Below are 143275 nucleotides of genomic sequence, written 5' to 3' on the forward strand. Positions count from 1 at the left end.
CCAAATCTACAGGTATTTCCCTACGCAGAGCAGGGAACCCTAGGGGAACTACTTGTTTAAAAAATCAGTACACAGCACAATTAAACTGCATTCCCTGAAACTCTCCTCACTCATGACGGTGTGGATCTGTGATTTTTGTGGCTTATGCTTTGGTTAACGATAGAAGACATGATCTTACGGTGACTTATGGGGAGGCCCAGTGCAAAAACCCTGAGGATCCATGTTTTGGAACCAAGTTTTCGCTCTGTGCCGTAGCCATAAAGGTTTGGATCTGTGATTTTTTGTGGTGTATGCTGTGGCTGTCAATAGAAGAAGTGATCTTACTGTGAGTTTGGGGGGCCTGGATGCAAAAACCCTGAGAATCCATGCTTTGGATCCATATTTTTGCTCCGTGGCATGCTTATAAAGGCATGCATCTGTGATTTTTGTGGTGTATGCTGTGCCTATCGATACAATAGGTGGTCTTATGGTGAGTCTGAAGTGGTTCAGTGCAAAAATCATGAAGTTCTATGAGGACCCATGCATTTCAGCCAGGATTTGCCCCATTGCGGCACCACGATGCTCTGGATGCATGATTTTTGTGGTCTAAGATTATAGTCTAAGACACGGTCTACAGAATGAAGGTGGTTTTATTTCGCTTCAATGTTAAAAATATATGCAATCATGAGAATCTTGGATACTCTATATAGGCTCCATCTAACAAATTTGCCATTAAAAGTTATCATTGAAAGGACAACATATTGTAAGGTTAGCAGTTTTTTGCGTCTTCAAAATCTGGTGATTAAAGAGAACGAAAAGTTGGCAGCAGAAACAAGAGGAAGAAAAAAGAACAGAGTGGCTCAGTTATATGCCTGGGACCTCTCGGATGAAAAAAAATGAATAGAATCCCAAGGAACTGGGCCGACCACAGAACACCGGATGATTTTCAAAAACACGGGGAGATTTGAAACAGCTAAAACATTTTTTATTAACATGAAGAATTTATTTTAAATTTATACAGCATTCAGTTGAATAGGCTTCCTCCTCTTCCATTTCAGAAATGTTATGATGAATCTAGAATATAAAAAAATGCAGAAACGTTGTCAATAAAGAGCATAAATAAACGAGGGTTGTACCACCTATCATTCTCTGTGGTTGTACCACCTATCATTCTCTCCAGAACTAAGCCCCATGAACCCAGAAGCTCTTTGCTTCATCCCAGCCATTGCCAGCTATGCTGAAACTAACAAAGGACAGATCATAAGAGAATGACGTCGTGATTCTGACTGCAGGAAGGTCTGTATTTATTATCTTTTTAGCTACTTGGGGGGGGGATCATAGAATCATAGAGTTGGCAGGGGCCATACAGGCCATCTAGTCCAACCCCCTGCTCAACGCAGGATCAGCCCAAAGCATCCTAAAGCATCCAAGAATCAAGAAGAGTAAAGACTCATTGAGGGGTATGTGCAGTCAGCCTTTCATCAGCCTTTCCCCTTCCTCCAGGGACCTCAGAGTCCCTCCCCCATTTGAATCTCATGAGCCATGTGAGGTGTTCCCACTGCCCAAAGTGACTTTGAGAATCTCATGGTAGAGCATTGATTTTGTTGTACGAAGAATCAATCAATCACATTAGCTCCTGATCAACTCTGCAGTTCGAAGGAGTATCGCAGATGGACAGATAAAGTACTGGGAGAAGAAATGGAGAAGTTAAGCTGTTGAGTACTCAGTGGACAGCCTCTCCCAGATCACCTCTCTCTTCTAAGCCACAGCACTGACCATATAACAGCTGTGCAACAAGAAAGCAGTAGAACTAAGCCCTGAACAACAAAACTCCCTCGGCCTAAGCTTCTGAGATTCAAAGCTCTCTTGCAGACCCAGCACTAGAAATGTGGATGTGAAAAGCAGGTGTCTGAGAACACAGGCCTTTGTTACATGGAGCTGGGATTGGCTGTGACCAGAACTCTCGACTGAGTTCATACTCTGCAACTCACTCGGATCTACCGTTGTGGAATGCATGAAGCGAAGGCCAAAGAACCGCAGAACACCCATTCACACAGAAATCAATTTCTTTCTACCCCCCAAAGTTCTGAGCTCGAACTAGTCAAATACCTGGGCAGCAAAGCCACAATTGTAGATAGGAGACAGACCAGATAGAATGCGGGACTGCTCAGCTGCTTATGCATGATCCAGTAGGTATTGGCTGGTGGGTTGCAAAGGATGCACGGCGAACCAAAGATAATCGAAAATAAGAAATAGAGGATGATACTTCCAGTTATTACAGCTGCTTGGGTCATAGTCTAATTAAAAAAAAAGAACAAGCATATAAGAACCTGCTTCTCCTGTGTGTGTGTGAGACAAAAAGAAATGCAGAAATATAGCTTTAGGCAACCCCTTCCCCATAACGTCTTGCTATGAAATAAGATTGGGCAGTCTTGGGCTCCTGGGCTCGCTTTCCCCATTCCTCGTCTTCATAACCGAAAGAACGCGGCACATACCACAGATTTCCTTTGGAGGATTAGGTGTACCATACAAGTCAAATACATTGATGTATCCACCATCAATGGATACTGCAGCCTCGCGCTCCATATTATACATCTGCAAAGGAACAAAGATTTTGAGGACCACACAGCCCCTCTTTATGCCTTTTTCTACTTATCTTCTTACTAATATTTGAGGGATATCTGAAGGCCTAGAGCTACAAGCTGATTACTCTTGTCCTAATCCTAATATGTCATATTTCTCAAATGTCCTTCATGCTTCCTAGTTTAGGTTTTTACATTTTAGGGGGTACTTGTCACTGGCGTACCTACTAATAAGGGGCTGCATCTCTTCCAGGAATGGTGGCACCTCTGTCCAGAATAAAGTATCCACCCTGGATACAAGATCCTCCACCCTATGTTGGTTCAATAGCTATACATACCGGTATCTGGATTTCAGTCCAATGGATTTCAGTCCAGGGGGATGCTGAGGTTTACGCACAGCTGGGCAGGAGGCTCCTTATAAGAAAAGACCTTTCTCTCAAAGAGCCCTTGTGCCAGTGGTTGGGAAGAGACAAGTGCACATGTCTTATTGGACAGCCCCTTTCATAATGCTATTAGATGTAATCTAATTCAACCAGGAGTGGACAACTGCCAAGGAATCTCCCCAAAAGTAAAGATCCAGATTCTGCTCCAAAATGAAAATCAGCAGACAAGTCTCTTTACAGACAAATTCTGCTATAAAATTGTGAGGTGTTTTTGTAAACCAGAAGGCACCTGTAGAGGTATTGCAGATGGACAGATAAAGTGCTGGGAGAAGAAATGGAGAAGTTAAGCTGTTGATCTTAGCATTGAATATTTAGTAGACGGCTTGTCCCAGATCACTTCTCTCTTCTAAGCCACAGCACTGACCATATAACAGTAGTGCAACAAGAAAGCAGTAGAACTAAGCCCTGAACAACAAAACTCCCTCGGCCTAAGCTTCTGAGATTCAAAGCTCTCTTGCAGACCCAGCACTAGAAATGTGGATGTGAAAAGCAGGTGTCTGAGAGCACAGGCCTTTGTTACATGGAGCTGGGATTGGCTGTGACCAGAACTCTCTACTGAGTTCATACTCTGCGACTCACTCGGATCTACTGTTGTGGAATCCATGAAGCGAAGGCCAAAGAACCGCAGAACACCCATTCACACAGAAATGAATTTCTTTCTACCCCCCAAAGTTCTGAGCTCGAACTAGTCAAATACCTGGGCAGCAAAGCCACAATGGCACATAGCAGATAAATCAAATAAAATGTAGGATTGTTCAGGTGCATCTGTATGCTCCAGGATGGTGTGTTGCAAAGATTGCAGAGCAAACCAAAGGTGACGGAAAATACGAAATACAGGACAAAACTCCCAGTCATCACAGCTGCTTGGATCCAATTCTAATTAAAAAAAACACAAACGTATAAGAATCTGCTTCTCCTCTGTGTGTGTGAGACGAAAAGAAATGCAGAAATATAGCTTTAGGCAACCCCTTCCCCATAACTTCTTGTTATGAAATAAGCTTGGGCATCCTTGGGCTACTGGGCTAACTTTCCCCATTCCTCCTCTTCTTGATAACCAAAATAAATCTGTTTTACAGAAAAAAACACTGCTATGCCCCGTCCTCAAACGGTAGCCCCAATGGAGGAGAGGAAGTCAAGAAATTCAATTACAACAACAACAATAATAGTGCTCTCTGCTGCAAACCAAGTGTAACTTGTGGATCTGAATCCTGCTTTGTAGGGCCACGGTTTGTGCCTCATATGGAATGAGAATCCTGGAAAACTAGGAGTCTTTCACTGCTGAGCTATAAACAGAGGAGAGAGAATGTTCAGCCCCAAGGTACATTCCCATTGCCTTTATGCGCAGACCATGCTACTCAAAGGATTTCACTTTTCCACTTGAAGACTTTAGATTTAAGAATATCCTGTTCTCTTCTTGCCTCTCCCTAAAGGTGAATTCAGGTAGATGAGAAGCCCGTGAGGGTTGCTTGGAAACATTCTGTGCGGCACCTCTTGAGAAGAGGTTTTCTGTAGACAGTTCAGAGGAAATGCTCCCCTAGTGCGTTTCCAAATTCCCCTAGTGTCATGATATGAAGCAAGATGTAGGTGATATCCCACGTGCCCTTTAGGTTCAGGTGCCCGGATTTCATACAGCTCTCCCTCCCCCAGCCACTTTAATGCATCCTCAAAGGAGCAACACCTGAACATAGTAACTGAGAAAAAAACATGATATTTTCAATGGGCCTGAAAAGGGACATGGAGTCTTCGGAGGAAGTTCATATTTTTGGCTTAAGTATGAACAGTCCTGTGACCTGAGTTTCCTTTCCCTCTGCTGTGGGTCACTTCAGCCCCTGGGGGGCAGTGGTCTCTGGCACAAGTGGCCCTTCTGGTCACATTCAACTCCCCTCCTGACTCAGGAGCATGGCAGCAAAGCCCCTAGTTGGGGGAGATCACTTGCCCCCGGCTTCCAGCGCTCGGAGTCACGCAGGGCAGGAGTGGGGGGAATCAGAAATCCCGGCACCAGCTGCGGCCTCCTGCCCTTTCTGGTAAAAAGCTGGAAACTATGATGTTGCCACAAAGTTTCCAGCAATTCTTAGAGCTACCCATGCCACTTCTGGTTTTCTGCTGGAAGCAATGTGATGCCGCAGCTGGTGTTCCCCTGCCCCTGTCTCCCTGTCCACAGCCCTCCTGCCAGTTTATGCAGTAGAAGGATTGTAACGGGCACTGCTACGTTTACTCAAGGGTCTGTCCCTCTTGACGTGAGTGGAATTTAATTCCAAATCTGTGGAAGAGGGTCTACTGGGAAACTGGGAGTCAGCCTACACCTCTTAAATACATACTAGGGGAGCAACATTGTGTGTGTGTGTGTGAGGTCAGGCTTGATTCTCTGAAATTCTCTCAGTGAATGCTGTTTCAACGGTTGCTCACCTGGTTGGCTAATATGCCTGCCAGATCTGAACTGCCAAAGCTGTGGGGCTGTGGATAGACTTCGAGCAACACCTTCGCCATGATGCTGATGAAAGAACGTTTTGTACGAACCTTTGCCCACTCAAGAAGAATGCATGAATTCAGCCTGAGAAGGAAGGAAGGAAGGAAGGAAGGAAGGAAGGAAGGAAGGAAGGAAGGAAGGCAGGAAGGCAGGGAGGCAGGGAGGCAGGAAGGAAGGAAGGAAGGAAGGAAGGAAGGAAGGAAGGAAGGAAGGAAGGAAGGAAGGCAGGCAGGCAGGCAGGCAGGCAGGCAGGAAGGAAGGAAGGAACGAAGGAACGAACGAACGAACAAACAAACGCGGCACATACCACAGATTTACTTTGCATCATTAGCTGTCCAGATATCGTAAAAAAGATTGCCGTGTTCAGTGGTCCCCCAGGTGAATTGAGGTCCATATTTGTATCCTTATACATCTGCAAGGGAACAAACATTTTGAGGACCACACAGAATTTCTTTATACCTTTTTCTACTTCTCACTAATCTTCTCACTAATATTTGATGGATATCTGAAGACCTAGAGCTATAAGTTGATTACTGTTGTCCTATCAAAGGGGGGGGGGGTCAGCTGCCTTCTCTCTCTCTCTCTCTCTCTCTCTCTCTCTCTCTCTCTCTCTCTCTCTCTCAAACACACACACACACACACACACACAGGTCCACACAAAGTCAGTCCTGCTCTGCCACAGCCAGCATCCCTGATCCTCCCTGGGGCACCCTGCCACCGAGACCCAGCTCCCAAGCAGCCCTTAGCTCCAACTGGAGCCCTGAGATCCCACTTCTGGGGTGTCTTGAAGCAACATGAAAATGGCACATAAGTTGAGAAATGCTGAAATAGAGCCAGTAATTGAGAAACCCAAAAAAGTCTAAACAAACTGATGGCATATGTTGGAGCTATAAGCTGATTACTGTTGTCCTATCCAAATGTGTTATATTTCTCAAATGTCCTTCATGCTTGTTAGTTTAAGGTTTTACATTTCAGGGGGTATTTCTCACTGGTGTACCTACTAAGAAGGGGCTGAACCTCTTCAAGGAATGGTGGCCCCACCCTCCAGAACAATGTATCCTCCCTGGATTCTCCACCATATGTTGGTTCAATAGCTATATTTACGAGTATCTGGTCCAATGGTGTGTTTATTATTAGCAAAGCCTACTCACCTCTCTCGCATTGCAAATGTCAAAAACATTTGTGGTAGAACCGGCCGCCTGCTTGCCAGATGCCAAGCCAGTGGGCCCTGTTCCAGCCCCCCACCCTTTCCCTGGACAGGGTCTATCTCTTCCGGTCTGTCGCTGCCACCACACACTGACTGCAGTACCCCTTCCCAAGGGACAGTGAAACCCCTCGGCTGGGTTCCTGGTATTCTTGAATTAAAACCATCAATCTTTGGCCATGCCTTCTCTCTGCAGAGGAGATCTGCCCCCTTCTTGCTTGGAGATCCTGGAGATTCCCCCCTCCCAGGAAGTCTGAAGCCTGTATACTCACATGTTCCTCCCCCTGGTGCAGCCTGACTCCTCTATTCTCATTGGGGCATGTGACCCGCTCCCTTCCCTGAGTCAACCGGGAATTGTAGGCAATTGTAGCCTTTCTACCCCCCCCCCCCATTAGCCATTTTAACATGAAGGTCCAGGGCAGCCATTTTAGGGTACCAATCAACCTCCAGGCCTCCTTTTGCCACAGCTCCCCCCTCCTAGTTTCCACGTGGAGGAGCCTCCATTGGTTCAATGCTGAGTCTGGAGGAGAATCCCCAAAACGACTGATTGTAGGAAAACCCATATACCTAACACTCTAATACAATTATCTAACTCATAAATTCTAAACAAGTCAGCATAACACTACACACAGGTAACATGCATGTCACCACCGGTAAGATGTACCATTGTCTACCCACATTCTTGTTCAGCATTTCAAGTCTTTCCTGGACAGGAAACCAGCCACTACGTTGACCCGTCCAGGAATGTGCTCTATTGTCATATCAAATTCCTGGATCTTCCAGGAACAGCGTTGCAACTTGGAATTGGTGTTCTTCATGGTTTGTAACCACTGAAGAAAGGAATGATCTGTTAGTAGTGTGAACTCCTGGCCCCAAACCTATGGCCTCAGTTTGTCTAGAGCGCACACAATGGCAAGACGCTCTTTCTGCACCGATGACAAGTTCTTTCCCCTATGAATGAGCTTTCTGCTGCGGTAGGCAATGGGGTGCTTAGTCCCTTCCCATTCCTGCATCAAAATGGCCCTGAGCCCCAGGTCAGAGGCATCTGTACCCACAAATCCTCCGAGCGTAATCAGGGTCCTGTAGAACAGGCATACAAGTCAGAAGTCATAAACACCAGGAACCTAGCCGAGGGGTCTCCCTGTGCCTTTCAGTCAGTGAGTGGTGGCATTGAGGCAGAAGGAGAACTAGAACCAGAGGCGTGGCTTCCATGGAGTGGGACCCCAAAATGTCTAAACAAACGGATGGCAAATGTTGGATATCTAAAGACGATATTGGATCCTTTCTGTGGTCTCCGTCAGACAACTGTTTGGCACAAGGGGAAAGCTACCCCCCCCCCTTAAAAGAAAGCACAAGTTTCCGAACAGACTCCTGGAAACGCCTCCCTCCCCTCAGTCAGGGTCTGTCAGAGGCTCCTTCACAGATGGCCTGAAAAGGGGGGGGTCAGCTGCCTCTCTCTCTCTCTCTCTCTCTCTCACACACACACACACACACACAGGTCCACACAAAGTCAGTCCTGCTCTGCCACAGCTCGCATCCCTGATCCTCCCTGGGGCACCCTGCCACCGAGACCCAGCTCCCAAGCAGCCCTTAGGTCCAGGGGAACTGATCTCTGCAGTCTGCAATTAAACAGTTTAATTGTCAATTTGTATTAGACCCCAAATACATGTTGTTAAGCATTTTACCCACCTGAATACCAAATCCGTGTTCTGAATTCTCATTCCATGCAACAACAGGAGCAGGGCTCCTCATCACCACTGATGACCCACCACGGCTGCCGCTAGACAGATTGGAGCAGTGGCTCGAGATCTCCCCTGAGCTCGCCGCCTCCCCACCTATGGCCTCCGGCTGGTCCCTGATCTTCACAGAGCCTCTTTCAGGAGTGGAATGCCAGGCTCCAGCCCTCCAGCCTCCTTCCCTCAGGGTCCCAGGGAGCCAGCAGTTGGGGTCTGGGACGATGTGCCCAGTTCCTTCCACCCCAACTGGCAGTTCCTGGGCTAAGAGGACCATGGGAAAAAGCCCCCCCCCCATCCAGGGGGGACCAGGGAGGGAGGACAACCCAGGCGGCGCCAGCTATCCATCTCTACCGGTGGGGTGGGGGTGAGTGAGGGGGAGGTACCCCCCCCTGCCCAGAACCGTGGGGACCAGATGGCTGCATCATCGGGTCCCTGGCCTGGGGCACTGGGCAGAGCCAGTTGCCTGGTTGCTGAACTGCATCAGGCCTCACGGAGGGCCTTTGGGAAGGCTGCATCCAACTCCGTGGAGGGGGCAAGTGAGACCTCCAGTAAAGCGGGTCCGGAGGCGCTCCTGAGAGGCACTTTGTTCGAGCCCCGATGCGTCCAGCTGCGAGGGACTTGTGTTGCCCCCGGCACACGAGGAGGCCTTCATTGAGTCAGCTGGTTTTGCAGACTTTGCAGGTCATCTGGTCCAAGCCCATGGTGAACACTGCGGGCACTGTCCGCATAAGTAGAGTTGGCAGGGGCCGCCATGGTCATCTGATCCATCCTCCTGCTGTAGGCAGCTGTCTTAGTGGAAGGAGTTGGCAGGGGCCACCATGGTCATCTAGTCCAACCCCCCACTTCAGGCTGCAGACTTAGTTGTGTGACCACAGAGTTGGCCGAGACCTTTTGGATCGTCTAGTTCGACCCCCTGCTTCTGGCAGGAGTCTTGTTTCACAGGGGCACTGAGCTGTGCCTGCCTGGTGTGACAGCTGGTTTTCTAGAGACCATGTGGCTTCAGCTGGAATACCAGTCAGACCAAGCCAGGGTTGGGGGCTGGTCCTGGCACCCTGGCTGCAGTGTGTTTGCGCCCTCGTCTGGCTCAGGACAGCACAGCCCTCAGACTGCAGGTGGTTGGGTGCGTCCAGCCACTCTTGGGACTGCCTTCGGAGATGCCATGTTTCTAGAGGCCAAGTCTCACCAGAGGCCCCACTAGGCAGGGTGGACGCTCACCCTGGGATGTCCATGGTGGCAGGAGTGGCGAGAGGCCCATTCACCGGTCACCACAGTTCCGTGATCTCAGCTGGAACAGGGCTGGAGATTAAGCCACAGACCACCGGATGATGTTCAAAAACACGGGGAGATTTGAAACAGCTAAAAACATTTTATTAATATGAACCTTTAAAAATAATTTATACGAAGTTCAATCTCATAGGCTTCCTCCTCTTCCATCTCAGAAATGTTATGATGAATCTAGAATATAAAAAAATGCAGAAACGTTGTCAATAAAGAGCATAAATAAATGAGGGTTCCATGTGACACCCGAGGACTTGGCACCCGAGGATTTTCAAAAACACGGGGAGATTTGAAACAGCTAAAACATTTTTTATTAACATGAAGAAATTTTTTAAAAATTTACACAAAGTTTAATTGCATAGGCTTCCTCCTCTTCCAGCATAGGGATGTCATGATGAATCTAGAATATAAAAAAATGCAGAAACGTTGTCAATAAAAAGCATAAATAAATGAGGGTTCCATGTGACACCCGAGGACTTGGCACCCAAGGATTTTCAAAAACACGGGGAGATTTGAAACAGCTAAAACATTTTTTATTAACATGAAGAAATTTTTAAAAATTTATACAGCATTCAGTTGAATGGGCTTCCTCCGCTTCCAGCATAGGAATGTCATGATGAATCTAGAATATTAAAAAACTAGGAAAATAAGATATCTGAAGGCCTAGAGCTACAAGCTGATTACTCTTGTCCTAATCCTAATATGTTATATTTCTCAAATGATGGAAAATACGAAATACAGGACGAAACTCCCAGTCATCACAGCTGCTTGGATCCAATTCTAATTTAAAAAAAACACAAACGTATAAGAACCTGCTTCTCCTCTGTGTGTTTGTGAAACGAAAAGAAAAGCAGAAATATATAGCTTTAGGCAACCCCTTCCCCATAACGTCTTGCTATGAAATAAGATTGGGCAGTCTTGGGCTACTGGGCTCACTTTCCCCATTCCTCGTCTTCATAACCGAAAGAACGCGGCACATACCACAGATTTCCTTTGGAGGATTAGGTGCCCAATAACAATAAAAAACATGGCTGTTTCCACCAGTCCCTCTGCAGCCTCGCGGTCCATATTATACATCTGCAAAGGAACAAAGATTTTGAGGACCACACAGCCCCTCTTTATGCCTTTTTCTACTTATCTTCTTACTAATATTTGAGGGATATCTGAAGGCCTAGAGCTACAAGCTGATTACTCTTGTCCTAATCCTAATATGTCATATTTCTCAAATGTCCTTCATGCTTCCTAGTTTAGGTTTTTACATTTTAGGGGGTACTTGTCACTGGCGTACCTACTAATAAGGGGCTGCATCTCTTCCAGGAATGGTGGCACCTCTGTCCAGAATAAAGTATCCTCCCTGGATACAAGATCCTCCACCCTATGTTGGTTCAATAGCTATACATACCGGTATCTGGATTTCAGTCCAATGGATTTCAGTCCAGGGGGATGCTGAGGTTTGCGCACAGCTGGGCAGGAGGGTCCTTATAAGAAAAGACCTTTCTCTCAAAGAGCCCTTGTGCCAGTGGTTGGGAAGAGACAAGTGCACATGTCTTATTGGACAGCCCCTTTCATAATGCTATTAGATGTAATCTAATTCAACCAGGAGTGGACAACTGCCAAGGAATCTCCCCAAAAGAAAAGATCCAGATTCTGCTCCAAAATGAAAATCAGCAGACAAGTCTCCTTACAGACAAATTCTGCTATAAAATTGTCCTATAAAAATGGAGAAATATATAGCTTTAGGCAACTCCTTCCCCATAAGGTCTTGCTATGAAATAAGATTGGGCAGTCTTGGGCTACTGGGCTCACTTTCCCCATTCCTCGTCTTCATAACCCAAAGAATTCTGTTTTACAGAAAAAAACACTGCTATGCCCCGGCCTGAAACGGTAGCCCCAATGGAGGAGAGGCAGTCAAGAAATTCAATAACAACAACAACAACAACAACAATAGTGTTCTCTGCTGCAAACCAAGTGTAACTTGTGGTTCTGAATCCTGGTTTGTAGGGCCACAGTTTGTGCCTCATAAGGAATGAGAATCCTCCAAAACTAGGAGTCGTTCACTGCTGAGCCATAAACAGAGGAGAGAGAATGTACAGGCCCAAGGTGCATTCCCATTGACTTTATGCGCAGACCATGCTACTCTGGAGAAGAGATCCTCTGTAGACAGATCAGCCTGTCTTGCTCCCCCCACGTGGACTCATGAAGCACAAGACGGAGAAACAAGCAGGCATGGCTGAACTGTCAGATTGGACCAACCACCAACCAGTGTAGGATTTCCAGAAACACTGGGAGATTAGAAATATCTCAGAATGTATTTATTTATTTAAACATTTTGAACAACAAGAAACAAAACAAAAAAACCCGGAAAGAACCATCTGTTTTCTATTTTGCGGGCCCTTGTTGACAACATTTTAGTCCTTTAGACACATCTGAACACCGCCCGTGGCGCCACGGGCGCAACGGACTAAATAAAAGAGTAAGGCGTTCTGGGGCGGGATGTGTCCGGGATGAGGAAGGGTCCGGATTGGACCCTTCCTCATGACAGACAATCGGAGGGAACAATCGGCAGGCGCTTCGCGCCTGCCGATTGCTCCCTCTGATTCCCAGCCCCAGCAACTGCGAGCCGCGCACAGCGCGGCTTGCAGTTGCTCCTGGCCTGACGCCCGAGGGAACCCACGCAGGCCGCAGCCCCCGCGCACCACCCCCTCGCCCCCAACTTACAATGGTCTCCGCCGTCCTCGCAGCCGCTCCCGGCTCGCTTCCTGCCCCGGCTTCTGCAGCGCCGCCTCTCGCGTTATCGTGCAGCCAACAAGGTTCCAGGAAGAAACAGTCCACCAGCGGCCCTGCCAGCAAGCGGCCCGATGTGCGGGCGCGGCTCGCGGGCGCGGCCCGGGCGCGGCTCGCGGCCCGGGCGCGGCTCGCGGCCCGGGCGCGGCTCGCGGCCCGGGGGCGCGGCTCGCGGGCGCGGCCCGGGCGCGGCCCGTGCCGGTCCCCAGCCTCAGAAAGGTTGGGGACCACTGCATTACAGAGTGCACAGATTTCAGAGTGCACAATGATTTCAGTTGTTAGCCAGGGCTGCCTACTTAGGCAGAGAGCCGCCGCCCGACAAGGTCAGTTTCTAGCGACCGCTGTATTCGGCATACAGCGGGCTTAATTACTAGTCTCACCATGAATCTAGAATATAAAGAAAAGTGGCAAATACTTAGCAGCAGCCGCCATTGAGGCAGCGGAGGAGCGGGCAGCAAGAAGACACGTGTGTGTGTGGGGGGGTTCTAGGGTGGCAGGAAAGGGGGTGCTGCGTGAGACCATCGTGCTCGCCCCCTTGGCGCCTGGGCATGGGCTTGGGGCCCCTTAAAAGGGGCCCCGTGGAGAAGCCCTGCCTCTTGCGCCAGGCTCCCCTGAGCAGTGTGCCTGCTCTCTCTCGAGTGCAGAATTCCCTGGCCGGGGAAGTCCCTCGGAGTCCCCATCATAAGAGATTGACTTGGTGATTCTGACTGTATTTATTACTCATTTAGCTACTTGGGGGGGGGGGGTTCAAGTGGGTAAAAGGTCATTGAGGGGTATGTGCAGTATAGTGGCCATATTTATCTGGCCATTACATTTCCCTTTCCTCCATGGACTTCAGATTCCCCTCCCCCACACACACATTTCAATCCCTCGAGTTGTTATGACCACCCAAAGTCACTTGGAAAGCTTCATGGTAGAGCACTGACTTTGTTGTATGAAGAAGCAGTCAATCACCTTAGCCCACGCTCAGCTTTGCGGTTCGAAAGAGCATCGCAGATGAACTGATTAAGTGACCTACCTCCCAAGCAACCCTTTCCTCCAGGGGAACTGATCTCTGCAGTCTGGACAGGAACTTTCGTTCTGGGGGTTCTCCAGGTCCCTCCTGTAGGCTGGCATCCCTGAACAGTGGCACTTCTGGGGGTTATCGAAGCTAGAAGAATATCTCAGGAGTTTCTGAATGGCAGAAAAGTTGAGAAAAGCTCACACTGAGGCAGTAATTGAGTAACCCACGGTAAGTTCTTTACCAACCAATGCTTTCATGTTTGTAACATAAAAATGTTTTGATGTACTTTGATATTGAACTGAATTGAAGAATATACAGATGGAAACTGTTTCAGTTCTTCAAGCAAAGTTTGTTCAACATCTTTATGTGCCCTCTGGCCCAGCTGGTGCGGAGCTTCGGGCTGGGTTGCCATCAGTACGCTGATGACACCCAGCTCTATCTCCTAATGGACGGCCACCCGAACTCCCCCCCGGAACCATTTGTCAGATGTTTGGAAGCAGTGACAGAATGGTTCGAGCAGAGTTGCCTGAAACTCAACCCCTCCAAGACGGAGGTCCTGTGGCTGGGAAGAAGGGGGCAGGAACAGGAAATGCGTTTATGCACCTTGGAGGGAGCGCAACTTACCATCGCGCCCCAAGCCAGGAATTTGGGGGTGACCCTCGATGCCTCCCTGACTAGGGAGGCGCAGGTCAAGAGAGTAGCGGGCCAGGCATTCTTCCACCTTCGCCAGGCCCGGCTACTAACGCCCTACCCGTCCCCTGACCACCTCGCCACAGTGATCCATGCAACAGTCACCTCCAGATTAGATTTCTGTCATTCTCTTTATGTGGGCCTGCCTTTGTCCTTGATCCGGAAACTTCAGCTAGTGCAAAATGCAGCTGCTAGAGTCCTCAGTAGCACACCTTGGAGGGCCCACATGCAGCCGGTGCTGTAGCAGCTGCACTGGTTGCCAATTGCTGTCCGGATCCGGTTCAAGGTTTTGGTTCTAACCTTTAAGGCTTTACACGGGTTGGGACCCACATACCTGAGGGACCGCCTGTCGCCCTATGTGCCCCACAGGGCTCTATGCTCTGCAGGAGAAAACCTACTGATCGTTCCGGGCCCCAGAGAAGTGTGACTAGCCTCATCCAGGGCCAGGGCTTTCTCTGTCCTGGCCCCCACCTGGTGGAATGAGCTCCCGGGTGAACTGCGGCCCCTGCGGAAGCTGTCAGCATTCCGCAGGGCCTGTAAAACGGAGCTCTTCCACCAGGTCTATGGTTGAGGCTGGGATTGGCGAGGAAGAACATTGCCCCCCTGAGGGGTTTGAAGTAGTCATCATCACCCTCCATCCCCCAATGCCCTTGTTCGGGTAGGGGAGAGTGGTATTTTCCGCCGTGTTGGGTATTTTTATAGTCTTTTAACGGGGGGTTTAATGGGGGATTTTAAGACTATTGTTATCTGCTACGAGCCTGTAGGAAGTGGCGGGAAATAAATCAAATAAAACAACAACAACAGCAACAGCAACAACATTGCCAGTACAGGTACAGGATTTCACATAGGCAAAGGGGTCACTTCTTCAATTGTGCCCAACTAGTTTGTCACCCACTTCAAATTTAAAGCACACACTAACAATCCAGGTGTTGGTAATATACTGATTTAAAGGGGCAAAAAGGATCTACAAGAAGCAAGTCAAATCCATTGTCAAATGGAGTCCCTTGGGGGAAATCTTATCCAAATGAACCATAAAAAAGCTCTCTCTCTGCTGGGGGCTGGTTTGAGATTCGATACCTGCCAAACTTGGTTTTAAGCTTTGCAGTCCAAGAAAAGTAAAGTCCTCACAGTTCTGGGAGGCCAAAATCCAATTTTTACTGAATCCAATTTTTTTTTGGGGGGGGGGAGGAATAAAAAGAAAAAGATTGGATGGGGTCAGGTGACCTTATTGGCAAAAAGTCCTTTTTTATCTCAACTGCCCTTGATGTTTTCAGAATCCAGGTGGAAACCTCACTTACCCAGTTTCCCTTCCATAGGTTGACCTGTCAGTTAGGGCTCCCCTGTGGAGGGGAAGTGAGGATCAAGAAGTCAATTCCTTCCATTCCTGGAGTTGTTTTCTCCACGGCAAGAAGGGATTGTAGCCCTTGAAAGTGCTTCTTCAGGTTGAAGTCCTAAAAAGGGTGTGAACTTGGTAAGCACTCTGAATAATAATACATGGATTCATAAGTACTTAAAGCATCATATATTATTATGACCTGTGGAATAATTACTCAAACAAAATGCTGGCAGAGGCTCAGGGGAATTGTAGTCCATGAACATCTGGAGGATCACAGGTTGACAACCCCTGCCTTAACCAAAATGTGTGGAATAAGCCTAAGAGAAGTCCTTATTCCTGGCCAGGAGATGTCACTGCAAGACAGTCACTGCTCCACTTGCCCATTCCGTCTCTGAAAATGCAGAAACCCAGGGCCGTTCCGCATTCGTCCAAAATAGCACAATGGTTACTAATTGAAATCACTACAGTTTTGCTGTTATGCACAACGTCGTTGACATTGAAACCGATCCGCAAAAAGCCCTTCGTTGTAGCGCTTTCAGGGAAATCCCAAAAAGTGGATTCACCCTCCGGAAAGCGCTACACTCCTGCAACCAATCTGCAACACTACCGGGAAAGTTCTGTGCGTCCCTCCCCCTGGCTCTCTCCTCTGATCTTCCGGCGAAGCGATCGCCATTTTTTTTTCTCCGAGCGAGCGGAGATCAACACACCGGCAAGCCTTCGTTTACCCAGCGAGGCTTCCCCGGCTGCAGTCCCTCTTTTTAAAGTCACCAAGCACAAGCAACACAGAGGCACGTTTGCTGGTTTATTTTCCCTTTATTTTTCACACTATTTTTGGCCGAAAATCGCGCCCATGAGGGGGGGGGATTTTTTTTTCCACTCGGGGGGAGCGTGGCAACGATGAAACGGCAGCTCAAACACCAACTGCTAGCTGGATGGGTCTCTCCATTGCAACGAATCAACGCAGATTCGTTGCAACGTGTTTTTTTTTTAAACCTTCCTTAAAGGGAAAGGGGCTGTTTGGGAGCATGATAAAGGCCGCCCATTGGCTGCTTGACGGCCAGGGACACGACACAGCTCAGCAATATCGCTTCCTGGCTAGCGATTTTTGCCGAGACCGGAACCCTGTGGGAAATGATAGAAACGCAACTGGATTCCGCTACAAAGGCAGGTATGCATAATGACAAATTACACTATTTAAAATGGTGATTTTTCGTTCCGCAAACAATTTGCAACATGGATCCCGGTGCGGAATGGACCTCAAAGTAGGCTGCTGGCCACAATCTCCTCAAGTCTGGGGAACTTTGCCCTCAAACAAGGAGTGTCCCTTGGATCAGGTGTCTTTAGCACTGGCAGTGATGCTGCCCACATTCCAGTGTAACTCCCATGGAGGGGAAAACGGGAAAAGTGAGGTGACTGTAAGCCGCTTTGAGTAGAGAAAAGCAGCATATAAGAACCAACTCTTCCTCTCATGAAAACCTGTAAAACCAGCTCAAAAACTGTCAAGAAGCCTCCAGAATAGGTGGGGGGAAGTGGGAACAGGGAAGCAGTGAAATGGCGGAAGGGTTTTCCCCCCATGTGCTGGAAAGGAGCATTGCGTATGAGCTATGAATGACAAAAATCCTGTACCTTCTCTATACGAAGATTATAACTTACTCCAGAGTGACCATGAGTGTTATTTTTCTGCAGTGAGCAGAGTACTTTGGTGTCAGCGAGATCAAGGAGAAGTCCCCCCCCCCGCCCCATTCTGTCTTACTTTCTTAGGCCTCCACCTCCAGGGGAGCAAGAACATTATGCTGCTCAATAGCCACAAACACGCCTGCCAAAGCGAAGGCCGGTGAATTAGCCATGCAGGAGTCAATGTAATTAGTAACGCACCTTCCACAATGACCTGAGATCTCAGTACACTACAAAATGATTGCTGATTGAGTTTACCATATTTTAAATTCAGTAAACAAAGTCCTAGACGCTAATATACTTGACAGTATTTCCAGCTGCTGTTTGTATTCTTGATGACTCCAAACTTAGGGCTGATGAGCATGATAGACAATCAGTGTTATTTGTAGTGTTGTATACCAAACAAAATTAAATCCCCCAAGACAAGTTCTGAGTTCTAATTGTGCAATGTATAGTTCCCTGCTGGTATTGATGTAAAAAGGGGGGTCAGAGTGGGGAAGCAAATGGCCTAACATTAAAATGGTGGCTGAACCACCTGAACCTCCTGCAAACTGCTGAATTTAAGGAACCCTTGGGATCAATCCATGTAACTTTTGTGTGCATTGTTCTCCTTGCAGCCTCCCCACATCCCAGGAAAATAGACAGTTTCTGTACAAACTGGCATAATTTCATCATGACCATGGGCTCAAGATTTTTATTGTATTGTAAAATAAAGCACAGTTTGTCCATGATGATAATATTAAGTTATGGTAGACACAGAGGCTGGGTCAACATATGAAGCTGAATGAAGTGGTAGAATGGGGCATACTGCTGAGTGCTGACAACATAAAACAAAATTTTCTGCAAGAAGAAAACTTAGCACAGAGAGAAGTTCTGCAGAACTAGAGCAAAACTTGAAAGGATCTTTTAACATAGAATGCATTTGTGTTTTTCTTTTCTTCTCTTTCATCAGATTAAAGCTCTTTTGATCAAATATCTTGAGCAGTCATGTTTTCTCCTCTGATAAATATCATCTTTGATCAATGAGGCCCAAACAATTAAAAATTCAATGACAATGAGGGTGATATTAGGAGAACTATTAGACTAAAGGCAAAAGATTATTTTATAGTGAGGTTAAAAAAGAAATTTGGGGGAGGGAATCACATATAAGGGCCATTCCAATAAAATATACACCAACGTACCAATCTTCTGTAAAAAAAAGTCACAGGAATGCTCTGAATAAAGAGGAATTCATTAATATACCACTTATAACAGGGATGAGCTGTACTCATAACTGTGTCAGTGAAAAAAATTGGGATAGACAAATTAAAGGGATAAGAAGGCAGTGATCTGGGGCAGGGATCCCCCAAAATAAGGAAGAGCCACCTGTGAGTATGAAAGCTTGTATTTAAATGACACGTTGCCTGGATAAGTTTACTATTGAAAGAGTTTATAGCTGTAGGACCAAATCCATGAATAATGTCAGCACTTAAACCACTGTGAGGGAGCTTTGAGTCAAAAATCTTAAACCAGGACAGTTTGAAAGAATCTTCATTTATCAAAAATGAAAATCCAGAATACCTTTTCAAAAGCCCACTTTGGAATAGAAACAGAAAGCCAATTACCGGGATAATTTACCCAAATTGGCTTGCAAGGACATTTCAGCTACACATTTAGGAACATTAGTCAATTCATTAAGAAAACAAATTAAAGGAAGATCAGATTTTTCATATCCCAAATAGCCACCACAGAAAGCAAAATAGGAATAATTTTCATATTAAAAACTGAATCATCCCAGGAATATAATATCTAATATCTAATGTGATATCTAATTTTTAAAATATGTCTTCAATATGAGATCTAGCCTTTCTCAACCTATCTTTTTTATTCAATTATCAATTCAAGCATATAATAAGCATATTCAAGCATATAATATTCAAGCATATATAAGGAGAGCGACGAAAATGATCTGGGGCCAAGGGACCAAACCCTATGGGACTTGGGAATGTTCAGCCTGGAGAAAAGGAGGTTGAAAGGGGACATCATAGCCCTCTTTAAGTATTTGAAAGGTTGTCACTTGGAGGAGGGCAGGATGCTGTTTCCATTGGCTGCAGAGAAAAGGATGCGCAGTAATGGGTTTAAACTACAACGATATAGGCTAGATATCAGGAAAAAATTCACAGTCAGTAGTTCAGCAGTGGAATAGGCTGCCTAAGGAGATGGTGAGCTCCCCCTCACTGGCAGTCTTCAAGCAAAGGTTGGATACACACTTTTCTTGGATGCTTTGGGCTGATCCTGCGTTGAGCAGGGGGCTGGACTAGATGGCCTGTATGGCACTTTCCAACTCTATGATTCTATGATTCTATAATACTAACAATAATAACAAGAATTTTTTTTAAATATTCTATACTGCCCCTCCCTCTATGGACTTGGGGCAGTCCACAACAATAAAACATTCAATAAAACCAGTTACTGTAATAAAATTGCAATAAAATACCATATAAAAACTCCATCCCGCACCCCTTTCATGCCCTCTGCGAGCTATCCCAGACTGGAGATGACATCAAGTAGGAAGAGTTAAGAAGGAAGAGATGGAGGGATGCCTGTAAAATTATGGACTGCCCTGGTCTCAGTCCCAGGCCTGGTGGAAGAGTGCTGTTTTGCAGGCCCTGCAGAACTTTCACAGCTCCATCTGAGCCTAGATCTCAACATGCAACTCATTTCACCAGGTGGGGGCCAGGGCCAAAAAGGCCCTGACTCTGGTCGAGACCAGGCACACATCCTTGGGGCTTGGGATGACAATATACTAGTCTTTGTCAAGGGTAGTGTCCTCTGGGGGACATAGTGGGAGAAGTGGTCCTTCAGATACCCAGGGCCCAGACCACATAGGGCCTTAAAGGTCAGTACCAGAACCTGGAACCTGATCCAGAACTCCACCAGCAACCGGTGCAACTGTTGGAAGGCAGACTGAATGTGAGCCCTCCATGGGGTCCCCAAGAGGACCCATCCTGCTGCATTTTGTGCCAGCTGTAACTTCTGTAGCAGGGCCAAAGGTAGCCCCACATAGTTGTAGAAATCTAGCCTGGAGATGACCGTCACATGGATCATTGTGGCTAGGTCTTCTGGGGACAAATAGGGTGCTAGTAGCTTCACCTGGTACAGGTGGTAAAACACCTGGCAAGCTACATTTGTGACTTGCACCACTGTTGATAAGGAATAGTCAAGGATCCCTACCAAGCTCTTGATGCTGTATGAAAGTATTCATTGCACTCCATCAAGGCAGGGGAGGCATGCTCCCTCCTCTGACCCTTTCTTCCCTAGCCATTGGACCTCCGTTATCAAGGGCTTGAGTTTCTGTTTCAACTGGCAAAAAATAACACGCTACAATTTCAAAACAACAACAACAACAGCCTCTTAGCTGTTGGCTAGCTAGATACATCTACAAGGAACTGTAACAAAGTATATTAGCACCAATTTAGCAATACAGTTACAAATGCTTTTTCTGTGCGGCTACTTCTTACTCTATGAGGATGTAGAAATATGACTTCTTGTATCTGAGTAATTTTTTATCCAGTAGTATTTTCGTGGGAGACTCATTAGTGTGGCAAGGGGCCACAGGGGTCAATACATTTTAATGAAAGTTTTGGAGGAATCTGCTTTCAATTGGTTAGCGGGGTGACTCTTTGCTTGCCAAGAGTTTAATTTTCAGGAGTCCATGGCTGCTCTTTGTTTCACGGGTTTTGCTCCTTTCTCTTTTTTGCAATGTGTTGATTAACCTCCCAGGATAATCTCCTCCAACTGGGAAGCACAGAGACAATAAACGATAGCATGTTGGGCAGCTAAACACATTTGAATAATGCTACCAGATGAATCTGTTTCAGAAGGCAAATGAAAATCTCCCCCCCCCCCCGGCCAGCCTCTTTTTGGACCTCCCTTGACAGGCACAACTCTTCTTTTGCTGCTGGATCCAAAACTGTGGCCTTCAGCACAAAACGGGGAGCGCTACAGCTGAAAGACTGGCAGACACATTCATTAGTCTGCTGGGGCACTGTTGCTAAGTTTGGAATTCTTGTCCGTCCGTCCTCACCCACACTGTAGAGATTTGTCTAATTTTGTCTCTGCTCCTAGCTGTTGGGCACACCCAAGAAAGGTCTGGTCTCTGTGTAATCATCAGAAAGACAGGGTTTCTGTAAATAGCTAATCTCAAGAAACCTTCCTGGGTGAAGATTAAGCCATGTCTTGCACTCTGATCACAATGTAATGTGTACACAACCAAAATCTTCTGTAAACTTCCATGACTAAAACGTATATTGAAAAGTCTGCTTTCCTGGGCTGAAAATAAAAGAAAAGGCTAGTCTGCTGGAGAAGGAGACCAAGCTTCAACCAAGCTTCAACCAAGCTTCTTCAGAGCGAGCTAGCACAGAGAGAGAAGCAAGCCTTGTGTCTGTCCTTACTTCACACCCACACCCAGTGCAAGAAAATGTCATCCCTCGGGTATGTTTGAGAGGAAATTTAAATAGGATTCTGTCCGAAGGAGGATGGCTTGCCTAGTATTACTGCACACCGCTTGCTGCAGTCAATGGCACATACTTGGCTGTGGCCCATTCATCTGGCTCCAAAAATGGAAAGACCTGGAGAATGAAATTTCTCTGCATCGTTGGCAAATTAATACATTTCCCCAGACTTTTGAGATCTCTCCTCTTCTCGTGCTCATCCCTTCCTCTCTGCCCCTCAGCATGTGCTCGGTTCTCTTCTGCCTCCTCAGGATTCTGCCTGGTTTATTTCTGCAACATTCAAAATAGGAGCAGGACTTTAATATTGGTTTGCAGGCAGAACGGGGAAACATGCTGCTGCTGTTCATCTTTTTAAAAGTATATGTTGCCCTTAAAAATCTGTCCCCAAAGGGTCACAAAACTCTTCCTTTTACGTGGGAATTTTAAAAAGTAAAGCTATCTTAGGAACAATATTGTTGAAAACACACTTTAAAAAACCTGCTTACAAAAGCTACTCCACGCAGCTCAAAAGAAATTTCAAAACACTTGAAATTTTCTCTGACATTGTCCGTTCCGTCCTGTGCAGGATGAGATGCCTCTCCAAACCACTCCCACCAGGAAGAACTCACCTCCATGCGGAAAGGACTGGTAGAGCTAAGAGTGTGACATGCCATCTTCTGTTCCGGGAAAAAGAACTGTGTTGCTTTAGGATGCTTAGGGCAGGGGGTTGAGCAGGGGGTTGGACTAGATGGCCTGTATGGCCCCTTCCAACTCTATGATTCTATGATTCTATGACACTTGCATCGTTTTTAGGGCATGATTCAAGAGTTTTGCATCTGACACAATACTACAGGATCTCCCTGGGGATACCTCCTTTCTGGGCAGCCTCAGCACCTGTGTTCATTGCTGTTGTGAGGGGATCCCTCAAAAGGTTGTGGAGGGGCTACAAGTCTGGGGTGGCCAGTGACAGAAGGCAATAGGAAACAGTGCAATAGTCCTTTTATTTCAGGACATGGTGCGACAAAAGGGCATGAGACAGCAATGGACCTATGATCCTGAACAACTATTTGTGGTGTCTAAGGGTGTGCATTCAGTTGTATCCACAATGAAAAAATACCCCCAAAATACCTTACCAGTATTTTTCAGGTATTTTAAAAGCCGGATACAGATCAGAGAATCTGTCTAACTATTGGTATAGCTGATCCTGAGTAAAGCCGAATTTTCAGCTTCTTTCTGGTATGTTCGGCTATATTGAATAGCTGCCGGTGAAGAGGTTTAAAGAACTACAAAGTTAAATTTCACTTCTCCTCTAGGACTGTTTCCCTCCTTTTGCTCTGGTTTCCAGGGCAACAGGAGGGAGGAGGAAGAGACAACTCTGCAGCCTAATGACAAAAGCACCTTAGGGGGAGTTGTAGGGCCTTACAGCCAGTCATTGCAATGCTTTTGCAAATGGCATTGCAGTGCAGATTTGCAACTTGCAATTTGCAAGGTTGTTGGATTTGAGTGTGAAGTCTGACTTGGGCTTGCCACAGGACTGAAAAAAGCTGTTCTGACCAAGCAGTAATAGAGCCCCTAGAATTGAACCCCCTGGTCCAATCTTTTTGAAACTTGGAGAGGAGTTGGAGAAGAGCCTCTTGGAGGCACCTGGAAAGTTTGGAGTCTCTAACTTAAACCTCCCTTCCCACACACACCCAGGCCATGGGAAAGGCAGAAACTTGAAAATCCCCATTAAAATCAATGATGCCATTGACTTTAATGGCTGGAGCGCTTCGGACAACTCCAAAGTGCTTCGGCTCAAGCTTCGGCTGAAAGGGCTGCTTGAGAAGGGCTTTTAATGGTCATTCAAAGCAGAAGTGGTTCCGATTTTTGGCTTAGCTCACATGCCTACCCCTGATCTTGATGGTAAAAACCCAAATGGTTATGAACCAAAGAGGTGCAAAGCAGCTCAGCATGTTCTCTCTTGAGTAACTTTGCCACTGAATGTTGGGACAAACTCATGCCCTTTCCTCTTATATAAATGAGGGGCTTTAAACAGAGTATGTTCTCCTGCTGGTCATGCTTCTATCAAAGCAGACAGAATGCCTCATTTTGGGTTGAGTGCTTGAATCTTTGGAAATAACTGCTTCTTCCAGAACAAACAAGGATTTGCTTGGTGACAGAATTGGACCTGGAGTGGGGAATTTCCCCCCAAAACAATTTGTGTACATTTCCCCCCAGAGTTGACAGATGGCCTATTGGGATGTTCATTCTAACCCAGGCTTTCCCAACCAGGGTTTCTTGAAACCCTGCAGTTTCTTGACAGCCCTGGAAGGGTTTTCTGAATGGAATTAATGGGAATTAATTAATTTTAATATATTTTTAAACGTTTGTTAAACATTTATCAGGTGATATGTCCATATATGGTTGTCAACTTGCCCTTTCCAAATGGCCAATGATGGGCCTGGAGGGGGTCGGAAAGGTGGGCATGTCCACAGCTGAGCTTTCCAACCATAGTCTGCAGGATCCTGCCACTTCTGGGGTTCCTCGAAGCCTTAAAAATGCTTCAGGTAAAACAGTAAAAAGAGTTGAGAAAGGCTGTTCTAACTGGGGTTTTCAGTGCTTTCAACTCTTTCTGAGGGGCTTTCCCTGTCTTGTTCATTGCTCTCTCCTGAATTCAGTCAGGCTATCTTAGTTGGCTCTTGAATTGGATACATCGATAATTCCAGTCAGAGTCTTGCACCAGAGAATTGGCGCTGAAAGGTTACATTTCACCTCATCACATCTAATGAGGCCTTTGTTTACCACTCATTCCTTAAGTAGCTGTGTTTTTGGAGGAGTGACTAATGAGAAGGCAGCAGCTCTTCCATAATTGTTTCCATAATCTGGAAAACCAGCTGTTGTCCCTGCTTTGATTTTCTAAAATCCCCTGCCGGCTATTTTGCACAATGCAATAATAATTTTTTTTAAATGAATGTGGTTTCTTGCTTGCCAGTCCTCAGAATGAATCTGGTTACAGAAACTGGTTTCCCTGTTCAAAGATATCCAATGGAAAAGCCATTCAAATGCATTGATTTAGCAGCCACGTTATCAGATTACACTGGCCCTGCACAGGTTGCAGATAGGAGATAAAGGGAAAAGAAACACCCACCAGCTGGACAGGGTGGAACCAGGCGGTTAAGAAGCCTGAGATGAGATACAGCTTGGCTTCTCCACCAGAATTAAACCTATGAAATCTGTCAATCTTAATCTTTCCGCTCAGGCAGCAGACCTCGATTTTGGCTGATTAAATCTTGGATCTGGCGCACACAATGAGTGAAGTATTGCTTTATTGCCTATAAATGAGAAGATGTATTGACAGATGGAAGTCATAAATTGGAATAGGGGACAGTTCTGTTGTTGTACAGGGCAAAGGACCTTGTGAAGAATCTCCAGCTTCCTGCTGTTTTGTATGGCATGATAGAAAATACAGGGGAAGAGGCGGCTATTGTCTTACATTACTGGCAGTGATCATTTCAACCTGGTGCTCTCCAGGGAATGGGTTGTTTCTGCCATTGAAGCCTTTAGCAAACTTTCCTTACTACTGCTTGCATGTTTTGGGGGGGGGGGTTTGTGGGTTTTTTAGCATTTTTAAAATTCCCGTAACAATAAAAATTCCCCATGATGTACAACATATAGTTGTCTGGAATCCATTGCATTACGCAAACAACAATAAGATCCATGCTCACTTCTTTACCAATTGTCATTCTCAAATTGTTCATAAACATCACAGATACATCCCAGGGCAGACAAGGGAGAAGACAGCAAGGGGAGGCCCAGCATGCACACACTGCACTGAGGCCTGGAGTGTGTTACTCCTGCTCAAAGGACACCTCAGAGAAGCCCAGCAATGTTATCGAAGCCTTCCACATGCCTGCATTTCGTACCAGTGGACAAGTCTTTCCCCCAAACAACAATATCTGATTCTGCTACAGCCGAGTACAAGCACACAAAATGAATATCTTCATGATGATGCCATTTACTAATTTACTTCCCTTGACCTATAGGTATGGACTGGTAATTCCCATTTCATGATGGCTGAGGAAGGGCGCATGTTCTGGGGACAACCCCATATAGCCCACTGCCCCACTCCAAATGCTTATTCAGAAGAAAAGACATCCCCAAGCTTGAGAGCAGATGGATGGAGGGTGGAAGCAGAGTATCTGCTGGTTGCATCTGCCCAGTTATCCCCAATTTTGTCAGGCTCATATTGCTAAGCTTCTTACTCCTGTTTGGTCTTTGAATCTGTTAAAAAGCTTCATTATGCTGTGGACTAATTTATTGCTAATTTACCCTCTCCCTATAAGTATGGACTGCTGATTCCCATTTCATTATGTTTGAGGAAGCGCACGTGAACACAAAAGCTTACACCTTGAATAAAATTTGTCACAGCCCTGATATTGCTGTTCTCCCAGAGCAGCAACATCAGGGCTCTCAGCCCCACCTACCTCACAGGGTACCTGTTGTATGGAGAGGAAGGGAAGGTGATTGTAAGTGTACTTTGAGACCCCTTCAGGTAGTAACAAGTGGGGTATACAAACTAATTCCTCCTCCTCCTCCTCCTCCATCTCTAGGCAGGGTGTAATTGCAGCGCTGCAGGCAGAAGGAGGAGCTAGCCTTCTACATGCCAAGGTGGTAAGTAGCCTCTCGGTGTTTTTTTTTTAAATGTGCATTTTTGTCTGTTGCAAACTTGTGCTGTTGTGATAGCTTGAAGAGAAAGCCTGATATGGCTCCAGAAGCTTCATTGAGGATATATGCCACCTTTAAAAATATTGTTCTATAATTACGGATATGAAATGAAACACCACTGGAAATAAGAAGGGGAGCTTTTTTGCTTGTAGTTAATGGCTTGAGTCCTATAAGTCACCAACCTCGCTGATCGGAAAATTCCACTGCCTCGGTGAAGAAACTCAAGCGGTACTACAGGCTTAATAGCATCTCTTTGAAAGAGACAGCACACGTAAATAGTGGGTCTGATGTAAAATAGAGAGCCAGTTTGGTGTAGTGGTTAGGAGTGCGGACTTCTAATCTGGCGAGCTGGGTTTGATTCTGCACTCCCCCACATGCAGCCAGCTGGGTGACCTTGGGCTCGCCACAGCACTGATAAAATTGTTCTGACCGAGCAGTGATATCAGGGCTCTCTCAGCCTCACCTACCTCACACGGTGTCTGTTGTGGGGAGAGGAAGGGAAGGCAACTGTAAGCTGCTTTGAGACTCCTTTGGGTAGAGAAAAGAGGCATATAAGAACCAACTCTTCTTCTTCTTCTAAAATAATATCCCTCTATAGGCCTTAAAACCACCATTTATTTCTTTATTCATATTTTTAAATTACCTGCTTTCCCCCCAGTAAGGACTGCCACAAATTTACAATACAGAAGATATAAAATTGCAACAAACAAGACAAAGGGGAAAGGCTTCACGCTTCATCTACATATGACCAAGTCCTTGTATGTGGTTTTCCCACATTCACATTTTACTCTCTGGTAAGCTCCTGTGTTTCGTTTTGTTTTTTTGTGGGGCGAGGGTTCTGTATGTATTTTGCTCACCCTAGTAATTTATTTGATATCACACAGTTTTATTTCCAGCATATCTCCCTGCAGATTTGAACTGCAGGTTTTTATGCTGGACATAATTCTGTGTAATATTGAATATACCACTAGAGGGAGCAAAGCACATGCAGAATGGGGGGGGGGGGAGAAGAAACAGGAATTTACCAGCTAGTAAAATGAGAATGTAGAAAATCCCATAGGGCAAGGGTAGTCAACCTGTGGTCCTCCAGATTAGCGATCCCCAACCTGTGGGCCGCGGAGCACATGTGGTCCTTCGACTAATTGGAGGTGGGCCCCGAAGGACGCCTTCTCCCCCCCTGCCCTTTACTTCACACCCCCCCCCCCCGGCCCTTTACAACACACTTCATTGTTGTGCCATGTATCTTATTTTGAAGGGATGTTTAAACATTACCACAGCGATCAGAGAGCACTAGGGCAGTGGTTGGGAGTAGAGGAGTAAACTACCCCCCCCCCCCGGGCTTCAGTAAAAGGCGTTGAGTGGTCCCCGGTGAGTGGTCCCCGGCGTTGAGTGGTCCCTGGCGATAAAATGGTTGGGGACCACTGCTCCAGATGTCCATGTACTACAATTCCCACGATTCCCTGCCATCTTTTGCTGGCAGGGGCTCATGGGAATTGTAGTCCATGGACATCTGCAGGACCACAGGTTGACTACGCCTGCCTTAGGGAACAACCCAAGGGCTTCACATAATCCCAGCTCTTTTATGTTGATGGCTGAAGGAAGCAGGGAGAAGCAACTTTATCTCTCCTGCTGTCTTTACTTCTGCAAACCTTGTTTTTGGATCCTCTGTTGGCTCTGTCACAAATTTAGGTGTAGCCCTATAAAGAACATGATTTTTTTTACAGCAGATCACACTTTGGCTTCACAAGGTGGTCTGCAGATGCAAAAGCAGTGGGGAGGAGATGATAAAGCTATTTATACCTGTCTTCTTTAGTCACAAACAGGAAAAAGCCAGTGTGCATCTGGGAGGCACCAAGCTCCTGTTACACACCTGGTGCAAAGTCTTGTCTTGCTCCCCTCAAAGGACTTCATAATGGGTAGCTGTGCCCTGTGCAATGCCTCTTGCCTCTGCCTGCAGAAGATTCCTAACCACAGTGTCAGTGAGATTGACAGGAACACTGACCACTCACCTTTCTGATCTCTCTGATGCAGTCCCTTTAAGGTTAAACTGAGCCTCTTAGGGCCAACTTCCTCTTTCCTGATTTTTCTTCAGAAATCCCTTCCTCTCTCTCCTGCCAGCCTGCCTGCAGTATGGTGGGTGTAAAGATGCGTCCAGCATCTCTCCGCACCCAAATAGCTAGATGAGTTTAGGGACTATTTTCTTCTCTTTCCTGCCTAGAATGGAGTTCTCTAGTAAACAGTTGCTGTATTCATTTAATAGCACAACCTGAGTCTGTGCTTTCGTTGCTGTTTTCGGTCTATGCTCACTCAGCCAGCATTGCTGTGATTGCACAGTAGCTTAAATAAGCATTCTGCTAACTCAATATCCGTCAGCTAGAGTCTGAATACAGAGTAGGTCTGTCTATAGCTGACTATCTATAGCTGCTAGTGGCTCTTTCTCTCCCATTTCGCCTACGGCCCTGAGAGGTCCTTTGGCTCTTGCCCTTTAGCTTGGACCTCTGGGCATACCCAGGCTTAAAGTACCTGGGAAAAGAACTCAACCAGGTCTCACCCAGCCGCCGTCAGCCAGTTCACAAGGCTGTGAACCACGGATACAGAGCTGAAATCCAGTTTCTGTCGCCATTCAGAAATATATTCAGTGGCCCGAGCACAATTTGTCGCCTTGAAGTAATGTTTCTTGTCTCTGGAGCTGACAGGATCTAACACAGGTGAGGATTAAGGGATGACGTTTTGTTGAGGGATGGAAATTTGAAAGGTCCTTTGAAATTGGGCATTTTGACAGGAGTAGTCAACCTGTGGTCCTGCAGATGTCCATTTGCTGGCAGGGGCTCATGGGAATTGTAGTCCACGGACATCTGCAGGACCATAGGTTGACTACCTCTGTTGTAGACTATCGACCCAGGTCCCAATAAATAGGCACACTGCGACCTTAAAATACAATGGGTTTGTATCTCCCCCCCCCTTGCTACAAATCCTTTTGCGCTATTCCAACTTTATCATTGTGGGTCAAGATGATCGGCCTCAGGATTCTGCAATTTCTGTATCAATGTTGTCTTGCTAAAATGCTTTCTTAGAGCAGACTGACATGACTTCTTGGTTTTTCCCTTGAGGGGATTGCCTACCGTAGCTGAAGGGGATTTTTTTTTCATGGAAACGGAAGCTCTCCCCTCCCCTAGTTCCAGCCCCCAAATCGACAGGTATTTCCGCACCCAGAGCTGGCAGCCCTAGAGAAACTACTTGAAAAAAAGATCTCGATAAACAACACAATTCAACTGCATTCCCTGAACCTGGCCTCACTCACTTAAGGCTCTTGTAACGACAAGATCTTGCGGCATAAGACAGAATTTAATTTGGTTTATTCCTTGGGGATATTTTTCACTGGAATAACCTGTGATTCTGCTTCAATCACCACAAAGTATAGGACATTCCTTACGCTTAAGATACAAGGGTTATTTGGTTTCAGTCCCTTTAAGAAACATTACACCTGCTTTACAAAATTTTTAATGCAGACTTCAGAAATTGGAAATATAAAAAAAAGAAAGCAAGAACAAGGCACACATGTTTGCGAATGCAAGAAAGAACCACAAGTTCTGGAATTCTAATCCCAATTTTTGCAATCATCCACTATTATGTCCTTAAGTAAGAAAGGAATACCTATTGATAGGGCAGTTTATACAGTTAAAAGAACGTATAAAGTGTAAAGACATTTTGTATTTTTGTTGTATTAATGACTCTTTTGGCCGAATGTTTCTAATTGCTCAGTCTGCGAAATGAGAAGTGACAATTTCCAAAATTCCAGACATGTTCCCCCCCCCAAATCATTCTATAGACCAAATTTAAAGATAATTAAAAGTCAGCAGAAGAGATTGTCAAAATAATGATTTTGTTCACTCTTTGCAATATAATTTCCCTCCTACAATCTGTAATTGTCAGCGATTGTACAGATGAAGATTTTTTCACATCCTTCACTTGTGCTGTTATGTCAGGGGTGGGAAATCCTGATGCTTCTCCACTGTGCACGCCAGTACATAGATAGCCCCCCCCCCCCCACACACACACACCAAGGTTTGCTCCAAGTCATCTTCAGCCCAGATATACGATATATATACACTGCGCTTGTACTCATGCTGCTAGGCATAACTTATACAATACTTTCATCTTTACACAATATATCAGGGAAACCCGCCACCTCCCCAAAAAAGCAAAACTTTTTAATGTAGCTGATAAAATCTTGTGTGATGTGGCAACCATTGGCACAGAATGATTCACATGAAGGTTAAGAGCTGTTTCCTCTTTCATCCAGTCTGAAATGGTGACATTTAGGGTGCTGGACAGTAGCAGCAGGCAGATCATATCAACATACCATGTATCTTATGTAGAGTCAGATCACGGGTCTGTCGTGCTCTGTATTGCCTATTTTGACCGGCAGCTGCTCTTCAGGGTCTCTCATAGAAGATCTTTCACACCAAATATCTGTTCCTTTAACTGAAGGTGCCGGAGATTAAAGCCTCTTGAATGCAAAACTGGTGTTCCGTGCCTAATGCACATTTCTGAGCTTGCAAGGTGCCTTGTATTCCAATGCTGCATCAAGTTCAAACAAAGAGAATGCCATCAGAGAAGCCATTTTGGATCTGTGGTAAGCCTCATTCATTTCCTGCAGTGCTCAGGTGTTCTTATTTTGTGAGCAACGGAGAAAAGAACGTCATTCTCTACTGTCTCTATCCCGTACATAATTTTGTGAGCCTTTCTCGTGTCACCTCTCAATTATTGTTACTCCAAGCTAAAAAGCCCCAATCTCTTTCAACTTTCCTCAGAAGGAGGGAGTTCCACCCCCTTAGTTGTTTTAGTTGCCCTTTTCTGCACCTTTTCCAATGCTGTATCTTTTTTGAGCTGTGGTGAACAGAACTGAATGCAGTATTCCAAAGGAGGCCGCCCAGTAGGTTTATCCAGGAGCATTAGAGTCCCGGCTGACTCACTTTCCATGCCCTTCCTCAGTGATCCCCAGCATAGCATTGGCCGTTTTTTATTGCAGTCGCACCCGGAGTTGACATCTTCAGTGAGTCACTCTACCATGACTCCAAGATCTCTCTCCTGGTCAGTTCCCGCCAGTTCAGGCACCATCAGCGTAGGTTTATGGTTCGGATTTTTGGCTCCAACATGTATTACTTTGCACTTACCCAGGTTCAATCTCTTTTGCCCTGCTGACGTCCATTCACTGAATGACAGTGAGCAGCTACAACAGAACTAAAATTAGAACAATGCAAGAAAACTAGAACAAAACTAACATTAGACCTAAAATTAGCTACAACTAAGTAGTTGAGCAGCTACAACACTGAGCAATTACAAAATGTTGGAACCTAGAAGTATTTCTTATCTATTTACCCTCCATACTACTTTAATCCTTTTTACTTAGTCTGTCTTGATAGAACTTTATATGTATATATGTAAACTGGTGTATCTAAGGATCTAAAAATGCCACTTACCCTCTCCTTGGTCCTTGCCTGTTTATTCCCTTGTTCCTGACTTTGTCACTGGAGCTGGGCCTGCTACCATGGAAATCTGGGGTCTGTTCAGAGGAGGCCTAAATACACAGCAGGTCAAATCTCCAGACCCCTCTGAAGCAAATTCAAGATGAGTGCTGGAAGTTATGTAGGGCTGTTGACAGTCAATACTTGGATGGGAGACCACTAAGAAAGGCTGGCATATTCTTAGTCAATTCAACCAGATAGGAGACTGCTTCATTGAGGCCAGGCCTCCCTGTTTCTTTCATTAGGCCTTGCACACGATAACTTCTTTGTGGCTTAAACTCCAAGTAAAACAGTGGGCGAGGTTGTCCTTTGGGTTTGGTTTTGCCTCTAGCACCAGCATCACTTTAGCTATCCCTGATCTCACAGGGACTCTCTGTGCCAAAGAACAAACCGAATGCTTTTGTCTGGGCCAGCCGAAAGGATAGAAAATACTGGGCAAGCTTTCTGAGCTCATCAGAACTCTTCTCCAGCTAGATATTACCCCCCCCCCAATAAAGCGGAGGGGAAAGCAGGTTCTGTCTCTTGGCAGCCTTGGGTGTTAGATTCTGACAGAGTCACAGGTTGGTTAAGAGGGATGCCCTCTCAGGATCCTTCTTTTGGTCCTGCCCACTCACCAGTTCAGTAGACTAAAGGCAAAATCAGACCTAGCAGGGAGCTGGACTAGATGGCCTTTATGGCTCCTTCGAACACTACGAGTCTCTGCTCTTGGCCCATCGGGTCTCTTTGCCACCTGGTGGCGACAAGTTCAAACAGCAAAAGCGATACAGCATCTGCGGGAGCCCCGGGCAGACCAGGAGGATTTTCTAAAGGCTTCGATTGAGGAACTGGCTTTAGGACCGGTTGTGCTGATGGCGTCTCCCGCCCCCCCCCGCCCCCTTTTGGGAAGCTCCCCGGAGAATTCCTCTCGGAGCGGGGAAGGGTGTTGGAAGAAGACGCTGGGAAGCTCTCTGGACAGGGCGCCCCGCGGAAGGGCAGGGGAAACAGCCACGCGAGCGAGCGAGCGAGCGAGCGAGGGAGGGAGGGAGGGAGCCTGCCGAGAGAAGCGCTGCCTGACCTGGTCTCCTTCCGGGCGCATCCCGGGGGAAGAGTCCCGATCCCGCCGGCTCCCTCGGAGAATTCCTCCGCCGCGGAGGTCCCCGCAGCCCTTCCAGCCGCGGAGCAAGGCGAGCCGAGCGCTGCTGGGCCTGCCTTCCAGTTCCCGGAGCAGAGTAGCCCGTTCACACGTGAGCAGGAGGACCCGGTGGCCGCCTCCTCTGACGTCTCCGGCAGGCGCCTCTCTCCGGTTCCCCCCGCAGCCTCTGCTCGTGGAAAGTGCAACTGGGTCGGTGCTGCAGCCTGCTGCCCAGGACGGAGGCGCTCTTTTGCAAGCTGTTGGGCGAAGCAGCTGCGGTTAAGCAGGTTCCTTCCTTCCTTCCTTCCTCTCTTCCTTTCTGGGATTTGCCAAAGCTTGCAGCTCCCTCCCTCTGCAGTTCGGGGGTGATTGACAGGCCTTCAAAAGGGGTGTCACTCTGTTCAGGATCGCCCTGCGGATCCCCATTGTCTCCCATATCACTAGCAGCCTCCTGCATTTTATTCTGTGATTTCCTAGGGGGATATAGCAATATCCCCCCACCCGGTCATTATATTCCCCCCCTATTTCTCAGCCAACCTGCCGATCTTGGTGTCCTAGTTAAGAGTGGCCATTTTGTTGAGGTGGTTGAGAGCAGCAGCCTGTAATCTGAAGAACAGGCTTTGGTTCCCCTCTCCTCCCCAGGCAGCCAGCTGGGTGACCTTGGGGCAATCCGCTTCTCTCTCATTTCCGCACCCTTTAAATGTAGTGAAATGCTTACCTTAAATGTAGTGAAATGCTTGTTACATTCTGGACCCTCCATACGACGTCCTCAACATGTGGGATCATCTCTGTTACTTTTCTTGAAGATGGGCACTATGACACCAAGTCCCCAGTCAAGGGGAATCTGAGCTGTCTGATCGATGTATGTGAATAAAGAGGTTAAAATTGGGGCCCACCAATCCATGTTTGATTTCAGTAGGTCCTGGGGGGGGGGATGAAATCGCCACCGGGGGCTTTTCCACTCTTTAATTGTGAGATTACTTGTTTAATTTCATGACGTGCTGCTGGGTGCCATTGTGATAAACGGTCAATTGAAAGATCGAATTGAATATGTAATTGATGATGCGCCACAGAGACCCAGCTCCCAAGCAGCCCTTCGGTCCAGGGGAACTGATCTCCGCAGTCTGGAGAGGAGCTTTTTTTCTGGGGCCTCTCCAGGTCCCTCCTGGCGGCTGGCACCCCTGAACAGTGTCAGGGTGTGCTAGCCGTCAGCTGGAACCCTGAGATCCCACTTAGGCTTTTCCCTGGGCACTCCCAGCTGTGGGACTGGAAGTGGGTGGGGGATTACACTCCCCTAGATCCTCGGGGCTATGGCACAGGAGCAGTCATGCCTGACCTTTGTATCCTGGCTCAGGCCGTTATCAATAAATCCCAGGCTATTTGCTGTTAATGGGCCAGACTGGCTTGGAGGGGGATTACAGATCCAGCATGGAAGTGCTGTCGGTGGATGGGAGAGCAACACCAAGGGCTTCCCAGGGCTCGAGCCCAGACCGCTGGTGGCACAGGAAGCGGCCGCGTAGGACTGCCACACAAGGGATGCAACCACCCTAGAGGTTGGTGGAGCTCTTTGGGCTGGAAAAGAGGTTAAAGCAGCGGTAGTCAACCTGTGGTCCTCCAGATGTTCATGGATTACAGTTCCCATGAGCTGACAGCAAACTCTGGCAGGGGCTCATGGGAATTGTAGTCCATGAACATCTGGAGGACCACAGGTTGACTACCCCTGCTCTAGGGGAACCTTCATCTGGTTGTATAGACTCAGGGCAGACTGCAGAGGGGTCAGCTCCTGTTGGAAGGCTTCTTAGGTGGGGACGGCTCCATCCCGTCCAGGAGTCCCTGGCTTCATATTTGTGCCAGCACAGTTCAGCTCCCCATTGCCTGATGCCTATGCTGTTTCTATTGGTGGGGGCGGGGCAGACTGTACATCACTTCTGCAGCTCAGTTCCACATACTTCTTCACATCTTCACACGTGATCTGTCTGGTTGGCCATGGCAGTCGTCAGGGCTTTGCATGCTGCAGCCTGGGTTTGCCAATATATGAACTCCTGTCTGACCAGTCCAGCTTTGCGGGAGGAGGTGGCTGGAAACATGTCACCTGTCCTCACCCCTTCCCCACATGCCACGGGGCCCTGGGGTGGCTCAGATTCCAGTGCCAGGAATGATGGGATTCCATTTGACTAGAGAGCCCGGTTTTGGCTAGACGGCCTATGGGGAGGGTCACTTAACCACGTCTTGGTCCAGGTCTGATAGTGGTTTTGTGGGAGTGCCCAGTGGCCAGCGTGAGTTCGAGGGCCCGTCTTGGGAGCAGCACGGCCACTGACCTGGCAAAGTAGCACGGGCCCCACTTGCCTCGTCATTGAGGACTAAGCATTCTGCAGGGAAGGGGGGGATGTTTCATGGCTAGGCTACTGGCAGCCAGTCAGGTCCCCATATGCTGGCACACAGGGTGGCCCCGGTATGGCATCCGGTGGTCAAAAGGAAGAAAAAGGAACAGAGTGGCTCAGTTATGTGCCCTGGACCTCTAGGATGAAAGAAAAACAAAAAGAATCCCAAGGAACTGGGCCGACCACAGACCACCGGAGAATGTTCTAAAATACGGGGAGATTTGAATCAGTTAAAAAAATTTTTATTCACAAAAAGATTTTTATTTCATTTATACAGCGTATAAGATAATGGTCTTCCTCCGCTTCCATCTGAGGACTGTGATGATGAATCTAGAATATAAAAAAATGCAGAAACGTTGTCAATAAAGAGCATAAATAAACGAGGGTTCCATGTGACACCCGAGGACATGGCTTTGGGAAAATGTCCTGTTCTGACTTGAGGGAAAGTAACTTCTCTAACCATGTGGTTGTACCACCTATCATTCTCTCCAGAACTAAGCCCCATGAACCCAGAAGCTCTTTGCTTCATCCCAGCCATTGCCAGCTATGCTGAAACTAACAAAGGACAGTTCATAAGAGAATGACGTGGTGATTCTGACTGCAGGAAGGTCTGTATTTATTATTTTTTTAGCTATCTGGTGGGGGGGGGAATCATAGAATCATAGAGTTGGCAGGGGCCATACAGGCCATCTAGTCCAACCCCCTGCTCAACGCAGGATCAGCCCAAAGCATCCTAAAGCATCCAAGAATTAAGAAGAGTAAAGACTCATTGAGGGGTATGTGCAGTCAGCCTTTCATCAGCCTTTCCCCTTCCTCCAGGGACCTCAGAGTCCCTCCCCCATTTGAATCTCAAGAGCCATGTGAGGTGTTCCCACTGCCCAAAGTGACTTTGAGAATCTCATGGTAGAGCATTGATTCTGTTGTACGAAGAATCAATCACATTAGCTCCTGATCAACTCTGCAGTTTGAAGGAGTATCGCAGATGGACAGATAGAGTGCTGGGAGAAGAAATGGAGAATTTAAGCTGTTGAGTACTCAGTGGACGGCCTCTCCCAGATCACCTCTCTCTTCTAAGCCACAGCACTGACCATATAACAGTTGTGCAACAAGAAAGCAGTAGAACTAAGTCCTGAACAACAAAACTTCCTCAGCCTAAGCTTCTGAGATTCAAAGCTCTCTTGCAGACCCAGCACTAGAAATGTGGATGTGAAAAGCTGGTGTCTGAGAGCACAGGCCTTTGTTACATGGAGCTGGGATTGGCTGTGACCAGAACTCTCGACTGAGTTCATACTCTGCGACTCACTCGGATCTACCGTTGTGGAATGCATGAAGCGAAGGCCAAAGAACCGCAGAACACCCATTCACACAGAAGTGAATTTCTTTCTACCCCCCAAAGTTCTGAGCTCGAACTAGTCAAATACCTGGGCAGCAAAGCCACAATTGTAGATAGGAGACAGACCAGATAGAATGCGGGACTGCTCAGCTGCTTATGCATGGTCCAGTCGGTATTGGCTGGTGGGTTGCAAAGGATGCACGGCGAACCAAAGATAATCGAAAATAAGAAATACAGGATGATACTTCCAGTTATTGCAGCTGCTTGGGTCATAGTCTAATTAAAAAAAAAGAACAATCATATAAGAACCTGCTTCTCCTGTGTGTGTGTGAGACAAAAAGAAATGCAGAAATATATAGCTTTAGGCAACCCCTTCCCCATAACATCTTGCTATGAAATAAGATTGGGCAGTCTTGGGCTACTGGGCTCGCTTTCCCCATTCCTCGTCTTCATAACCGAAAGAACGCGGCACATACCACAGATTTCCTCTGGAGGATAAGGTTTCCCATACAACTTAAAAACATGGCAGTTTCCACCGGAGCCTCGGAAGCCTTGCGGTCCATATTATACATCTGCAAAGGAACAAAGATTTTGAGGACCACACAGCCCCTCTTTATGCCTTTTTCTACTTATCTTCTTACTAATATTTGAGGGATATCTGAAGGCCTAGAGCTACAAGCTAATTACTCTTGTCCTAATCCTAATATGTCATATTTCTCAAATGTCCTTCATGCTTCCTAGTTTAGGTTTTTACATTTTAGGGGGTACTTGTCACTGGCGTACCTACTAATAAGGGGCTGCATCTCTTCCAGGAATGGGGCACCTCTGTCCAGAATAAAGTATCCTCCCTGGATACAAGATCCTCCACCCTGTGTTGGTTCAATAGCTATACATACCGGTATCTGGATTTCAGTCCAATGGATTTCAGTCCAGGGGGAAGCTGAGGTTTGCACACAGCTGGGCAGGAGGGTCCTTATAAGAAAAGACCTTTCTCTCAAAGAGCCCTTGTGCCAGTGGTTGGGAAGAGACAAGTGCACATGTCTTATTGGACAGCCCCTTTCATAATGCTATTAGATGTAATCTAATTCAACCAGGAGTGGACAACTGCCAAGGAATCCCCCCCAAAGAAAAGATTCAGATTCTGCTCCAAAATGAAAATCAGCAGACAAGTCTCCTTACAGACAAATTCTGCTATAAAATCGCGAGGTGTTTTTGTAAACCAGAAGGCACTTATAGAGTTCTATTGTAACATTGTAATTCAGTCCATGGCATTTAATGCTCATTTTAAATACTTTTAATGTTTTAAAGTTCTAAAGTTTTACTGATGGTGGATTTCTAACCTCTTTTTTTTATATTACCTTCCTTCATTATAAACCACCATCAGTTTTAAGTGCATATGACATATTGGTCTAAGTGACCGTCAAATAAAGATTGATATAGGGATATTGCTGCAAGCAAGAAAACTGGGTCTGTCAGAGATAATGGGAAGAATGTCCTTTCCCACAACTTACCCCGTAAGACACGAAAAAGCAGGCCAAGCTTTGATATAAGGCATCTGCTAAGTTGATGAAGAAGGCTGAGGATACATAAGGCTGAAAAACAAACATGGGAGAAAACACGTCCTTGGTTTCAGGAGATACAATTCCAAAAAATTGGGAGAAAATGGCACCTCCTGATGTGGCCATGGCCCTACCTATGGAGCTTCTGAAAGCTGCGCTCAGAAGGCCTGAACAGCATCAGGAGAGAAGTCATAGCCTCTGGGGAGGCTCTGAGCCCATCTGCTGCGTCCCAAATAAGAGGCAAAAGTCAAACCATGGTTTGTTTTGCTTTAAGAAAGAGCAGCAACATGTGGTTGGCAGACAAATGCACAGACTTTTAAGTTCCAAAATCAGGATATTTTCCCCGTCAGAATGGGCTTGCATTTGCCCACCCACCAACAGAAATGGATTCAGCAAAAGACATTTTCTTTGTCCATTCTGTTTTCTGGCAAGGCTTCATGTGATCGTGAGCTGCACATGGACTATGTGCATGACAATGTGAAACCTGCACACGGAATCTGTGCCAAGGACTCTCAGTTTCGGGGATCTCTGGCCTCCGTGACCTCCCCCACCTCTAATCCTGACCTGCTGCGCTTCTTTGGCCAAATACTTCCTTTATGGCCAGTCTGCACTACCACTCAGTGTTCAGTATGGCCTGCGTCCCTGCCAAAGCTGTCTTCGGCAGGACACTTCCATAAGCAACAGCAGTTCACGGGGCAGCTACTGAGAACAGAACGTCAGTCAGCCCAAGGCCTCCAGCTGCTCTTGTAAGGCCACCTACCTTACCTGGCTAGAGGCTTTGTGAAGCACTGCCTTTTCTTTCCAGGATCCCACTATAGGAATTGAACAAGGAAGTATATGTGGGGGGTGGGGGGGGGAGCAGGAGGAACCGGCAACACAATCACAAGTGGTAAGTCAGGCACTTGAGCCAAACCGGAATGTACCTCAGATCTCTGGCTGGACTTGTAAAGTTCCGGCATTCGGAGAAGGGTCTCTGCAGATAAATGTTTGTCCAAAAGACCATAGATAACTGGTGGTACAGATGTGAAGAGGAGGTTGAAAAAAATGAGACTCCCGTGGTCTGTCATGTCTGTCATGTCTCCTCCAGCAAAGAACTGATACCAGAAGAGGATAGCTACATATGCCTGTTAAGATGAAAGGAGACAACAAAAAGGGAGAAGGAACAAATGGGTGGTGAGGGGAAGGCAAACAAGGTCAAAGGATTCAGAGAGTAGTCCATAAGTTCAACGGTCCCCAAACTTTTTGCGGTTGAGGACCGCCTCCGGGGGTGGGGGAGGGCCGGCAGCCCGGGCGTCACGCATGCACGTTTGTGCCACCAGAGGGTTCTAACGCACACGCGCAGAGTTGCCGCGCATAAGCGTTTGCGCCAGCAGAGGCGCAAACCCGCATGCGTGGCACCTCCGCATGCCGGCAGCTGCGCCCGCCTCTTCCCCCCTCTCTCGCAGCCAGAAGCTAGCCAGGCCGTGAGCGAAGCGGCCCCTTTGGCATCCGCTTTGCTCACAGCCTGTCGAGTTTCTTGCTGCGGGGGGGGGGGGGGGAGGCAGGCACGGCCGGGGGTGGCCTGGGAACGAGGCCTTCGTGGCCCTGTACCGGGCCACAGACCGGGAGTTGACGACCCCCGCATAAGATGACACACAAACTGAATATGCCAGTCTTAAAAAACTGGACCTCCCTCCACCTTAGAACAGCAGCGAAAGGTCTTTTTATATATTGAAAATATTTATACTCTGCTTTTCCTTTGTGGCTCAGGGTGGCTTACAATTTTAAGACAATTGAAAAGATACAAAATGTGATAAAACCCATTGGCACTCCTTCGCCCTCCATCTACACTCTGTGACAGCAGCTAAGCTGTGGCCGTCTTTTTGTGGCTGGCTGCACCTGCAGGCCCTAGCCAACTCAAAGCCATCATCAATGAAACTAGGGGTTGTTCACTGATTTTTCCGTCCCCAGGCCCTATGGCCTGCTTATTGATTCATGGTGAAAGATGCACTTCCTGACATCTTTGTCTCACCTTTCTGCTGAAGGACTCGGATTAGCACCGAAAGCTAAAAAAGAAGTCCTTCAGAGAAGCCGAAACTAGGAGGCACATTTGAACTGAAGGCAGGAAGTCAATGATGGTTGCTTGAAAATCAACTCCAAGGTAGAGGGTAGTAGATAGTTATGGTCATATTTTCTTTTATTATTATATCGATTGATTGACTTACTTTTATTATTATCTTTATTGTATTATTGTTTTATTATCTTAGTTTTATCTTTATTGTTTTGGCATCCTCCTGTTTAATGGCTTCTTTGATTATCTTACTGAATTAACAGGAAGCCCTCTTAAACCGGCTTTCTGGAGACGTGGTCGGCTGTACACTGATCTTTAGAAGAACGCCTCCAAGGGTCAAATGGTTGGCCCATTCAGCATGAGCCCGTGGAGAGCCAGTGTGCTGAAGCGTGGAGTTAGGAACAACTCAAGTTCAGAGCCAACTTGGTGTCACGGATAAGAGTACTGGCCTCTAAACTGGAGAGATGGATTGGATGCCCCGCTACCCCAAATGCAGCCAGCTGGGGGACCTTGGGCTAGCCACAGTCCTGATCTCAGAGCTGTCAGAGCTCTCCTACCCCTTCCACCTCATAGGGTGTCTGTTGTGGGGAGAGGAAGGGAAGCCTATTGTAAGCCTGCTTTGAGACTCCTTTGGGTAGTGGAAAGCAGGGTATCAAGACCAACTCTTTTTATTTCTCCAATCCCTGCTTATCTGGTGCTCCCTCATAAATCCATATATGGTTCAATTTTTGAAAGGTGGGTTAGAAAGGCCAGCCTGTCTCACTCCCCTCCCTTCAGCCAGAACTGCAGAAAACATCCCTCTGGTATGCTGAGGTTCCTAACTATCAAGCCAGATAGTAACAATCCCTCATTAATGGTGACAGAGTGTGGCATTTCTGGCACATCCCATTTTGAATTGACTATTAAACGCCTCTGGAGCAGTGACCTTCCACCCAAGACAGGAGTGTGGGGGCAATTTCGGCTGTCAAAGTCTGCTTGTCCCCCTTCCTGTCCATTCCCTGGAGCCACCGCCACCACCGTTCCTGGGAGAAACATACCAAATTCTTGTAAAAGAAATAGAGGACCATGTTGGCGAGTCGGGTGTAGGACCAGTGGCCGTGGACAAGCAGCAATTTGTTCAGTTGTTTGAACTGTGATACCGCAAAATCACTTGCCATCACTGCCTGAAAGCAAACAAAAAACAGACATTTATATATAATAACAATAAACAATAAAATCTCAAAAAAAACCCATACATCTTCCCTTCAACATTTCTGGCAGATAAGGATCATTGCAGAAACTGGTTACTTTATCATCCGTAGAGGTGTTAATTTCCACCTAAGAACATTGAGGTCTTGATCCTTGTTCCCTTGGGAATACGTGTGGAAACAAGCTGCATTCATACTGATGAATTTTGGCAATTTCGGTGTTTCAGAGATTACGGAAATTGCCGTAACCTTGCGATCGCTGTTCCCCCATCACAGTGTTCCTACTGAGTGCTGTGAGTGGGAAAGAGGCCTGCAGACAATACACGCTCTCAACATGCGCACTTCCAGGAAGCACAGACTACCCAGAGACTGTAGAGAGGAGACGTTTCCTGAAACTGTTCACAGGTGGACCCTTCTCTGGAAATTTGATCTCAGGATATAGTCTCCTAAGGTGGGGTCTGATTTCTTAGGAGTTTAGAAGCTGACAAGAAGAGAGCAGGCATAATCCCACAACATTCCTAGCTCCTGCTCCATTGCCTCTTGCTTGCTCACCCAAATTCCCTTCCATCGCAGTTCCTTCCTCCCATCTGCTGCTTCCTCCCTTCAGCGTGTCCTTCCTTAAACCAAAAATGTCGGAATGCCCAGATTTGGAGAAACACCTCACCTTTCAGTACCTCAATGTGCAGATCAAAAGATCATTTGGAATCAGAGACATAAGACAGCACGGAGCTGTAATCTATATAGCACGAGAGGCAGTCAGATACCATGCTGGCAGGGGCTGATGGTAATTGTAGTCCATGGACATCTGGAGAGCCCCAATTTGGCCTCCCCTGCTTCATGGCTTCCCGGGCACTTAGAAATGAACAGCCTAGTATGGCTCTGTGGTTGGTGACTTAGAGCAGAACCTGGGATTAGTAGTAGCAGCACTTTCATTATGGAATTGCACCAGAGCAGAGATTGGGATTCAAATCCCTGCTTGAATGAGTCTCATGGGGTCTTCATGGACCAGTCACAGTGTCTCACCTTAGGCTAGATGACAGATGACGGTCACCTCCATGTACCCTGATAAGGGGAGGAATTTTTTAAAAATGCTATTCTGTGTACTTGGAGGGGTGGGGGTGGGGCTTTTGGCCTAGGATTCTGAAGCTTCAAGTTGTCATGTTCACAGCCTTTGATCCCACTGGCAAATCCACGGAGCTGCATGTTTCCTCGTGAGATGGATCCATAAGCAACACGTCTTTTTTATGGAACCCTACCTGCTTGCCTTCTTGGCCAGTGATTCCAACCCCCACATCAGCCTCATGGATCATGCTGGCGTCGTTGGCACCATCACCTGCCAGAGAGAGCGGGAAACTCACATGAGAGAGACTTTGGAGCACTGTACACAGGTCACACTGGCGAGTCTTTTGTACGTCAAATCAAGGCTCCCGTTCTCACTGACGCATCGGTTGAAAGCCTCCCCTGCGGCTGGCAGGTCAGAATGTAGTAAAAGTACCCCAAAGACCTAGCTAGGAATCCAATGGCTGAGCACATTAAATATTGCAATAAAAATAACTTTGTTACATCGTGCACATAAACAGGATTAAAAGCTACCTCAAAAATGCAGTTAAGAACATAAATCCACATTTAGAACAACCTATGAAATGTTGCACGCACAATTCCCAAGAATAACATTCATGGTTACACATCTTATGACTAATGACCAAATGCGTTTCCAGCGAGAGGGCCTTATTCAATGGCCAAGTAAAAAAAAAAAAACACTCTAAAACTCTTTCAGCATCCAGAATATCTTATCCATTAGTGGCTCGTATATTTCTAAAAGAGCCATGTGGGCAGTCCTGTCCGGGCCTGAACAGCCACCCTGTCCAGGTGGTGTCCGGCCCTTTGGGCCAATCCGGATTGGGCCAGCCCCTGGAGCCGCTGCTCCTGCTCTCCCAGGCCCTTCCCTAGCAGCTGTGGCACCACTCGGCCACCACAATGACAACGGGCCCTCCGGTAAGGAGGGCAGGGGGCCGGGAATGGCTTCCCCGCGCTCTGCCAAGCATACCTGCCACCTCTAAGGCCCGTGAGGAAGCTGCGTAGTGGCTGGGGTGCGCCGTGGATCCCTTCTGGCGCGCTTGGCAGAGGTGCACTTGGCAGCAGCGGGGGTGGGGGAAGCCCTTTTGACGTCTGTTCTTATGAACGGGCTTGCAGCTAGTAATATAATAAAGGCCTGGTAGGCAGTCTTTCAGTCACAGAAAATGAAGCCCCAAAGAAGTAATATAATTCAATTTTCAGAGCTTGTATTCAGAAATCATGGTGGCCAAGAACCCCCATCCTGTCCTGGGCAGGAGTAAAATTCTCAGTGTGTGTTCTCATGCATACAGCCAAAGGTGAAGGCCTTATAAATCACAAACGGGCTTCCCAGGGTGTGCAGCTCATCTCTGAGTGGTTGAGGCAGGCTCTGCAGACCTGTGCTCCTACAGCCTTCTCCAGTTCTCTGATGCTGCTACTGCTGGTAATGCCTAACGTAGGTCAGCAGGGGCCGGGAACAGGTAAGCAAGGGTTGTGCATGCCGGCAAGTGATCCCAAGGTTGCCGGGTGTTGAGATACAAAGAGACCTGGGAAAAGAGCTCCTTGGGGAAGGCTACTTTCAGGCAGTACTAGTTGCAGAAGTTTCTGCTTTCTCCCCTCCTGGCCAGCTAGAATGTGGCTCCTAGTTCTGGCTGTGCAAATGCTGACTGCAGAGGGGACCCGACTGGCAGGCCGGATTCTTCTCTGTTTCCATAGTTCCATGGTGATTTGGAAGGAAAAAAAACCAATTCCTTGTGTGTTGCTTCCCCTTAGCACATGCTATCGTCATGGTATGGCCAGCTGTTCTGGTCCAGAAACCGGAACCTATGGTCACTCTACAGGAAGGTCCATTATGAGCAGCCTTCTCCATTTGCTTCACGTTTGGGAGGCAGCCCTTATATGCCCATCAAAGATGCACACCAAAGCACCTGTAACCTGCACAAAGTAGGAAAGGCGTTATGATGGGCATGACTCCTTTTTAGCTCCTTATGCAGCAGCTCACCGTTCACCCAAGTGCCTGAGGCCGAGTCAGTTTCCCAGTTATCAAAACACCGCCCTTATGCCCCCCTACAGGTGAGACAGGTGACTCACCTATAGCTAATGTCATCACTCTGAGCTCCTTTCTCACGGCCTTGACCACCTCGCTCTTCTGCAGGGGTGTTGCTCTGCAGCAGATGACAGCTTGCACCTGTGCCGTGAGCTGCAGGAATCTCCTACGCGCACTTTCATGCAAGGCCAAAGCTAAAGTGGGGCCATCTATAATCAGGCCAGCCTTGAGCTGGTTCTCCTGCGCTGCTGATATTCTGGGGTCAGCGGATTGGCCACTTTCAATCGGAAGGAGCATGGTCTTCATTTCTTCCAAGATGCTGTCAAGGTGTTCTTCACAGGCTTCCTGGAATGGAAAAGCGAGATGGTTGTTTGATCTTGGGTTTTGGAATAGTGAAAAAGATGCCTCAGCAACTGTTCACGCAGGCCCAAGGTTGAAGGAGCATGGGGAACAAATTAACTTGAAGAGTACAATTCCTATTCCCCACTCCCCACCAAAAGAAAAGTAATCACACTGGATTGATTTTACAGCTTGCCAAGTGTACACAATATTCATTAACCAGTACTTGATGGCCTATATAGATTCCCCAAGGGTGGGCATTGTCTACGAAATGCAGAAGGGGGAGGAGAAAAAGAGCTGTTTTTTGTAAGCCATGTTTTGCCATGTGAAGGAATCTCAAAGTGGCTTACAGTTGCCTTCCCTGACTCTCCCCACAACAGACCTCCCTGTGAGGAAGGTGAGGCTGAGCGTCACCTCTGAGAGAGAATGGGGACTGGCACAAGGCCACCCAGCTGGCTGCATGTGGAGGAGAAGTGGGGAATGAAACGCTGTTCTCCAAATCAGAGGACTCTGCTCTGAAGCACGACCCCACGCTGGGTCTCAGTTTAGTCATCATAATGGAGAAGTCATCATCATGAAGACTTCTGTAACACCACTTTGTCTAATGTCCAGGAAACCAGACCCACACTCCTTTAGAGGAGACCCCATAGCAGCGTCTCAGATCCAAGTTCAAAGGAACTGATTTGAAAATATCTTAAAACCGCCGCGCCACGGACTAAATAAAGCACTAAGACCTTGGGGGGAGGAGTTAGGGTGGGCTCTGTCCGGGATAAAAACTCGGAGGAGACAATCAGGAGCCGCGAAGCGGCTCCTGATTCGCTCCTCTGAGTGTCAATCCTGGACCAAGGAGGCAATGGGGAGGCGCGCAAAGCATGCCTCCCCATTGCCTCCTTGGCCGCCCTCGACCCTCACCCGCCGGTAAGCTCCCCTTGCCGCTCTTCTGTCTTTCGGGAGGGTGGGGGGCCGCGAGCCACCCTTCTGTTGCCACTGGCAGCGGCCTCGCCCGGCAAGCCCGCTCCCAGGGCCGACAGAACGCCGTAGGAGCCTTTGGGGAGGGTGGGGGGCGGGAGCCGGCCTTCTGTTGGCCCCGGGAGCGGCCTTGCCTGGCACCGTGGGAGCCTTTGGGAGCCTCCTTTCCCTAGCCCCCTTTTCTCTTCGGCTTCTGCCGGGACCGAGCTCTCCCTGCAGCCGCGAGGGAGATCCCCGCCCCGCCAGAAGCCTCCTTTCCCGAGCCCCCTTTTCTCTTCGGCTTCTGCCGGGACCGAGCTCTCCCTCGCAGCCGCGAGGGAGATCCCCGCCCCGCCAGAAGCCTCCTTTCCCGAGCCCCCTTTTCTCTTCGGCTTCTGCCGGGACCGAGCTCTCCCTCGCAGCCGCGAGGGAGATCCCCGCCCCGCCAGAAGCCTCCTTTCCGGAGCCCCCTTTTCTCTTCGGCTTCTGCCGGGACCGAGCTCTCCCTCGCAGCCGCGAGGGAGATCCCCGCCCCGCCAGAAGCCTCCTTTCCCGAGCCCCCTTTTCTCTTCGGCTTCTGCCAGGACCGAGCTCTCCCTACAGCCGCGAGGGAGATCCCCGCCCCGCCAGAAGCCTCCTTTCCCGAGCCCCCTTTTCTCTTCGGCTTCTGCCAGGACCGAGCTCTCCCTGCAGCCGCGAGGGAGATCCCCGCCCCGCCAGAAGCCTCCTTTCCCGAGCCCCCTTTTCTCTTCGGCTTCTGCCAGGACCGAGCTCTCCCTGCAGCCGCGAGGGAGATCCCCGCCCCGCTAGAAGCCTCCTTTCCCGAGCCCCCTTTTCTCTTCGGCTTCTGCCGGGACCGAGCTCTCCCTCGCAGCCGCGAGGGAGATCCCCGCCCCGCCAGAAGCCTCCTTTCCGGAGCCCCCTTTTCTCTTCGGCTTCTGCCGGGACCGAGCTCTCCCTCGCAGCCGCGAGGGAGATCCCCGCCCCGCCAGAAGCCTCCTTTCCCGAGCCCCCTTTTCTCTTCGGCTTCTGCCAGGACCGAGCTCTCCCTGCAGCCGCGAGGGAGATCCCCGCCCCGCCAGAAGCCTCCTTTCCGGAGCCCCCTTTTCTCTTCGGCTTCTGCCGGGACCGAGCTCTCCCTGCAGCCGCGAGGGAGATCCCCGCCCCGCCAGAAGCCTCCTTTCCCGAGCCCCCTTTTCTCTTCGGCTTCTGCCGGGACCGAGCTCTCCCTCGCAGCCGCGAGGGAGATCCCCGCCCCGCCAGAAGCCTCCTTTCCTGAGCCCCCTTTTCTCTTCGGCTTCTGCCGGGTACGGGCTCTCCCCCACAGCCCATCTAGCACCCATTTTATTTAAAATTAAAATGGGCTTTAAATCTAGTATGAGTCATGATTCTGATTCTTGGCACCTGCTCTCCCTCTCTGTGCATTCAGGGAAGGCATGGGACTGCCATGTGCACCAGTAGTAATCAGGTTGTTACCAGCAGTAGTCTAGTTTCAGGGTAATGCACAGGGTCCATGTCTCAACATAGAAGCAGACAGAAAGGAAACATTATCAAAAAGATTGCTTTTTGGAATGTCTTACTCTAAATTCCTCAGTAACCCATCTGGGAAACCTGCATTTATCTTCTCCAGTATCTGCAAAATCCTTTTTCCTTCAAACTTAAAAGGACCCTGTTCAAAATCTACCCGTCAGAACAACCCCAAACGCTTCCCCTGCCCCACTGTAAATCTTATCTGCTTAGAAGAAGAGGAAGAAGAAGAAGAAGAGGAAGGAAGGAAGGAAGGAAGGAAGGAAGGAAGGAAGGAAGGAAGGAAGGAAGGAAGGAAGGAAGGAAGGAGAAGAAGAAGAAGAATGTTGGTTCTTATATGCCACTTTTCTCTACCCGAAGGAAGCTCAAAGCGGCTTACAGTCTCCTATCCATTCTTCTCCCCACAACAGACACCCTGTGAGTTGGGTGAGGCTGAGAGAGCCCTGATATCACTGCTCGGTCAGAACAGTTTTATCAGCGCCATGGCGAACCCAAGGTCACCCAGCTGGCTGCATCACGTCAGTCGATCCACCAGAGGGAATAATAAACACATGAAAAGAAACTGACTTCTTTTTGAATACTGTTTTCCATGCCAAAAGACTGAATAGTTTCAAAGGACGGAGAGAGAAAAGATGTTTCTCCATCAGGAAGGCATAAGTAGATTAATTTTCTGGAATGCTCCACATTATGCTATTTTAATGAGATGATTCTGGGAACATTATTCTAATCAAGCCAGGCTGTGGGAAGTTATGTCAAAGAGCAACTTTCAAAAATGATATTTGTTTCAACACTCAAGACAAAAGCCTTCTGATCTGTACGACTAACATCATTTACGGTCTAAATTCCAATGGCGTTTTACAAGCGCTGACTCAAATGTAGATCGTTCCGGAGGGCGGCCATGTGGGTCTGCCGCGTAAGAGCCAGGTTTGAATCCCGGAGCCACCTCAGAGACCAACAAGATGCTTGGAGTGAATGCTTTCAAGAAGGAAAGGTCCCTTCGCAGCTGTCAGTCAGAATGGAGATCCCAGAACAAGCATATCCCAATCAGAAACTGTGAGGTGTGCTCCAAAGAAGGAACTCATGATCCAGGGGTGCAATGGGCATGTCAGGATGTGCTAGCAATCCTGCCATAATTTAGCCTGGGTCCCCCCATGACAGTTTGATCTCTGTAGCTAGGGCCTCTTTGGTCATATATTATGCATGCTTGTTATTGTAACCACTGGTATGTGCTGTGTCTGTTATCTCTCCGAGCTGTGAAAGTTCTCCCCCTTTTGAAGTTGCCTGGCCAGGCCTGGGCTATAAACCAAAACATCCTATCTTTGAGAGGTGCCCAAGGACATGTGAATTGTAACACTGTTGCCCTCGTTTTATTGTATCTGTTTCCTCTCTCTTCCCCCCTCCCCTTGGGAACTTTCAAGTTTTGGGCGGGAGACTTGTTTTAAAAAGAGCTACAATTCTGATCTGACTTCAGAACTGACTTTGCCAGTCTTGTAGTATGCAGTATTCTCATTAAAAGCTTTCTACTTTAAGAAGCTCGTTGTGAGTTCTTGCTACGCTTGACAGGGCATCGCAATCAGCTTGGTTAGAGCTGGGGAGAAATGTCACGGGGCAGGAAAACCAGACTCTGTACACAGATAAGCATCCTATGGCCTTATTCAGCCCTGGAGGTCCATTGTCCTGAATGTATGAATGGGCGTCCGGGTGAATGCACCATTACCCGAGAAGATCCTCGGTTGCTAGCACAATATGCAGGGGGAGGGAGCATCTGGGGGTTCCCCTGGACCCAGCCAGTGCTTGCATGCGTCTGAGAGGGGATGACAAGCACGAGCCACCCCTGCTGCCTTCTCCCATTTGCTCTTGGACCTCTGAGTCTGTGGCTTGCAGCCTGTGTCCTTTGGAGGTGCCAGCTAGGGGGTCCCAACCAGCCCAAGAGAGATTGTTCTTCTGTTTGATATGTTTATGATATATCGGTTGCTATTGCTACTGCTGTTAGCCACCTTGGCTTCCTCCAGGGACCAAAGCAGGATAAAGGTAAAGGTAAAGGTATCCCCTGTGCAAGCACCGAGTCATGTCTGACCCTTGGGGTGACGCCCTCTAGCGTTTTCATGGCAGACTCAATACGGGGTGGTTTGCCAGTGCCTTCCCCAGTCATGACCGTTTACCCCCCAGCAGCAAGCTGGGTACTCATTTTACCGACCTCGGAAGGATGGAAGGCTGAGTCAACCTTGAGCCGGCTGCTGGGATAGAACTCCCAGCCTTTTGGGCAAAGCTTTCAGACGGCTGCCTTACCACTCTGCGCCACAAGAGGCTCTTTAAAGCAGGATATAAATACTTAAATAAAAGTGTACTGGAATTGGTAGGGGGAACTTTACAGGAGCCCAGTAGTTTTTACCTGCTCAGCAGCCTTCAGGGTGAACAGCTTATCAATTCCCTCCAGCAGTTTACAAGAATGGGCAATATTCACAGCAGTCTCCTCTTTGTCACCTGTCATCATCCAGATTGTTATGCCAGCTTTTCTGAGTGATTTAATAGTTTCTGGGACGCCCTCTTGCAGGCGATCTTCAACTCCAGTGGCTCCTAAGATGTCAGTTACACAAGTTAAGTAAAACATTAATGTACAGAAAACAAACACATCCAAATGCTAGCTGAGGGTGGCAGTTATGTAGAGATATTTTCATTGGGAGGGGGGAGAAATTTTCTGTTTGGCTGGCCTCACTGCTTGTTGATATGGGACACATCTTCTGGTGTGCCTCACCAAACGGAAATGTAGATGAACATAACGGACGTCGTCCCACCCATGAAGCTTGCCAGAAGATGGAAGGCCCAGCCAGTGGACGCGCTGGCCCCTGGGCAGCATCTGTGCCACTTGTGGGGGCTGAGGCGGTGGCTGCCCCACCCGTGGGGCCTTCACAGCAGCTGTGCTGGCCTCTGCAGCCTCTGCAGCCGTTATATGACCTGCAGGGGCTGAGGCAGCAGCAGAGGAGCAGGCAAAGAGAATGGGGGAGGAGGGAAGGGAAGGGAGTACAGAGCACAGAGCCAGATCAAAGGGACCCGAGAGGGTGAAACTCTTCCCCTTTTCTTTCTGAGGAATTTCCATTGCTGCTTTCAGTGGTGGTCCGGATCAAGTTCAAGGTCTTGCTCCTTACCTTCAAGGCCCTTCCCGGTCTGGAACCCACATATCTGAGGGACTACCTTATGCCCCTCCACAGGGCCTTGCGCTCTGTGGGAACTAATCTGTTGGTGGTGCCCAGCCCGTGGGAGGTTTGCCTTGCCTCCACCAGGGCCTTTTTGGTCCTTGCCCCGGCCTGGTGGAATGAGGTCCCGGAAAAGTAAGATTTTAATTTTTAATTTTATGTAGGTGGGGTTTTATTTTTATGTAACCTGCCTTGCAGATAGTGGTGGGGAATAAATCCCATCATCATCATCATCCTTATTTTTCTATCCCTTCCTTCCCACAAGGTTCAGGGTAGGCTAACTTCAAATCAACATACTGTTGCTGTCAAAAGCAAATCTTGGGATTAGACATGGACAGGGCTGGTTTACCCAAGTAGCCCATGTAGCACGTGCTTTGGGCCCTGCACTCCCAGCCCCCCCTCCCTTCCTCCCTGTGAATCAGCCATAGCCCCTCTCCTCCCCCCTTTCCCCTCTGAGGATTCTCCAATGAGGGGGCCTCTCCCCTCCCTGTCTGGGGGTTCCTGCTGGATGTATACACTGCTAGGGCCCCGCAAATCCTTAAACCACTCTTGGACGTGTGGCTGGACTGAAGGACGCTTCAATTAGACCTGAGAGGATGTTTTGAAGACTTTAGGGGGAAGCATTGTTTTCTGACTCACCAAGCAAGGTTAAGTTGCTCTCAAGCCTTGCGGCAGATTCCAGTAGCAATTCCTCCCTGTGGTCTACATCGTTTTCAGCTGCATAATGTGCCGTTAGCCAGTCCTCGTACTCAATGTCGGTCATTACCTTCAGAATTGGAAAACACATGGACTGGTCAAAGCAATACTGATGGACATGTACACAAATATGCTTCCCAATGATCTTTTGCACCTTCACGGCACTTCTCGGCTTTCTCAAAGCCTGAAGAATGTTTCAGAAGTTTCTTAACAGTAAGAAAGGTGAGAACGGCTAGTCTAGCCCACTGAAACGAGGATCCTACTATGGAATTTCCCCCCCCCCCATTTAATGTGTCCTGCTAGCATTTAAGCATTGTTTCTGGTTTTAGACATCTGGATGGTCCTACGACCCTAATCCTATTGCATTGTTAATTGAATTCCCCGCTTGTCAATTGAATTGACTTGCTCCTATGGAATCTGCCTTGAGTCCAAGTGAGAAAGGCCAACTCTAAATAATGGCAATCAACAAATAAAATTGTCGAACTGTCCCATTCTCGCTGTAGAGAATGGGTTCTCCGGGTGTTCTCTGGACAGAAAGTGTGTCTCTGTGCTTCCCAGATAGGGTCCTGTCACAGAGATTGTGCTGCGGATGTTCATAAGAGGCGTTTTTCAGGTTCAAGTTTATTGAAGTCAAAGCTATTGGTATTTCCTGATATTCATAAATGTCAATACTGATATGATATTTGAATTTGGTAAATATTTGGGAATCCCAATTTTTTGAAACTCCATTATAGTCAGTGGTCCCCACACCTGGAGTATGTGGAGGCCCCCTGTATACGGAGGTAGAGTCACCAACCCCCTCCCACCCAAGTATGAAAAAGATTGGACCAGGGGAACAATTCCATGAGCCTATTAAAAAGTTACCTCCATCATTCATTGTTTCCATTGGAGGGGGAAAAGGCATTTAACCTTTAAAGCAAATGTCGTTTCTTAACAAATTTAAATGTCGTCCGCAAGCCACAGCTGCGTCAGTGAACTTCAAAGGCATTTTAAAGGGCTCGTGGTCACTTTAAACGCCTTGTAAAAGCTGAGAGTTTACCCTGTAAGTATTTAAGGGACCAAGAGCACTTTTAAGGGTCAGCTATTTTGGATAGCTGAAAAAAAAAGCAAAATAATCTGTCTGAATAAATACCTGGCTTGGATTAGCCAGCTGCATGCCCCTATTGCTCAGCAGGGTCTCTAAATTAGAAGTTCAGACCTGCCTAAGACATACACTGGCTTATCCTGGCATGAGTAAAACCCTTGTTTCCTCCCCTTTCTACTCTTATTTTACCTTTGTGGCGACACAGAGAGTGCGCAGCCCTTTTCTGGCATATTCATCCAAATGTTTTTGAGTGTTTTTCTGAACTTTTTGCCTTCGCGCATCTACTTTTCTAACACCTGAAGATTAAAGGAATAAGGAAATGCAGATGTAATACATGGATCGTATTAATCGTATTAATAGCTTTTGCAAACTAGGTCAAGAAATCCTTCTAAATCCCCTAAAGTCAAATGGATTGGAGCACTTTTCTAATTTAAAACAAATATATTTCTGTGAGCAGAGCCTTTGTAGTTACTCCCATGTGCCAAGAAGGGGTGGGAGAGAAGCAACTGTGCCAATGGGGCACAGTTCATCAGAGAGGGAACCCACAGAAGCTCCAAAGAAATCAATGACAATGGGGCAAGGGCAATCCACACCCATTCCTGGTCTATAATTGCAGAAGCATTTCAGACAGCAAGTGTGACTTGCCTCCACATCACTCGGTAGAGAGATTATGGTGAAATGAAGAGTGTGACCCAGGAGCCCGGTTGTGCTTTAAAAGTTTAAGAAAAGTTATTTCACCATGGGCTTTAGTGGGTCAGACCTGGCAACTGAAATGAAGGCCATTCGTCTTGGTGCTATGAGATGCCTACGCAGTTTTGCGAACACAAACTTCACATGGCTGCGCACCTGAGAAAGAGCAGTGCCCCCTCTGCTGAGGGCTCTCCTGGATCACTGCTCAGTTATTTATAGCAGGGGCCCCCAACCTTTCTGAGTCTCCAGGCACAGTCGGGGTTCAGACACGCCATGGTGGGAGGCAGTGACAAAATACTAGTCACAGGAGAAGCCAGCCACAGAACGATTGCGGCAGCTAAAATTCAGCCACATAGTGCAAATGGCTGACAATGTGACATAAAAAGAGCATGCAGGTCCATGTAGCCGCTAGCCCCCCCCCCACCCCCAGCAGGTTGCTACACTGGTCAGTTTGGGTTCTCTGACAAGAGGCCCCCCTAGGCCATTTGTTCTAGGTGGGCAGAGACCCTTCAGCTGGCCTTGGGAACAAGGGTTCACAGACGAAGGAGACACCATGCAAAATGCCATTTAAAACTAGATGTTACTAAAAACGCCAGGGGCTGTTTCTCACAAGACATCCCTCATTCACTAGATATGCCACTTAAAAAAAAGGATAATAAATGAAACGGATGCATCATTTTAGAAAGCCAGCCAAAGGGTCCTCCGTACCTGTGGGATCTTTTTGTAGCAGATTCATGATCACAGAGTCTGCACCTTTGGTGTACACAACGACCTGGTTGAGGATAGGGTGCCTCACCACCACAGACATCCTCTTCCGGACGGCATCGAAAGGCAGGATGTGCAGCAATTGGAAGTCTAGCGTTCCCAGGGGCTCAAACTCTATTGTGATCCGATCAGGACTCCTGGACTGCAGGATGCAAGAATAGGCTCGGGCAGCCTCGACCAGGGCCGCCTCGTCAGAGCTCTCTGTCTCGTAGCACAGCCGATGTTGGAAAGACGGCTCAGGTAATGGTGGGAAAGTGCTGAAGGAGGGCATTTCCAGCGACTGCACTGATGCTTCATCAGAGCTCTCTGAGTCAGCAGGCGAAGGGGACAGACATTGTGCTCCTGAGAAACCCACTATTTGGCTCTCTGCCTCATAGCACAGCTGATCTTGCGAAGATGGCTCAGATGATGGTGGAGGAGTGCTCATAGAGGGCACTTCCAGCGGTTTTATTCGCCTTGGTTCATCAGGACTCCCTGAGTCAGCAGGCGAAGGGGACAGACATTGTGCTCCTGAGAAACCCACTATTTGGCTCTCTGTCTCATAGCACAGCTGATCTTGCGAAGATGCCTCAGATGATGGTGGAGGAGTGCTCATAGAGGGCACTTCCAGCGGTTTTATTCGCCTTGGTTCATCAGGACTCCCTGAGTCAGCAGGCGAAGGGGACAGACATTGTGCTCCTGTTGTTGGCCCAACATTCTTGCTCTCAAATTGTGATGCTTTGGAACTTGTACTTGGTACTGGCGAAGAGCTATTTTTCTGGATGGACGATCGCTCCAGTACCTTTGTAAAGTCACCCAGAGGTTCAGCTTCAGGAGGTAATTCACAGAGTGAAGGCGAAAGCCTCTGCAAGAGAGCAATTTCAAAACAAACCATTCAATGGTTACAGAAATAAACAGGACAATCCATGTTCTTAATGCAGACAATATTGGCAAGCCTTCGGATCAGAGCCAAAGTTGCTAAATTTGGCCTGCAGCATGGAACCCAGAAGCGCTCTGTTGGTGCTGAAACCACAAGGGAACTAAAAGTGCAGCTTGGGAACTGTGTTGTGGTGGCAGAGCCAGGACTAGCTGAAGGTGAACGGCAGGCAAGGCTGAGATCCAAGCTTGCGAGAGCAGCTTCAGGGCTCAAGGGGACGGGTGGACCCAGCAGGTTAGTCTGCTGGCCTTCCATCCACTGCATTTGGTTCACTGGCTCTCCCACCAGTCAGCTGGATCAACACTGTGCTTTCCTTGAAGACACCCCAGAATGGGGCCCCCACCGCACAGTTGCAGGGAGCGGCATGGCGTTCTCCCACCAAGGTGGGGGTGGGGGGACTCCCGCGTCAGCTATGTGCGGTGTCCCTGCAGGGACACCGTAGGTCGGGAGAAGGGCCGGGCCAAAAGGCCCAGCTCTGCCAGTTATGCACACGCTGGCCTGACCCAGCCCACGCTGCTGCCCGCAGCAAACCAGGGAATGTGGAAAGTTCCGCTTTCCCTTGCCATGGGTCTTCTGGGATGCTGTGCCGGGCCAGGGCTAGGGTGGCGGCAGCGTCATGCACAACCGGGTCTGCCCTGCTGCCCCATCCTGGACTTCCTGCCCTGTGCATATTCGGTCTATGGTAGCTGTGGTCGTCTGGTGACCATCTTCTGCTTTTTCCTCACCATACAGCAGGCTTTCTGAACGATGGTTTCATGAAGCCTGGTGTGTCTTGATGGCCCTGGAAGGGTATTGTGAAGGGATGGGAGTGAATTAATGTTTCATATATTTTAATAATAATGGTGTTGAACATTTCTCATTTGATAAGACCACATATGGTCATGTTGACTCAGCCTTCCAATTGGAGTGTACACAGATATGCTCCCCAACCATATTCTGCACGGTTGTGCCGCTTCTGGGGTTTCTCGAAATGTGAAGACTATTTCAGGGGTGTCTCGACAGTAAAAAGGTTGAGAAAGGCTGGCTTACAGTGTCCTGCTCGGCACCTACCAGGGCCTTCTCTACAGTGGCTCCCACTGGTGGAATGGGCTCCCTCAGGAGGGTAAGGGGACAGTGTATTTAGGAAGTCTGAGGAAGTAATTTTCTTCACTAGGGCTTTCCCATGGGGTTCCAGCTCCAGGCATTTGCACGTAGGGGATGTGAATGGAGTTGCAGTGTGTTTCGTATATTCCTAATCTTGGAAGGGCAAGCTGCTTTAAGATGGGGGATAAATATTTCAGAAAGTGACAGTGCAGTCCTAACAAGAGTTATATCCTTCTAATGCATTATTTTCAGGTGTCTTGAAAGTGTGTAGCTCTGGTCAGGATTGCACAGAAAATGTTTCTCAAGATCTTCACAGTACATGGATTATTAACAAAGTAAAAAGGGGGGAGGGAGTCTAAACTCCAAGGGGCTTTTAAGAGACATGGGAGAGAAGTAGCAAAGTATAGGATCTCATATGGTCTTGTCACTGTGGAGCAATTTGGAGAACTAAGCAGTTTATCAACAAAGCTAGATTTCCGCAGGATAATGGTTTTTGTGAACACACTCCATCCTCAGCGTCCCGAAAATAAAGGTTCCCCTGAAGACAGACCTAAGGGGGACTTTCCCCCTTCCTCACATGCACAATGCTACTGACTGTGCATTGCAGATACAGTCACGCACCCATGTGGTTCAACTGCAGTAGTGATTTCTTGCCCACAAGCAAACAGGGCAAGTGAACAGAGGAGAAGGAGAATAGTTGAGAAAAGACAGTCCTTGTATTCTCTCCATACAAGCAACTACAAGGCACCAGGGCCAAAAGACTGTTCAGATTTGATAGCCGGCTAAGGAGCGCTGCAGAGGATCCCGGGTTTCCCACACCCCCCTCACCTTTTGACTCGGTTTTGTAGATGAGGAAATGACAACGGTATTGCAAAGTGCGATGGACAAGAAAAACTCAGAGATGTACATTGTCTTTGAGGACATATACTCCACTGCAGAGCGTGAATAGAGTTTCCGAGAGATTCCACTCAATTTCTGCATTAACGTTATGTCTGGGACAACAGTAGCCTCCTGTTGCTTCAAAAAGAAATAAGAGTTAGTTTCTTTTATGAACTACATCTTGCAAGATATTACCATGAAATATAGTCTTAAAACGGCTGCCAAAATCCATACATTCATATCGAAAAGAGACATAGACCCGACACTCAAAGTCCAAGAAGATGCCCTCCCCAAAAGCCATTGATAAAACATGCACCAAACCCCTCCTCCATCAAAAGGTGCATCCCTTTTCAAAAGGAAACTGGTTCAACCATAACAATCCACCCTCCACGAGGACGACCTCTCGGCCACCCACACAGTGTTGACCATCTCCCTCCCTCTACACCGACCCGTTCTGGAACGACATCTAGATCCATCTTCCCCAGGAAACCCCTCCTTCTGGAGAGTGCCTGCTTCCCAGTTTCATCTGGCTTTTCCATATCTTTATTCTTCTGAATATATGTTGATTGGATGAATAAGCAAGTCTCATTGATGTTATTAAAGCAAATAACTAAGTCTGGCGAGTTCTTCTCTTCCCAGTCTTTGCCAAAATCATGTCTGGCTAAGGACAGCAGAGGAAAAGAGTTGCTCTGATTGGGTTTTGGGAAAAAGTCAGTGATGTATTTTCATTTTAGGGCGCAGTCAAAGAACCTTTTGGCTGCCCTGTTAAGTGATCCCCACAACTCCAATTGGTCTCATAGACTTCCTGACAAACTCCTCTCATTGGGCTTAGATTTACACTCTGATGAATCCTGAGGAGAAAAGTATCTATAAGTTCATAGTAAGGAGACTGGAGGACATTAAACATCAATCCTTACTGTCATTTACATCTTCATCTTGCTCTCCCCATGTACGGAATATTATCCCATTATATAAAGTTATTATCCCACCCTAACTTAGCATTACTGAAGATTACTCCGACAGGACAGCTTTCATGCTTGCTCGGCTGAACTCTTCCCCTTCTAATGTTCGCTTAGGGAGGTTTAACCGCATGCATTTAGCGGAGAGACTGTGATTTCATGGCTGTATGTTTCCTGATCTTCTCCCTCATATTATTTTGTTTTGCCCCAGGTTCTCTTTATACCGCTATGTGATATCTGACATTCTATCCTCCCTTCAATTCCACTGTGACGAAACTGTAATCGTTAATAAATTACTCGATAGCAAAGATCCTGCCCAAACCACCGGTATCACACCATTTTAGGTGAGGTTTTTAGAATTAATTCCTGTTTTTTAACAAAACTGAGTCACTCCGCTTGATTTTTACATTTTTTTACTTTGCATCTCCCTTCTTGTGTTGTTCATTATGCCAATAAAGGCTTCTGTATCTCTATATTTTCTGGGTTCAATGGTATCTTTAAGATAAATGATATAATTTGGACCATATTGTCCCAATATAGAACGGCTCTAGGAGGACCCTATATTATTATTATTATTATTATTATTATTATTATTATTATTATTATTATTATTATTATTTGTATGGTAGTGTTACACACAGAAAGCATATAATATTTTTAAAAAATATAGTTCAGATGTATTTAGACAGCTTGGGCAAGACTCCTAAATATTAATATCTAAGTTTTCAATCCACAATCAAAGCTGGGGAGAGTCAAAAGAGTTCTGTCACATCTCCCTATAAAGCACAATGTTCACATTCCTGTGACAGATGAAAAATAGTTTGGTGAGCTGCTCCACAGTCTCATTTGGAACATGGACAGCCCTGACGGCATTTAACAGGAATTGCCCCAAGACCAAAAACAGGCCAACCCACAGCGGAGACAGGATCCTCCATGTATGGTAGAGATCACATCGAAAGAAATGGACAAAAATAACATAAAAATGACCTGAAGAAGGCAGGAAAAGGCCGCAAGAATCATGGGATGTTGAAAAAGGATGAGAGTCAAAAGAGAAAGAGAAGGAGATGAAAAAGAACATGAAGATGAAGAAGAAAGAGGTGGAAGAGGAGGAGAAGAAGAGTTGGTTATTGTGCTGTTTTTCTTTACCAGGAGGAGAAAGAACAAGCAGCAGCAGCAGCAGCAGGAGTAGCAAAAGTAGAAGCAGAAGGAGGAGGAGAAGGAGGAGGGAGGAGAAGAAGCAGCAGAAGGAGAAGGGAGAGGGAGAAGAAGAAGAAGAGCTGTTTATTACTCCACTATTCTCTACCAAGATGAGGAGAAGGAGGATGTGGAGGAGAAGGAGCAGCAGAAGGAGTAGTAGTAGCAGAAGTAGGAGCAGAAGTAGAAGAAGGAGGAGGAAGAGAAGGAGGAGGAGGAGAAGGGAGGGGAAGAGGAAGAGCTGGTTATTATGCCACTTTTTTCTCCACCAGGAATCTATTATTATTATTATTATTATTGTAATTTTATTTATATCCCGCCTCCCCCTGAAGGCTCGAGGCGGCTCACATAAGAACCCCTCCCTTAAAATCCAAAACAGTCACATAAAATTACAATAACCAATTAAACAATAACAACAATAACAGCAATAGATGGCAATAGTAATCATCGAGTCTCCGCCACCTCAGCTACAGGGAGGTGGAGGGAACTAGTGCTCACTCTCTACCGCCAGATTTCAGGGGGGGGGGGACCTGATCCTCCTGACCGCCCAGCCTCACCGTAGGCCTGGCAGAAGAGCTCCGTTTTACAGGCCCTGCGGAATGCTGGTAATCTGAAGGTGGCTTTCAGTCATCTCCCCTTTCCTCTCCCCACAACAGACCCCCTGTGAGGTAGGTGAGGCTGAGAGAGCCCTGATATCACTGCTGGGTCAGAACTGCTCTATAAGTGCTGTGAAGGAAGGTGAGGGTGTGTTTTTTGAGTAATTCTCTAGTTGCTAGGGGCTGGTGTATCCTGGACAGAGAGATTTGGTGGGTGGGCAGGATCTGCAGATTGTTTCCCTGGCCTGCTGTCCCTCCTGGATTGCCAGCTTGTCATTCTCTCGAACGTGCAGAGAACCACAGCAGCAGAATGAAGCTTCAAAGGTCCCTCCTGGCCAGCAGCAGCGGGTGGGGTTGCCAGCTCCAGGTTGGGAAACGCCTAGAGATCTGGGGGTGGAGCCTAAGGACGGCAGCGACTTCTGTGGAGTCCGCCCCTACAGCAGGGATTCTCTCTGGGGGACATCTGCCCCATGGGTGGCCCTGGCACATTTGAAGGGAGCCACAGACTGGGACATGCGAGAGGAGGAGCCCAGAGGGTCTATGGGGGACCTGGCAAATGAACCGAACAAATACCCTTGTTGTCATAGATTACATCATTCATTGCTAGGAAGTTCAGTCTTTGTGCGAAGGAAGAAAAGGCCATCATGGAATCCATTCCTTTGTGTGTGCTTGACTTCATGGGTTCAAGAACAAAGCCAAACACACATGCTTCTGTTGGCCAGATGTTCTACACTAAGATTTCATGAGGCTTTCAAAAAGGTTTCCCCGCACGTCAGAAGGCTCAGGCTTTCCTGTTGTCTGATAAAAAAAGATGGTCCCTCTTCTCTGCTCATGTTGTGTTTGTCAGTCCGTCAGTCAAATGTGCTGCGTGCAGCCACGGGCCCTTGCAAACATACAAGCCAGCCGTTCTCTCAGGCACTATGTGGTGTCGTATCCTGGTTGGAGAGTGGGCCCTGGAGCCTGAGAATGGCTCCTGAGAAGCTCCTCAGGAGGTGGGGACTGGCTGCTCTAAAGCATCCCTTTTCTCCAGGGAAACTCATCTCAGGGGATCCCGAGGTCCCACGGGGAAGCTGCAGACCCTACTGCCCTGGTGCTTCATTTCACTTGCCATTTTTTTAACGGGGTGTGTGTGTGAGTGTGTGTGTGTGTGTGGGATCAATTCCTCACCAGTCAACCACTGCTACTCTTTATTGTGAATGGATATTGTAGGCAGGAATCCCCATCCATCACGGAAAAGGAATTGCCCCCAGTAGGGCAGAGTCTGCACTTACTTTGTTTATTCCATTGTCAATCCTGTTGAATTCAGATCGCTTTGAACTCGAGTCTTCCTCCCCCCCCCCCATTGAAACAGGAAAGTCTTCTGCACGTGGTTAGGGTAGTTCAGAAGGGGGGGGGAGCCAAGCCTCTTTCTTTCTTTTCTTGAAGGGGGAGGGGGAGGAGCTAAGCAGGGAGCCTCTTTATTTTCTTGGGGGGGGGGTGGAGAGGTTACACCTTAGAGTAACCTCCTGGCAGAGCCTCTGCATACCTTCTGAGGGTGGGCTGTGGGGGGCCCAGAAAGGGACCCCTCCTGGCCCTCTGGGACCCAGAGCATCCAGAAATAGCCTCTGCCCTGGAAATCTCTACTCGTGAGTCAGTCATGTGAGGCTTGCCATTTGCAATCTGGGGAACCCTCGAAGGCAATTGCTGGAGAGGAGCTTTGATTCTGCGGGTTCTCCAGGTCCCTCCTGGAGCCTGGCATCCCTGAACAGCGGCAGGGAGCCTAGCCTTCAGCCGGGACCTGGAGATCCCACTTCTGGGGGTTCTCGAAGCCTGAAGAATACTTCAGGCAGTTCTGAATGGCAGAAAACCTAAGAGAAGCTGACATTAAGGCAGTCATTGAGTAATCTGCAGTAAATTCTTTCTCAGTCTGTGCTTCCTGTTTGTAATACACGACTGCCTTTGATTGACTTTGATATTGGACTGAACTGTAAAAGGTGAAGACTCAAAGTCTGTCATTTCTTCAACCAAATTGGACTATCAATTAAATATTTTCAGTGAAAGAAGAAATAGTGACAAGTTTATGACTTATTTGATGTTCACTGTTATTAGCAGTAGCTGCCCCTCAGCATTTCTCTTTGTTTCCCATTGGGAGCCGGGCATCCCTGCGCCTCCGTGGGGTCCCAAGCCAGAGAGTCCCCACTCCCAAGTAGCCTTTTGCTCCAGGGGGACTGATCCCTGTAGCCTGGAAGTGACTTGGAATTCCAGCCAAAGCCCAGGACACAGCCTTCGGCCAGCTCTCTTGGACACAGGGCCACAGACTTCCCCCCTCCCAAGCAAGGCCTTTCATCTCCACGAGGGAGGCTCAAGATAAGTTCTCATTGCAGAGTTCCCCCTCCAAAGCAGCCATTTTCCTCTGGGGAGCTGATCTCTATAGTCTACAGCTGACCTCCAAGTCACGGAGAAGGGCCTCAAGAGTCGAGGGGTGGGCAAAAGCTTTTGCCATGTAGCCAGCCCCCAGGAAGGCCACAGTGCGGGTGGGCACCTAGCGTCCGCTGTTTCCCTGGGGGCAACGGGCATTGCCCCTCTAACAGTAAAAGAAATGGAGAAGGCTGAATTAGATCTGTGGGTTTCTTACAATGGGGCTGTTGAAGAAGGCCAGTTGCCTCCTTGGGAAGGATCCCGGAGGGTGGGTGCTTACCTGGGCCTCATTGCACAATTCGCCATCTGGAGAGAGAGGGAGAGAGAGAGAGAGAGAGAGAGAAAAGGCATACAGTTTATGTGCAATTAAAATCTCTACCCTGGGGCCACGGAGCTTTGTCAATATTATAAGTGGCCACTGATTTAGCTATGAAACAGGACTGCCCTTAGGACCCAGCAGCTAACCCAGAAGCAAGTCACAGAGAGCGAGGGGAAGTTCGGGTTCTCAGAATGTACCAGATGCCCGGGTAAGCCGTAGCTTGGTGTTGAAAAATTCACAGAAATTTGATACAATGCATAAAAGACATCAAAATCTCTGTATTTTTCCTGCTCTTCTTTGCTTTGTTTGCTAAATAGAAACGCAGAAGGAAAGCAGGAAAGAAAGAGAGTAAAATGTGGCGTTGACTAAAGAAAACGTTCAATTTGTACATTTCCCCCCAAGTGGTAGCAGAAAACTTTCTTGTTTCTGAGACAGAGTCGGCAGGCATGGCCTGGCCATTGGCAGGAGTCTGGGGGCACAGGCATGGGGGGGGGGGGGGTATGCCATCTGTGAGGGGGTACAAGGGGAAATTGATTGGCCACATGGTAATGAGCCTTGAAGAGACTCCCCTGAGAAGCAAACCACGAAAAGGAATGTATATGAGAGAGTGTATTCTGACCAAAATCTTAACAAAAAAGCTTCAAATTAATTCAGATTCATTCATCCTTCCAAAATAATATTTTGAATCGCAATCAATTAGAGCTATTTTCAGGTAAAAACTAAGATCTGAACAAATACCAGAGAGCTATGTCTGCATGCAATTCAACAACAATAAAAAGGGATCTGACCACGCCTGTAGTCTGAAATCAATTCCTGGAAAATTTGGTAATGACATCATAACATTTTGGGAATTGCCTGAAACTCTAGTTTTCCTAGGAAGTGACATCACACTCTTGGTCCAATAGTGACGTTTTGTATCTCCCCCTCTGCCAAGAGGAGGCCGGGGGAGGGAAACACTGAGGATGGCGGATCCCCTGACCTTGGCAGGAAGATGCAAGACCTGCTCCCAGAGAAGCTTCACAGAATTCCATTAAAATCAATCAATATCCTTCTGACTCCAAAATACAATCTTCCCTGAACTCAGTCACAATCTTGTCTTTTCCTAGCTCAGTATGACGTATAGCAGTGGTCCCCAACCTTTTTATCTCCGGGGACCGGTCAACGCTTGACAATTTTACTGAGGCCTGGGGAGGGTAGTCTTTTGCTGAGGGACCTCACAGCCTGAGCCCCTGCTCCGCTTGCTTTCCCTCCGGTGCCCCTGACTTCCTGCCACCCGCTCACGGGTGCTGCCAGCTATGGTGGCCCCTGGGCAGCACCAAAGGTGAGCCGGTGGCAGAGTGGCAGGGCAGCCCCCGAGGCAGCAGCCGGGGAGGAAGACGAGGAGGAGCCGCGGCCTTGTACCGACTGATCTATGGGCCGGTATTGGCCTCCGGACCGGGGTTGGGGACAACTTACATATAGTATCTTTCTTCTCCTTTCAATTACCAAGACAAAAGAGACATCTGGGCCACAAGGGATAACTAAAGATACAGCCTGGGATAACTGTCACATTATTGACACTGGAGTAAACCTGTTGACCCCTCACCCAGATGGCGCAGAGTAACTTGATCTCATCCTAGGAAGGCTAGTGGTCTAATATCTACCTTGTCTCTACTTTATTGCTGTCCCTGTTGAACTGTAGTACAGAGATGGGGGAAAAAAAAGAAATTTGGACCCTTTCGAATTTGGGGTGAATTGATTCAGCATGGATCCAAAGCAACCTTCTCTGGCTTGGCTTTAGCCCAATCGATTCAGCTGAATCGAAAGCGATTTTGCACCATTAAAGTTAGTCGGAAATTATTTCTTCCTGTCTATTCTGTGGTCCGGGGGGGGGGGGGCGGCGCTGTTTGAGGTAGAGGCATGAAGCCTCTCCAGAAAGCATCCTCAAGTTTCCAACCGAGGGGACCAGGGAGCCCAGTTCCATGGCTACCGAAAGAGGGTGCCACGTCGGACCTCCGTTGTTTCCAGTGGAGAGGGCAAAAAGAGGACGGGGCCACGCTCTTTGGGTGACACAGAACTGGGCCCCGACCTCGTCAGCTATCTCATTCTCTCTCAGATTTACCGTTTTCCTCATGTGTGTATTTCTGGCCTCCTATGGAGCATTCCCGGAAAAGCATTTTATTCTCGGTGAGCGTCCCGGTCTTATCGGTAAATATGTATTCGATCTGGCCAAGGTCTTCAGTAATATTCAATGTTGGGCAATCGATCGTTGTATTTGCTTCCTTGTTGTTAAAGTCTTTGTCCGTCTTTATGAAAGATATTTGCACCAATTTCATAAATTCAATGGAAACATAAAGAGAAACTGGAATCCAGACCTATGAAAGCAAAAAAGAAAGAAAGAAAAGAATAATTTAGTACAGCTTTATCCACCAAGCCAGTTCCAGTTCAAATTTGCCTCAAAAAACATCTGGATCAGCTCTCTAATAATTAGATGACTTCAGATTCCCAAACAAGTGGCAGAGATGTGAAATTACCTGCAGTAAAACTACCAGCCTCCATAACAATGTGAATGATCTTAATAATGGGCTGCTAAATGTCTCTGAAGGGTTGCTGATTCTGCTGAGCCGATACCAGTGAACTATAACAAGGAAACAAAGGAAAAGTGTCAGCCCGAGACCCTGCACTCCAAGGCCTTGGCATTAGCCCAGCTCAGAAAGCTCAGAAAGCAGAAAAGTCGACCCTGTGAACACGGAGAGGGAAACCAATCCCTCTGATATATTTTTCAGTAATTGCACCTCATTATCAGTTTTCCAAAACAAAATGCTTTTTTATCCCGTTTATTCCTATGGCTTCACAGTTTCCAGAAATGTTCCTCCTCTGCTTAATGGTATGACACGTTGAAGAGGGAGAACATTTCTCATCTCAGACAAACAGGGATGAGCAGCCGAATTCTGACAGTGACTCCGCAGAGGGATCCGGGGCGAGAAAGGGCGCCGCCAACTGCTCTCCCACGAGACCTTTGAACCAGAAGGAGGCTGGGGCTGTGACTCAGGGGAAAGGCCCCTGCTTCACACAGAGTTCAATCCCCGGCCTCTCCAGTTAAGACAAGAAAGGTCCCAACAAGTGGCAGAAGGAAAGCATGTGAAGCTGGCATCTGACATACGCAACTTACCTACAGCTGATGTAGAACACAAGAGCAAGAGGAGTAAAATACACCACAGGATATGCCCATTCACCCTCTTCTCAAGTTTGCTCCGCTTGTGCCTGGGGCCTGTGTTGTTCAACATTGCTTTGGTTTCATGACCTTTGGACACACAAAAAACATGGGATTGGACATGCCATTGGCCAGGCTGGGGGGTGGGGAAGATCAATTCCCACAAATAAAATGGCCACTTGGGTAGAGGGACTCTATGGCATTGGGCACTGAGAGCCAAGTTTGTGTAGTGGAGATCCGGGTTTGATTCCTGACTCCTTCTCCACATGCAGTCAGCTGAGTGACCTGGGGCCAGTCACACTTCTCTCAGAGCTCTCTCAGTCCTGCCTACCTCACAGGGGGTCTGTTGTGGGTGGGAGGAAGGGTGGGCAATTTTAAGCCCCTTTGAAACTCCTTCAGGTAGTAAAAAAAGGGGCGCAAAAGCCCAGCTTCTTTTATCTCTTTGAAGTCCCCCTTCCCCAAATCCCGACCTCCTTAAACTCCACCCCTCTCCATGTGTTTCGTAGCCTCAAACTGGCAACCATATATTTGATCCTTCTTTGGAATCCACAGACATCAAAAATACTTGTGTGAAATTTAAGCAAAGTCAAGACTAATCATCCCTATTTTGTGATATTCATCCCCGGGGCTTACCAATGAGCAGAATGGCACCCTGAATTTGAAAGGGACAGGAGCAAAGGGAGAACATCCTAATGATGAAAATCCACAGTGCAGATGATTTCTGATAGCTATGGTACACAATGAGACTGGGGGTGGGTGGGGAGCAGGGCAAATATGGGAAAGTGCTGAATTCCAATTGGATTACACTGTTTGGAGAACGTACGTGAGGCACATGGTGGTTGTGTATTTGCTTCCTTGCACAGTTATGATGGAAAGGCCATATGAGAAGAGCCTGGAGAACCACAGTAACCTTATAGCTCAATCATCTCTGCCTGAAATACGATCAAGAAATAAAACAGAGGGCAGAAACCTGTGGAGGTGTGCAGCACCTGAGACACAAATCAACTGCCCGCCCCCTTAGACAAAGACACCCGAAATAGGGAGGGATCAAAATGTCCTTCAGACACTGAAGCCAGAGCTCCCTGCGGTCTGCAGGCACTTCCCTCTTAGCCAGGCTTTCTCGATTGGTCTTTTGTAACATCCTGGAGTTTCTTGAGGGCCCTTAAAGGGTTTCCTGAATGGGTGGGAGTTCATTAATTCTTAATATATATATTTTAAATTGTTTAAAAAATTACTTGTTAAAAACAAATATATGGTCTTTCCACCTGCCCTCCCTCCCCAAATGGCCAATGATGAGCCTGGAGGGGGTGGGAAGGGGAGGGGTCTGGGTGTGCCTGTCAACAGCTATGTTTCACAACCCTATTCTGCATGATCACACTGTTTCTGGGGTTTCTCGAAGGCTGAGGAATGTTTCAAGGGTTTCGCAAGGGTAAAGAAGTGGAGAAAGGCTGCTGTAGCCTTGCCCAGCACTGCCATTTTGCCAGTGCTCTGAATTTGACTGTTTCTACCCAGATGCCTCTCTGTTTGTGGGATTCACTGTCTGCAATGGCTGCAGTGGCACCACCACTGTTTCCTGGTCTGCAGCTCAGCAGTATCTGCCCCACAATGCTGACCTGTGTATACCACAACGCCCACCACAGCTTCTGTGTTCCTGACTGTGCATCCTCGGAGGAGTAAGTTTTCTTTATTTAGGCCGATGCGCTCTTCATTCTCGAGCTCCCTGGAATGACAGAACACACAAGCCAGCTATGATAGTTACCTGCCTGGGAAAGTCAGAATGGATCGATGCAATCAGCCAGCCAGTACCATTCCATAGCCTCTTCCCTCTGCTGCCCCTGGTGGCAACTAGTGCTCTCTGGCCTCCCCCCACTGGCACCCCCTCATCCCCTGCTGCCATTCCACAGAACGGGGGGAGGAAAAATCGGCATTGCGCTGACCTTGTCAAATCTAGCCTGACCCTGGAAGTGATGTCATCATGTCGGGGTTATGGTTTGCGATTCTTAGAGCCTCACCTTGTTATGATGATGTCAGTCAATTCTGGGCTTGTACCAGAAGTGATGTAACAGCATTGGCATGACATGTATTCACACGCCCCCAGACCTGTTCAGCTTCTCCTTACCAGAATTTGGCTGGATGGTAACCCTACTGGGAGCTGTAGGTCACAGCCTTGGGGGGGGGGGGGGTTAGGGTAAGGCTGGGGATTGCTGGCTGCTTGGCCCTGGTTTGAAATGAACGCTTTAAGGCAGGGCTGGCGAAACTGTTCCTCTCCAGTACTACAATTACCATGAGCCCCTGCCATGCAATAAGAGTCCTTGAAAGGGATACAGTGAACAATGTGGATTCCCCCCAATTACTTACAGAAAGCCACGGAAGCTGTTGAGGTCATTGTTAGGGGCCTCACATTCTATTTTGTTGGTGAATTTTTCTGGATCAATTTCAGAAGCCTGTATGGGCACACAAAGGAGGGTCTCAGGCATGAACTGGAGCAACGGAAAGGAAGAATGAATTCTCTTGCCAGTAGAGGCTGCTCTTTGCAAACTCTCTTTTACATCTGTCAAACTACTCAGCATGGTAACCTGATGGAAAAGCACAGGTAACTAACTCCAGGGCTGAGAAGCTACGAAGGTTCATGCCCTTCGCATCAGGACCCCTTTGAAAAGAGCATGGGGCATTTCTAGGAGGAAGAGACATGCAGACCAAAACAGCAATAGCATAACAGAAGAGCAGGGCTAATTTATCACTGAAGATTCTCAATGCAAACAAAAAGGACTTATTCATTTTCTTGTAATGTCAGCTAGGTTTGCTTTTTGTTCCACCCTAAAGAGAATTCCTTCTTCCAGGAGGCATGTAAAATTAAGGCCTACAGAAGCTCTCAAGGAATTAACAAATAAGATTACCTTAATTCAGTTGAAAAAACGAGCCCCCCCCTCCCTCCATTGCCCCCCCCCCCCGTTTTGTGGTTCATGTTTCCATTTTGGGAGAGTTCTGTTTACTAGGTGTGCATTTACTGGTTGTGCATTTTGTGTGCTCCGTACTGCTGCGATACGGCGATCTTGTCCCTGTATCTCTGTATCAGATGCAAGTTACTGGATGGGTTTCTTTGGATGCGGTATTTGTCTATGTGTGCAAGAGCAATAAAAGTAACTTTGCAAAGAAAGTGATTCTGCCAAGACAAAAGAGCAGGCCAAGTGAATGTGGACACAGCAAGCTGGTCGGGTTGAAGGAATGAAGCCACCTTCGATGGAAATATCCTTTTCCTTTCATCCAGGGCAGGCAGAAATGGGCCGGTGAAAACTTGTCATGGCATGAAAGTCAGTGATACCAGCAGGTAAGTCCCATTCCATTAAGCCTCTATTCAAGGCACAAGAAACGTTCCCTCAATGTTTGGGCAAAAGGTTCAGCAGAACTATACAAGGTGACAGCCCGATGTCGTGCTTAAGAGTGGAGGCCTGTCTAATCCAGAGAACCAGGTTTGATTCTCCACTCCTCCACATGCAGCCAGATGGGTGGCCATGGGCCAGTCACAGTTCTCTGAGAGCTCTCTCAGCCTTACCTACCTCACAAAGGAGAGGGCGGGTAGACAATGGAAAGCCCCTTGGAGACTCCTTTGGGTACAAAACACCAGCTCTTCTCCTTCTTCTGATTAGAAGAAGAAGAGCTGGTTCTTATATGCCGCTTTTCTCTACCCAAAGGAGACTCAAAGCAGCTTACAGTCGCCTTTCCTTTCCTCTCTGCACAACAGACCCCCTGTGAGGCGGGTGAGGCTGAGAGAGCCCTGATATCACTGCTTTATCAGTGCCATGGCGAACCCAAGGTTACGCAGCTGGCTGCATGTGGGGGAGCGCAGAATCGAACCTGGATCGCCAGGTTAGAAGTCCGCCTTCCTAGCCTCTACACCAAACTAATTCCTCTGATGGCTGATCCAGCAGGGTCAGTGCTGACTACTGTGATGGGCAGGAGCTCTCCAGTGTCCCAGGAAGAAGTCTTTCAGATCACCTATTCTCTCTTTTTAAACTGGTGATGCCAGGATTGAGCCTGGATCCAGATGTTCTCCCACTGAGCTCTGGCACCTCTGCACTTCAGGTGTGTTCATCTTGAAATGCTATACCCCACCTCTCATGATTAAACCCCATAAAACACAACAAAAAACCCAAAACAGCAGTGGACCTAAAATCGATCCAGCATTCCGGAAAGCTACAGGGGCTGCCCATAATCCAAACACCCAGGACCCACGGTTCTGACTGAACTGAATGGGGGTGGGGATGTTTCCGTTTTCACTAGCCAAATGAGAAAAAATAGGCCAGTCATAAAAAATAAAAATAAAAACACCCGCTGGACTGCTGCCTAGCAAAACATCCAACATTTTACTGAAGTTACCCTTTGTATCTGCTTTAGAAGAAGACTATTCCACCAGAGGGGTCTCCAGCTGTGGCCATGAGCACAGACTGCCACCCTGAGGTGTTATGAAGCATTAGAGATGGATGGGGGGAGGATATACCTGGTCTTCAAATCCTCTCACCACCTGTCTCTGTTTCAAAGTGGTCTGTCCATCAAGGCTGGATGTTTCCAGGTGGCAGATTCCGTCGGCATCCGTGGAATAGATCAACACCATGTCGGCAGGGATCTCTTCATTACATGACAATCGGATGATATCACCAACGGTTATGTTTTTCCAGAATTTGTCTATGTATGCTTTTTCCTTTCTGAAAAACAGGTGGGGGGTGGAGGCGCTTCCTTTCAAAACCAATACGTAAACAAAGGGAAAGGATGCTATTCTAAATAACTCTGACATGCCATAAAACCTATCAAACTCTCTGCCTCTGGAAGCTGGGGATGCCTTTGTGACTCGATCACACCAATTGCACACAGAGGGACAGAATGCTGACCGAGAATCTGCTCATCCTTAATGTTTGCATTGCATTTTTTGCTTTCAGAAAAGATTGAGCATGTTCCTTGCCAAGGAAACAGCAAAACTCTTTAAGTGCAAACCCAAGCTAGTTTTTCAATGCAGCCTTCCAGAATGTGTGATACAACATGCCTCCCATACAAATTAAGAAAGCATCCATAATATAGCTCATGCAGTTTATGTGTCAACTAGTAGTTAAGCCCGCTGTAATTGAAATACAGCGGGCACTAGGAGGGCTCTCCCCAGCCCCTCGCGGTCCAGCTTCCCGGCTTCGCGGCTGGGGAAGTAGCTGAACCCAGCTCCTACCCCGGCCGCGAAGCTGGCTGCCCCCCCCCCACCCAGGCTCTCCCCGGCCAGCTTGGCTGCGTCGTGGGCGGGGAAAGGGCTGGGCCGGCGCGTTTGTGCGTTTCGTGAAGCCCTGGGGATTCTCAACAGCCCTGGCAGGGTTCCCTAAATGTGTGGGAGTCAATCAATTTTGTACATATTTTTAAAATTTGTTAAAATAATTATTGGGTGTTATAATTCTGTATGGTCATGTCAACCCCCTCCAATGGCCAGTGATGGGCCTGGAAGAGGTGGGAAGGGTAGGGGCCCAAGGGGTGTGTACACAGTTATGCTTCCCAAATATATTCTGCATGATTTAGCCATTTCTGGGGTTTCTTGAAGCTTGAAGAAGGTTTCAGGGGCTTCTCAATGGCAAAAGAGTTGAGAAAGGCTTCTGGATAGGTGGTCCTTTGGGTTCCAGTGAGGGGAGAAGTGGCTGGACATTCTTTGGGATTACAGTTGATCTCCAGATGACAAATCAGTTCACCTGGAGAAAATGGCCACTTTGGGAGATGGACTCTGTGGCATTATACCCCACTGCAGTCTGTCCTCTCATCAAAGCTCCTCAGGCTACCAAATCCCCATTTGTTTCCCAACCGGGAGCCAGCAACCCTACACAACAATCCCGTTCCAGTCCTCAGTGACTTACCTACAGTAGGCTTTAGTCAATAAGTTGTTTATCTTTTTGTCTAATTTATATTTCCCATAATCTTCCACAGCATCTTTCACGGCAATAACAGTGAGTACCACCAGGAGAGGTAGCATGGTGATTTCCTTCTGAAAAGCCTCAACCACTGGAATCCAGTTTAGTATAACTATAAATAGGAAATATAAATTGGCCACTCTGAAAGAAAGCAAAAGAACAGACAATAAAGTTGGGATCCGCTGATGAACCGTGGATGAGGAACGTCTGCATACGTCACGTGTGAAAGAACAGCAGTTAACTTTAGGTTTTGACATTGATGGAGTGATACTCAAGGAAATGATTACAACTTTCAGATTGATTACCTATTGGGAAGGTGTCTATGAAATTATGGCGGAATGTGAAGAGAGGGAGGGCCTGTCTCTGCCCTTTGCTGTCCTCGAAAATTACTTAGCGATCATGCAGAATGTTGATATATTCATATGGTATCAAGCCACTTTTCTGTATCAAGGTCCCAGATAAAGAAATGCACTTTTTCTTCTGTAAAAATCATTGTATCAGCAGTTCTTTGGAGAGGGCTGCAGGAGGGGGGTCCTGGAAAGGATTCTCTAAGAGGGATATTATGGAATTGACTGGGCAGCCCTGTGAAGTAGGCATGATGTGGATGCGTAAAACCCTTTTATGTTGTGGGAAAGAACACCCACCCCATCAGGCTGTCCCCTGAGCAATCCACTAATTCCTTTCCTTTCCTTTCCTTTCCTTTCCTTTCCTTTCCTTTCCTTTCCTTTCCTTTCCTTTCCTTTCCTTTCCTTTCCTTTCCTTTCCTTTCCTTTCCTTTCTCCTTTCCTTTCCTTTCTTTCCTCCTTTCCTTTCCTTTCCTTTCCTTTCCTTTCCTTTCCTTTCCTTTCCTTTCCTTTCCTTTCCTTTCCTTTCCTTTCCCCTTTCCTTTCCTTTCTTTCCTCCTTTCCTTTCCTTTCCTTTCCTTTCCTTTCCTTTCCTTTCCTTTCCTTTCCTTTCCTTTCCTTTCCTTTCCTTTCCAGTTTTGACACCATGCTTTCATGCTGTTTCTTGATTCTCCACACCTCTCCCCTATAGCATCTGGAGTGTTTCTGACATTATAACATTACTGCGTATGCAATAACAAAAAAGGGGGTTTCATCGCTGCTGAAGTACGTAAGAACTCATTTGATGTGTTTCCTAAGTACTGAATAACATTGTTATGAAATGGTGTCTCCATTTTGACCATTGTCAGTCAGTTGGTGACTAAGGAGGAGAAGGGGACCTTTGAAATGATAACAACCCTTCCTTTATTTACATTATTATGAAGTTCTAACTTAACTGAAGACAGAAGGGACCTGGCCTTGGCAGAACCTATAGCTCTAGCTACAAAGCTGAGTCTATGAGGACAGCAAAGCTGAGGGGCTGACTGCCCCTGTTGTCTGGCTTAGAACGGGAGGAGTCAGACACTCCCACTTCCAGGACCTGTGATTATTCTATGGACTATGAGCAAGGTCTCCTCAGGCATGAAGCTGCCTTATCCTGAATGAGACCATTGGTCCATCAAGGCTAAGATGATCTATTCAGACTGGCAACCCCTCTCTAAGGTTTCGGGTGCAAGCCTTTCACATCACCTACTGCTTGGTCCTTTCTAGCTGGAGATGCCAGGGATTGAGCCAGGGACCTTGTGCATGCAAAGCAGAGGCTCTTCCACTGAGCTACAAACCATCCCCAAGAATAACCTCCTTGTGATTAAGGCCAGTGAGTCGGGAAAAAGCATAGACAGAGAGTCAAATTAAAAAAAAAAAAAACAGTAGCAGGGGAAGGGGAGAAATGAGAAGAGTTTGTGACTTCTTTTAGGTGAAGAGTCTTATTGGGGGTAAGACCAGGTGAATAGGATTTGCATAAAGAAATTCAGGCAGATGGTAAGAGAGCGAGAAAAAGGAAAAGGGTGCCCATAACCCCTTCCCCCTGCCAGAGGCCAAATCAACCTGCAGTTTGCTCCGTCCCTTCCTTACACCAGGTGTGTCAGGAGGAAGAGCCCCATCCTGAATGTGACCGTCCGCCCCCACAGTCTCCAGGAAGCTATAGCCACATTGGTAGGCTCAAAACTATGGACCAATTGTCACTTCATATTTTGTACTTGAGTCCTGCTTCCTAAATGTGAGGCATAAAGGGAGCGCTGATCCAGAAAACGACGCCGTGGGAACTATTTCACATGTCCTGCGTGGACTGTAAATTCACATCTGAGACCACGATCCTTAGAACAAACAAAAAACCCTCCGTCTCATTAGAATTTCACAGAACTGAACTTTACCTGTGAAACTGTTCAAACAGATTTCTCGGTATAAATGTAAAGAACGTATATTTGGTAGTTCGAATTTTGTTCTTCTTGTAGTGCTTTGATGCTTTTTCATATTCATCTTGAAAATGATCCAGGCATGGTATGACTATTCTGTCCTTGCTGGGTGTTTTGGCCTGCTGGGGCCTCCCTTCGCATCTTGGAGAAGCAAGTTCTCGTGTGAGCCTGGCACTCACTCTGTTGTTTCTGGTTAACAAGCGGCGCCAACGAGACCGGACCCACTGCAGTGGCCCTGCCATGCTTCAGAACTCTGAAATCCAAATACATGTTAAAAGCAACAGGGAATTGTCATTTTTGGTTCAGTGAAACACAAGGATTGAAAGCGAGTTTGCACCTAATAGCTAGCCACCATTCGGAAGGGTTTAGAAAACTCTGAACTTATTACTTATGCAGCTGAGCTCAGTTAGGGATCAATCTGTTTGGGTTTTGCTCTGCTTACATCCTAAATCCCATTTTTTCCTCGCTGTTGGATTTCCCAGGCAAGAGACGCATGGATGTGCTTTGCAATTGCCAGCCACCACGCCATGACTAGTATATCTTGGAGGTCTCCCATCCAAACACTAGTCAGAGTTTACTCTGCTGAGCTTCTGATTAGGTATGTGCAATGAAATAAAATAAAATGAAATGGGGTCTTTTGCGATTTGGCCTGAACAGTTTCAGCCCAAATCTGAAGCCCCTGAAGCCCCTTCCTTGGCCTGGATGCCTCTGAATCCACATTGATTTGGCACCAACCTCTGGCCCCAGGAAAGTCTATGGGGAATGTTCCCTTTCTGACTATTCTGTGATCTGGCTGGTGGCAGTGATGGAACCATTGGAGACTTCTGTTCTTTCCAATGGCAAGGGAAAAATGGGTTTTCTGTTCTCTCTTTTTCTCCTCACCATTGAAAACAATGAAGGTTGGATGGGGTACCCTCTTCAGGTGCCTGAAAAATTGGATTCTCTGTGGTCCAATCTTTTTTAAACTTCTTTTGTGGAGAGGCTACTGCAGCTACACTGCAGATACTTGGTGCATCTACCCCCAGGGGGCTGGACTGGATGAGCCTGGAGGTCCCTTCCAACTCTATGATTCTCTGATTCTGTGCTAGCAAAATGCACTACTCCCATCAGATTAGGATCAGGACTACCTTCTGATAACAGTAAGAGGATGTGCTTCTTTAAAAGTAGTGCTCTACTGTACATCATGATAGAGACAGAATAAGGAACACATAACGAAAACAGCCACATGATGTACATGATGTCTAAAAATACTTGGCACAAAGTTGTCATTGTTATGGGTTCATTACAGAAAGCCAAGTATTCTCTGACATTGGGGAAATAACAAGCTGTCACTCTTTCATGAGAATATTACAGTGTTTTAAACTAGGAATCGGCTCTACATTGGTGTGACACCAAAACCGAATTCCAAAACATTGTATTATACTACAAACCAGCTTTTAATGCAAATAATCCAGGAAACTGGATGAAATTATTGGACAACCTTCTTCAAGTCAGCCGTCTTTCTGCGGAAATATTTTCTTTGGCTCTGATTAAAGCAGCCTTAGCCAATTCACCAATTAAATATTCCATGAAATTTGCAAATGGGAACAAATACACTCTTTGCTTTTAGATAAAGCATGCTAGTTTCACAGGAAGTATCATCTTAGATACTTTTTTTCTCCTCACCATTGAAAACAATGAAGGTTGGATGGGGTACCCTCTTCAGGTGCCTGTAGAATTGGATTCCCTGGTCCAATCTTTTTGAAATGTGGGGGTTCATTTGTGGAGAGGCTACTGCAGCTACACTGCAGAGACTTGGTGCGTCTACCTCAAACACCTTTTCCCCTCAGACCACAGAATACAGGGGAAAGGAAGATTTTGGCCCCTTTAAACTGCCCAATCTGTGCATGGCCGAACCATGTCCTGATTGTGGTTAGGTGAGCTAGTCAAAGCTGATCCAGACAATTTAATTTACGGAGAAGTGGGATCCAGACCAGATTTGTCCCAAAAGTGTCCAAATCAAAGTTGATTCAGGTACTTTGGGACTGTCTGAACTGCACATGCCTACTTCTGAGATCTGTCCTGGGCGACCTGGGCAGTGTTCCTACCAGGCACATTTCCAACCTGGCAATGACTCGGTGTTTCAAAGGACCAGAGCCCTCCTAGAGCTGGGCCTGGGTTTGGGAAACCTCTCCCCTGAATTCCCAGCTCTGCCATGAAAGCTGGCCTCCGATATCTTCCTGTCCATCAGATCCAGGCCAATAATGGCATCATCCTGTCAGCCAAGTGGGAGGCAGTGCTCCGTGCCAGGAAGGGAAGCTGCGGTTAACTCTCTCGCCTGAAATGGAGGAAACAGAAATGGACTGTGCTCCCTGACCCACTTCCCAGAGCTGTTTTGAGGGAATGAGGGGGGAGACAATTGGGGACTGCCCCGGAAAAAAAAGAAGCAGCCTCGGAATGCACACGATAAACTACAGGCTCATATCTTGCCTGTCTTGCTTATCAGGCTGGCTCTTTTGCAGGCAGAGGAGGGAGAAGGGGAGCAGACATCCGTGGCTGAGATAATCAAGGGCCGTATGCATCATTTCTGCTTACGGTGCCAAGGCACAGAGCACGTTCCATTCTGCAGCACGCATCATCACATGGCAAAATTACACCCAGGAAACACAGAATCATAGAGATACGTAACTGAGTTAATACATCGAGTATGCAGACAGACTGAACAATCACACGAAATACGAATATCTAAATTTTGGATTTACTCAATCGCAGATGGGGAAAGTCCAAAGGACTCCTTCACATCTTCCTAGAAAGCACGATGCTCACATTCCTGTTGCAGGTGCAAAGGAGTCTGGTGGGCTGGACCCACATTGTATCCAGTGAAGAGATGCAGAAGAGTCTGGCCTCCTCTGCACACACGTCCCTGATTTTCTAGGTGAGGCCACCCTGGCTCCAAGCCCCCAGCTGTCCAATTGTACATGAATCTGGCTCCTTGCTGAGAATTTGCTGGAGAAGTTATGAAGTTATGCCATGTGCTTTCCCCCAAGAAGTTATGCCATGTGCTTTCCCCCAAGCCGTGAGGCTCTAGGATCAAGGATAAGGAAAGCACTGAAGGGGTCCTTCTCCCAGCCCCATCAAGGCATCATTGGGCAGAAGGGGCAGAAGGTGGATCATTTGAACACTCACTCTCTGCTCCCCAACACTGGGGTGCCCTCCAGCACCTCCCCTTCCGTTAAAAGAAGAGCTGTCTTTTTAATACCCTGCTTTTCACTACCCAAAGGAGTCCCAAGAGGCTTACAAGTACTTTTCCCTTCCTCTCCACACAACAGATACCCTGCGAGATTGTGAGAGCTCTGAGAGAACAGGATTTGGAACTGAAAACAGGATCTTCTGTTTTCAAACATCCCAACCATCAATCTTTAGGTTTTTATTTCATTTATAATTATTTATAATGATAAATAATTTATATTTACAATTATTTATATTCCACCCTTCTCCCCAATGGGGACCCAAAGTGGCTAACTTCAGCCCCCCTCCTTCATTTTATCTATACAATACACCAGAGAGGTAGGTTAGGCTGGGAGTGTGTGATTGGCCCAGAGTCACAGGTAACCAAAGTCAGGATTTGAACCTGAGCTTCCCCAATCCGAGTCTAATATTTAAATCACTCTGGGCAATTTCAGTTCTTCAGGGGAAGCTGTTGGCCATGTCCAGCGAGGCCACAAAGTACAGTGATACAGGCTGATCTCAATAACCTTTTCCCTCAGGTCCAAAGCAGGGAGGTTTATTCCAAGAGAATTTTCTGTTTCTTCTAGGGCAAAAATTATTATATAATAATTAAAATTATTATTATTAAAGTATTTATATACCACCACTTGCGCCAAGCTGTCTCATGGTGGGTTGCACGATAAAATCCCACTTAACCGATAACAGATAATTCCCCATGAAAATCCCTATCAGAACAATTACAGCATCAACAATGACTGGCGGCAAAACTATCCCCCCCTCCCACAGCCTGTGCGGTTGTCTCTCGGAGCGCCAGGGGGACTCCTGCAGCCGAGAGCCACCAGCGACGATGGTCTCAAATGTGGTGGTAGTCTCTTCCAGGGGGTGGGGGGGGGCGTCCAATCTTCCGTGTCCTGCCTCAACCATAGACCTGGCGGAAGAGCAGTTGAGTCCTGTGGGGCACCCCGTTCATGTCAGCCCTGAGAGGTCCAATCGGCCAGGCCTGGTATTCACCTCCATCTCTCACCCCCAAATGGATGGGGTTGTGGAAAGATTCAACCAGATCGTAAAAGAGATGCTCTGGAAGTTAGCTCATGACAAACCAGCGTTGTGGGATTTGTACACTGACCTCCTCATGCTCAGCCTGAGAGAGACCCCACAGGATTCGACTGCATTTGCTCCACTCAAACTCCTCTCCAGGGGAATTCGGAGCACAGTGCAGGAGCCGTGAGTGGCTGAACCCCTGTCTGATGGAACTCGTGCGAGGGGTTGGAGCAGGAGCAGGCAGAATCAAGGGGCAACGTAGAGCAGGCTGACCTCCGAACCCAGCGCTGGGAGCCCCACTGACCCTGCTCATGGCAAGGAGAGCTTGCGTGGTGTAGTCGTTAAGAGTGGCGGATCCTAATCTGGAGAACCGGGGTTGATTCTGCACTCTTCCACATGCAGTCAGCTGGGTGACCTTTTGCTAGTCACAGTTCTCTCAGGGATGTTCTCAGGGAGCAGTCCTGTTAGAGCTCTCTTAGCTCCCCCCCCCAACCTCACAGGTGTCACAGGTCACCAACTGGGGCAAATAATCCTGTGTCACTGAGGATTATGTGCAGATGCAGTAGCCCTCCTCGTCCTGCTAGCAACTAGAACAACATTTAGATGCGATGATGTCAGGATACCCAATTTCAAATGACCTGGACATTTCCATCCCTCAACAAAAGGTGATCCCTCAATCCTCACCTGTGTTAGATCCTGTCAGCTCCAGAGACAAGAAATATTGCTTGTAGGCGATGAATTGCAGGTGTTCTTGTGCTCTCGCCACTGAATATATTTCTGAATGGTGACCGAAATTGGATTTCAACTCTGTATCCGTGCAGTTGAACTGCTGCTCATGAACCAATATGTAGCTCCTTTTGATTTAGGAAGATGGGCAGAAGTTGATTTGCCAGAAGAAGATGATTGTGGGCATGCGATTTACAGGCCACGATAGAGCAATGCCCTCTTCCCTTTCCTAGCTACCGAGAGGGCCAACGGCCCCCTCGGATGTGGGGTATCCCCAAGAAGATGGATCTATCAGTAGCTGGGAGCCAGAGGGAAGAAATATTAGCTGTTTGGCTAAAGGATGGGGCAGGGTAGGGGGAACTGGGGACAGCCCCGTATGGGGATGGCCCCGTACTGGCGAAACAACAGCAAAGTTGAGGCCTATGGCTCTCAAGTATTTGAAAACTTTGGTATAAGATCCTCCGGGACAGAAATCTCAGCCTGTCCAGTAACTACCTCCGCTTTCAAATACAGCGATTCCTTCTTGACAACCGTCGCTAATACAAGCAAACACCTTCTGGGTTCTGATTCTAGAACTGCTGGAAGACCAATCAAATGATCCTCCACTGCTGAGGTTCTATAGTTATAAACTACCACTGATTTTGATATAGGAAGGAAATGTGCTTCGTAGGACCAAATAAAGAAATCTGTCAACATTCACATAGTGTGTTTTCTGCCTCTTACGATATGTTACATTCGTCCTCTCTCTCTGAATCTCTCTTCAAATGTGAACCATTTCAGTGTCCCAGCTCTGGGTAGGAAAAAGCCTGGTGACTTTGGGGGTGCAGCCTGCAAATGATGGGGTTTGGGGAGGGGAGGGACTTCTAAGGGGAGGGACTTTTCTCCAGGGGAATTGATATCTGTTGCCTGGAGATGAGCTGTAATTCCAGGGGATTCAAGGATTCATTCCAAGTTCATTTTGCAGATAAAAGATTTGAGGAAGACAAAGTTGAAATGGAACTCACAGGCCCATTCTGCACAGGTTTATTGTAGCAGGAGTGTGGCAAATTGTAATCGCTACTAAAATGCAGTTATGCACAATGTTGTACACAATCTGCCACACTCCTGAAACCGATCAGCAAAAAGCGCTTCGCTGTAGCGCTTCCAGGGAAATCCCAAAAAGTGGATTCACCCTCTGGAAAGTGATACACTCTTGCAACCAATCTGCAACACTAGAGAAAAAGTTCTGTGCGTTACCATTGTTGCGGTTTCTGCAAAGTCCCTCCCCCTGGCTCTCTCCTCTGATCATCCGGCTAAGAGATCGCCATTTTTTTTCTTGGAGTGAGCGGAGAGCCACGAACCTGCGAGCCTTCATTCACCCAGCAAGGCTTCTCCGGCTGCAGTCCCTTCACAGAGCTGCTTTAAAGCTCGCCTCTAGTCACCAAGCACAACACAGCTTGGTTGCAAGTTCCCTTTATTTTCGGCCGAAAATCGCACCCATGCACGGGGGGGGGGGGAGATTTGTTTTCACTTGGGGGAGCGTTGCAACGATGAACCTGCCAGCTAGATTGGTCTCTCCGTTGCAACAAATCAACACAGATTCGTTGCAACTTGTGTGTGTGTGTGTTTTTTAAACCTGTCTTAAAGGGAAAGGGGCTTTTTGGGAGCATGATAACGGCCGCCCATTGGCTGTTCTTTTGAGTGACGTCCAGGGGCGGGACAAAGCACAGGAAAAATCGCTTCCTGGCTAGCGATTTTTGGCGAGACCGGAAACCTGTGGGAAACGATTGCAATGCTACTGGGTTCCACTACAAAGGCAGGTATGCATAACGCCAAATTCCACTATTTTAAATTTCAGAATTGATTACTGTAAACAATTGGCCACACTGATTCTTGTGCGGAATGGGCCACAGAATCCTGAGGCTAATCAACTTGAGCCACAATGACAAAGTTGGAAGAGCTACAAAGGATCTGTAGCAAAAAGGGGGAGAGATACAAACCCATTGTGCCAATTTAGGGTTACAATGTACCTATTTATTGGGACCTGGGCCAATCCTCTACAACAGTGGTCCTCAACCTTTTTGTCACCGGAGACCACTCAACGCCGGGGACCACTCACCAGGGACCACTCAACGCCTTTTACTGAGGCCCGGTGGGGGGGGGGTAGTTTACTCCTCTACTCTCAACCACTGCCCTAACGCTCTCTGATCACTATGGTAATGTTTAAACATCCCTTCAAAATAAGATACAGACATGCCACAACAATGAAGTGTGTTGTAAAGGGCTGGGGGGATGAAGTAAAGGGCCGGGGGGGGGGGGAGAAGGCATCCTTCGGGGCCCACCTCCAATTAGTTGAAGGACCACATGTGGTCTACGGCCCACAGGTTGGGGATCGCTACTCTACAACATGGCAATCTAAACTTTTCTTTTATAATCAGGGTCAAGCTTTAGATGATCGGGCTGGCAGGGCTGCCTGTAGCAATGTGTAGGAGACTGGGAGTGGGACCCGGGGGCACCTTTGGGCAACTACATGACTGTCACTGTGGGGGGGGGGAACCCTGGAAGGAATGACACACCAGTTACCAGAGTTTTCAGCCACTCTCCGAGCAGAGCAACATGACTTCTTGGTTTGGGTCCCAATCTCTGTTCAAGATCCCCACTAAAGGGAAGAGCCTATGGCTCAAGTATGCGAAAAGATTATCAATTAAGAAATTTTGAATGACAGAGGAATAGAAGAGGTTACTTTTTGAAGAAATGTTCACAGGGACAAGCCAGTGAGGAAAAGCATTTGCTTTGAAAACGGGGGAGATTATCTTGATCCCGTTCTGTTTTGATGTTGTGTATGCGAGGCAGCAGAGGGCTGAGCTTGGGGTCTGGAGCAGGATCCAAGCAGCCCCGAAGAACAGCCAATGAGCTGTCGGGTCCCCACCCGCGGGGCCCAATGAGTTTGAATCAATCAAGCCCCGCTAAGCCAATCAGGCTCGGCCTAGGGCAGTTCAACCTCCTGTACATATGTATATAAGTGGGGGCTTGTCCAGGCAAGACCCCAGTCTGCGTGGTTCCCTTCAACATGTACCCACTCCTAGAAGCAATAAAGAGCTGCTTGATGCATGACCTCACTTATTTCCTAGCGAACCCACTATACAACCCTTGACCGAAAGATTTCTTTGAACAATAAACAGACTTCGATACACTTGGACTAGAATGAAAAGTTTCTTTATTATTTCGGTAACGCCAGTTGGGTTGGTTTTTTGGGGGCTTTGTGTGTCGACTTGCCCTCATTTCTTCTTTATTGGCTGGGCATCATTACGCAGTCAAGTCTTTTCCTTGTAAGGAGAAAATTTAGTAGAGCAGGATGTAAACTGAGAAGCAGAAAACAAGGAACCCCTCCCCAAAATTGTTGTATTACTATACAAGCATTTGTCCTCATGAATAATTGCAGGGGTATTTCTGGTTGCCAACCTTCGGGCAGGGCCAGGGGATCTCCCACTATTACGACTGATCTACAGACAACAGAGATCAGATCCTCTGGATAAAACGGCTGGTTTGGAGGCTGGACTCTAGGACATTGTACCCTCCCCAAACTCTCCCCTCCAACCCCCAAATCTACAGGTATTTCCCTACGCAGAGCAGGGAACCCTAGGGGAACTACTTGTTTAAAAAATCAGTACACAGCACAATTAAACTGCATTCCCTGAAACTCTCCTCACTCATGACGGTGTGGATCTGTGATTTTTGTGGCTTATGCTTTGGTTATCGATAGAAGACATGATCTTACGGTGACTTATGGGGAGGCCCAGTGCAAAAACCCTGAGGATCCATGTTTTGGAACCAAGTTTTCGCTCTGTGCCGTAGCCATAAAGGTTTGGATCTATGATTTTTTGTGGTGTATGCTGTGCCTATCGATACAATAGGTGGTCTTATGGTGAGTCTTAAGTAGTTCAGTGCAAAAATCATGAAGATCTATGAGGACCCATGCATTTCAGCCAGGATTTGCCCCATTCGGCTCCACGATGCTCTGGATGCATGATTTTTGTGGTCTAAGATTATCGTCTAAGCCACAGTCTACAGAATGAAGGTGGTTTTATTTCGCTTCAATGTTAAAAATATATGCAATCATGAGAATCTTGGATTCTCTATATAGGCTCCATCTAACAACTTTGCCATTAAAAATTATCATTGAAAGGACAACATATTGTAAGATTAGCAATTTTTTGCGTCTTCAAAATCTGGTGATTAAAGAGAAGAAAACGAAAAGTTGGCAGCAGAAACAAGAGCAAGAAAAAAGAACAGAGTGGCTCAGTTATATGCCCTGGACCTCTAGGATGAAAGAAAAATGAAAAGAATCCCAAGGAACTGAGCCGACCACAGACCACCGGAGGATGTTCAAAAACACGGGGAGATTTGAAACAGCTAAAACATTTTTTTATTAACATGAAGAATTTATTTTAAATTTATACAGCATTCAGTTGAATAGGCTTCCTCCTCTTCCAACATAGGAATGTCATGATGAATCTAGAATATAAAAAAATGCAGAAACGTTGTCAATAAAAAGCATAAATAAACGAGGCTTCCATGTGACACCCGAGGACATGGCTTTGGGAAAATGTCCTGTTCTGACTTGAGGGAAAGTAACTTCTCTAACCATGTGGTTGTACCTATCATTCTCTCCAGAACTAAGCCCCATGAACCCAGAAGCTCTTTGCTTCATCCCAGCCATTGCCAGCTATGCTGAAACTAACAAAGGACAGATCATAAGAGAATGACGTGGTGATTCTGACTGCAGGAAGGTCTGTATTTCTCCCTTTCTTATCACGGGCCCTTGCCAAGGGACCTTTGGGTTGGCTGCATCTTAACAGATTGGAGTAGTGGCTCGAGATCTCCCCTGAGCTCGCCGCCTCCCCACCCATGGCCTCCGGCTGGTCCCTGATCTTCACAGAGCCTCTTTCAGGAGTGGGATGCCAGGCTCCAGCCCTCCAGCCTCCTTCCCTCAGGGTCCTAGGGAGTCAGAAGCTGGGGTCTGGGACGATGTGCCCAGTTCCTTCCACCCCAACAGGCAGTTCCTGGGCTAAGAGGACCATGGGAAAAAGCCCCCCCATCCAGGGGGGACCAGGGAGGGAGGACAACCCAGGCGGCGCCAGCTATCCATCTCTACCGGTGGGGTGGGGGTGAGTGAGGGGGAGGTAACCCCCCCTGCCCAGAACCGTGGGGACCAGATGGCTGCATTATCGGGTCCCTGGCCTGGGGCACTGGGCAGAGCCAGTTGCCTGGTTGCTAAACTGCATCAGGCCTCACGGAGGGCCTTTGGGAAGGCTGCATCCAACTCCGTGGAGGGGGCAAGTGAGACCTCCAGTAAAGCGGGTCCGGAGGCGCTCCTGAGAGGCACTTTGTTCGAGCCCCGATCCGTCCAGCTGCGAGGGACTTGTGTTGCCCCCGGCACACGAGGAGGCCTTCATTGAGTCAGCTGGTTTTGCAGACTTCTGGAGAAGGCTTAGACTTCCAGGGTCATCTGGTCCAAGCCCATGGTGAACACTGTCTGCATACGTAGAGTTGGCAGGGGCCGCCATGGTCATCTAGTCCAACCCCCCACTTCAGGTTGCAGACTTAGTTGTGTGACCACAGAGTTGGCCGAGAACCTTTGGATCGTCTAGTTCGACCCCCTGCTTCTGGCAGGAGTCTTGTTTCACAGGGGCACTGAGCTGGCAGGGACCTCCCTGGTCATCTAGTCCAACCCCCTGCTTCGGGCAGCGGTCTTGGTTGTAAGAGCACAGGGTTGGCAGGGACCCTTGGGCCATCGAGTCCAACCCCTGCTTCAGGAAGTGGTCTTGGTCTGCAGGAGAGGAGTGCTGGCCGGGACCTCCCTGGTAGTCCAGTCCAACTTCCTGCATAGGCAGCAGTCTTGGTGGGAGGAGCTCAAAGTTGGTAGGGATCTCCCTGGTCCTCTAGTCCAACCCCCTGCTTCGGGCAGCGGTCTTGGCTATGGGAGTGCAGAGTTGGCAGGGATCCCTAGGGCCATCCCAGGTTAATTCAGTCCTACTCCCTGCTTCAAGCGGAGGCAGGCCATTGCGCACCAGCTTTGAGGGTCTTTGGAAAACCTGAGGGGTGGCCTTTGACCTGCTGGACTGGGGGAGGCGATGGCCTTTTCAGCAGCAGCCTCCAAGGGCATTCTTCTGGAGGGGGGGGCAGGAGGAATGATCTGCCTATGTGCATCTGTGTCCTGTGCCTGGTGGCTTTTGCAGGGTAGCAGTGCCCCCATTTCTTTTATCGCTAGTCTTCAAGGGCACGCAGCCTCCAGTTGGTCAGAGGGCCTTAGGCTTTTTCCTGGGCACTCCCAGCTGTGGGACTGGAAGTGGGTGGGGGATTACACTCCCCTAGATCCTCGGGGCTATGGCACAGGAGCAGTCATGCCTGACCTTTGTATCCTGGCTCAGGCCGTTATCAATAAATCCCAGGCTATTTGCTGTTAATGGGCCAGACTGGCTTGGAGGGGGATTACAGATCCAGCATGGAAGTGCTGTTGCTGGATGGGAGAGCAACACCAAGGGCTTCCCAGGGCTCGAGCCCAGACCGCTGGTGGCACAGGAAGCGGCCGCGTAGGACTGCCACACAAGGGATGAAACCACCCTAGAGGTTGGTGGAGCTCTTTGGGCTGGAAAAGAGGTTAAAGCAGCGGTAGTCAACCTGTGGTCCTCCAGATGTTCATGGATTACAATTCCCATGAGCTGACAGCAAACTCTGGCAGGGGCTCATGGGAATTGTAGTCCATGAACATCTGGAGGACCACAGGTTGACTACCCCTGCTCTAGGGGAACCTTCATCTGGTTGTATAGACTCAGGGCAGACTGCAGAGGGGTCAGCTCCTGTTGGAAGGCTTCTTAGGTGGGGACGGCTCCATCCCGTCCAGGAGTCCCTGGCTTCATATTTGTGCCAGCACAGTTCAGCTCCCCATTGCCTGATGCCAGTGCTGTTTCTATTGGTGGGGGCGGGGCAGACTGTACATCACTTCTGCAGCTCAGTTCCACATACTTCTTCACATCTTCACACGTGATCTGTCTGGTTGGCCATGGCAGTCGTCAGGGCTTTGCATGCTGCAGCCTGGGTTTGCCAATATATGAACTCCTGTCTGACCAGTCCAGCTTTGCGGGAGGAGGTGGCTGGAAACATGTCACCTGTCCTCACCCCTTCCCCACATGCCACGGGGCCCTGGGGTGGCTCAGATTCCAGTGCCAGGAATGATGGGATTCCATTTGACTAGAGAGCCCGGTTTTGGCTAGACGGCCTATGGGGAGGGTCACTTAACCACGTCTTGGTCCAGGTCTGATAGTGGTTTTGTGGGAGTGCCCAGTGGCCAGCGTGAGTTCGAGGGCCCGTCTTGGGAGCAGCACGGCCACTGACCTGGCAAAGTAGCACGGGCCCCACTTGCCTCGTCATTGAGGACTAAGCATTCTGCAGGGAAGGGGGGATGTTTCATGGCTAGGCTACTGGCAGCCAGTCAGGTCCCCATATGCTGGCACACAGGGTGGCCCCGGTATGGCATCCGGTGGTCGAAAGGAAGAAAAAAGAACAGAGTGGCTCAGTTATGTGCCCTGGACCTCTAGGATGAAAGAAAAACGAAAAGAATCCCAAGGAACTGGGCCGACCACAGACCACCGGAGGATGTTCTAAAACACGGGGAGAGTTGAACCAGCTAAAAAAAATTTTATTCACAAAAAGATTTTTATTTCATTTATACAGCGTATAAGACAATGGTCTTCCTCCGCTTCCATCTGAGGACTGTGATGATGAATCTAGAATATAAAAAAATGCAGAAACGTTGTCAATAAAGAGCATAAATAAACGAGGGTTCCATGTGACACCAGAGGACATGGCTTTGGGAAAATGTCCTGTTCTGACTTGAGGGAAAGTAACTTCTCTAACCATGTGGTTGTACCACCTATCATTCTCTCCAGAACTAAGCCCCATGAACCCAGAAGCTCTTTGCTTCATCCCAGCCATTGCCAGCTATGCTGAAACTAACAAAGGACAGATCATAAGAGAATGACGTGGTGATTCTGACTGCAGGAAGGTCTGTATTTATTATCTTTTTAGCTACTTGGGGGGGGGATCATATCATAGATTTGGCAGGGGCCATACAGGCCATCTAGTCCAACCCAATGCTCAACGCAGGATCAGCCCAAAGCATCCTAAAGCATCCAAGAATCAAGAAGAGTAAAGACTCATTGAGGGGTATGTGCAGTCTAGTGGCCACATTCATCAGCCTTTCCCCTTCCTCCAGGGACCTCAGAGTCCCTCCCCCATTTGAATCTCAAGAGCCATGTGACGTGTTCCCACTGCCCAAAGTGACTTTGAGAATCTCATGGTAGAGCATTGATTTTGTTGTACGAAGAATCAATCAATCACATTAACTCCTTTGAAGGAGTATCGCAGATGGACAGATAAAGTACTGGGAGAAGAAATGGAGAAGTTAAGCTGTTGAATACTCAGTGGACGGCCTCTCCCAGATCACCTCTCTCTTCTAAGCCACAGCACTGACCATATAACAGTAGTGCAACAAGAAAGCAGTAGAACTAAGCCCTGAACAACAAAACTCCCTCGCCCTAAGCTTCTGAGATTCAAAGCTCTCTTGCAGACCCAGCACTAGAAATGTGGATGTGAAAAGCAGGTGTCTGAGAGCACAGGCCTTTGTTACATGGAGCTGGGATTGGCTGTGACCAGAACTCTCTACTGAGTTCATACTCTGCGACTCACTCGGATCTACCGTTGTGGAATGCATGAAGCGAAGGCCAAAGAACCGCAGAACACCCATTCACACAGAAGTGAATTTCTTTCATACCACATTCATTCTTATGGGCTTTCTTCTTTTCCAACAGAGGAATGTCATGATGAATCTAGAATATAAAAAAATGCAGAAACGTTGTCAATAAAGAGCATAAATAAACGAGGGTTCCATGTGACACCTGAGGACATGGCTTTGGGAAAATGTCCTGTTTTGACTTGAGGGAAAGTATCTTCTCTAACCATGTGGTTGTACCTATCATTCTCTCCAGAACTAAGCCCCATGAACCCAGAAGCTCTTTGCTTCATCCCAGCCATTGCCAGCTATGCTGAAACTAACAAAGGACAGATCATAAGAGAATGACGTGGTGATTCTGACTGCAGGAAGGTCTGTATTTATTATCTTTTTAGCTACTTGGGGGGGGGGGGATCATAGAATCATACAGTTGGCAGAGGCCATACAGGCCATCTAGTCCAACCCCCTGCTCAAGGCAGGATCAGCCCAAAGCATCCTAAAGCACCCAAGAATCCAGAAGAGTAAAGACTCATTTTGGAGTATGTGCAGTCTAGTGGCCACATTTATCAGCCTTTCCCCTTCCTCCAGGGACCTCAGAGTCCCTCCCCCATTTGAATCTCAAGAGCCATGTGAGGTGTTCCCACTGCCCAAAGTGACTTTGAGAGTCTCATGGTAGAGCATCGATTTTGTTGTGCGAAGAATCAATCAATCACATTAGCTCCTGATCAACTCTGCAGTTTGAAGGAGTATCGCAGATGGACAGATAAAGTGCTGGGAGAAGAAATGGAGAAGTTAAGCTGTTGAATACTCAGTGGACGGCCAATCCCAGATCACCTCTCTCTTCTAAGCCACAGCACTGACCATATAACAGTAGTGCAACAAGAAATCAGTAGAACTAAGCCCTGAACAACAAAACTCCCTCGGCCTAAGCTTCTGAGATTCAAAGCTCTCTTGCAGACCCAGCACTAGAAATGTGGATGTGAAAAGCAGGTGTCTGAGAGCACAGGCCTTTGTTACATGGAGCTGGGATTGGCTGTGACCAGAACTCTCGACTGAGTTCATACTCTGCGACTCACTCGGATCTACTGTTGTGGAATACATAAAGCGAAGGCCAAAGAACCGCAGAACACCCATTCACACAGAAATGAATTTCTTTCTACCCCCCAAAGTTCAGAGCTCGAACTAGTCAAATACCTGGGCAGCAAAGCCACAATTGTAGATAGGAGACAGACCAGATCGAATGCGGGACTGCTCAGCTGCTTATGCATGATCCAGTAGGTATTGGCTGGTGGGTTGCAAAGGATGCACGGCGAACCAAAGATAATCGAAAATAAGAAATAGAGGATGATACTTCCAGTTATCACAGCTGCTTGGGTCATAGTCTAATTAAAAAAAAAGAACAAGCATATAAGAACCTGCTTCTCCTGTGTGTGTGTGAGACAAAAAGAAATGCAGAAATATAGCTTTAGGCAACCCCTTCCCCATAACTTCTTGCTATGAAATAAGATTGGGCAGTCTTGGGCTACTGGGCTCGCTTTCCCCATTCCTCGTCTTCATAACCGAATGAACGCGGCACATACCACAGATTTCCTTTGCAGGATTAGGTGCCCAATAACAATAAAAAACATGGCTGTTTCCACCGGTCCCTCTGCAGCCTTGCGGTCCATATTATACATCTGCAAAGGAACAAAGATTTTGAGGTCCACACAGCCCCTCTTTATGCCTTTTTCTACTTATCTTCTTACTAATATCTGAGGGATATCTGAAGGCCTAGAGCTACAAGCTGATTACTCTTGTCCTAATCCTAATATGTTATATTTCTCAAATGTCCTTCATGCTTCTTAGTTTAGGTTTTTACATTTTAGGGGGTACTTGTCACTGGCGTACCTACTAATAAGGGGTTGCATCTCTTCCAGGAATGGTGGCACCTCTGTCCAGAATAAAGTATCCTCCCTGGATACAAGATCCTCCACCCTATGTTGGTTCAATAGCTATACATACCGGTATCTGGATTTCAGTCCAGGGGGATGCTGAGGTTTACGCACAGCTGGGCAGGAGGGTTCTTATAAGAAAAGACCTTTCTCTCAAAGAGCCCTTGTGCCAGTGGTTGGGAAGAGACAAGTGCACATGTCTTATTGGACAACCCCTTTCATAATGCTATTAGATGTAATCTAATTCAACCAGGAGTGGACAACAGCCGAGGAATCCCCCCAAAAGAAAAGATCCAGATTCTGCTCCAAAATGAAAATCAATAGACAAGTCTCATTACAGACAAATTCTGCTATAATATTGTGCTATAAAAATGCAGAAATATATAGCTTTAGGAACTCCTTCCCCATAACTTCCTTCTATGAAATAAGATTGGGCAATCTTGGGCTACTGGGCTCACTTTCCCCATTCCTCGTCTTCATAACCGAAAGAATTCTGTTTTACAGAAAAAAACACTGCTATGCCCCGGCCTGAAACGGTAGCCCCAATGGAGGAGAGGCAGTCAAGAAATTCAATAACAACAACAACAACAATAGTGTTCTCTGCTGCAAACCAAGTTTAACTTGTGGTTCTGAATCCTGGTTTGTAGGGCCACAGTTTGTGCCTCATATGGAATGAGAATCCTGCAAAACTAGGAGTCGTTCACTGCTGAGCCATAAACAGAGGAGAGAGAACGTGCAGGCCCAAGGTGCATTCCCATTGTCTAGATGTGCAGACCATGCTACTCTGGAGAAGAGATCCTCTGTAGACAGATCAGCCTGTCTTGCTCCCCTCGTGCAATTCCCAATTCCCCAAGTGTCATGATATTAAGCAAGATGTAGGTGACATCCCACCTTCCCTTTACATTCAGGTGCCCGAATTTCATGCAGCTCTCCCTCCCCCACCCAATTGAATCCATCCTCAAAGGAGCAACACCTGGACGAATGAACGAACGCGGCACATGCCACAGATTTTCTTTGGAGGATTAGGTGTCCAAGAACACTTAAAAACATTGCTGTGTCCAGAGGTCCCTCTGCAGCCTCGCGGTCCATATTATACATCTGCAAAGGAACAAAGATTTTGAGGACCACACAGCCCCTCTTTATGCCTTTTTCACTTATCTTCTTACTAATATTTGAGGGATATCTGAAGGCCTAGAGCTACAAGCTGATTACTCTTGTCCTAATCCTAATATGTTATATTTCTCAAATGTCCTTCATGCTTCTTAGTTTAGGTTTTTACATTTTAGGGGGTACTTGTCACTGGCGTACCTACTAATAAGGGGCTGCATCCCTTCCAGGAATGGTGGCACCTCTGTCCAGAATAAAGTATCCTCCCTGGATACAAGATCCTCCACCCTATGTTGGTTCAATAGCTATACATACCGGTATCTGGATTTCAGTCCAATGGATTTCAGTCCAGGGGGATGCTGAGGTTTGCGCACAGCTGGGCAGGAGGGTCCTTATAAGAAAAGACCTTTCTCTCAAAGAGCCCTTGTGCCAGTGGTTGGGAAGAGACAAGTGCACATGTCTTATTGGACAGCCCCTTTCATAATGCTATTAGATGTAATCTAATTCAACCAGGAGTGGAAACAGCCGAGGGATCCCCCCAAAAGAAAAGATCCAGATTCTGCTCCAAAATGAAAATCAGCAGATAAGTCTCTTTACAGACAAATTCTGCTATAAAATTGTGAGGTGTTTTTGTAAACCAGAAGGCACCTGTAGAGGTATTGCAGATGGACAGATAAAGTGCTGGGAGAAGAATGGAGAAGTTAAGCTGTTGATCTTAGCATTGAATATTTAGTGGACGGCTTGTCCCAGATCACCTCTCTCTTCTAAGCCACAGCACTGACCATATAGCAGTAGTGCAACAAGAAAGCAGTAGAACTAAGCCCTGAACAACAAAACTCCCTCAGCCTAAGCTTCTGAGATTCAAAGCTCTCTTGCAGACCCAGCACTAGAAATGTGGATGTGAAAAGCAGGTGTCTGAGAGCACAGGCCTTTGTTACATGGCGCTGGGATTGGCTGTGACCAGAACTCTCTACTGAGTTCATACTCTGCGACTCACTCGGATCTACTGTTCTGGAATGCATGAAGCGAAGGCCAAAGAACCGCAGAACACCCATTCACACAGAAATTAATTTCTTTCTACCCCCCAAAGTTCTCAGCTCGAACTAGTCAAATACCTGGGCAGCAAAGCCACAATGGCACATAGCAGATAAATCAAATAAAATGTAGGATTGTTCAGGTGCATCTGTATGCTCCAGGATGGTGTATTGCAAAGCTTGCAGAGCGAACCAAAGGTGACGGAAAATACGAAATACAGGACGAAACTCCCAGTCATCACAGCTGCTTGGATCCAATTCTAATAAAAAAAAACACAAACGTATAAGAACCTACTTCTCCTCTGTGTGTGTGAGACGAAAAGAAATGCAGAAATATAGCTTTAGGGAACCCCTTCCCCATAAATTCTTGCTATGAAATAAGCTTGGGCATCCTTGGGCTACTGGGCTCACTTTCCCCATTCCTCCTCTTGATAACTGAAAGAATTCTGTTTTACAGAAAAAAACACTGCTATGCCCCGTCCTCAAACGGTAGCCCCAATGGAGGAGAGGAAGTCAAGAAATTCAATTACAACAACAACAACAATAGTGCTCTCTGCTGCAAACCAAGTGTAACTTGTGGATCTGAATCCTGCTTTGTAGGGCCACGGTTTGTGCCTCATATGGAATGAGAATCCTGGAAAACTAGGAGTCTTTCACTGCTGCGCCATAAACAGAGGAGAGAGAATGTTCAGCCCCAAGGTGCATTGCCATTGCCTTTATGCGCAGACCATGCTACTCAAAGGATTTCACTTATCCACTTGAAGACTGTAGATTTAAGAATATCCTGTTCTCTTCTTGCCTCTCCCTAAAGGTGAATTCAGGTAGATGAGAAGCCCGTGAGGGTTGCTTGGAAACATTCTGTGCGGCACCTCTTGAGAAGAGGTTTTCTGTAGACAGTTCAGAGGAAATGCTCCCCTCGTGCGTTTCCAAATTCCCCAAGTGTCATGATATGAAGCAAGATGTAGGTGACATCCCACCTGCCCTTTACGTTCAGGTGCCCGGACTTCATACAGCTCTCCCGCCCCCACCCACTTTAATGCATCCTCAAAGGAGCAACACCTGAACATAGTAACTGAGAAAAAAACATGATATTTTTAATGGGCCTGAAAAGGGAGATGGAGTCTTCAGAGGAAGTTCATATTTTTGGCTTAAGTATGAACAGTCCTGTGACCTGAGGTTCCTTTCCCTCTGCTGTGGGTCACTTCAGCCCCTGGGGGGCAGTGGTCTCTGGCACAAGTGGCCCTTCTGGTCACATTCAACTCCCCTCCTGACTCAGGAGCATGGCAGCAAAGCCCCTAGTTGGGGGAGATCACTTGCCCCCGGCTTCCAGCGCTCGGAGTCACGCAGGGCAGGAGTGGGGGGAATCAGAAATCCTGGCACCAGCTGCGGCATCGTGCCCTTTCTGGTAAAAAGCTGGAAACTATGATGTTGCCACAAAGTTTCCAGCAATTCTTAGAGCTACCCATGCCACTTCTGGTTTTCTGCTGGAAGCAATGTGATGCCGCAGCTGGTGTTCCCCTGCCCCTGTCTCCCTGTCCACAGCCCTCCTGCCAGTTTATGCAGTAAAAGGATTGTAACGGGCACTGCTACGTTTACTCAAGGGTCTGTCCCTCTTGACGTGAGTGGAATTTAATTCCAAATCTGTGGAAGAGGGTCTACTGTGAAACTGGGAGTCAGCCTACACCTGTTAAATACATACTAGGGGAGAAACATTTTGTGTGTGTGTGTGAGGTCAGGCTTGATTCTCTGAAATTCTCTCCGTGAATGCTGTTTCAACGGTTGCTCACCTGGTTGGCTAATATGTCTGCCAGATCTGAACTGCCAAAGCTGTATGGCTGTGGATAGACTTCGAGCAACACCTTCGCCATGATGCTGATGAAAGAACGTTTTGTACTAACCTTTGCCCACTCAAGAAGAATGCATGAATTCAGCCTGAGAAGGAAGGAAGGCAGGAAGGCAGGAAGGCAGGAAGGCAGGGAGGCAGGGAGGCAGGGAGGCAGGAAGGAAGGAAGGAAGGAAGGAAGGAAGGAAGGAAGGAAGGAAGGCAGGCAGGCAGGCAGGCAGGCAGGCAGGCAGGCAGGAAGGAAGGAAGGAAGGAAGGAAGGAAGGAAGGAAGGAAGGAAGGAAGGAAGGAAGGAAGGAAGGAAGGAAGGAAGGAAGGAAGGAACGCGGCACATACCACAGATTTACTTTGCATCATTAGCTGTCCAGATATCGTAAAAAAGATTGCCGTGTTCAGTGGTCCCCCAGGTGAATTGAGGTCCATATCTGTATCCTTATACATCTGCAAGGGAACAAACATTTTGAGGACCACACAGAATTTCTTTATACCTTTTTCTACTTCTCACTAATCTTCTCACTAATATTTGATGAATATCTGAAGACCTAGAGCTATAAGCTGATTACTGTTGTCCTATCCAAATGTGTTATATTTCTCAAATGTCCTTCATGCTTGTTAGTTTAAGGTTTTACATTTTAGGGGTTATTTCTCACTGGTGTACCTACTAAGAAGGGGCTGAACCTCTTCCAGGAATGGTGGCCCCACCCTCCAGAATAATGTATCCTCCCTGGATTCTCCACCATATGTTGGTTCAATAGCTATATTTACGAGTATCTGGTCCAATGGTGTGTTTATTATTAGCAAAGCCTACTCACCTCTCTCGCATTGCAAATGTCAAAAACATTTGTGGTAGAACCGGCCGCCTGCTTGCCAGATGCCAAGCCAGTGGGCCCTGTTCCTGCCCCCCACCCTTTCCCTGGACAGGGTCTATCTCTTCCGGTCTGTCGCTGCCACCACACACTGACTGCAATACCCCTTCCCAAGGGACAGCAAAACCCCTCGGCTGGGTTCCTGGTATTCTTGAATTAAAACCATCAATCTTTGGCCATGCCTTCTCTCTGCAGAGGAGATCTGCCCCCTTCTTGCTTGGAGATCCTGGAGAGATTCCCCCCTCCCAGGAAGTCTGAAGCCTGTATACTCACATGTTCCTCCCCCTGGTGGAGCCTGACTCCTCTATTCTCATTGGGGCATGTGACCCGCTCCCTTCCCTGAGTCTCCTGGGAATTGTAGGCAATTGTAGCCTTTCTACCTCCCCCCCCCAAATCAGTCATTTTAACATGCAGGTCCAGGGCAGCCATTTTAGGGTACCAATCAACCTCCAGGCCTCCTTTTGCCACAACTCCCCCCTCCTAGTTTCCACGTGGAGGAGCCTCCATTGGTTCAATGCTGGGTCTGGAGCAGAATCCCCAAAACGATTGATTGTAGGAAAACCCATATACCTAACACTCTAATACAATTGTCTAACTCATAAATTCTAAACAAGTCAACATAACATTACACACAGGTAACATGCACGTCACCACCGGTAAGATGTACCATTGTCTACCCACATTCTTGTTCAGCGTTTCAAGTGTTTCCTGGATAGGAAATCAGCCACTACGTTGACCCATCCAGGAATGTGCTCTATTGTCATATCAAATTCCTGGATCTTCCAGGAACAGCGTTGCAACTTGGAATTGGTGTTCTTCATGGTTTGTAACCACTGAAGAGAGGAATGATCTGTCAGTAGTGTGAACTCCTGGCCCCAAACCTATGGCCTCAGTTTGTCTAGAGCGCACACAATGGCAAGACGCTCTTTCTGCACCGATGAGAAGTTCTTTTCCCTGGGAATGAGCTTTCTGCTGCGGTAGTCAATGGGGGGCTTAGTCCCTTCCCATTCCTGCATCAAAATGGCCCCGAGCCCCAGGTCAGAGGCATCTGTACCCACAAAAAACCTCCAGGCGTAATCAGGGTCCCGTAGAACAGGCATACAAGTCAGAAGTCATAAACACCAGGAACCTAGCCGAGGGGTCTCCCTGTCCCTTTCAGTCAGTGAGTGGTGGCATTGAGGCAGAAGGAGAACTAGAACCAGAGGCGTGGCTTCCATGGAGTGGGACCCCAACATGTCTAAACAAACGGGTGGCAAATGTTGGATATCTAAAGATGATAGTGGATCCTTTCTGTGGTCTCCGTCAGACAACTGTTTGGCAGAATGGGAAAGCTACCCCCCCCTTAAAAGAAAGCACAAGTTTCCCCACAGACTCCTGGAAACGCCTCCCTCCCCTCAGTCAGGGTCTGTCAGAGGCTCCTTCACAGATGGCCTGAAAGGGGGGGGGGTCAGCTGCCTCTCTCTCTCTCTCTCACACACACACACACACACACACACACACGTCCACACAAAGTCAGTCCTGCTCTGCCACAGCCCGCATCCCTGATCCTCCCTGGGGCACCATGCCACCGAGACCCAGCTCCCAAGCAGCCCTTAGGTCCAGGGGAACTGATCTCGGCAGTCTGGAGAGGGGCTTTTATTCTGGGGGCTCTCCAGGTCCCTCCTGGAGGCTGGCACCCCTGAACAGTGGCAGTTGAGCTGCCTCCAACTGAAACCCTGAGATCCCACTTCAGGGGTGTCTTGAAGCAAGTTGAAAATGGCACATAAGTTGGGAAAAGCTGACATAGAGCCAGTAATTGAGAAACCCAAAAAAGTCTAAACAAACTGATGGCATATGCTGGAAATCTCAAGATGATTTCGGATCCTTTTTTCATATGTGGTAGAATTGTAGATCAATCAAAACTTTGGATATAAGGTCATGATAAGTGGCAAACAGTTTAATTGTCAATTTGTATTAGACCCCAAATACATGTTGTTAAGCATTATACCCACCTGAATACCAAATCCGTGTTCTGAATTCTCCTTCCGTGCAACAACAGGAGCAGGGCTCCTCATCACCACTGGCTGGAGGGAGCAGCAGGCCCCCCACGTGGACTCATGAAGCACAAGAGGGAGAAACAAGCAGGAATGGCTGAAATGACAGATTGGACCAACCACAAACCACTGTAGGATTTCCAGAAACACTGGGAGATTAGAAATATCTCAGAATGTATTTATTTATTTAAACATTTTGAACAACAAGAAACAAAACAAAAAAACCCTGAAAGAACCGTCTGTTTTCTATTTTGCGGGCCCTTGTTGACAACATTTTAGTCCTTTGGACACATCTCACCATGAATCTAGAATATAAAGAAAAGCGGCAAATACTTAGCAGCAGCCGCCATTGAGGCAGCGGAGGAGCGGGCAGCAAGAAGACACGTGTGTGTGTGTGGGGGGGGCTTCTAGGGTGGCAGGAAAGGGGGTGCTGCGTGAGACCATCGCGCTCGCCCCCTTGGCGCCTGGGCATGGGCTTGGGGCCCCTTAAAAGGGGCCCCTGGAGAAGCCCTGCCTCTTGCGCCAGGCTCCCCTGAGCAGTGTGCCTGCTCTCTCTCGAGTGCAGAATCCCTCGGAGCAATGAGCTGTCTGCTCCACTCCTGGCCTCGGGACTCTTGGGGCCCGGCAGCAGAGTGGGGGGCTGGGGGTCTCCTGCACAGCAGAGCGTTCCTCTTGGTGCAGCAGCGCTTTCAGGCGCATTTCTCCCTTTCTTGTCACGGGCCCTTGCCAAGGGACCTTTGGGTCGGCTGCCGCTTGACAGATTGGAGCAGTGGCTCGAGATTTCCCCTGAGCTCGCCGCCTCCCCACCCATGGCCTGCGGCTGGTCCCTGATCTTCACAGAGCCTCTTTCAGTCGTGGGACGCCAGGCTCCAGCCTTCCAGCCTCCTTCCCTCAGGGTCCCAGGGAGCCAGCAGCTGGGGTCTGGGACGATGTGCCCAGTTCCTTCCACCCCAACAGGCAGTTCCTGGGCTAAGAGGACCATGGGAAAAAGCCCCCCCATCCAGGGGGGACCAGGGAGGGAGGACAACCCAGGCGGCGCCAGCTATCCATCTCTACCGGTGGGGTGGGGGTGAGTGAGGGGGAGGTACCCCCCCCTGCCCAGAACCGTGGGGACCAGATGGCTGCATCATCGGGTCCCTGGCCTGGGGCACTGGGCAGAGCCAGTTGCCTGGTTGCTAAACTGCATCAGGCCTCACGGAGGGCCTTTGGGAAGGCTGCATCCAACTCCGTGGAGGGGGCAAGTGAGACCTCCAGTAAAGCGGGTCCGGAGGCGCTCCTGAGAGGCACTTTGTTCAAGCCTCGATCCGTCCAGCTGCGAGGGACTTGTGTTGCCCCCGGCACACGAGGAGGCCTTCATTGAGTCAGCTGGTTTTGCAGACTTCTGGAGAAGGCTGGGACTTCCATGGTCATCTGGTTCAAGCCCATGGTGAACACTGCGGGCACTGTCTGCATAAGTAGAGTTGGCAGGGGCCGCCATGGTCATCTGATCCTTCCTTCTGCTGTAGGCAGCTGTCTTAGTGGAAGGAGTTGGCAGGGGCCGCCATGGTCATCTAGTCCAACCCCCCACTTCGGGCTGCAGACTTAGTTGTGTGACCACAGAGTTGGCCGAGACCTTTTGGATCATCTAGTTCGACCCCCTGCTTCTGGCCCGAGTCTTCTTTCACAGAGGCAGTGATCTGTTCCCGCCTGGTGTGACAGCTGGTTTTCTAGAGACCATGTGGCTTCAGCAGGAATACCAGTCTGACCAAGCCAGGGTTCGGGGCTGGTCCTGGCACCCTGGCAGCAGTGTGTTTGCGCCCTAGTCTGGCTCAGGACAGCACAGCCCTCAGACTGCAGGTGGTTGGGTGCGTCCAGCCACTCTTGGGACTGCTTTCGGAGATGCCATGTTTCTAGAGGCCAAGTCTCACCAGAGGCCCCACTAGGCAGGGTGGACGCTCACCCTGGGATGTCCATGGTGGCAGGAGTGGCGAGGGGCCCATTCACCGGTCACCACAGTTCCATGATCTCAGCTGGAACAGGGCTGGAGATCAAGCCTCAGTGTTACTGGTGGAGGGCTTCTTATATATAGGATCCATGTAACAACTTTGCCATTAAAAGTTATCATTGAAAGGACAACATATTGTTAGCAATTTGTTAGCAATTTTTTGCGTCTTCAAAATCTGGTGATTAAAGAGAAGACAATGAAAAGTTGGCAGCAGAAACAAGAGGAAGAAAAAAGAACAGAGTGGCTCAGTTATATGCCCTGGACCTCTAGGATGAAAGAGAAATGAAAAGAATCCCAAGGAACTGGGCCGACCACAGACCACCGGAGTATGTTCAAAAACACGGGGAGATTTGAAACAACTAAAACATTTTTTATTGATAAAAAGATTTTTATTTAATTCATACGGAGTATAAGAGATTTGGCTTCCTCCGCTTCCATTTCAGAAATGTTATGATGAATCTAGAATATAAAAAAATGCAGAAACGTTGTCAATAAAGAGCATAAATAAACGAGGGTTCCATGTGACACCCGAGGACATGGCTTTGGGAAAATGTCCTGTTCTGACTTGAGGGAAAGTAACTTCTCTAACCATGTGGTTGTACCACCTATCATTCTCTCCAGAACTAAGCCCCATGAACCCAGAAGCTCTTTGCTTCATCCCAGGGATTGCCAGCTATGCTGAAACTAACAAAGGACAAATCACAAGAGAATGTCGGATCGTTATGGCGCCTCTCGATCCTCCACGATGGTGCATTGCACAGCTTGCAGACTGACCCGTAGGTGACCGAAAACACAAAATATAAGATGAAACTCCCAGTCATCCTGGCTCCTTGGATCAAATTCTAATTAAAAAAAACACAAACGTATAAGAACCTGCTTCTCCTCTGTGTGTTTGTGAAACAAAAAGAAAAGCAGAAATATATAGCTTTAGGCAACCCCTTCCCCATAACTTCTTGCTATGAAATAAGATTGGGCAGTCTTGGGCTACTGGGCTCACTTTCCCCATTCCTCGTCTTCATAACCGAAAGAACACGGCACATACCACGGAATTTCTTTGCAGGATTAGGTGTCCCATACAACTCAAAAACATTGATGTATCCATAGGTGCTGCTGCAGCCTCGAGGTCCATATTATACATCTGCAAAGGAACAAAGATTTTGAGGACCACGCAGCCCCTCTTTATGCCTTTTTCTACTTATCTTCTTACTAATATTTGAGGGATATCTGAAGGCCTAGAGCTACAAGCTGATTACTCTTGTCCTAATCCTAATATGTTATATTTCTCAAATGATGGAAAATACGAAATACAGGACGAAACTCCCAGTCATCACAGCTGCTTGGATCCAATTCTAATTAAAAAAAAACACAAACGTATAAGAACCTGCTTCTCCTCTGTGTGTTTGTGAAACGAAAAGAAAAGCAGAAATATATAGCTTTAGGCAACCCCTTCCCCATAACTTCTTGCTATGAAATAAGATTGGGCAGTCTTGGGCTACAGGGCTCACTATCCCCATTCCTCGTCTTCATAACCAAAAGAACGCGGCACATACCACAGATTTCCTTTGCAGGATTAGGTGTCCCATACAACTAAAAAACATTGATGTATCCATAGGTGGTGCTGCAGCCTCGAGGTCCATATTATACATCTGCAAAGGAACAAAGATTTTGAGGACCACACAGCCCCTCTTTATGGGGGATGGTGAGGTTTGCGCACAGCTGGGCAGGAGGGTCCTTATAAGAAAAGACCTTTCTCTCAAAGAGCCCTTGTGCCAGTGGTTGGGAAGATACAAGTGCACATGTCTTATTGGACACCCCCTTTCATAATGCTATTAGCTGTAATCCAATTCAAACAGGAGTGGACAACTGCCAAGGAATCCCCCCCAAAGAAAAGATCCAGATTCTGCTCCAAAATGAAAATCAGCAGACAAGTCTCTTTACAGACAAATTCTGCTATAAAATTGTGAGGTGTTTTTGTAAACCAGAAGGCACCTGTAGAGGTATTGCAGATGGACAGATAAAGTGCTGGGAGAAGAAATGGAGAAGTTAAGCTGTTGATCTTAGCATTGAATACTCAGTGGACGGCCTGTCCCAGATCACTTCTCTCTTCTAAGCCACAGCACTGACCATATAACAGTAGTGCAACAAGAAAGCAGTAGAACTAAGCCCTGAACAACAAAATTCCATTAGCCTAAGCTTCTCAGAGTCAAAGCTCTCTTGCAGACCCAGCAGTACAGGCCTTTGTTACATGGAGCTGGGATTAGCTGTGACCCGAACTCTCTACTGAGTTCATACTCTGCGACTCACTCAGATCTATTGTTGTGGAATCCATGAAGCGAAGGCCAAAGAACCGCAGAACACCCATTCACATAGAAATGAATTTCTTTCTACACCCCCCCCCCCAAAGTTCTGAGTTCGAACTAGTCAGATACCTGGGCATTTGTGGCGATAAAGCCACAATTATCGACAGCAGGCCAACCAAGTAGAAAGTAGGAGTACTCAGGTGCATCTGTATGGTCCAGTATGGACTGGCCGGCGGATTGCAAGGGATGCCGAAGTTAGCAAAGATAATGGAATATATGACATACAATATGCCACTTCCAATCATCACAGCCGCTTGGATCCACTTCTAATTAAAAAAAAAAAGCATATAAGAACCTTCTTCGCCTCTGTGTGTGTGTGTTTGTGAAACGAAAAGAAAAGAAAAGCAAAAATATATAGCTTTAGGCCAGTGGTCCCCAACCTTTTTATTACCGGGGACCACTCAACGCCTTTTACTGAGGCCCGGTGGGGGGGGGTGTAGTTTACTCCTCTACTCCCAACCACTGCCCTAACGCTCTTTGATCACTATGGTAATGTTTAAACATCCCTTCAAAATAAGATACAGACACGCCACAACAATGAACATAAGGAACATTTTATCTTCATGGAAATTATACCTCAATAACACCCGTAGTGTGTTGTAAAGGGCCGGAGGGGGAGGGGGGAGAACGCGGGGCCCACCTCCAATTAATTCTGTTTTACAGAAAAAACACTGCTACGCCCCGTCCCCAAATTGTAGCCCCAATGGAGGAGAGGCGGTCAAGAAATTCAATAACAAGAACAACATCATCATCAACAACAACAACAGTGCTCTCTGCTGCAAACAAAGTTTAACTTGTGGTTCTGAATCCTGGTTTGTAGAGCCACGGTTTGTGCCTTATATGGTATGACAATCCTGCAAAACTAGAAGTCTTTCACTGCTGAGCCATAAACAGGAGAGAGAATGTGCAGGCCCAAGGTGCATCCCCATTGTCTCCATGCGCAGATCATGCTACTCAAAGAATTTCACTTTTCCTCTTGAAGACTTCAGATTTAAAAATATCCTGTTCTCTTCTTGCAGTCTGGAGAGGAGCTTTTATTTTGGGGGATCTCCAGGTCCCTCCTGGAGGCTTGCACCCCTGAACAGTGGCAGTTAAGCTAGCCTCCAACTGAAACCCTGAGATCCCACTTCTGGGGTGTCTTGCAGCAAGATGAAAATGGCACATAAGTTGAGAAAAGCTGACATAGAGCCAGTAATTGAGAAACCCAAAAAAGTCTAAACAAACTGATGGCATATGTTGGAGCTATAAGCTGATTACTGTTGTCCTATCCAAATGTGTTATATTTCTCAAATGTCCTTCATGCTTGTTAGTTTAAGGTTTTACATTTCAGGGGTTATTTCTCACTGGTGTACCTACTAAGAAGGGGCTGAACCTCTTCCAGGAATGGTGGCCCCACCCTCCAGAACAATGTATCCTCCCTGGATTCTCCACCATATGTTGGTTCAATAGCTATATTTACGAGTATCTGGTCCAATGGTGTGTTTATTATTAGCAAAGCCTACTCACCTCTCTCGCATTGCAAATGTCAAAAACATTTGTGGTAGAACCGGCCGCCTGCTTGCCAGATGCCAAGCCAGTGGGCCCTGTTCCAGCCATCCACCCTTTCCCTGGACAGGGTCTATCTCTTCCGGTCTGTCGCTGCCACCACACACTGACTGCAGTACCCCTTCCCAAGGGACAGCGAAACCCCTCGGCTGGGTTCCTGGTATTCTTGAATTAAAACCATCAATCTTTGGCCATGCCTTCTCTCTGCAGAGGAGATCTGCCCCCTTCTTGCTTGGAGATCCTGGAGAGATTTCCCCCCTCCCAGGAAGTCTGAAGCCTGTATACTCACATGTTCCTCCCCCTGGTGGAGCCTGACTCCTCTATTCTCATTGGGGCATGTGACCCGCTCCCTTCCCTGAGTCTCTGAGTAAACTGAGAAGCAGAAAACAACGAACTCCTACCCAAAATTGTTGTATTACTATACAAGCATTTGTCCTCATGAATAATTGCATGGGTATTTCTGGTTGCCAACCGTCGGGCAGGGCCAGGGGATGATTATAAAAGAAAAGGTTAAACTATTACGACTGATCTACAGACAACAGAGATCAGATCCTCTGGATAAAATGGCTGGTTTGGAGGCTGGACTCCAGGACATTGTACCCTCCCCAAACTTCCCCTCCAATCCCCAAATCTACAGGTATTTCTCTACGCAGAGCAGGGAACACTAGGGGAACTACTTGTTTTAAAAATCAGTACACAGCACAATTAAACTGCATTCCCTGAAACTCTCCTCACTCATGATGGTGTGGATCTGTGATTTTTGTGGCTTATGCTTTGGTTATCGATAGAAAACATGATCTTACGGTGATTTTTGGGGAGGCCCAGTGGAAAAACCCTGAGGATCCATGTTTTAGAACCAAGTTTTCGCTCTGTGCCGTAGCCATAAAGGTTCGGATCTGTGATTTTTGTGGTGTACGCTGTGGCTGTCAATAGAAGAAGTGATTTTACTGTGAGTTTGGGGGGCCTGGATGCAAAAACCCTGAGAATCCATGCTTTGGATCCATATTTTTGCTCCGTGGCATGGTTATAAAGGCATGGATCTGTGATTTTTGTGGTGTATGCTGTGCCTATCGATACAATAGGTGGTCTTATGGTGAGTCTGAAGGGGTTCAGTGCAAAAATCATGAAGATTTCATGCAGCTCTCCCTCGCCCACCCACTTGAATCCATCCTCAATGGAGCAACACCTGGACGAACGAACGAACGAACGCGGCACATACCACAGATTTGCTTTTTATAATTAGGTATCCAAGAACGCTGAAAAATATCGCTGTGTTCACCACATTGAGGTCCATATGGTCCTTATACATCTGCAAAGGAACAAAGATTTTGAGGACCACACAGCCCCTCTTTATGCCTTTTTCTACTTATCTTCTTACTACTCTGGAATCCCCCCCAAAGAAAAGATCCAGATTCTGCTCCAAAATGAAAATCAGCAGACAAGTCTCCTTACAGACAAATTCTGCTATAAAATTGTCCTATAAAAATGCAGAAATATATAGCTTTAGGCAACTCCTTCCCCATAAGGTCTTGCTATGAAATAAGATTGGGCAGTCTTGGGCTACTGGGCTCACTTTCCCCATTCCTCGTCTTCATAACCGAAAGAATTCTGTTTTACAGAAAAAAAACACTGCTATGCCCCGGCCTGAAACGGTAGCCCCAATGGAGGAGAGGCAGTCAAGAAATTCAATAACAACAACAACAACAACAATAGTGCTCTCTGCTGCAAACCAAGTTTAACTTGTGGTTCTGAATCCTGGTTTGTAGGGCCACAGTTTGTGCCTCATATGGAATGAGAATCCTCCAAAACTAGGAGTCGTTCACTGCTGAGCCATAAACAGAGGAGAGAGAATGTGCAGGCCCAAGGTGCATTCCCATTGTCTTGATGCGCAGACCATGCTACTCTGGAGAAGAGATCCTCTGTAGACTGTTCAGCCTGTCTTGCTCCCCCCACGTGGGGGAGCAGCAGGCCCCCCACGTGGACTCATGAAGCACAAGAGGGAGAAACAAGCAGACATGGCTGAACTGACAGATTGGACCAACCACCAACCAGTGTAGGATTTCCAGAAACACTGGGAGATTAGAAATATCTCAGAATGTATTTATTTATTTAAACATTTTGAACAACAAGAAACAAAACAAAAAAACCCTGAAAGAACCGTCTGATCTCTATTTTGTGGGCCCTTGTGGACAAAATTTTAGTCATTGAGGCAGCGGAGGAGCGGGCAGCAAGAAGACACGTGTGTGTGTGTGGGGGGGCTTCTAGGGTGGCAGGAAAGGGGGTGCTGCGTGAGACCATCGTGCTCGCCCCCTTGGCGCCTGGGCATGGGCTTGGGGCCCCTTAAAAGGGGCCCCGTGGAGAAGCCCTGCATCTTGCACCAGGCTCCCCTGAGCAGTGTGCCTGCTCTCTCTCGAGTGCAGAATTCCCTGGCCGGGGAAGTCCCTCGGAGTCCCCAGCATAAGAGATTGACTTGGTGATTCTGACTGTATTTATTACTCATTTAGCTACTTGGGGGGGAGTCAAGTGGGTAAAAGTTCATTGAGGGGTATGTGCAGTATAGTGGCCATATTTATCTGGCCATTACATTTCCCTTTCCTCCATGGACTTAAGTTTCCCCTCCCCCCCACACACATTTCAATCCCTCGAGTTGTTATGACCACCCAAAGTCACTTGGAAAGCTTCATGGTAGAGCACTGACTTTGTTGTATTAAGAAGCAGTCAATCACCTTAGCCCACGCTCAGCTTTGCAGTTTGAAAGAGCATCGCAGATGAACTGATTAAGTGACCTACCTCCCAAGCCACCCTTTCCTCCAGGGGAACTGATCTCTGCAGTCTGGACAGGAACTTTCGTTCTGGGGGTTCTCCAGGTCCCTCCTGTAGGCTGGCATCCCTGAACAGTGGCACTTCTGGGGGTTATCGAAGCTAGAAGAATATCTCAGGAGTTTCTGAATGGCAGAAAAGTTGAGAAAAGCTCACACTGAGGCAGTAATTGAGTAACCCACGGTAAGTTCTTTACCAACCAATGCTTTCATGTTTGTAACATAAAAATGTTTTTTTTTATAATTTTATAATTTATTATTATATGAAGCATTTACAGAAAAATTAAGAAAAAAGCGACCAGTTGATATGGTTTGCCATCCTCTTTTAACAAACATATTCAGTTCCCATCACATATTATTCCTAATCTAGAAGTTTTTACCATTTTTCTTAGCAAAGTGATTGTTAGTACATATGAGAATATGATCTATTATAAGAATATATTCTGTTATTATCTTAAATGATATAAGGTCATTCCCCTTCATAAATTGGCCCTGACCTAAGAGTTACTGCTGCCGTCTTGTTAATACCTATGAAGTATAGTTTGTCATCCTCTTTTAGCATACATATTGGCATACATATTCAGTTCCCATCACATATTGATCCTGATCTAGAAGTTATTACCATCTTTCTTAGCAGAGTAGTTGTTAATATATATGAGAGTATAATCTATTATAAGGATATATTCTATTATTGCCTTAGATGATATAAAGTCAGTTCCCTTCATATATTGGTCCTGTCTTAAAAGTTACTGCTGCTGTCTTCCCCACAGGAAACCAGGAGAATACTCCATTGTTCAACTCATCCTTCAGGTGGTCGCATAAAATGAAATTGTGTTTTTTTCCATAGTAGAGTGTTTCTGATTGTCCTTCTGTCAGGGCCAAAGAAGTCTCTTACTTGATTCTTGCTTGCAGTCGCCTTTGAGTAGGCTCTGTATACTTTATCTATCTGGATCTCTTCCTCTGGTCACTCAGAAATATCTCCTGATAGCTTCCTGGGTGCTGTCGCTTTTGAATAGACTCTTTTTATTTTGCTGATCCAAATCACTTCCTGCTCTAAATAGACTTCCAGGTTTTCGGTGCTTTCCTTCCTTAAATCTGTTTTCCCAAGTTCTTCAAAGGTACTTTGAGTTTTTACATCTCTAGCTCTCTCCCCCTCCTGTTGATTAACTTCCAAACATTGAAGTTTTGTTTGATTTATTGTTGGCTGAGCTGCGTCATCAGCTGGTCTCTCCAGACCATGGGCTCCGTCCAAAAGCTCCCCCTTAATCCCACAGATTTCCTTTTTCAGCTTATTGACTGCTTTCAGTATCTTTGAGTTTCCTTCGCATAACAAATGGAAAAGCTGTGCCTTAGTTAATTCTTCCATAGTTCTAGGCAGTCACAAACTATAAACAGAAAGTCTCGTGAGGTCTCGCGGGAGCACGAGCGATCCCAAATTATCAGTTTGTCGATCTCCATATCAAGTCAGTTTCCCCCACTGAACTTTCACCAACAAATCTTCAAAGCTCTCTCTTTGTTTGGTTAGTGGGTATAATTAGCTGGGAGTCTCTCACTCGACGAAAGAGGGAATTCACTTGTAAATTGGTTGAGGAGGGGGGGGGGAAGAGCTTGTGGGAAAAGAAAAGGAAAAGCCAGAAAGCTTTCAATCCTTACTGTTGTAAACTTCAGCTCCTGTCAGTCTGGTAAAAGATGGTCTGGGAAGAATGTAGGGTCAGCTGGTCATTTCAAGCTTAGAGAGTTGTTTGCGACAAGGGTGCCATCGTGACCTTGAGCACAAGCCGCTGTTGATCTGGAGAGTTCGGTCTCCCTACCTCCCCACGGATCTGTAGGACCCTCAGGATGCCGTTCCCGGTTCCTGGGGCGACCGGTGAGCAGATTTGCGTATCTGCTCAGGTCTGCCAGGTGCAGATGCTCCTGACCCTCGGCATGGCTTAAGAGCTGGATAGAAGTCCAGCAATTACGGCGCCATCTTCAGTCAACTCCTAACATAAAAATGTTTTTGATGTACTTTGATATTGAACTGAATTGAAGAATATACAGATGGAAACTGTTTCAGTTCTTCAAGCAAAGTTTGTTCAACATCTTTATGTGCCCTCTGGCCCAGCTGGTGCGCAGCTTCGGGCTGGGTTGCCATCAGTACGCTGATGACACCCAGCTCTATCTCCTAATGGACGGCCACCCGAACACCCCCCCGGAACCATTTGTCAGATGTTTGGAAGCAGTGACAGAATGGTTCGAGCAGAGTTGCCTGAAACTCAACCCCTCCAAGACGGAGGTCCTGTGGCTGGGAAGAAGGGGGCAGGAACAGGAAATGCGTTTATGCACCTTGGAGGGAGCGCAACTTACCATCGCGCCCCAAGCCAGGAATTTGGGGGTGACCATCGATGCCTCCCTGACTAGGGAGGCACAGGTCAAGAGAGTAGCGGGCCAGGCATTCTTCCACCTTCGCCAGGCCCGGCTACTAACGCCCTACCCGTCCCCTGACCACCTCGCCACAGTGATCCATGCGACAGTCACCTCCAGATTAGATTTCTGTCATTCGCTTTATGTGGGCCTGCCCTTGTCCTTGATCCGGAAACTTCAGCTAGTGCAAAATGCAGCTGCTAGAGTCCTCAGTAGCACACCTTGGAGGGCCCACATGCAGCCGGTGCTGTGGCAGCTGCACTGGTTGCCAATTGCTGTCCGGATCCGGTTCAAGGTTTTGGTTCTAACCTTTAAGGCTTTACACGGGTTGGGACCCACATACCTGAGGGACCGCCTGTCGCCCTATGTGCCCCACAGGGCTCTATGCTCTGCAGCAGTGGTCCCCAACCCCCGGTCTGCGGCCTGGAGCCGGGCCGCTAAGGCCTCGGCACTGGGCCGCGGTTCCCTCTTCCCCCCCCCAGCGAGAAGCTCGCCAGGCTGCGAGCAAATCGGCCACTGAAGCGGCCGATCAGCTTGCAGCCCGGCAAGCTTCTTGCTTTGGGAGGGGGCGGGAAGAGAAGCTTGCCGGGCCGCAAGCTAATTGGCTGCTTCGGCGGTCGATTTCCTTGTGACCTGGAGGGGCAGGGAAAGGGGGCTCAAACACTCACGCACGGCAAGCCCGCGCATGCGCGTTTGCGCCGGGGCCGCCGCACACGCACGGGGCCCCAGGTCGCCCTTTCCCTGCACCCCGGCGCAGCGGTCCGCAGCCTAAGAAAGGTTGCGGACCACTGCTCTGCAGGAGAAAGCCTACTGATCGTTCCCGGCCACAGAGAAGTGTGACTAGCCTCATCCAGGGCCAGGGCTTTCTCTGTCCTGGCCCCCACCTGGTGGAATGAGCTCCCGGGTGAACTGTGGCCCCTGCGGGAGCTGTCAGCATTCCGCAGGGCCTGTAAAACGGAGCTCTTCCGCCAGGTCTATGGTTGAGGCTGGGATTGGCGAGGAAGAACATTGCCCCCCTGAGGGGTTTGAAGTAGTCATCATCACCCTCCATCCCCCAATGCCCTTGTTCGGGTAGGGGAGAGTGGTATTTTCCGCTGTGTTGGGTATTTTTATAGTCTTTTAACGGGGGGTTTAATGGGGGATTTTAAGACTATTGTTACCTGCTACGAGCCTGTAGGAAGTGGCGGGAAATAAATCAAATAAAACAACAACAACAGCAACAGCAACAACATTGCCAGTACAGGTACAGGATTTCACATAGGCAAAGGGGTCACTTCTTCAATTGTGCCCAACTAGTTTGTCACCCACTTCAAATTTAAAGCACACACTAACTATCCAGGTGTTGGTAATATACTGATTTAAAGGGGCAAAAAGGATCTACAAGAAGCAAGTCAAATCCATTGTCGAATGGAGTCCCTTGGGGGAAATCTTATCCAAATGAACCATAAAAAAGCTCTCTCTCTGCTGGGGGCTGGTTTGAGATTCGATACCTGCCAAACTTGGTTTTAAGCTTTGCAGTCCAAAAAAAGTAAAGTCCTCACAGTTCTGGGAGGTCAAAATCAAATTTTTACTGAATCCAATTTTTTTTTTGCGGGGGAGGAATAAAAAGAAAAAGATTGGATGGGGTCAGGTGACCTTATTGGCAAAAAGTCCTTTTTTATCTCAACTGCCCTTGATGTTTTCAGAATCCGGGTGGAAACCTCACTTACCCAGTTTCCCTTCCATAGGTTGACCTGTCAGTTAGGGCTCCCCTGTGGAGGGGAAGTGAGGATCAAGAAGTCAATTCCTTCCATTCCTGGAGTTGTTCTCTCCACGGCCAGAAGGGATTGTAGCCCTTGAAAGTGCTTCTTCAGGTTGAAGTCCTAAAAAGCGTGTGAACTTGATAAGCACTCTGAATAATAATATATGGAATCATAAGTACTTAAAGCATCATATGTTATTATGACCTGTGGAATAATTACTCAAACAAAATGCTGGCAGAGGCTCATGGGAATTGTAGTCCATGAACATCTGGAGGATCACAGGTTGACTACCCCTGCCTTAACCAAAATGTGTGGAATAAGCCTAAGAGAAGTCCTTATTCCTGGCCAGGAGATGTCACTGCAGGACAGCCACTGCTCCACTTGCCCTTTCCTTCTCTGAAAATGCAGAAACCCAAAGAAGGCTGCTGGCCACAATCTCCACAAGTCTGGGGAACTTTGACCTCAAACAAGGAGTGTCCTTGGATCATGTGTCTTTAGCACTGGCAGTGATGCTGCCCACATTCCAGTGTAACTCCCATGGAGGGGAAAACGGGAAAAATGAGAAATGGGAAACACTTTACTGCCTTCTCCCTGTGCCATCCTTGCCCGCTGTCATTAGTTTTGGGATCATTCCTTCCAGCCTTGATCCCAAAGAGGGTGCCCCATCCCTCCATTATATTCTATTGAGAGTCTGTCCCATACGATATAATGGAGTGGATGGGTACACCCTCTTTCGGAACCCCTAGACATGGACTCCTTGGACCAATCAATTTGAAATATGGAGGGGGGGCAGGGAAGCGCCTCCAGAGCTACCCTGAAAATTTGGAGGCTGTACCTCAAATACCAACCCCCCCCAGGCTCCGGGAAAGGCGGTAATGCCAAAATTCCCATTATAGTCTATGGTGCCATTTACTTTCATGGGTGCCAAAGTAAAGACAAGTCTTTTAAGTGACACGCTTTGTTGAATGAAATATTCTTTTATCCCTAGCACTGCATACATGTGTGTCCACCTATTTGTTGCTCCAGGAAGTTCACCATTTAAAAAAAAGTAATTCTCCTCCCCATGAACAAGGGAGAGGGTGGTGGGAGCAAGGGTGGGATGCTGCAGATGACTTTAGCATGATTGAGCCTCCATGCCTTCCTTCTGCTGGTTGCCTGCTGGTTGTTCTCCATAAGCTAGCTCTTTTTAGGGTGGTCAATCCACTTTTTGGGATTCCCAGAGAACCGCTTTAAAATGGAGGATGTTGAGAGAAGTTTGCTGCCCAGTTGCAGAATGCGGGTGACGTCATGTTGAGGAGCCAGAATATAGCATCTTCATCAGGTAAGCATTAAGCTATCTTTATGGCATGTGGAATTACCCTAAATAAAGCCTGTTGTGTCATAAATCAGTTTTAGCGAGCCAGGGTGGTGTAGTGATTAGGAGCAACAGCTTCTAATCTGGTGAGCCAGGACTGATTCCCTGCTCCTCCACATGCAGCCAGCTGGGTGGCCTTGGGCATGCCACAGCACTGCTAAAGCTGTTCTGACCAAGCAGTAATATCAGGGCTCTCTCAGCCTCATCTCCCTGTTGTGGGGAGAGGAAAGGTGACTGTAAGCCGCTTTGAGTAGAGAAAGCAGCATATAAGAACCAACTCTTCCTCTCATGAAAATCTGTAAAACCAGCTCAAAAATTGTCAAGAAGCCTCCAGAATAGGTGGGGGGAAGTGGGAACAGGGAAGCAGTGAAATGGCAGAAGGGTTTTCCCCCCATGTGCTGGAAAGGAGCATTGCGTATGAGCTATGAATGACAAAAATCCTGTACCTTCTCTATACGAAGATTATAACTTACTCCAGAGTGACCATGAGTGTTATTTTTCTGCAGTGAGCAGAGTACTTTGGTGTCAGCGAGATCAAGGAGAAGTCCCCCCCCCCCCCGCCCCATTCTGTCTTACTTTCTTAGGCCTCCACCTCCAGGGGAGCAAGAACATTATGTTGCTCAATAGCCACAAACACGCCTGCCAAAGCGAAGGCCGGTGAATTAGCCATCCAGGAGTCAATGTAAATAGTAACGCACCTTCCACAATGACCTGAGATCTCAGTACACTACAAAATGATTGCTGATTGAGTTTATCATATTTTAAATTCAGTACACAAAGTCCTGGACGCTAATATACTTGACAGTATTTCCAGCTGCTGTTTGTATTCTTGATGACTCCAAACTTAGGGCTGATGAGCATGATAGACAATCAGTGTTATTTGTAGTGTTGTATACCAAACAAAATTAAATACCCCAAGACAAGTTCTGAGTTCTAATTGTGAAATGTATAGTTCCCTGCTGGTATTGATGTAAAAAGGGGAGTCAGAGTGGAGAAGCAAATGGCCTAACATTAAAATGGTGGCTGAACCACCTGAACCTCCTGCAAACTGCTGAATTTAAGGAACCCTTGGGATCAATCCATGTAACTTTTCTGTGCATTGTTCTCCTTGCAGCCTCCCCACATCCCAGGAAAATAGACAGTTTCTGTACAAACTGGCATAATTTCATCATGACCATGGGCTCAAGATTTTTATTGTATTGTAAAATAAAGCACACTTTAACCATGATGATAATATTAAGTTATGGTAGACACAGAGGCTGGGTCAACTTATGTGTATGAGGCAGGGTCAACATATGAAGCTGAATGAAGTGGTAGAATGGGGCATATTGCTGAGTGCTGACCCATAAAACAAAATTTTCTGCAAGAAGAAAACTTAGCACAGAGAGAAGTTCTAACCATCCGTTCTGCAGAACTAGAGCAAAACTTGAAAGGATCTTTTAACATAGAATGCATTTGTGTTTTTCTTTTCTTCTCTTTCATCTGATTAAAGCTCTTTTGATCAAATATCTTGAGCAGTCATGTTTTCTTCTCTGATAAATATAAAATTTGATCAATGAGGCCCAAACAATTAAAAATTCAATGACAACGAGGGTGATATTAGGAGAACTATTAGACTAAAGGCAAAAGATTATTTTATAGTGAGGTTAAAAAAGAAATTTGGGGGAGGGAATCACATATAAGGGCCATTCCAATAAAATATACACCAACGTACCAATTTTCTGTAAAAAAAAGTCACAGAAATGCTCTGAATAAAGAGGTATTCATTAATATACCACTTATAACAGGGATGAGCTGTACTCATAACTGTGTCAGTGAAAAAAATTGGGATAGACAAATTAAAGGGATAAGAAGGCAGTGATCTGGGGCAGGGACCCCCCAAAATAAGGAAGAACCACCTGTGAGTATGAAAGCTTGTATTTAAATGACACATTGCCTGGATAAGTTTCCTATTGAAAGAGTTTATAGCTGTAGGACCAAATCCATGAATAATGTCAGCACTTAAACCACTGTGAGGGAGCTTTGAGTCAAAAATCTTAAACCAGGACAGTTTGAAAGAATCTTCATTTATCAAAAATGAAAATCCAGAATACCTTTTCAAAAGCACACTTTGGAATAGAAACAGAAAGCCAATTACCGGGATAATTTACCCAAATGGGCTTGCAAGGACATTTCAGCTACACATTTAGGAACATTAGTCAATTCATGAAGAAAACAAATTAAAGGAAGATCAGATTTTTCATATCCCAAATAGCCACCACAGAAAGCAAAATGGGAATAATTTTCATATTAAAAACTGAATCATCCCAGGAATATAATATTCCCTGTGATATCTAATTTTTAAAATATGTCTTCAATATGAGATCTAGCCTTTCTCAACCTATCTTTTTTATTCAATTATCAATTCAAATTGTAAAAAAAAGTATCTCAAGATACATAAAAACACTTTCACTTGTTGGATTTAAATGTAAACAGGGCATTGTTGTACAGAAAGGCTCCTTTCGCCATAAAATAGCAATACCATTTGCTATAGTTAATTTCTAAACCTTCAGAGTGGCAGTAACTAGCAAACTGGTTTGATAAGCTCAGTATGGGAAAGAGACAACAAAACTTCATTGTCTGCAAATGATAAAAGTGGAATCTCTTGGTTAGGTAAACAAGGAGGCAGACAGTTTTTACCAAGAAAAACAGACAGATCATTTAAATATTAATTAAACAAAATATGGGACAAATAAACCTATCTATAGTAGATTTTACTCATTTGTTCCAGAGCCTGGTTCTGGAAATACTGTCAGACACTTCTGTAAGATTCATAAATCCTGCACAAAAGAAGAAGAGCTGGTTTTTGGTACCCCACTTTTCACTACCCAAAGGAGTCTCAAAATGACTTACAATCACCTACCCTTCCCGTCCTTCTTCTTCAGTAATATCAGGGCTCTCCCAGCCTCACCTCCCTCACAGGGTGTCTGTTGTGGGGAGAGGGTGAAAGAGCTGTGAGATTGGCTCAAGATCACCCGGTTAACTACATGTGAAGGAGTGGGAAATCAAACCCAGTTCTCCAGATTAGAGAACTGTGGTCCAAGGAGGAACATCTAAAATGGACTTGTTCCCTAAAGAAAGGTAGCTAGAGGTATAATAATATATTACTAATTAGAGGAATCTATGAGTGTCATGTATTTTAGATATAGCTGCAAATTATTCTGATATTCTTCTGTTATATTGTTTCTTTTATCAAATAAAATAAAAATATATCCAGTAAAATGGACTTGTTCCCATCCTAAAACTTTGCCAGATGCTATCCATTCCAACAAAATAGGAAGAAGATAATTTTCCTAAACAAGAAAGTAGACTAATTGGGCAATAACATGCCAGATGAGAATGATTCCTTTCTTTGACTATAGCAACTATAATGGTCTGTTTTCAAGAATATGGGATGAGACTAGAGGAATTAATCATGCCAGAAACCAAAGCTAAAACTTCAATCTATCACCCAGAATTGACTCTAAATAAGTCATTTGGGATTATATCTACACCTGGAGAGCTCTTAGAATGCAGGCAAGAATGGTCTTTTCTCCCAGTCCTTTTGTGCTCATCTATAAACATTGGATAATGTACTTTCACTGTGCTTTTGCTGCTGGATTTTCCAGATGTAGAAAATCTATCCCCCTTCAAGGATCGCTGCCTTGTTGTGGCAAGGGGGCTTGCGTAGTTCAATGAAGCTATGAGCTATGCCATGCAGGGCCACCCAAGACGGACAGGTCATAGCTGAGAGCTCTGACAAAAGGTGATCCACTGGAGAAGGAAATGGCAAACCACTCCAGTATCTTTGCCATGAAAACTCTATGGACAGTTCCAAAAGGCAAAACGATATGACGCTGGAAGATGAGCCCCTCAGGTCGGAAGGTGTCCAATATACTACTGGGGATGAGCAGACGGCTAGTACGAGTAGCGCCAGAATGAATGAAGCGGCTGGGCCAAAGCCGAAAGGACGCTCAGCTGTGGAAGTAACTGGTGGCGAAAAGACAGTCCGATGCTGTAAAGATTTTATTCCATAGGAACCTGGAACGTCAGATCCATGAATCAAGGCAAGCTGGACATGGTTAAACAAGAAATGACAAGACTGAACATCGACATTTTAGGAATCAGTGAACTAAAATGGAGAGGAATGGGTGAATTTAATTCAGATGACCATCAGGTATACTACTGTGGACAAGATTCTCGCAGAAGAAATGGAGTAGCCTTCATAATCAATAAGAGAGTAGGAAAAGCAGTCTTGGGATACAATCCCCAAAATGACAGAATGATCTCAGTTCGAATCCAAGGCAAACCATTCAACATCACAGTGATCCAGGTCTATTCCCCAACCACTGCTGCTGAAGAGGATGAAGTTGATCAGTTCTGTGAAGCTCTACAACACCTTATAGAAGCAACGCCCAAAAATGATGTACTTATCATCATGGGGGATTGGAATGCTAAAGTAGGAAGCCAAAAGATAACCGGGATAACAGGCAAGTTTGGCCTTGGAGTACAAAATGAAGCAGGGCACAGGCTGGTAGAATTTTGTCAAGAGAATACAATGGTCATAGCAAACACTCTTTTCCAACAACCCAAGAGACGACTCTACACATGGACATCACCAGACGGTCAACACAGAAATCAGATTGACTATGTGCTCTGCAGCCAAAGATGGAAAAGTTCTATCCAGTCAATAAAAACAAGACCAGGAGCTGATTGTGGTTCAGATCATGAGCTTCTTGTTGCAAAATTTAGGCTTAAATTGAAGAAAGTAGGGAAAAGCACTAGGCCACTCAGGTATGAACTAAATCATATCCCCGACCAATACACAGTAGAGGTGACAAATAGATTTAAGGAATTAGATCTGATAGACAGAGTGCCTGAAGAACTATGGACGGAGGTTCGTAACATTGTACAAGAGGTAGCAACTAAAACCATCCCAAAGAAAAAGAAATGCAAGAAATCAAAATGGCTGTCTGAGGAAGCTTTACAAATAGCTAAGGAGAGAAGGGAAGTGAAAGGCAAGGGAGAAAGAGAAAGATACACCCAATTGAATGCAGAATTCCAGAGAAAAGCTAGAAGAGATAAGAATGCCTTCTTAAATGAACAGTGCAAACAAATAGAAGAAAACAATAGAATGGGGAGGACCAGAGATCTTTTCAAGAAAATTGGAGATATGAAGAGAACGTTTCATGCAAAGATGGGTATAATAAGGGACCAAAATGGTAGGGACCTCACAGAAGCAGAAGAGATTTTAAAAAGGTGGCAAAATTATACAGAAGAACTATACAAGAGCGAGCTTAACATCCCTGATGACCACAATGGGGTAGTTACTGACCTGGAGCCAGACATCCTGGAATGTGAAGTCAAATGGGCCTTAGGAAGTCTGAGCAACAATAAAGCTAGTGGTGGGGACAGCATTCCAGTTGAACTATTCAAAATCTTAAAGGATGATGCAGTAAAAGTGCTACACTCAATATGCCAGCAAATTTGGAAAACTCAACAATGGCCACAGGATTGGAAAAGGTCAGTTTACATTCCAATCCCAAAGAAGGGCATGCCAAAGAATGTTCAAACTACCGCACCATTGCACTCATTTCTCATGCTAGCAAAGTTATGCTCAAAATCCTACAAGCTAGGCTCCAGCAATATGTGGACCGAGAACTTCCAGAAGTACAGGCAGGATTTCGAAGAGTCAGAGGAACTAGAGATCAAATTGCCAACATACGCTGGATCATGGAGAAAGCTAGGGAGTTCCAGAAGAACATCTACTTCTGCTTCATTGACTATGCTAAAGCCTTTGATTGTGTGGAGCACAACAAATTGTGGCAAGTTCTTAAAGAGATGGGAATACCAGAGCATCTTATTTGTCTCTTGAGAAATTTATATGAAGGTCAAGAAGCAACAGTGAGAACTGAACATGGAATCACTGATTGGTTCAAAATTGAGAAAGGAGTTTGGCAAGGCTGTATACTGTCACCTTGCCTATTTAACTTGTATGCGGAGCACATCATGAGATTAGAGGAGTCACAAATTGGGATCAAGATTGCAGGGAGAAATATCAACAACCTCAGATATGCAGATGATACCACTCTAATGGCAGAAAGTGAAGAGGAACTAAAGAGCCTGTTGATGCGGGTGAAGGAGGAGAGTGCAAAAGTTGGCTTGAAACTCAACATCAAGAAAACAAAGATCATGGCATCTGGCCCTCTCAATTCCTGGCAAATAGATGGGGAAGAAATGGAGATAGTGACAGATTTTATTTTCCTGGGCTCCAAGATCACTGCAGATGGGGACTGCAGCAAAGAAATTAAAAGACGCTTGCTCCTGGGGAGGAAAGCTATGGCAAATCTAGACAACATTCTAAAAAGCAGAGACATCACCCTGCCAACAAAAGTGCGTTTAGTCAAGGCTATGGTCTTCCCAGTTGTAATGTATGGCTGCGAAAGTTGGACCATAAGGAAGGCCGAGCGTCAAAGAATTGAGGCTTTTGAACTCTGGTGCTGGAGAAGACTATTGCGAGTCCCTTGGACTGCAAGGCAAACAAACCGGTCAGTCCTAGAGGAGATCAGCCCTGACTGCTCTTTAGAAGGCCAGATCCTGAAGATGAAACTCAGATACTTTGGCCACCTCATGAGAAGGAAGGACTCCCTGGAGAAGAGCCTAATGCTGGGAGCAATCGAGGGCAAAAGAAGAAGGGGACGACAGAGAATGAGGGGGCTGGATGGAGTCACTAAAGCAGTAGGTGCAAACTTAAATGGACTCCGGGGAATGGTAGAGGACAGGAAGGCCTGGAGGATCATTGTCCATGGGGTCACGATGGGTCGGACACGACTTCGCACATAACAACAAGAAAATCTACTTCTAAAGTGCATTCTCCAACATGTGCGGAGTGGGAACTGTGATTTCCTCCCCCTCCCTTCATTCAAAAGAATAAACATAGGTACTGGTTGCCCATATCCTGCACTCATAATTTCTAGAAGAAAGAATTAGCTTTTCCTTAGATCAATCATTTACTGGAGTTAAGGAGCCCAGAAAGTGAAGAAATTTACTTATTTCCCTTCAACATAACTTTGAGACTTCCCAATATATTTTAGATTAGCACTTTAGTTCCGAACTCCTCATACCGGCCATTGTGTTTTTTCCTACCTCTAAATAAAAGCTGTGTCAGGTTCTTTTGAGAGAGAGAGAGAGAGAGAGAGAGAGAGAGAGAGAGAGAGAGAGAGAGAGAGAGAGAGAGTCATATTCAATGGCCTGAGACACACACCTTAATTTCTTACGAGGATAGTGTAAGACACAGTAATAAATATAAGGACCTGTTTAATGGCCTGAGACCCAAAATGTATCAGGTTTTTTTTTTTCCAGTTTCACAATGTGTTATTTATTTTGGTGCTCAGGTTGACAATCTTAATACCAGCAGTTTGGTGGTGGTCGGCTGCAGTTTTTTAACCTATAGGAACCTTCTGAAATAATAGACTTACAAGGTTATCAGTAAGTATTTAGAGTTCACTTCTAGGGTTATCAGTCACCATTCCTCTGGCTGTAAAAGCCCTCCCATCATCTCAGTGCCTTGAAAGGGAGGGGGAGCTCGGTTACACAAAATTCTGCCTTTTTATTATTTGGTAGCCATTTACACATGACTGGGGAAGGCACTGGCAAACCACCCTGTATTGAGTCTGCCATGAAAACACTGGAGGTTGTCACCCCAAGGGTCAGACATGACTCAGTGCTTGCACAGGGGATACCTTTACCTTTACCTTTAGCCATTTACAGCTAGGAGATGCCCAACTTGGGATACCTTAATGCTTTTAAATCTTCTTAAACCGATGAGGGGATGGTGTGCGTGTGTTGTGTTGTGTGTAATGCAGGTACTCATCTGTGAAAACCCAGGAAAGCTAAGATAAGCTTTCAGAATTTGAATAACTGCATTGGTGCCCCTCCGGGAATCTCTAATACAGAGCGGCTAAGACTGTTTACCGTACTGGGAGGGGGCAATTCAAAATACTTTTGTTCTGCTTTGAAGCCCATGATATTCAAGCATATAATAAGCATATTCAAGCATATAATATTCAAGCATATATAAGGAGAGCAATGAAGATGATCTGGGGCCAAGGGACCAAACCCTATGGGACTTGGGAATGTTCAGCCTGGAGAAAAGGAGGTTGAAAGGGGACATCATAGCCCTCTTTAAGTATTTGAAAGGTTGTCACTTGGAGGAGGGCAGGATGCTGTTTCCATTGGCTGCAGAGAAAAGGATACGCAGTAATGGGTTTAAACTAAAAGTACAATGATATAGGCTAGATATCAGGAAAAACATTTTCACAGTCAGAGTAGTTCAGCAGTGGAATAGGCTGCCTAAGGAGATGGTGAGCTCCCCCTCACTGGCAGTCTTCAAGCAAAGGTTGGATACACACTTTTCTTGGATGCTTTGGGCTGATCCTGCATTGAGCAGGGGGCTGGACTAGATGGCCTGTATGGCACCTTCCAACTCTATGATTCTATGATTCTATAATGCTAACAATAATAACAAGAATTTTTTAAAAAAATTCTATACTGCCCCTCCCTCTATGGGCTTGGGGCAGTCCACAACAATAAAACATTCCATAAAACCAGTTACTGTAATAAAATTGCAATAAAATACCATATAAAAACTCCATCCCGCACCCCTTTCATGCCCTCTGCGAGCTATCCCAGACTGGAGATGACATCAAGTAGGAAGAGTTAAGAAGGAAGAGATGGAGGGATGCCTGTGAAATTATGGACTGCCCTGGTCTCAGTCCCAGGCCTGGGGGAAGAGTGCTGTTTTGCAGGCCCTGCAGAACTTTCACAGCTCCATCTGAGCCTAGATCTCAACATGCAACTCATTTCACCAGGTGGGGGCCAGGGCCAAAAAGGCCCTGACTCTGGTCGAGACCAGGCACACATCCTTGGGGCTTGGGATGACAATATACTAGTCTTTGTCAAGGGTAGTGTCCTCTGGGGGACATAGTGGGAGAAGTGGTCCTTCAGATACCCAGGGCCCAGACCACATAGGGCCTTAAAGGTTAGTACCAGAACCTGGAACCTGATCCAGAACTCCACCAGCAACCGGTGCAACTGTTGGAAGGCAGACTGAATGTGAGCCCTCCATGGGGTCCCCAAGAAGACCCATCCTGCTGCATTTTGTGCCAGCTGTAACTTCTGTAGCAGGGCCAAAGGTAGCCCCACATAGTTATAGAAATCTAGCCTGGAGATGACCGTCACATGGATCATTGTGGCTAGGTCTTCTGGGGCCAAATAGGGTGCTAGTAGCTTCACCTGGTACAGGTGGTAAAACACCTGGCAAGCTACATTTGTGACTTGCACCACTGTTGATAAGGAATAGTCAAGGATCCCTACCAAGCTCTTGATGCTGTATGAAAGTATTCATTGCACTCCATCAAGGCAGGGGAGGCATGCTCCCTCCTCTGACCCTTTCTTCCCTAGCCATTGGACCTCCGTGATCAAGGGCTTGAGTTTCTGTTTCAACTGGCAAAACATCGATAAAATAACACGCTACAATTTCAAAACAACAACAACAGCCTCTTAGCTGTTGGCTAGCTAGATACATCTACAAGGAACTGTAACAAAGTATATTAGCACCAAGGCCTAATTTAGCAATACAGTTACAAGTGCTTTTTCTGTGCGGCTACTTCTTACTCTATGAGGATGTAGAAATATGACTTCTTGTATCTGAGTAATTTTTTATCCAGTAGTATTTTCGTGGGAGACTCATTAGTGTGGCAAGGGGCCACAGGGGTCAATACATTTTAATGAAAGTTTTGGAGGAATCTGCTTTCAATTGGTTAGCGGGGTGACTCTTTGCCTGCCAAGAGTTTAATTTTCAGGAGTCCATGGCTGCTCTTTGTTTCACGGGTTTTGCTCCTTTCTCTTTTTTGCAATGTATTGATTAACCTCCCAGGATAATCTCCTCCAACTGGGAAGCAGAGAGACAATAAACGATAGCATGTTGGGGAGCTAAACACATTTGAATAATGCTACCAGATGAATCTGTTTCAGAAGGCAAATGAAAATCTCCCCCCCCCCCTGCCAGCCTCTTTTTGGACCTCCCTTGACAGGCACAACTTTTCTTTTGCTGCTGGATCCAAAACTGTGGCCTTCAGCAGGAAACGGGGAGCGCTACAGCTGAAAGACTGGCAGACACATTCATTAGTCTGCTGGGGCACTGTTGCTAAGTTTGGAATTCTTGTCCGTCCGTCCTCACCCACACTGTAGAGATTTGTCTAATTTTGTCTCTGCTCCTAGCTGTTGGGCACACCCAAGAAAGGTCTGGTCTCTGTGTAATCATCAGAAAGACAGGGTTTCTGTAAATAGCTAATCTCAAGAAACCTTCCTGGGTGAAGATTAAGCCATGTCTTGCACTCTGATCACAATGTAATGTGTTGTTGTTGTTGTTATGTGCGAAGTCGTGTCCGACCCATCGCAACCCCATGGACAATGATCCTCCAGGCCTTCCTGTCCTCTACCATTCCCCGGAGTCCATTTAAGTTTGCACCTACTGCTTCAGTGACTCCATCCATCCACCTCATTCTCTGTCGTCCCCTTTTTCTTTTGCCCTCAATCTCTCCCAGCATTAGGCTCTTCTCCAGGGAGTCCTTCCTTCTCATGAGGTGGCCAAAATATTTGAGTTTCATCTTCAGGATCTGGCCTTCTAAAGAGCAGTCAGGGCTGATCTCCTCGAGGACTGACCGGTTTGTTCGCCTTGCAGTCCAAGGGACTCGCAAGAGTCTTCTCCAGCACCAGAGTTCAAAAGCCTCAATTCTTTGACGCTCGGCCTTCCTTATGGTCCAACTTTCGCAGCCATACATTGCAACTGGGAAGACCATAGCCTTGACTAAACGCACTTTTGTTGGCAGGGTGATATCTCTGCTTTTTAGGATGCTGTCTAGATTTGCCATAGCTTTCCTCCCCAGGAGCAAGCGTCTTTTAATTTCTTTGCTGCAGTCCCCATCTGCAGTGATCTTGGAGCCCAGGAAAATAAAATCTGTCACTATCTCCATTTCTTCCCCTTCTATTTGCCAGGAATTGAGAGGGCCAGATGCCATGATCTTTGTTTTCTTGATGTTGAGTTTCAAGCCAACTTTTGCACTCTCCTCCTTCACCCGCATCAACAGGCTCTTTAGTTCCTCTTCACTTTCTGCCATTAGAGTGGTATCATCTGCATATCTGAGGTTGTTGATATTTCTCCCTGCAATCTTGATCCCAATTTGTGACTCCTCTAATCCCGCATTTCTCATGATGTGCTCTGCATACAAGTTAAATAGGCAAGGCGACAGTATACAGCCTTGCCGAACTCCTTTCTCAATTTTGAACCAGTCAGTGATTCCATGTTCAGTTCTCACTGTTGCTTCTTGACCTGCATATAAATTTCTCAAGAGACAAAAAAGATGCTCTGGTATTCCCATCTCTTTAAGAACTTGCCACAATTTGTTGTGCTCCACACAATCAAAGGCTTTAGCATAGTCAATGAAGCAGAAGTAGACGTTCTTCTGGTACTCCCTAGCTTTCTCCATGATCCAGCGTATGTTGGCTATTTGATCTCTAGTTCCTCTGCCTCTTCGAAATCCTGCCTGTACTTCTGGGAGTTCTCGGTCCACATATTGCTGGAGCCTAGCTTGTAGGATTTTGAGCATAACTTTGCTAGCATGAGAAATTAGTGCAATGGTGCGGTAGTTTGAACATTCTTTGGCATTGCCCTTCTTTGGGATTGGAATGTAAACTGACCTTTTCCAATCCTGTGGCCATTGCTGAGTTTTCCAAATTTGCTGGCATATTGAGTGTAGCACTTTTACTGCATCGTCCTTTAAGATTTTGAATAGTTCAACTGGAATGCTGTCACTACCACTAGCTTTATTGTTGCTCAGACTTCCTAAGGCCCATTTGACTTCACATTCCAGGATGTCTGGCTCCAGGTCAGTAACTACCCCATTTTGGTCATCAGGGATGTTAAGCTCGCTCTTGTATAGTTCTTCTGTATAATTTTGCCACCTTTGTTTGATCTCTTCTGCTTCTGTGAGGTCCCTACCATTTTGGTCCCTTATCATACCCATCTTTGCATGAAACGTTCTCTTCATATCTCCAATTTTCTTGAAAAGATCTCTGGTCCTCCCCATTCTATTGTTTTCTTCTATTTGCTTGCACTGTTCATTTAAGAAGGCATTCTTATCTCTTCTAGCTTTTCTCTGGAATTCTGCATTCAATTGGGTGTATCTTTCTCTTTCTCCCTTGCCTTTCACTTCCCTTCTCTCCTTAGCTATTTGTAAAGCTTCCTCAGACAGCCATTTTGATTTCTTGCATTTCTTTTTCTTTGGGATGGTTTTAGTTGCTACCTCTTGTACAATGTTACGAACCTCCGTCCATAGTTCTTCAGGCACTCTGTCTATCAGATCTAATTCCTTAAATCTATTTGTCACCTCCACTGTGTATTCGTCGGGGATATGATTTAGTTCATACCTGAGTGGCCTAGTGCTTTGCCCTACTTTCTTCAATTTAAGCTTAAATTTTGCAACAAGAAGCTCATGATCTGAACCACAATCAGCTCCTCGTCTTGTTTTTATTGACTGGATAGAACTTTTCCATCTTTGGCTGCAAAGCACATAGTCAATCTGATTTCTGTGTTGACCGTCTGGTGATGTCCATGTGTAGAGTCGTCTCTTGGGTTGCTATAAAAAAAGAGTGTTTGCTATGACCATTGTATTCTCTTGACAAAATTCTACCAGCCTGTGCCCTGCTTCATTTTGTACTCCAAGGCCAAACTTGCCTGTTATCCCGGTTATCTTTTGGCTTCCTACTTTAGCATTCCAATCCCCCATGATGATAAGCACATCATTTTTGGGCGTTGCTTCTAGAAGGTGTTGTAGGGCTTCATAGAACTGATCAACTTCATCCTCTTCAGCAGCAGTGGTTGGGGCGTAGACCTGGATCACTGTGATGTTGAATGGTTTGCCTTGGATTCGAACTGAGATCATTCTGTCATTTTGGGGATTGTATCCCAAGACTGCTTTTCCTACTCTCTTATTGATTATGAAGGCTACTCCATTTCTTCTGCGAGATTCTTGTCCACAGTAGTATACCTGATGGTCATCTGAATTAAATTCACCCATTCCTGTCCATTTTAGTTCACTGATTCCTAAAATGTCAATGTTCAGTCTTGTCATTTCTTGTTTAACCACGTCCAGCTTGCCTTGATTCATGGATCTGACGTTCCAGGTTCCTATGGAATAAAAATCTTTACAGCATCGGACTGTCTTTTCGCCACCAGTTACTTCCACAACTGAGCGTCCTTTCGGCTTTGGCCCAGCCGCTTCATTCATTCTGGCGCTACTCGTACTAGCCGTCTGCTCATCCCCAGTAGCATATTGGACACCTTCCGACCTGAGGGGCTCATCTTCCGGCGTCATATCGTTATGCCTATTGGAACTGTCCATAGAGTTTTCATGGCAAAGATACTGGAGTGGTTTGCCATTGCCTTCTCCAGTGGATCACCTTTTGTCAGAGCTCTCAGCTATGACCTGTCCGTCTTGGGTGGCCCTGCACGGCATAGCTCATAGCTTCACTGAACTACGCAAGCCCCCTTGCCACAACAAGGCAGCGATCCTTGAAGGGGGATGTAATGTGTACACAACCAAAATCTTCTGTAAACTTCCATGACTAAAACGTATATTGAAAAGTCTGCTTTCCTGGGCTGAAAATAAAAGAACAGGCTAGTTTGCTCGAGAAGGAGACCAAGCTTCAACCAAGCTTCTTCAGAGCGAGCTAGCACAGAGAGAGAAGCAAGCCTTGTGTCTGTCATTACTTCACACCCACACCCACACACAGTGCAAGAAAATGGCATCCCTCGGGTATGTTTGAGAGGAAATTTAAATAGGATTCTGTCCGAAGGAGGATGGCTTGCCTAGTATTACTGCACACCGCTTGCTGCAGTCAATGGCACATACTTGGCTGTGGCCCATTCATCTGGCTCCAAAAATGGAAAGACCTGGAGAATGAAATTTCTCTGCATCATTTGCAAATTAATACATTTCCCCAGACTTCTGAGATCTCTCCTCTTCTCATGCTCATCCCTTCCTCTCTGCCCCTCAGCATGTGCTCGGTTCTCTTCTGCCTCCTCAGGATTCTGCCTGGTTTATTTCTGCAACATTCAAAATAGGAGCAGGACTTCAATATTGGTTTGCAGGCAGAACGGGGAAACATGCTGCTGCTGTTTATCTTTTTAAAAGTATATGTTGCCCTTGAAAATCTGTCCCCAAAGGGTCACAAAACTCTTCCTTTTACGTGGGAATTTTAAAAAGTAAAGCTATCTTAGGAACAATATTGTTGAAAACACACTTTAAAAAACCTGCTTACAAAAGCTACTCCACGCAGCTCAAAAGAAATTTCAAAACACTTGAAATTTTCTCTGACATTGTCCGTTCCGTCCTTTGCAGGATGAGATGCCTCTCCAAATCATAGAATCATAGAATCATAGAATCATAGAATCATAGAATCATAGAATCATAGAATCATAGAATCATAGAATCATAGAATCATAGAATCATAGAATCATAGAATCATAGAGTTGGATGGGGCCATACAGGCCATCTAGTCCAACCCCCTGCTCAACGCAGGATCAGCCCTAAGCATTCTAAAAGCATCCTAAAGCACTCCCACAAGGAAGAACTCACCTTCATGCGGAAAGGACTGGTAGAGCTAAGAGTGTGACATGCCATCTTCTGTTCCGGGAAAAAGAACTGTGACACTTGCATAGTTTTTAGGGCATGATTCAAGAGTTTTGCATCTGACACAATACTACAGGATCTCCCTGGGGATACCTCCTTTCTGGGCAGCCTCAGCACCTGTGTTCATTGCTGTTGTGAGGGGATCCCTCAAAAGGTTGTGGAGGGGCTACAAGTCTGGGGTGGCCAGTGACAGAAGGCAATAGGAAACAGTGCAATAGTCCTTTTATTTCAGGACACGGTGCAACAAAAGGGCATGAGACAGCAATGGACCTATGATCCTGAACAACTATTTGTGGTGTCTAAGTATGTGCATTTAGTTGTATTCACAATGAAAAAATACCCCCAAAATACCTTACTAGTATTTTTCAGGTATTTTAAAAGCTGGATATAGATCAGAGAATCTCTCTAGCTATTGGTATAGCTGATCCTGAGTAAAGCCGAATTTTCGGCTTCTTTCTGGTATGTTCGGCTATATTGAATAGCTGCCGGTGAAGAGGTTTAAAGAACTACAAAGTTTAATTTCACTTGTCCTCTAGGACTGTTTGCCTCCTTTTGCTCTGGTTTCCAGGGCAACAGGAGGGAGGAGGAAGAGGCTACTCTGCAGCCTAATGACAAAAGCACCTTAGGGGGAGTTGTAGGGCCTTACAGCCAGTCATTGCAATGCTTTTGCAAATGGCATTGCAATGCAGATTTGCAACTTGCAAGGTTGTTGGATTTGAGTGTGAAGTCTAACTTGCGCTCGCCACAGCACTGATAAAACTGTTCTGACCAAGCAGTAATATTAGGGCTCTTTCCGGCTCACCTGCCTCACAGAGTGTCTGTTGTGCGGAGAGGAAAGGGAAGGCTACTGTAAGCTGCTTTGAGACTACTTTGGATAGAGAAAAGCAGCATATAAGAACCAACTCTTCTTCTTCTTCAGTAATATCAGGACTCTCTCAGCCTCCTCTCCCTCACAGGGTGTCTGTTATGGAGAGAGGAAAGGGAAGGCTATTGGAAGCTGCTTTGAGACTCCTTTGGGTAGAGAAAAGTGGCATACAAGAACCAAATCTTCTTCTATTACTGTATCTTTAGGGTTAATTTTGATTTGTTAATTATAGATTTCTACCCATGGTAACTGGCAACAATACCCATGTCGTGACTATTTCCCTGCTTGGATTAGAGCAGAAGACTTAAAATAAGCCAAGCTCCAGATTGCTAACAGTAGGAAACTATTGCAAGGCCTTGTCTTCTTTTCTTCCCTGAGAAATTCCTGGGGAAAAGAGGCAGACTTTATGCACAGACAGATCTGCCGCTCACACTATGTTCTTCCTGAAAATCCCCAATGAGCTTTTTTCCTCCAACTCAGTTACTCTTACAGATCGAGCTCATTTCTTTGCCTAACACCTATATTGACACCCATCTATCTTCTTGTCTGTGTAATTTTTCCTTCTTCTGTATGTGCTAGAATTTTATAAAGTGTCACAACTTAGGTTTGTCTGAGAGCTATTCTGTTGATTTTTTTTTAGCGACCTAACTATTCTGGGTACGGCAAGGAAGAGCTTGCTGAATTGTAACCATGGAGACCCACAGTAGGCTGAACAATCTCTCTTCAGTGCTGCACTCCCTCCAGGAAGAGTTCTTGCTAGAACAAATGCATGGAAAGTAGAATCATCCCTTCCTTTTCACCCTGATGGCAATAGTAATTTTCTTGCAAATAGTGTATAGAGAATCCTAGAACATTATGTACATATCCCTTGATCTTCAGGCTAGATTCAGTGTAGAATTCCCATTCAGTGTATAATACCTGTCCTTCACACGCCTGAAAAGGACACAAATCACTCGGAATACCACTCAGTTTCTAATGTAGATAATGCATCTATCTCAGTACGGGTTTCAAGATACATCCACTAGGGAGGCACTCTAAGTGAAATGATAATCCCAGCGCTTTCTTTAAAAACCCAGATGTTTTGCAACTTTACTCATAGTTCTTAATGGAATCGTGGCACCCCCCCCTCCAAAAAAAAATCCGTTCATTCCAGCCAGAGAAGGAAAACCATGCCTAGACCTTGTTATTAAAAACATTGTCATTTCCTTATGTTCTTTCCTGAAATCTGACCATTTGTATATTTCATTTAAATTCTGCATTCTTTCCCCCCAAGGGACTTGTGCCAGCTTACAGCATTCAAAACTATGATAAATACAAATAAGTGTGGGAAATATAGAATAATGAAGCTAATTAAGCATCAATTTAAATCACTCTGAACAATCAATCCAAACAGCCAGATCCCTTGTTAGTAATCAGATCCTTCTTGTCATTGGGGGAAGTTGACAGATAGAATACTATAAATCTCCTTCCTATATCATTTGAAATGTCATAAAACAATGCACTGTCTGGCTCAAAGTGACATAAAGTCTCACCTGTCATCAGCCAGGACAAACAGTGAGAAATTCTCACCATTGAAAGTAATGGCCCATTATGTCCTATGGTGAGTCTGTGTTCTCTCATCCTAGGATGTAAAGGAGGGAAGATAGGGGCACCCTCTTTGGGAGTCCCTAGAATTGAATCCCCTGGTCCAATCTTTGGGGAGTTGGAGAAGAGCCTCTTGGAGGCACCTGGAAAGTTTGGAGTCTCTAACTTAAACCTCCCTTCCCACACACACCCAGGCCATGGGAAAGGCAGAAACTTGAAAATCCCCATTAAAAGCAATGGTGCCATTGACTTTAATGGCTGGAGCGCTTCGGACAACTCCAAAGTGCTTAAGCTTCGGCTGAAAGGGCTGCTTGAGAAGGGCTTTAATGGTCATTCAAAGCAGAAGTGGCTCTGATATTTGGCTTAGCTCACATGCCTACCCCTGATCTTGATGGTAAAAACCCAAATGGTTATGAACCAAAGAGGTACAAAGCAGCTCAGCATGTTCTCTCTTGAGTAACTTTGCCACTGAATGTTGGGACAAACTCATGCCCTTTCCTCTTATATAAATGAGGGGCTTTAAACAGAGTATGTTCTCCTGCTGGTCATGCTTCTATCAAAGCAGACAGAATGCCTCATTTTGGGTTGAGTGCTTGAATCTTTGGAAATAACTGCTTCTTCCAGAACAAACAAGGATTTGCTTGGTGACAGAATTGGACCTGGAGTGGGGAATTTCCCCCCAAAACAATTTGTGTACATTTCCCCCCAGAGTTGACAGATGGCCTATTGGGATGTTCATTCTAACCCAGGCTTTCCCAACCAGGGTTTCTTGAAACCCTGCAGTTTCTTGACAGCCCTGGAAGGGTTTTCTGAATGGAATTAATGGGAATTAATTAATTTTAATATATTTTTAAACGTTTGTTAAACATTTATCAGGTGATATGTCCATATATGGTTGTCAACTTGCCCTTTCCAAATGGCCAATGATGGGCCTGGAGGGGGTCGGAAGGGTGGGCATGTCCACAGCTGAGCTTTCCAACCATAGTCTGCAGGATCCTGCCACTTCTGGGGTTCCTCGAAGCCTTAAAAATGCTTCAGGTAAAACAGTAAAAAGAGTTGAGAAAGGCTGTTCTAACTGGGGTTTTCAGTGCTTTCAACTCTTTCTGAGGGGCTTTCCCTGTCTTGTTCATTGTTCTCTCCTGAATTCAGTCAGGCTATCTTAGTTGGCTCTTGAATTGGATACATCGATAATTCCAGTCAGAGTCTTGCACCAGAGAATTGGCGCTGAAAGGTTACATTTCACCTCATCACATCTAATGAGGCCTTTGTTTACCACTCCTTCCTTAATTAGCTGTGTTTTTGGAGGAGTGACTACTGAGAAGGCAGCAGCTCTTCCATAATTGTTTCCATAATCTGGAAAACCAGCCGTTGTCCCTGCTTTGATTTTCTAAAATCCCCTTCCGGCTATTTTGCACCATGCAATAATAATTTTAAAAAAATGAATGTGGTTTCTTGCTTGCCAGTCCTCAGGATGAATTTGGTTACAGAAACTGGTTTCCCTGTTCAAAGATATCAAATGGAAAAGCCATACAAATGCATTGATTTAGCAGCCACGTTATAAAATTACACTGGCCCTGCACAGGTTGCAGATAGGAGATAAAGGGAAAAGAAACACCCACCAGCTGGACAGGGTGGAACCAGGCGGGTTAAGAAGCCTGAGATGAGATACAGCTTGGCTTCTCCACCAGAATTAAACCTATGAAATCTGTCAATCTTAATCTTTCCGCTCAGGCAGCAGACCTCGATTTTGGCTGATTAAATATTGGATTTGGCGCACACAATGAGTGAGGTATTGCTTTATTGCCTATAAATGAGAAGATGTATTGACAGATGGAAGTCATAAATCGGAACAGGGGACAGGTCTGTTGTTGTACAGGGCAAAGGACCTTGTGAAGAATCTCCAGCTTCCTGCTGTTTTGTATGGCATGATAGAAAATACAGGGGAAGAGGCGGCTATTGTCTTACATTACTGGCAGTGATCATTTCAACCTGGTGCTCTCCAGGGAATGTGTTGTTTCTGCAATTGAAGCCTTTAGCAAACTTTCCTTACTACTGCTTGCATGTTTTTGGGGGGTATGTGGTTTTTTTAGCATTTTTAAAATTATTGTAACAATAAAAATTCCCCATGATGTACAACATATAGTTGTCTGGAATCCATTGCATTACGCAAACAACAATAAGATCCATGCTCACTTCTTTACCAATTGTCATTCTCAAATTGTTCATAAACGTCACAGATACATCCCAGGGCAGACAAGGGAGAAGACAGCAAGGGGAGGCCCAGCATGCACACACTGCACTGAGGACTGGAGTGTGTTATTCATGCTCAAAGGACACCTCAGAGAAGCCCAGCAATGTTATCGAAGCCTTCCACATGCCTGCATTTCGTACCAGTGGACAACTCTTTCCCCCAAACAACAATATCTGATTCTGCTACAGCCGAGTACAAGCACACAAAACGAATATCTTCGTGATGCCATTTACTAATTTACTTCCCTTGACCTATAGGTATGGACTGGTAATTCCCATTTCATGATGGCTGAGGAAGGGTGCATGTTCTGGGGACAACCCCATATAGCCCACTGCCCCACTTCAAATGCTTATTCAGAAGAAAAGACATCCCCAAGCTTGAGAGCAGATGGGTGGAGGGTGGAAGCAGAGCATCTGCTGGTTGCACCTGCCCAGTTATCCCCAATTTTGTCAGGCTCATATTGCTAAGCTACTTGTCCCTGTTTGGTCTTTGAATCTGTTAAAAAGCTTCATTATGCTGTGGACTAATTTATTGCTAATTTACCCTCTCCCTATAAGTATGGACTGCTGATTCCCATTTCATTATGTTTGAGGAAGCGCACGTGAACACAAAAGCTTACACCTTGTGTAAAATTTGTCACAGCCCTGATATTGCTGTTCTCCCAGAGCAGCAACATCAGGGCTCTCAGCCCCACCTACCTCACAGGGTACCTGTGGTATGGAGAGGAAGGGAAGGTGATTGTAAGTGTACTTTGAAACCCCTTCAGGTAGTAACAAGTGGGGTATACAAACTAATTCCTCCTCCTCCTCCTCCATCTCTAGGCAGGGTATAATTGCAGCTCTGCAGGCGGAAGGAGGAGCTAGCCTTCTACATGCCAAGGTGGTAAGTAGCCTCTCGGTGGTTTTTTTTAAATGTGCATTTTTGTCTGTTGCAAACTTGTGCTGTTGTGATAGCTTGAAGAGAAAGCCTGATATGGCTCCAGAAGCTTCATTGAGGATATATGCCACCCTTTAAAAATATTGTTTTATAATTACGGATATGAAATGAAACACCACTGGAAATAAGAAGGGGAACTTTTTTGCTTGTAGTTAATGGCTTGAGTCCTATAAGTCACCAACCTCGCTGATCGGAAAATTCCACTGCCTCGGTGAAGAAACTCAAGCAGTAATAAAGGCTTAATAGCATCTCTTTGAAAGAGACAGCACACGTAAATAGTGGGTCTGATGTAAAATACAGAGCCAGTTTGGTGTAGTGGTTAGGAGTGCGGACTTCTAATCTGGCGAGCTGGGTTTGATTCTGCACTCCCCAACATGCAGCCAGCTGGGTGACCTTGGGCTCGCCACAGCACTGATAAAATTGTTCTGACCGAGCAGTGATATCAGGGCTCTCTCAGCCTCACCCACCTCACAGGGTGTCTGTTGTGGGGAGAGGAAGGGAAGGCAACTGTAAGCTGCTTTGAGACTCCTTTGGGTAGAGAAAAGAGGCATATAAGAACCAACTCTTCTTCTTCTTCTAAAATAATATCCCTCTATAGGCCTTAAAAACACCATTTATTTCTTTATTCATATTTTTAAATTACCTGCTTTTCCCCCCAGTAAGGACCGCCACAAATTTACAATACAGAAGATATAAAATTGCAACAAACAAGAGAAAGGGGAAAGGCTTCATGCTTCATCTACATATGACCAAGTCCTTGTATGTGGCTTTCCCACATTCACATTTTACTCTCTGGTAAGCTCCTGTGTTTTGTTTTGTTTTTTTGTGGGGCGAGGGTTCTGTATGTATTTTGCTCACCCTAGTAATTTATTTGATATCACACAGTTTTATTTCCAGCATATCTCCCTGCAGATTTGAACTGCAGGTTTTTATGCTGGGCATAATTCTGTGTAATATTGAAGATACCACTAGAGGGAGCAAAGCACATGCAGAATGGTGGTGGTGGGGGGAGAAGAAACAGGAATCTACCAGCTAGTAAAATGAGAATGTAGAAAATCCCTTAGGGCAGGGGTAGTCAACCTGTGGTCCTCCAGATGTCCATGTACTACAATTCCCATGATCCCCTGCCAGCTTTTGTAATTGTAGTCCATGGACATCTGGAGGACCACAGGTTGACTATGCCTGCCTTAGGGAACAACCCAAATGCCCAATCTGAGATTGTCCAGCTCTTTGGAGTGAAGGATTCAGTGAATGGGATATTATAGATCAGTGGCCCCCAATCCTCACTCCGGGAACTGGGACCGGTCCGTGGATCAGTCAGTACTTGGCCACGGCTCCACCTCGTCCTCCTCCCCAGCTGCTGCCTCAGAGGCTGCCCTGCCACTCTGCCACTGGCTCACATCCGGTGATCTCTAGCAGCCGCCATGGTTGGGGCTCCCCCTTGGCGTGGCACTGCACAGCTGCTGCTGGCAGCGCCCCCCAGTGAGTGACGGGAAGTCAGGGGCACTGGGGGTTAAGCAAGTGGAGCAGGGGCTCAGGCGGCGGCCCTCAGCGAAAGACCACCCCCGTGGGCCTCAGTAAAATTGTCAAGTGTTGACCGGTCCCCAGTGATAAAAAGGTTGGGGACCACTGTTATAGAGAATAGAAGGAGGCAACTTGAAAGCAAAGTAGCCATCTGGTCTTTCTTATGTCTGCTGACCCAGAACTGACAGAATCCCCTGCCTAAGCTTATAGAGGCAACTTTGCCCAACCATTAGCTATTTATTTACAAAGAGCAGTGTCCCTTGTCTCCTTCCGCCTTGACTTTCTTAATACAGATGCAAGCCACGGTCCAGCCACTTAAGATCAATGACATTAGATACTCTGACAATGTCAGGGGCACAATCCAAGCAGAGCTACTCTATGTTAACAACACATTTTTTGCATCCCTTTCTTCTTCTGCAGTCATCCGTGCGCCTAAAATTGTATGAATGCAGAACAACAATTAGACAGTTAGTTGGGTCCCTCTGGACAATTTCGCATGGGCGGAACATTCTGAGAGGTGATCCTATGGAAGTGGGGGAAATCTGCACTTCACTTGATGCAACCACTGGGCAGGCCCCCTCCTGGGCCTGCCATAGATCAGGCCCTCAATTGGCCCGGGCTAATGCAACATGGGAGGATCTGCATTCCCTTAGCCACTGTGGGGACCAACAGGAGCTGTCCTGCAGCATGCTCATGTGGAGGCTCCTCCCTGCCCTACAGTGCCCAGAGGGGGGAAAGAATGCCCTGGTCAGCTTCACGGCACTTTGTTGTGCTGCAGGGCAGACCATGACATTCATTTCATTTTTTTTTGCAGGAAGGTGGGATTGTAAACAATCAAACAAATACATCTCTCAATGAAAGACAACAATTGGCTAAGTCCTCATAGGGCCCCTCTGTTTTTTAAAAAAGATGTGCAGGCTATTTGAGGACATTTGAGGACCATTCCAGTCCAAACCTGTTTATGCTTTCCAAACTGGTTCTTCTTCCAGTTGTATTATCCGTGCTTTAGCAAACAAATCTAAGTCAGTGTTCAAGCCACTAAAGTAATAATAAATTGTCCATACCACTGATGGATATATATTTTTTAATGTTTGGAGCACTTTGTAAGCATTAGCTAATTAAAGAAAATTGGGAGAAAATTAATTTCAGGAGGTTAGAGACTTATTCTTGGCCGGGGGATGTAAGTGTGGGACTAGATGTTCCAAATAAACTTCTGTCACTTTCTTTTGTCAACTCATTTGTTTACTGGGTAATGAGCAATAATCTGGATGATACTTGATCAGCTGGTTGCAGTTGATGAGGCACAGGAGTTTGCTTGGATAAGTGCACACAGCCAGATTTTTTCAGCCGCTGCTCCCCTGATGGTAATGTGATCAGAAACACTTGTACTTGGCTTTCAGGATAAGTAGATTTCCTCAGCTCTGTTCCATTTCTGTTCTGGCATTTCCCTCTTCTCCGTGACTCACTGCTGCTTAATTCCAACTTAGCTAAGAGAACTGCTGAAGTCCAGATTCAGTTTGTTCATTACTCTACCATTAATATAATTCCCTCCAATGCATTTGCTGATAAGGTACTACCTCAAAAGGTTATCCTGATAATATATCTGATGCATCACACTTCTTTTTGTGTCCCGCACCTTTGAAAAATACTACAGATACATTTCCTAAAATCTTACAGTACAAAGTTTTTAACTTTGAAACTTATTATGTATGTGGACTGAATAATGCTGATGGAAACTGCTATGCAAAACAAGACTTGACAAGTTAACCAATCATAGGCTGTAGCCCCTTGGACTTTATAGACCGACGAGTCCCTCATCAGGGGCCAATCAGGGCTCTTGGTGGGCCAACTCAAGTGTTTATAAGTTTGTGGTTTTCCCCTTGTCCCCTGTTTGGCATTGTTGTTGTTGGTTGGTGTTTACTTCAATAACGAGCTATGTTTTTGAAGAACATGGAGTCTCTGTCGACTGGACCAGCATACTTCACAAAACAGTAGACAAACAGGAATAATAAGACAAATAAGAGGGATATTCTCTCCATCAAGATGTTTTAAGAAGAAGTCCCAGCATTCATGACATTCTCTTGGTGGTTTTCTATCCAGCAGTTTGGTGAGCTTCACCATAATGACATATTCTCTTAGTTTCTCTAACCATAAGTCCAAGTCTGGTAGTTCTTGCTGCTTCCATCTTGAGGCAACTGGGAGTCTGGCTGCAGTTGTAGCATGGAAGGAAAAACATTGGGTGATTCTCATGAAATAGAATGTAATAACATAGACTTCGAATCTAATTGGAATTGAATTTTAAGTATCTTCTGCAGTTCCCCATGAACTTCTATCCAAACCTTTTAAACTTTCCCACAAGACCACCACATAGGAAAAAAAGGTACCTGCAGAATTAGAATGTCTCCAACAGCTACAATCAAAATGACTGGGCATTGTGTTTATATCTTGAGGTGACAGATAAACCCCTATAGAATGCCTTTTCTATGACCTTGACTAGATAGTGTCTTGCTCTTTTTTACCTATGCTCTTATGTGAAAGAGCAACCTGGAGAACAGAAAGCTGCCATGGGATGGGAAGCTGACATGTGTTGTATGGCTCGGCAAAAATATTGGAAAGAAACAACCGTGGAGGGCATGAACGCCTCTTTAGAAACACCACTGGTGGTGATGTATAGAATATTGTTTATAACTGAATTAAATAATTTCATGAAGGAAGACTGCCAACTTGGATGGAAGCTCCACTCTCACCTTAGTTTCTTTTGTTTTGGGTTTAGTTTCTCTTTTTGTCTTATATATTTTTATGCCATTTGTGTCTTTCTTTATTGGTTGGTACAATCATGTATCATGACGGTTGATTTCAACCTTTCTCAACTTGTTTATCCCTTGAGAAACCTCTGAAACATTCTTCAGACTTCAAAACCCCCAGAAGTGGTGCGATTGTACAGCATATGGCTGGAAAGCCCAGCTCTGTACATGCCCACTCAGGTCTCTCCTCTTCCCACCCCCTCCAAGCTCAAGACTGACCATTTTGGGAGGGGGTGGCAGGTTGACTTGACCATATATGGTCATATCACTCAATAAATGTTTAACACAATTTTAAAATATAATAAAATTAAAAATCTATTATAAAGTTAATTAGCTCCCACCCATTCAGGAAGCCCTTCCAGGGGTGTCTAGAAACCCATTCACAAAATCCTGGCTGAGAAAGCGTGGTTTATTTCCATGTGCTTAATCATATGGTTGTGTTCTGTTGTGTTTTTCTGTTGTGGTTTTTGTTCGTATGTCTAGAATAAAACTTTTTTAAAATTGTTATTTTTTAAAAAAGGAAACACAACTAATGATTTAGCACTCCAAGAGCAATAGATAAATTCATATCAAATGATGTTGGGAATATTCTTTAAGATACCTGTGAAACTTTCATATCTTTTTAACGCCACCATTTCTGACATCCCAGCATTAGCCTGCCTTTGCTGAATATGCTTTCTTCTCTCCTTGAAGGTTTTCTCTTTCCTCTTGAAGCATGGGAGGAATCTCTATGCTCTAGCAATAGTATCAGCTACAAGTGACACATTTTCAAATGCCTTCTCTCAACTGCAGAAAAATGTTTTATGGCTGTTTTGAGCTTGATGCCTCAATGCCTTTCCCTTTGTATCCATTTGCCCCACCGCTCCTGCACAATAGGTAATATTTGTTTGCTTTACTCTGTACATTTATTTGCTGCTTTGCTTCCCAACGGGACCCAAAATAATATTGATACCAGACAATAAAACCCAGAAAAGATCAACATAAAAGCTTATATGAAGCAAATCTTCCCCAAATAGCCAAGTATAACTTTAGCTTTTGAATCTATCAGCCAGCTTATTAAAGACCCCAGGGCATACGCTAGAGGCCAAGAACCCTTTGCTCCTTGACCTTCAGCCCATACCCAAGAGCCGGCGACATCTTTGGCCATGCTCAGACAGAAAAAGCAGAGAGGAGATAGCATACATGCCACAGCCAGCAGCAATGATGTATCAAAACACCACAAAGTATGCATTTGATTCCTAGGCCCTGCACCTTTCAAAATAATTGGAGGAAAACACCATGTGTATTGCCCAGAACATAAAGGCTGGATAAAGAGAGAGGAGGGAGGGGGGAAAGTATCTTATATAACATAACGTTTTGCTCATCTCCCCTGCTGGTGTACGCTCTTCTCTAACAATCACTCTTCCATGAAATCCAGTGGAGGGCAGGCAAGATCCACCTAGATCTGGGGCTGGGAGAGAGAGAGAGAGAAAGAAACTTTTTTTTTTTTGCAAAGGATTCCTAAAATGTTTTCTCTTCATTCTGCCAGCTATTATACCAAGTTGAGTCTTTTTGATGCAATGACCATTCCGGTTGGGGCATAGGGGGTGGGGCAGTAGCAATACAAAAGTCTTTGCTGTAACTCTCATTCCCAGAAAGGCAAACAGCAGCTCCAGACCAAAACATCAGCGGCTCTTTAATAAGAAAGCCCTCCGCTGCTGTTGACACAACAATATTTGACACAGTAATTGTGCGACAGAAGAGAAGTGAGATATCTTTGGGCACTGTCCAAAAAGCCGTGTGTAGGGTTGTGCGTTCATCTGCATGTGGCAACCCAGGAAGCCTGCACAGACGATGAAAGCGTCTAAGGCTGAGATTCTATTTTGAAAGGGACATTTTATATTTGCAATTGATGCACCATTTGCCCCCCGTATTACACAGAAATGGTTTCCCTGCAAAATCCGGGCGAACAAGCTGTGCGTGCCCAGCTAGACTTCCTTGATAGCCAGATGCCTGGGGACTGATCAGGTTGCAGCTCAAAGGCTTTTCATAGGCTGCTGTTTGGTTGGTTGGCGGGAGCCTTTTCAAAGGGGCTGTTCGGCTGAGGAAAAAAAGAAAGAAAAGGAAGCGCAGCAACGGGCGGGGTGGCTCTCTCATCCCGGCCATGAATTCGTTTCCTACTGTCTATGAACTGGGGATGGCGGTGCTGATCAAGGTGTGGTGCACTGTGACAGCTCTGGTTGCCCCAGCCAGATGGAAATGCTGATTCTTGGTTCTTGGAAAAGCCAGCAGGGAGTGGCCTGAATGCCTCTTCACGGTTGCCTTAGGTCAGCGTTTTCAAATCTTCTCATGGCCAAGGATTGTTCATCCAAAGAGATGGACCTTGAAACCTGAAATAGAGTCATACCTGCTACATAGAGGTCAAAGGGTTTATAACCAGGTATCTCTGCTTAGCCTTGTTCTATTTCTGCACATAACGCTTTTCCTGAGCTTGTCTTCTCACTGGGAAGATGTGAGGCTGAAGTGCAGATATCTGTAGCCAGAAAGGTCAGCCTCCATCCTCTTTAGGCAGGTAATCCAAGATAGCCCATGCATGAGGAACCATCTGACAGCATCTGACACAGAGAGCTAGCAGCATCCTCAACAGAAGTGGATTGGACAAAGGCAAGCCCATTGTACAGGGATGAGTGGGCAGTTCTGCTCGATCTCTGCTTTGGGAGGGTATTCAGTGGTATCTGATGAAGAGATTGGGCAGGGCTAACTTCCCCCAACAAAACTTGACAGGAAGCGAAAAACAAAAACAAAAGGCCAGAAGAATCGTGGATTCTGTAGAGCTGCAAAACAGGAAGACCCCTCTGTGGGTATGTGCATCAGGCTCCTAACACCCTTGACTTCTTGACACATCCCAACAAGGCTTGGCTAGGAATGCACTCATTTTTTTTTCTTTTCTGCTGATTTAATTTCCCAGAACACATTCCAGCATTCTACGTTTTCAATGTTTTCAATGTTATTTTTGTATTAGTTACATCTAAACATGGTAGGGATAAAAAGTGACGTGAAATGCATAGGCCGACTGGGGCCACAAGTCACAAGAGTCGTTAGAATTAAAACGTTCACAATGATAACATAGCCAAATGCTCTTTATGCCATCTCTCATCTAAGCATACCCCTAGACTAACTCTCTTCTTGCCTGGTTATTTCTCTTCTCCTACAGTTTTGAAAGAGTCCAAGGACAGTCACTCCTTCCCATAGAGAGCCAGCTTGGTGTAGAGGTTATGAGCGGCGGCTTCTAATCTAGTGAGTCAGGTTTGATTCCCTGCTTCTCCACAGGTGGCCAGCTGCATGACCTTGGGCTCATCACAGCCCTGGTGGTGGTGCTGTCATAGAGCAGTAACATCAGGGCTCTCTCAGACTCACCTACTCCACAGGATATCTGTCGTGGGGAGAGGAAGGGAAGGCAATTGTAAGCCGCTTTCAGCCTCCTTCTAGTAGAGAAAAGTAGGTTATAAAAACCAACTCCTCCCCCATTATTCCTTTTTCATCCTCCTTCTCCTCCTTCTTCTCACCTGAAGTCCCACATTGCTCTTTCCTTTCTTCCCAAATAGGAAAAAGAAATGACCTTGGGCCTGGATGTTTGCCCTACAACTGGGACCAGAAACTCTCCACACAGTGCATTTTTGACTGACTCTGAACCACATGCTGTTTAAGAGTCCAACAATGGAAACATCATGTGGCAATCCCCCTTTTCCTTTTGGAATACATTGGATATGTTTGGATGGACCTACATGTTGTGGTAGCAATAGTTGTCTTTCTCGCTCAGTTTACTTAATGACCTGTCTCTTCCCCCCTTGAGACCGATGTGATGGCGGCGACAGGGCTTTGGGGAGAATCCTCAATTATGCATGACATCGCCACCATTTGAGCCCTGGCCGGACCCAGGCCCTCGGAAGACTTGCATTAAGAAAACGCGGATTCTTCGACAAGCTGGGATCCATCACAAGCGCAGGCAAGGGCTAGGTCGGGCTAGTCCTGTGCATAATCTGAGAAGCCGGGCTTTTAGGCTCCTTCCCCAACCTATGTTGTCCCTACAAGGACACCTGTTGCCCCTGCTGGCTCTGCAGAGCTGGCAGGGGCATCCCGCCATCCACACCATGGTGGGAGAGCAGCATGCTGCTCCCCACCATCATGCAATGGGGGCCCCATGCCCCTGATCCCCCCTGCTGCCATTGCCACAGCGGCAGAGCGTTCCCAGCGCTTTCGCCCCCCCCCATTGTATGCGCAGGGCCGTTACATTGGGGCAACCAACATGCACTAGGGGAGCCCCTCCCCCATGCACATGCGGGGAACATTGCAGCTTTTTGCCTCGCCACAATGGAATGGTGGCACTCCTGAATGGCTTCCGCCATGCATGGTGCAATGTACATAGTGTTTAGATACTTTGGGTTATTGTCTCCTTAAACAGATTTCAAGTAATTGGTACCACTATTGACTGGGTGGTATTCTTTGTCTGCTTGAGTTTTGCCGATTTCCGTAGTCCAGATATTTGTACTGTTCCCTGCACAAAACTTTATTTCTGTTTTCACCCTATCCACATTCTCAGTATTCCACCTAATTGCCTCACCACTTTGTCAAGACCCCTTAATAAAACCATTGTGTTGATTACTGACCAGATTTTTTTGGGAGGGGGTCTGTAAAACTGGGTATAACAAGCCAGCAACTCCATTATCATAGGTGAGAGATTGCAGGATGATGTTTTTCTTTCTTTTTTCAGACTAGGTTGTTTTAGGGTGGACTTGCTCTCAAATTATAAAGTGGACCTCATTTACTCATGCAGCTTCTCCCCAATGGGGAACCCAAGCAGTTTACAGTATCATTCTTCCCTTCTCCATGTTATCTGAACCCAATCACCTTAGGGTTGGGCACTTCAGTGTCTGAAGCAGCCGTTTGCGCCCGAAGCAGCCTGCACCGCGGCCTGGAGGGGAGGGGAGGCGTTTGGGTAGGAACAGCTGCTTTGGATGCTAAAGTGCCCAACCCTAGTGGGGATTTTGAACCATGTTAGTGTGTGCTTAGGGCACAGAAACACAACCCCCTTTCAGTGTTGTGCGTAGTCTAAGGTTGCAATCCTGCAAATGCTTAAAGCTGCACTGATCACAATGAAACTTAATTCTGAGTAAACATGGATGGAATTGTGCTGTGAAGCAGCACCATAAGCATTCTTGGAAACAAATCCATTTATCTTTGGTGCTACTTGAGCTGTAATTCTTCAAAACCAATTAAGTATTCTAATTCTATTGACCAAATCGGTTGATTTAGTGAAACTCGTCAAAACGGAGCGTTTGCAAATTAACCACAATAATGGGATATGGAATATACTGAACACCATATTGAATAGGAAATCCATATGCTGATTTCGTGTTGTTTAGAAAGCTCATAACATGTCTGCCTCTTTCTCAAGCAGTGGTTCACAATACGATTGGCACACAGATTAGCCAAACAATATGTGGGTAAATTACCATCTGGCAAATACAAGCAGAGGTTTTAATTAACCTCGAGCAAATGTAAAAATCTATCTCAGGTTTGTAAACCTGTTGGATGGGGCAATTTCTCTCATGTGGAATGTTTCACTTGCTAGGACAGGGAAAATCCTTAACACTATTTTGCTCCCTTATATATTTGGGAAACAGCTTCCTGGGAGGAGACTGTCCAGGGCCCTGTCTGTCCAGGTCCACCCTGATTGGCCCTCCCCCTCCAGCTCCCACCCTTCCTCCTTGCCTGCTAGAAGCCTTGTGGCTGCAGCCTCCATTGTCGCCCACGAGGAGAGAGGCAGCAACAGGGGTTTGCGGCCCGCAGGTACGCTCCTTTTGGGAATGGAGAAGGACCGTTTGTGAGAAACTTCCTTGTTTCTTTAGCTCCCTAAAGGTACCCTTCTCTATTACAAACTGCAATTGGGGAAACATCCAGTAAACCCATTGAATGTCCAGCAGGTGTGGCTTTTGTTTTGCTTCCTTATTACTGAGGCAACCATGGCATCTGTGAAACTGCCTTATGCTGAGGTCATTGGTCTAGCAAGATCAGTATTATCTTCTCTGATTAGCCAGAGGTCTCCAGCAGATCAAGTGAAGATCAGATCACCTCCTTTGGGTTCTTTTAAAGTGCAGGTTCAGGCCTGGGACATTCTGCACACCAAGCATTGAGTCTACAGGCCTACATCCTGACCAATGAAGCTGCTTCATATCAAGTTAAATCATTCTAGTTCCTGTTTCAGAATCAAAGCACCTGTGTGCCCCAAAGCACTTTGGCTAAACTAATAAAATAACAGCCCTGCTAGCACTAAGCCCTGGAGACCCTTTTAGCATATGCCTGTCTAATTCTCAGGGCACAGCATACAAACTTTACTATAGACAAAGAAACACATTTATTATCACTTACCAAAAGATATAACAGATGATAATCATGTGGACAGCAAGGAGACCTGCTGAATAAGGACAGTATATATTTAGTTCTTACAGACAAATATAAATAATAACTAGGGAAATTGGTTCACACACTGGTTCATAGTGGTTTGTGACCCTGCTTTCTGCTCTCCACCACTTTTGATGGAGAGCAGAAAGCAGGGGGTTAAAAGGTTTCAAGTGACTTAAACCCCTGCTTGTACTCCCCACCACTCAGATGTTGTGTGTGTGTTTTTTTTAAAAGAGCAAAACCTATCGGAACTCAAATAGTTAGGGCCTGCAAAACATATCTCAGAGCCAATTAACCCTCTATTTCATCCTCTTTATGATCTGCCATGGCCTTATCATTCATGGAAGTTCGTGGCATCTTTCGATTAATGAATGGTTCACGATCACAAACCACCCAAAATTGATCATGAACTTAAGTTCATGAGCTGGTTCATACCCACCCCTAATATCAACTAAATACAAAATGAGGTAAAGTTTACACCTCTATCACAAGGACAGCATCTCTAGGGTCAACTGACAGCTCTGCGAGTGGTAAAGCATTTCCTCAATAAAAAAAGTTGATGAAACACTGAGACCGTTAGAAAAATGAAATACCTCAACAAAGCAAGGAAAAGAAGGACTGAAAAGCTCATCAAAGGGGAAAACAGCACCTCCTGTTTCGATCTCCTCAATATTTCAGAAATTGAGTGTAAGCATTGTTCTATCTAGCATAGCATTGACTCTGAGTGGTAGCTCCTCTCCAGGGTCTCAGGAACAAAAATAAGCGATTTCCCAAGACCTGCCATTTGTGATGATTTGCTGAATTTCACATATGTTAGTGTGCTTGCAACATCCTTTCACCAACCAACATATCAAATTCACACTGAGATGGGTGATTGATTGAAATGGCAAATATAAACATCCCTGCCCTAATTTTTGCCTCTTAAATAATCATTCTTCACCGTATTTTTGCAAACTGCCATTACAAATCCTTAGTTGCTTAATCTGTAAGTATATGGACAGTGTCATTCAGTAATTGATTTGAACTGAATTGGGTATTCCTTGTTCCTTTTTACTTTATCACAGGAGTTTTCCTTTGCTGGATCCAACTCTAGCTATCAGACAGGTTACTAATGAAGGCTTGCTAATGTGCAGACACATCTGAATTCTACACACTGGGGATGGTCAAAGATCTGCCTGGCTCTGAGTAGCCCCAGAATGAAAATGAGACAGAGCTTTGGAATTGTGGAGCAAGGTACAAAACTCTGAGGGGAAATGATCAGCTGTTTTCCTCTTTCCTTTTCAAAGTTGGATGTCCATGCTGCCACCAACCAGAAATCAAGCCGGCTGGAACCAAGGCATCGTTTTCAGAAAGTATGGAGCCTGCCAACAATGTCCCTAGTTCAATCCACAGATTTTCACTCAACGCGTCCTGTGTGGCATATTACAGAAGTGCCCAGTCACCCCCTGGAAGAAGCACTGTGCCATATGCTAGGAGTGCCAAGTTGCAATTTCATAAGCCTAAGCTGCAGTCATGTTTTCGGATGTTAGTCAATTCATCTCAGAAGATGCTGGACTGTGATTGGCAAAAATATGAATTGCAGATGAGAGCACTGAGTCATGTTGTATGGATGATGCCAACCAATGTCAAACTGGGGAGCTTAAAAAGGTTCTTCCTCAATATCTCTTCAGCATCTCTTCAGCATGCAGCCAGGTGGGTGATCTTGGGCCAATCACAGTTCTCTCA

The 143275-nt window shown here is 46.7% G+C and overlaps 2 protein-coding genes and 1 long non-coding RNA gene across 16 annotated transcripts; all 3 read right to left on the reverse strand.

Annotated features, from left to right (window-relative positions):
- Positions 1-630: 630 nt before the first annotated feature.
- LOC143819823 (uncharacterized) lies at positions 631-33913 on the reverse strand. 14 transcript variants are annotated; one of them, XM_077301864.1, is made up of 11 exons: positions 30716-31829; positions 15465-15617; positions 13492-13646; positions 10671-10766; positions 10033-10089; positions 8365-9866; positions 5779-5883; positions 3702-3880; positions 2475-2574; positions 2089-2276; positions 631-1053 (listed from the first exon to the last, which is right to left on the reverse strand). In XM_077301864.1, exons 6-11 carry the CDS (start codon positions 8704-8706, stop codon positions 993-995), a joined length of 975 nt encoding a protein of 324 aa, XP_077157979.1. In that variant the 5' UTR covers positions 8707-9866; positions 10033-10089; positions 10671-10766; positions 13492-13646; positions 15465-15617; positions 30716-31829; the 3' UTR covers positions 631-992. The 14 variants fall into 14 exon arrangements, 10 of the variants coding, with proteins under 10 accessions (XP_077157979.1, XP_077157985.1, XP_077157980.1 ...); XR_013225109.1 differs by having other exon boundaries at positions 635-1053; positions 9793-9866; XM_077301870.1 differs by adding an exon at positions 32935-33909 and having other exon boundaries at positions 8365-10766; positions 30716-30933.
- Positions 33914-35598: 1685 nt separating this feature from the next.
- Positions 35599-73851, reverse strand: LOC143819821 (phospholipid-transporting ATPase VD-like). The gene is made up of 22 exons (XM_077301861.1): positions 73568-73851; positions 71260-71454; positions 69879-70083; positions 67739-67824; positions 66994-67100; positions 65339-65470; positions 64701-64804; positions 64289-64541; positions 62149-62174; positions 56672-56860; positions 53788-54688; positions 52579-52685; positions 51249-51375; positions 49808-49992; positions 44646-44946; positions 42758-42834; positions 41352-41477; positions 39188-39388; positions 38217-38297; positions 37182-37277; positions 36794-36981; positions 35599-35702 (listed from the first exon to the last, which is right to left on the reverse strand). Exons 1-22 carry the CDS (start codon positions 73849-73851, stop codon positions 35642-35644), a joined length of 4032 nt encoding a protein of 1343 aa, XP_077157976.1. The 3' UTR covers positions 35599-35641.
- Positions 73852-86316: 12465 nt separating this feature from the next.
- On the reverse strand, positions 86317-109111 carry LOC143819828 (uncharacterized). Its single transcript, XR_013225115.1, has 8 exons — positions 108988-109111; positions 104847-105001; positions 103276-103365; positions 100581-100777; positions 88934-90382; positions 88548-88735; positions 87311-87450; positions 86317-86349 (listed from the first exon to the last, which is right to left on the reverse strand). It is a non-coding gene; the product is annotated as an uncharacterized LOC143819828 (long non-coding RNA).
- Positions 109112-143275: the final 34164 nt, after the last annotated feature.

This window comes from Paroedura picta, chromosome 10, assembly GCF_049243985.1.
Source record: "Paroedura picta isolate Pp20150507F chromosome 10, Ppicta_v3.0, whole genome shotgun sequence".
NCBI lineage: Eukaryota > Metazoa > Chordata > Lepidosauria > Squamata > Gekkonidae > Paroedura > Paroedura picta.

Excerpts from the sequence above, each read along its gene's own strand:
- LOC143819823 (XM_077301873.1), bottom strand. The coding sequence starts at position 8,706 with ATGGGGGGGGGGCTTTTTCCCATGGTCCTCTTAGCCCAGGAACTGCCA. Across the intron at positions 2,277-2,474 it reads TCCTCCAAAGGAAATCTGTG|ACTATGACCCAAGCAGCTGT; the intron begins GTATGTGCCGCG and ends TTTTTTAATTAG. Across the intron at positions 1,054-2,088 it reads ATTGTGGCTTTGCTGCCCAG|ATTCATCATAACATTTCTGA; the intron begins GTATTTGACTAG and ends TTTATATTCTAG.
- LOC143819821 (XM_077301861.1), bottom strand. The coding sequence starts at position 73,851 with ATGGCAGGGCCACTGCAGTGGGTCCGGTCTCGTTGGCGCCGCTTGTTA. Across the intron at positions 51,376-52,578 it reads CTCTCTGTGTCGCCACAAAG|GTAATGACCGACATTGAGTA; the intron begins GTAAAATAAGAG and ends CCAATTCTGAAG. Across the intron at positions 44,947-49,807 it reads CCCTGAAGGCTGCTGAGCAG|GAAGCCTGTGAAGAACACCT; the intron begins GTAAAAACTACT and ends TTTCCATTCCAG.